Source organism: Xenopus laevis, chromosome 2L, assembly GCF_017654675.1.
Source record: "Xenopus laevis strain J_2021 chromosome 2L, Xenopus_laevis_v10.1, whole genome shotgun sequence".
Taxonomy (NCBI): domain Eukaryota; kingdom Metazoa; phylum Chordata; class Amphibia; order Anura; family Pipidae; genus Xenopus; species Xenopus laevis.
The window spans coordinates 14,541,442-14,662,756 of NC_054373.1; the positions used below are offsets into that span (position 1 = coordinate 14,541,442).

The 121,315-nt window shown below is 39.6% G+C and overlaps 2 protein-coding genes across 10 annotated transcripts; both read left to right on the plus strand.

Annotated features, from left to right (window-relative positions):
• The first annotated feature begins 3,545 nt into the window (after positions 1-3,545).
• Positions 3,546-79,434, plus strand: synj1.L (synaptojanin 1 L homeolog). Of its 9 annotated transcripts, none has more exons than XM_041581574.1 (32): positions 3,546-3,701; positions 17,052-17,205; positions 32,394-32,480; positions 33,743-34,010; positions 34,259-34,484; positions 38,098-38,181; positions 39,667-39,728; positions 39,865-39,961; positions 41,050-41,222; positions 41,677-41,758; positions 43,161-43,313; positions 49,337-49,502; positions 52,151-52,174; positions 52,387-52,578; positions 54,016-54,100; positions 54,795-54,935; positions 55,017-55,209; positions 58,513-58,671; positions 60,184-60,340; positions 61,358-61,475; positions 61,909-62,124; positions 62,803-62,881; positions 63,134-63,296; positions 64,555-64,770; positions 66,273-66,407; positions 68,334-68,372; positions 70,414-70,455; positions 72,424-72,488; positions 73,058-73,169; positions 74,902-75,131; positions 75,630-75,650; positions 78,323-78,423. In XM_041581574.1, the coding sequence occupies exons 2-31, from the start codon at positions 17,082-17,084 to the stop codon at positions 75,645-75,647; spliced, it is 3,906 nt and encodes a 1,301-aa protein (XP_041437508.1). In that variant the 5' UTR covers positions 3,546-3,701; positions 17,052-17,081; the 3' UTR covers positions 75,648-75,650; positions 78,323-78,423. The 9 variants fall into 9 exon arrangements, with proteins under 9 accessions (XP_041437508.1, XP_041437505.1, XP_041437501.1 ...); XM_041581571.1 differs by having other exon boundaries at positions 75,627-75,650; positions 78,323-78,408; XM_041581567.1 differs by lacking the exon at positions 75,630-75,650 and having other exon boundaries at positions 78,323-79,434.
• A 7,023-nt stretch (positions 79,435-86,457) lies between these two features.
• Positions 86,458-95,837, plus strand: cfap298.L (cilia and flagella associated protein 298 L homeolog). The gene is given in 8 exon segments (NM_001093382.1): positions 86,458-86,551; positions 89,556-89,724; positions 90,061-90,228; positions 91,977-92,044; positions 92,225-92,383; positions 93,728-93,859; positions 94,826-94,921; positions 95,624-95,837. Coding segments are annotated over 7 exon segments (873 nt in total). The 5' UTR covers positions 86,458-86,551; positions 89,556-89,585; the 3' UTR covers positions 95,735-95,837.
• The last annotated feature ends 25,478 nt before the right edge of the window (positions 95,838-121,315 follow it).

Below are 121,315 nucleotides of genomic sequence, written 5' to 3' on the forward strand. Positions count from 1 at the left end.
AAAAAGGTTGGGGACCCCTGCTCTATATGCATGTGAGCATTTCTGTGTTTGAAGATGTGCCCAAAGTAGGGAGTCTACTGTGAATAGTTAATAGTGCTACTCCAGCAGAATTCTGCACTGAAATCCATTTCTCAAAAGAGCAAACAGATTTTTATAGTCAATTTTGAAATCTGACATGGGGCTAGACATTCTCTCAATTTCCCAGCTGCCCCCAGTCATGTGATTTGTGCCTGCACTTTAGGAGAGAAATGCTTTCTGGCAGGCTGCTGTTTTTCCTTCTCAATGTAACTGAATATGTCTCAGTGGGACATGGGTTTTTACTATTGAGTGTTGTTCTTAGATCTACCAGCCAGCTGTTATCTTGTTACCTTCCCATTGTTCTTTTGTTTGGCTGCTGGGGGGAAAAAGGGAGGTGATATCACTCCAACTTGCAGTAAAGAGTGATTGAAGTTTATCAGAGCACAAGTCACATGACTTGGGGCAGCTGGGAAATCGACAATATGTCTAGCCCCATGTCAGATTTCAAAATTGAATATAAAAAAGTCTTTTTGCTCTTTTGAGAAATGGATTTCAATGCAGAATTCTGCAGAAGCAGCACTATTACCTGATTCATTTTGATAAAAAAAAAATTTCCCATGACAGTATCCCTTTAAGGATTGATAGATGATACTTTTTCACGGATGTCTGTATCAAGTGGAGGCAAATCACTTTAAAATGTGTATATATGCATGCAAAGAAACTATAGAAAAAACCTACACATTTACCTCTTGCTGTTTTTTGGTTCTATTTCTCAGCAGCCCCTGTCTATTTCATATACTGTATACATGTCCTGGACAGGGAACACGATTGAATAGGCACAAACCTTCGGCCATTGGAAGACAGAGACCCAACTAAAGATTGGAGACCGCAATGAGGACTGCATAATAATGAAAGGGAATTGGGGAAGCATTGCCTTCTGGGGTAATATAGAGTTCCCTGGATCATTTGTGACTTTAGGGCATTCCCATGTATGGTTAATAATCTGCGCTACCAAGAATAGCATAATAGAACTAGCATATGCAGTTGGTATAAACACTGTAGTATTTAGTATATATTGTGTGTGAATGTTCCGAGTAGGGATTATTTAGTGTGGCCCAAGCCTGTGGAAAGGACTTTGAGCTTTGGTATGATGATCTACAGGTATCCTGTATAGCCACTGTGTTCTGACAACAAGTGTAACCAGAGCCAGTTCCAGAAAAGGGTTACACATGTAAATGGAGAAGGATAACGCTACTTCAGTTATTGTATGGTTACCATAGGGAGGAAAAAGCATTCCCTTCTCATTCAAATAATGAAAAGCACATGGGTTACTACTTACTGTAAAGCCAATAAATCAACCAAAAATTTTTTTTATTTACAGATAGTATCAGCAATTGTATAGTGATTGTTTATTGTAAAGAAAAAATTCATGTGAAGTATAGCCTTGCACCACAAAGTGCTCCTCTGTGCAATACAGTGCACAGTTTCATAAAACATATTTAATGTAGTATGCACGGTAACATAAATATGAGCAGTTTTCCATTAGTCCTACTCCTTGTCTATCTTGTTGTCCTGTGGGACCTGGTCTGTGTCTACCACTAAAGCTGGCCATACATGTTCATTTGTTGTACGGCAAACGTTCGAATACCCATCGTGCATTTAAATACAATGATCTATCTGAACTAACATTCAGATTTAAATTCTAGAATAAAAATAAAGTAGGAAAGATAACAAATCAGACGATGTTCTAGCCATTCAGTGACAGACAACAACCGTACGAAGGTTATGTTCCCGAAATAATAGTGACGGTCACAATGGTTGCCACCTGGTCGGTATTTTACCGGCTAAAATGAAGCTTGATGCCAATTTTATTAATAGGGTAAAAAGGCAGAAGTATAGGAAGGCCTGTTATTTTTTTTCCAGATAACAGCCATCCTATATTTTTATGGTTTTACCCAATTAATAATATTGTCACCAAGCAACTTTTTTACCAGCCAGGCCGGTAAAATACTGGCCAGGTGGCAACCCTGGTGACCATTCCGAAGATTACAGAAGCAGCTGAAGATGGCGCGTGTGAGCTCCGCTGGACAGGGGTAAGTAAAGAGTTAGGAGCATTTGCACGGGGGGGGGGGTCTATGTAGGGTAGGGTTTTTTTTTTATTAAGGGTTTGTTTCTTCTTTAAAACAGACCCTGGCATTCCAAGTACAAAGAGACCCAAACACCCCCCCACAGGCCCACTTATAGAGTTGCCACCTGGCCTGTATTTTAGCAGCCTGGCCGGTAAAAATGATGGCTGATCCCAATGTTATTAATAGGGAAATAAAGATATATAATTAGGAAGGCCGGTATTTTCTTTCCAGAAAAGGTGGCAACCCTACCCACTAAATATTGACTGTCTATGGCAGTGGTCCCCAACCAGTAGCTCGTGAGCAACATGATGCTCTCCAACCCCTTGGATGTTGCCCCCAATGGCCTCAAAGCAGGAGATTATTCTTGAATTCCTGGCTTGGAGGCAAGTTTTGGTTCTATAAAAACCTGGTGGACTGCCAAACAGAGCCTCAATGTAGGTTGATAATCCACATAGGGCCACTAAATGGCCAATCACTGCTCTTATTTGGCACCCCAAGAACATTTTTCATACTAGTGTTGCTCCCCAACTCCATTTTCCTCTGAATGTTGCTCACAGGTTCAAAAGGTTGGGGATACCTGGTCTATGGCATTGTACAGAGACCACAGATTACCAGTCTGGCGTTGCCACCTGGCCTGTATTTTACTGGCCTGCCGGTAAAAATGATGGTTGATCCCAATGTTATTAATAGGGAAAGAAGATAAATATATAGGAAGGCTGGTATTTTTTTCCAGAAAAGGTGGTAACCCTAGTCCTGGCCTATCTCTTCTAGATAGGAGATAATGGTGAGGTGGGACTGGTGTGGGGGACTAGGGTTGCCACCTGACCGGTATTTTACTGGCCTGGCAAGTAAAAATGATGGTTGATCCTAATGTTATTAATAGTGAAAAAAGATAAATATATAGGAAGGCCGTTATGTTTTCCGGAAAAGGTGGCAACTCTAATTGCTACCTTTATTTTGGGTGCCAGATCTCCTGGACCAGCTCCTCCCCATCCCTGAATATTACTTTACAAAACACCTGAAGGCAAATGAATTCAGTTCAAATTTAAATTATGAGTGTCTTTTATTTGACTATCTATATGACTACATGGGCTATGATGGTCAAATGTGAGGTAAATAATGTACAACCCCCACACTCTCATGTAGTGATAGTGAAAATCTTTTTATCCCAAGAATTCTGCCTAATTCTACTATAAATGTATAAAAAGACAGGTGCAAACTGATATAAACAATATACAGGATTTTATGGCGTGCCCTTTTTTTTTTTATTACTAATGGGAATTTAAAGCGAGTTAATTTCACAGCGCCAGAATCAATCATGGCCGACAAAGATGCCCCGCCTCCAAGCGAGAGATTGGTCAGGCAGAGAGCACCGTCCTAGAAAGAATGGAAAGGATCGCCAATCGGTACGCTGAGTGGTTGAAGTGGGTGGAGTTATGTTTAGCAGCTGACGGGAGCGTGCGCTTAATACCTTCCGAGCGCGTTCACGTAGGGACGAGCCCAGTCTGCCGTCGGTAACCGGCTGGTGTCGAGTGCAGCCCAGCGAGTGAACCGGTATGTAAATCCTTTGCTGTACGTCTATATTGCATGTAGTTGCGCCATATTCTATTGCTGTTATTCCTATAGCAGCTGTCAGGTGAGTATCCCTTGTATTGAGCTGCAGGCCCCGGGTATATACCGTGTGAGTGATCTGTGGCCTCAGCTTCGGTGGATCTGCTTTGCTTCTGTGTGTTTGTGTGTGTCACATCCCAATGGCTGACCTTCATTAGTCTCACTGCTAACAATCACAATAATCACTATTAAAGGGCATACTAACCCCAACAAGGCTTTGTTTTGCTCAGTGACAGAAAATGTCATTCTTAAAGGTCATGTAAAGGCAAAAATAAATAATAAAATCCCATTTTTACTTTAATGAAAAAGAAACTTGTCTCCAATATATTTTAATTAAGAATTGTGTACTGTTTTTATAAGAAACCTGACTGTATGCAGTGAAATTCTCCCTTCATTTACTGCTGTGGATAGGAATTGTCAGAAGGTCCCTAACTGCTCTGCAGGGAAACAATCATACTTATAAACAGCAGGGGGAGCCCCCGCCTTACTTCCCAGCCATGCAGAACTCAAGCAGCTTTGTTTGTTTTTCCTGTAGAGCAGTCGGCGACTGTGTAGAGATTTGTATTGGATTTTATTTTCACCTTTACATCTCCTTTACTGTTTACAACTCCAGCTGCAGGGACAAAGATCATGGAGCCAGATTTAAACAGATAAACTGGGATTCTATTTGGAGGATTATTTTGCTGCAGCCACTGGTTCTGCAGAGTTGGAGAAAGTTTGTAATAAACAATACAAAAACTATAAAATCCACATTAGATTACATGACAACACAGGACCCAGTGCAGTGTGTATATTCTGATTATTAATCAGTCTTGCTGTGTCGGCTTCTGGCAGATATTATTTGACTTGTACTATTTTGATAATTTATGATGATCCCTAAGCAACAGCCCAGACCACACTGAGCATGTGCACAGTCTTGGTCTTGCAAAGATGTTTAACAAAGTTACAAGATGGTGACCCCCTATGGCCAACTTTGAAAGCATAAATCATTTGTTTGATTAGGCTTGTGGTGCAGTAAGTTCATGTTTAGTATACAAAATACACCATTTCTAGCCTTATTCTATTTTAGACTTTACTTCCCCTTTAGCATAATGTAATGGTGATTTACGTGTCCATGTATTTGCTGTGGAGAGTTATACTTGGGTATCCCTTTTTGTGCTCTGGTTATGACTCTTGAAACTCAGTAATGTTTCATGTTTGTGTTCGGCCGGTAGGGACCGGGGGTGCTGGAGATGTAGACAAATGCACAGGACATGTTTATAGTAAAATAGACCTATTCAGACTATATGTCACACATGTAATTGTAGCAAGTAGTTCAGGCCATCCATCCCTAATTTGTGTAAATCCCCTTCCGGGGAGTTGGAGTTTTCTGCCCTGCCGGAGGGCCCCTTTGCCTCTGCTATCCCCTTAGTTAACAAGCCTAGTTTTTAAGAACTGACAGTAAGAAATTGGGTAGTCATTCAGCCCTAAGTAATTGGCTATTTTTTTTGTGGGCTGGGGAACCCAGTTGTGATATACAGCAATGTTGGTGTGGGCTGCAAAGTATAAATATTTTGCAGGCGCTTGCACCCCATTTTACATGCAGTCAGATTAATCTTAATAACATGGATTACAGATAGGGTTGCCTCTTGGCCGGTAAAAATGTTGCTTGATGCCAATGTTATTTATAGGGATAAACCATAAAAGAAAGGAAGGCTGGAGTTTTTTCCAGAAAAGGTGGCAACCTTAATTACAGATACGTATGAGACTTTATGGATAATTCACCAAAATGTACTGCGCTCCTTCTCTTGAGCATCTTAAATGGGTGCAAGATCGAGATCCCCACTGAAATAGCACTTTGCTAGTCTACTGTATGTATTTCACAAAGGCCAGTTATCCTGAGACAGGGAGTAAAGACTTGTTTGCTGCCCAAGGTCGTGAACCAAAAACCACTGTTATTTACCTGTTTTTCCATTGTTCATATTTTCCTATTCGACTCCAGGAAGTGGGTAAATCTTGAGACGAGATCACTGCCATTTTTTACTCTTTATTTGCATTTATTTGGACATTATCAAATTTATCATCCCATTTGTTATTCCGACATTCGACTGGTTTGTAAGATAAATTACCCTAGCAACCAGATACTTCAGGGGAGCTGCAGAAAAATCATTAGTCACTTGGGTTCAGAGCAGCGTAACATTGTGCGTGTAGTGGGCTGATTATTTCTCCTATCTCATGTTTGAGGTTCTGATTATTCTATAATGATGATGTTATACAAAGGCTGTGGAGTCCTTGAGCTCAGTGGGGTCCATACAAATCTATTTGAGGGCCACATCCATCCCAAAGGCCTGCTGTTAAGGCCAGTATCAAATTCTTACCCATTTTCTTATACATTTTGTGTCACATTTACATTCATTTGTTTTGGAGTGTTTAGTTCACCTTTATTATTAAAAATATATTTTATTTGCTATCCAGGAGCATTGCCGATTTTACTTATAGTTATCCCAGTCTCATTTCTCTTGCAATCTGTAAGTTTTTGTGTTGGAATCACTTTACCAGGGAATATTAATATAGGTATGGACTATTTTTTATTTATGCTGTCTGCCTTATGAGCACATTTAAAAAGCAACGACAAGAAGTATAGTCAGGCATTTTGTCTAAAGGTGAATATGAATACCAAGATATTCATTGAGAGAAGGCAGAATAAATAACAGAACAGATCTTCACATCCCCCAATAGCCCCAGGGAGCTGCTGCCTGAACAGATCTATCACGTAACAGATTCAATCACATATGCAACTGTCTGACAGCACCACAAAGGAGCAGATACAAGATCTAAGGGTAAGGTCACACTTGGCGATTCAGGGAGATTTAGTCGCCTGGCGACTAATCGCCTCGTCTTTGCGGCGACCAATCTCCCCGAATGCCTTACCTCTGTCTTGCGCCGGCTAAAATGAAAAGTCCCCTGCGGCATGGCACACACGTCGCTTGGTATTCTGAAGTCGCACAAAGTTTCTTCGTGAAACTAAAAAATCTGGACTGCCAAAAAGACATTTTATATATGAAAGTTCCACCATGGAACTGAAACGTCAAGTTCGATAAAAGCCTATCTTTTTTGACACTTTACCCTGTTTAAAATCCTTGGAGTGCTGTCACATTGCAGTCTCTCTCTCTCTCTCTCTCTCTCTTGGAGTGCTGTCACATTGCAGTCTCTCTCTCTCTCTCTCTCTCTCTCTCTCTCTCTCTCTCTCTCTCTCTCTCTCTCTCTCTCTCTCTCTCTCTCTCTCTCTCTCTCTCTCTCTCCCTCTCCCTCTCCCTCTCCCTCTCCCTCTCCCTCTCCCTCCCCTTCCTTGGGTTCTGGCAAATGCCAAAGGGACTGCTGTAAGTTGCTGTAGTCACTATTTATTGAGCTGTTTGGGTCTCTGTGTTCCTGAAATGTCAGAGCTTATTTTGATTCTAAAAAGGAGACTTCACACCCCCTATGGGCGGCGTGTGTCTTCCTTAATCTCAGATGCCTGGGAGTTTGAGGGTTCTGTTCATCATTTTGGCTATTCCCAATACTGCTCTCTTCCCGAACAGAGTTCTCTGATGTTGTTACTGGAACCATTTTCTCAGCTTTGTAGTCAAAGCCACAAGTGCTCCTACCACAACTGGGTCCTCTTTGGCCTTTACATCCACATTCTACACTGATCACCAACACTGTCTTCTGGTCCTTGTCTACCAGCAGAATCAGTTGATTGGACAGTGCTTGTTTGTCAGTCTGGATCTGGAAGTCCAAAAGGATCTTAGCCGTACAATTTTCCATGACCTTCTAAGGCATCTCCCATTTGGACTTGGGAGGGTTTATCCCATACGCTGTTCAGACGTTTCTGTACACAGTGCTAGCTATGTATCAGTGTATTTATGTGACTGTCTGTGAATCCTGTTTAGTGTGGTAGATCCCTGCTGTAAGGATCCAGTGCTAAGTGCCTGTTCTTCTGCTGCTTTGATCGGTTCCTCAGTTTTGTCTTTGGGTCCAGCCCTTTCCAGCCACTGGTAGGATTTCCCTATGCATTGTCTTGTCTTGCCTTGCTATTAGGATTTTCCAGAAAAATATATTGGCCTTTCTATATATCTTTTTTCCCTATTAATAACATTATGATCAACCATAATTTTTACTGGCCAGGCCAGTAAAATACCGGCCAGATGGCAACCCTACTTGCCATGGTCCTTCCTCTGCATGATCTTCCTTCCATGTCTGCTGCTGGCTCAGACAGTCCATTAGCAGCTCATCTATGGGTGTCCGCTTTCTGATGTTCTTCTTCAGGACTGTGGCTCTCATCTTCTTTCTGGCTGACGTACAGAGTGTTGGACTTGTGTTGGAAACCTCCATACATTTTGAGGAGTTTGTAGTCTGCTCATATGACAGTTTCATATTGTGATTTGTTATAATCCTTCAAAGAAATAATTTGGCTTACTCTAAACTCAATGAAAACTGTATGGGTGGAAAGCCTCTGGCTAAAGTAAAATATGTCAAGAATGGTCTTGTAGAGTCCTGGTGAGAAGGTATTTAAGGGATGGGCTTATTGTGATATATGAGACTATATTGCAGTGGTTCTGAATAAGGCAAGCTGGCTTTCTATATAATTTCTTTTGCAGTGGTGGTGTGGCCCAGCATGAAGACCAGCTATAGTGACTTTTAAGCAGAATGCCCTTTGAAATAATTTATTTTTAATAATATTGTTATCCATTATTTGTATGAGCAGAAAATATACATCATTCCATTTGATACCTGCCCTAGTGGAGCTTACAGTCATAGGTCCCTATCACTTAGGGGGTTATTTACTAAAATCCAAATTTATCTCCTATTTTATTAAAAAAAAAACAAAAACACACAACCAAACTCCCATTCTCAATTTGACCTTATTTATTAATAAAAATAACCCAAATTAACCGGATTGTGGAAAAACTCAATTGTCAAAAATCAAGTGTAAACCTGATGCAATAATTTTTTATTCCCAGAATCTTCTGCCTGGCCGAAATGAATCCAAATCCTAATTTGCATATGCAAATTAAGGGCGGGGTGGGAAATTGTGTGGCTTTTTGTCAAAAAACAAGGAAGTAAAAAATGTTTTCACCTTCCCACCCCTAATTTGCATATGCAAATTATGATTCGGTTCGGTATTCGGCTGAATCTTTCGTGAAGGATTTGGGGGGTTCGGCCAAATCCAAAACAGTGGATTAGCTGCATCCCTAATTTATACAGGACCTCAACAGGTCTGAGATGGTAGATTTTCAGATTTGGGCTTTTTGCAAATCTTGGAGGGGGGGGGGAAATTTCCATGAAAAATGTGAGTTTTTGCCCCAAAAAGGGCTACCAGATAAAATCGATGTTTAGTAAATAACCCCTTTACACAGTATAGTCCATTTTATCAAAAGTGATTAAACTGGAGTGGCTGGAGGAGATCCAATCAGGCACAGGGGGAACATCCAAACTCCTTTAATATAGTGTCCTGGCTGGAATTGAACCTAGAACCCCATTGCTAAACACTATGCTGTATAACTACAATCAGTTAGTGTAAAATAAGGGGTGCACATATATTTGCTGCCCTAGATATTTGAAGCTATTGCTGATACATCCATTTCCATGACTGTGGAATCTTGTAACATTTGTCCATAACCAGGAGTTCCCAGGCTTCTGATTTCAGATAGGGGATGACCACCAAATAATTTTTTTGTGTCTATAATAAAAGAAAATGCAATTATAAGCAACTTTCTAATATGCATTTAGCATTTTCATTGTCTTAAAGGGGTGGTTCACCTTTACGTTAACTTTTAGTATGTTGTAGAATGATTAATTCTAAGCAGCTTTTCAAGTGGTCTTCATTTTTTCTTTATAGTTTTTTAATTATTTGCCTTCTTCTGCTTTCAAATGGGGTTCACTGACCCCATCTAAAAACAATTGCTCTGCAAGGCTACTGATTTATAGTTATTGCTACTTTTTATTGCTCCTCTATTCATATCGCAGTCTCTGAATGAATGGTTGCTAGGGTAATTTGCACCATAGCAACCAAATTGCAAACTGGAGAGCTGGCGAACAAAAATCTTAATAACTCAAGAACCACAAATAATAAAAGATGAAAAACAATTGCAAAAGGTCTCTGAATATCTCTCTCTAAATCATCTTAAAAGTTAATTTGGCGTTGAACAACCCCTTTGAAAGTCTGTATAAATCTAATTGCAATTGAAAGCAGTATCTCTCTCTGTTTTGTGTTCTCCCACCCGTGGTGATTCTGACTATTGAAGCAATGTGGCATGGAAACATCTATAATGTAAATGCAGCGTATGCTAGAACTCTTCCAGCTGTGCATGTCCTATTGGAGTTGTATGTTCTTCTGTAGTTAGTCTGTCTAATGCCTTCAGATTCCCTGGTGGATCCAAAGATCCAGAAATGGAGACCAGATCTCTTCGTTGTGACTTGGTCGTTTCACTTTAGTTATAACATATACAGAATATTAGGGGGCGTGGCTTGCGGGCGCATGTGACCGCACGTATCTTAGCTCAGCTCCAGTCCCGGTGCCGATAAACTGAAGCTTCTTGCGACCCTACGGAACCCAAACGAGCACTACTCACACACAACGATCCCTGCAGTCATGCCGAAAAAAAAAAGACAAGCAGCAACCCCTGCGACTCACCGCTTTTTACGGCTCTCAGCCTAAGACGCCGACCCAAGACGACAGCCAAGATTGCGCACAGTCCTCCTCCTGCAGATCCTCTCCGGGGCGTACCGCACCTGAAATGGAACGGCAACAAGCTAAGTACTCTGACACCACACAGAGTATTACTGAGGCGCATTTAAAAGTGATGCTTGCGCAGTTAAGAGAGGACATTTGTACAGATACAAAGCAGGCAGTGCAGGACATTAAAACTGAGCTCCAAACTATAGCTGCCCTAACTGACCTAATTGAGACTAAAATGGAGGAGTTGGTTGGGGCGCACAACACCATGGCTGACACAGTTGAAACCCAAGAGGCAGTAATCACTATGTTGCAAAATAAATTGGCCTGATATGGAGGACCGTTCAAGAAGGAACAACGTTAGGTTGAGGGGTGTATCTGAAGATATTCTGCAGCCACAACTCTGCCAGTATGCGCAGGATCTTATCCTTACACTACTTCCAGAAACCCCTGTAGACTACCTCCTAATTGATAGAATACACAGGATCCCCAAGCCCAGAAATGCGCCAAGCGGGGCACCCAGAGACACCATACTTCGGATTCATTTCTTCCACATTAAGGAAGATCTGATGCGCTACGCAAGACAGCATAAAATGCTTCCACAACCGTATGAGAAAATACAAGTTTTTGCTGACTTTTCTGCAGCTACTATGGCGAAGCGCAGAGAACTAGCCGGAATCACCCAAGCTTTGCGCCAACACGACATACCATATAAATGGGGATACCCAACTAAGCTCTTGGTTCATTGGCAAAACTCCACAAAAATTATCCTAAATGTGGCAGAGGGGAAGCAAGCTCTAGCGAAGTGGAACGTGCCACTTACAGTACCGCTGAAACCACAGCAACAACAACTTGGACGGATCCATGTGGATACTGAGACAGCAAAGGAGGCTGATGTGGCTATTACCTGACTACCCACAACCTACTCGAATCAAATTTGAACCCAAGTCCCTGGGTCGCCTAATTGTTCCCTTTGTTTCTATGATCCAGGCACCGGAACTGGAAACCAAAATTGAGTTTCCACAACTACCGTACTAAACACCCCCTACCACCCTACTCTACCACTGCAAGACTGTCTGCCCATCTTTGGGCATGCATGCATTGAGAGATTGGCCACTGGTGCTGGCTATACTGTATATAAGTTGTAAGTTTTCTGTTTACCTTTCCATGCTCTTTTTTTGCCTTTTCTTACCCTTCCCTACCCCTCCCTGGGAGACTGGCATGTACTGTACTGTGGTTTTTGTTCTGCTATCCTGGGATCAGCTAAATCGTACACAAACTAGCATTCGTATTAGCCATAATGGTACTTAAATGTATGAGTATTAATGCGAGGGGATTAAACACCCCACGCAAGCGCCTACTAGCCCTAGCGGAATGCAAACGGATGCAGGCAGATATCATCTGGGTCCAGGAAACACATTTTCGGCTGAAGGACCAAATGTCTATTGCAAATAAACATTACCAAATGATAGCGGCAGCGCCCTCCCTAACAAAAAAGAGAGGTGTGGCAATCATAGCTAGAAGGTCCCTGGACATTTCAAGTGTACAACATTTAGCTGATCCCAATGGCAGGTATTTGATAGTTGTATGCATTATCAACCAACAGCATTATACGTTGATGAACCTTTACTCCCCTAATACCAATCAAAACCTGTTTCTGAGGCAGGCTTTTGACCAACTGCAAAACTGTAAACAGGGCATTGTCATCATTGGTGGGGACTTCAATAATGTTCTAGACCCGGATAAGGATAGATTACCACGAGTAGATGCGCTCCCCACTCAATACCGCAAGGCGGTCCTCAGGAAATCGCAAACCTTTTCCAAATTATTAGCACAATACAACCTGTATGATGTATGGAGAGTGCATAACCCCAACATGTTAGATTTCTCATACTACTCCCCTCACAATAAAACGTATACTAGGATTGACCTTTTTTTGACCCACCCCCAAACGCTGAACGTAATCTCGAAATGTTTGATTAAGGACACAACGTGGACGGACCACTCACTAGTTGCATTCACTCTACAAGAACGATATCAATTTACTACTCGCCCCCCGTGGCGGCTTAATAATTCTTTGCTGAACAACAAAAATATCCACAATCATATAGAAAACAATTTAACTGAATATTTCTCCCAAAACGATTGCACGGACACAGCTGACCTAACACTTTGGTGCGCCCATAAGGCAGTGCTACGAGGACATCTAATCAGTTTAGCCACCCACAAATCAAAAGTTGTGAAAGCTAAGCAGGACCAGTTACTTAAACGAATAAATGACTTAGAGCAGGAAAAAAGAATGTCCCCCTTTCCTGAGACTATAGACCTCTTAAATAAACTCAAAGAGGAGGTGAACTTACTCATCCTTAGTAAATGCCAAAACCAATTAATAAAACTTAAAAGTATTCAATACGTTATGGGTAATAGGGCGACCGCCATTCTTAAAAGGCAACTTATCAACCAACAGACACAACACAGAATAGCAAAGATACAGACGTCCACTCAAGAAACCAAAATAAATCCTACTGATATAGCAGATGCGTTTGCTCAATTCTATAGTGATCTGTATAATCTGAAAGACGACTCCTCTATAGCAGAACCCCTAGAGGCTGATATTAAGTCTTTCCTACTATCATTACACCTACCTTGCCTTCAAGCCTCTGATATTTCAACTCTATCGGGACCCCTTAGATTGGATGAAGTCCTACAAGAGATAAAAAATTTACCACAAAATAAAGCTCCGGGCCCAGATGGCTTTACTAACAGGTACTATAAGTCCTTTGCTACAACACTCGCCCCATACCTTACTAGGGCCCTGAATGCTGCAGCCAATGCAGGACAGTTTCCCCAAGAAATGCTACAGTCGTATATTTCCACTATACCTAAACCAGGCAAAGACAGCACCAAATGTGCGAACTATCGCCCTATATCACTACTGAATAGTGACCTTAAGATTTACGCATCCATACTAGCAAAACGCCTGCAGACGGCTTTGCCTCATTTGATAAATACAGATCAGACGGGCTTCGTTAAGGGTCGTCAGTTGCATGATAACACTAGACGGCTTATTAATATGATCCACCGAATACATGAGCAAAAGATTCCCTCCATATTAATGGCATTAGACGCTGAAAAGGCGTTCGACCGCGTGAATTGGAACTACTTGAAGCTAGTATTAGAAGGTTTTGATGTTCCTAGTTTATTCTCCAAAGCTATCATGGCCCTTTACTCTGGCCCAACAGCTCAGGTGAATGTTAATGGTTTCTTATCTCAAGCCTTCCCCCTGACAAACGGTACTAGACAGGGATGCCCGCTGTCGCCTCTCATCTATATTTTAAGTATTGAACCACTGGCCCAAGCCATAAGGAACTCTCAAAACATCCAGGGGGTAAAGATAGGCCCTCAAGACCATAAGGTCCTATTATTTGCGGATGATATTGCATTATTGTTAACTAACCCCGATATTGCATTGCAGGAATTGTTTGACTTGATTGGTCATTTTGGCAAGTTGACTTATTATAAACTCAATGTTGTTAAGACCCAAGCATTGCCCATACTTATGCCTGGGCTGGACATCGACAAACTGAAGCATCGATACGACTTAGATTGGTGTTCCAATGCGATTCACTACTTGGGTGTGGAAATATCGGCTGACCCAGCGCAGCTTTACAAGCATAACTTCGCTTCCACGCTGAAAGACACTCTGATGACCCTCAATACATGGAAGACGACCTATGTCTCTTGGTTGGGACGGTTGAACGCAATTAAAATGCTAATAGTACCCAAGTTTCTGTACAAATTTAGGGTTTTGCCCATCCCAATGTACAATGCATTTTTTCAACAATTACAGAGACTGTTAATGTCCTTTGTTTGGAACCATCGGAAGCCGAGGATCCCACGTTCAGTGATGTATACCAGCAAAAGAAAAGCAGGATTAGCCTGCCCGAATCTGCAGGCCTATTATAGGGCCACTATTTTAGACCAATTGGCTGACTGGCACTTACCTCAAGGGTCAAAAAAGTGGGTGGACATGGAACACTGGCTCTATAAATCTCTCTTTGGCCATACTGGCCTGTCCCACATTTGGACCTTTGGAAAGCACCATTACTCAAATTTGGAACACTTGCCTCTACCACTTAAAGCCACGTTGACGACTTGGTATACGGTTAAGGCTAACCGGCACCTAAGCAACCCACTTTCGATGCTGGCGCCCATATCCATTTTCCGCGAGGTGATACTGGATCTGTACTTACAGTCGTGGCTACACCATGGCATCACAAAGATTGGGGACCTCTATGACCACAATGGATTAAAACTCTTTTCCAACCTGACAACGCAATATGGACTACCGGACGCCCAACTGTATACATTTCTTCGGTTACAGCACTACTTAAGAGCAAACAAATGGCTGAGTGCACATCAACCTACCAGTTTCGAACTTAAGTGTTGGAATACCATGAGGACCAAGAAAGGTACCTCTACCATTTATAACATACTGGTGCAATCCATCACAGGCCAACCACTGTCGGCCAAAGAAGCATGGGAAAGGGACTTGAACATATCAATAGATACGGAGAGGTGGGAATATCTGTTCAGACAAACATCCAAATTCTCTAGGGCGCTCAACCACCATGAACTAACCGCTAAAATAATGTACCGTTGGTACATGACCCCGGAGAAAATACATAAGGCCTTCCCCTGGGTACCAAATAACTGCTGGAGATGCCTAACTGGAGTTGGAACCCTGCTACACGTGTGGTGGGATTGTCCTATAGCTCAAACATACTGGACCACAGTCAACTGCCTTATTACAGAAACCACGGGAATATCCCATATACTATCACCAGAAATGGTCTTATTGGGTCACTTTACGCAGAGAATGGACAAAAACGAAAAAAGGGCAACCATTCAACTACTACTAGCCAGCAGAAGTTTATTAGCAAAACACTGGAAGAAGCCCACACTCCCAACAGCTAAAGAAATAAAACAAGAATTGGAACGCATACAGCTATATGAAAGAACTGTCATGTGGACCATTTGATTAGGCGAGCAACAGCTTGCTCTCACGACACAGTGAGCACTTGCTCATCCTATTCATGCAGATGCCTCGTAGGCCAGTACTCCATCCCTCCTCCCTCCTTCTCTTCCCTACTCATCTTCTTTTTCCTTTCTTCCTTTTCAATTTCTGTGACAGAAATGTGGTTATAAATACCAAAAACTGTTAATAAAAAAAAAAAACATATACAGAATATTAAAGGGGTGGTTCACATTTACGTTCAATTTATAACATACTAAAAGTTGTCATTTGTAAGCAACATTGCAATTGGTCTTCATTGTTTATTCTTTATAGTTTTTTAATTATTTGCCTTTTTCTTCTGACTCTTTCCAGCTTTCAAACGAGGATTACTGACCCCATATAAAAAAACAAATGCTCTGTAAGGTTACACATTTATTGTTATTGCTACTTTTTATTACTCATCTTTCTATTTAGGCCTCTCCTATTCATATTCCAGTCTCTTATTCAAATCAATGCATGGTTGCTAGTAGTGTTGTGCGGGGTGAGAATTTCTCGACCCTAAACCCGTCCCCTCCCAAACCGCACCCGGCCTGGGCCCGCTGCTGCCCTCTATTTATAGACCTGCGCCCGACCCACCCCTCAGTGACGCCACAAAAGGGGTGAGGCAGAGGCGGACTAAAGTCTATAAATTCCGGCGCCGGAAGCTGGAACTGCTAGGACCCGCCCGCGACCTGAAGATTTTGTGCAGGAGTCGGTCCGAACCTACACAACCCTCGGGTTCCATGGGTTTCGGGCCAGCCCGCACATCACTAGTTGCTAAGGTAATTTGGACTCTAGCAACCATATTGCTGAAATTGCAAACTGGAGAGCTGTTGAATTAAAAGCTAAATAACTCAAAAAACCCAAAAAATTAAAACCAATTGCAAATTGTCTCAGAATATCTCTACATCATCCTAAAAGGTGAACAACCCCTTTAATTCAATTCAGTTGGTTTCAGATTGTTCCCGAGAAATAAAGACTTTTTTCAATTACTTTCCATTATTTCTTTTTTACGGTTTTTCCAAAATCTAAGTTGAATGTTTGTGTCTCTGGTGTTTGAGTCTGACAGCTCAGTTATTCAGGGGCAGATTCTGAACCGTTACAATTTTACAACATTTAGTTGATCCATTTCTCAGCAGCATCTCTGGAGTATTCGTAACTATTGTATCAATTCTAACAGCTGCCTGTAATGAAACTCAGGGATTCTGCACAGACAAAGTTAAGAAATGTATCAATTAAGAACAGTTTACAGGGTCAGCGACCCCGCTCCCAGAGCTGCTTCAGAAGGAAAGAAATGACACTTTACTCTTCAATATTAGAATACGGGTGACGCATAGAAAGTCATTGGAAAAAGTCGTTATTTTTGGTGATCTATCTGAAAACAACTAGTTGTTTCAAGGTGAACAACCCCTTTAACATTTTCCAGGCACTTCGATCAGGTATTTTTTAATCATTCTAATTTAATCTTTTTTTTTTTTATACAGTAAGTAATATTGTGCAATACGTTGCCCTAGTGCTTTACTAAAAACCTTCTCTCTTGCAGGGCAGATCATCCAACCCGTGCACAATCATCATGGCTTTCAGTAAAGGATATCGGATCTTTCACAAACTGGATCCACCCCCGTTCAGTGTCATTGTGGAGGCAAGAAACCGAGAGGAGTGTCTCATGTTTGAGTCTGGAGCAGTTGCAGTTCTGTGTAAGTTTTTGCTTCTTGTCAGAGCCCAGTTGTATCACTGCCCACATGATCTTTGGCTTCACGATTACAGAATGAAATTAGATTTATCCACATCAAAATAATAACGTGCACAGTGTGCTTAATCTCAGGGTAAGGTATATTGTATGTACAAATATGGGATCCGTTATTTGGAAACCCGTTATCCAAAATGCTCCAAATTACGGAATTTCTCCCATAGACTCCATTTTATCCAAATATTCAACATTTTTGAAAAATTATTTCCTTTTTCTCTGTAATAATAAAACAGTAGCTTGTACTTGATCCCAACTAAGATATAATTTAATCCTTATTGGAAGCAACACCAGCCTTTTGGCTTTATTTAATGTTTACATGATTTTCTAGTAGATTTAAGATATGAAGATCCAAATTACGGAAAAATCTGTAATTCAGAAAAAACCCCAGGTCCCAAGCATTCTGGATATCTTATTTTGACTCAAGTACAGGCTTCTGTTTTATTATTACAGAGAAAAGGGAAATCATTTTTCAAAATTTGTGTTATATGGATAAAATTTAATCTATGGGAGTCAGCTTTTCCCTAATTTGGAGCTTTTAGGATAACGGGTTTCCAGATAACGGGTTTCCAGATAACTGATCCCATACCTGTACTGTTATAAGGTTATAGGACCCATAACACCAGCAAATTTAAATTATTTACTTGTATTTAAATATAATGCAAAATGATAAATTTTAACTTCCGCAACGTAATACAGGTATTGGACCTGTTATCCAGAATGCTTAGGACCTGTTGTTTTCTGGATAACAGATCTGTCCGTAATTTGGATCTTTATACATTTAGTCTACTAAAATATCATGTTAACATTAAATAAACCCAATAGGCTGGTTCTGCTTCCAATAAGGATTAATTATATCTTAGTTGGGATCAAGTACAAGCTGTTTGCTTGTGGAACCACAGGTTGGGCATAACTGGTAGAAAACCTAAAAAAATATGTAACAATAAAATAATTGTAATTTGCAGTTTTCTGGTCCAGCATTCTCATTGAGGCAAAGAGTAATTTTTCTTTTTGCCTGAAACTAACCTTCTGACAGTCTGGTACAGGCTCCAAAGCTTATACACAACATACAAACCACAATGTCTATTCATTGTTATTGCAGGGCTCAGCGAAATCTGGGTATTTGTGTTGAAAAATAGTATATATGGCTTTATTTAATTATTCCACTGCAATTGCTTGAAATTGCCATGTATTAATGGTACTCGTGTCAACATGCACTTCTTACCCCTCCGAGTAGTTGCACTCAGTGCCATTACCTGCCTCCTGTTCTTAATTAAATGCTGCTGTGTCTTTTTATAAAGCTTTTAATGATAACAATACAGAGGGGGAACAGTTCCCTTGAATAGAAGAAAAAGGAAGAGAGGAGAGAGGCTGACTGTGGTGGGGCAGATATCAAGATTAAAGTGGTGGTTCACCTTTAAGTTAACTTTTAATATGTTAAAGAATTGCAACTTTTCAGTTGGTCTTCATTATTTATTTTTAATACCTTTTAAATTATTTGCCTTTTTCTTCTTGATTTAAATTTTTTATTATAGGTGGTTTTTGAGTTACTTAGCTTTTTAGTAGGGATGCACCGAATCCACTTTTTTGGATTCGGCCGAACCCTTTGCGAAAGATTTGGCCGAATACCGAACCGAATCCGAACCCTAATTTGCATATGCAAACTAGGGGTGGGAATGGGAAACATTTTTTACTTCCTTGTTTTGTGACAAAAAGTCATGTGATTTCCCTCCCCACCCTTAATTTACATATGCAAATTAGGGTTCAGTTGGCCAGGCAGAAGGATTCGGCCGAATCCGAATCCTGCTGAAAAAGGCCGAATCCCGAACTGAATCCTGGATTCAGTGCATCCTTACTTTTTAGTCAGCCGCTCTCCAGTTTGAATTCAACAATCTGGTTGCCAGGGTCCAAATTAATCTAACAACCATGCACTGATTTGAATAAGAGACTTGAATATGAATAGGAGAGGCCTGAATAGAAAGATGAGTAATAAAAAAATAAAAAAGTAAAATTCACACATTAGAATTTTAATCCCCCTATGTAAATTCGAATGTAAGATTATCACACCTCAACCTCAGTCCTAATTGCAATATTCGCCGCCTAAAACCTGGCAAGTTCATGTACATTAGCCATTCTATAACAAACGAAAAGTTAACTTTAAGGTGAACCACCCATTTAAATCCAAGAGTAATTGCTTCCATTGACTCCTTGATAATGTTTCTCATTCCTTAAATCATTTCTTTATAAACAGTCATTCCTTAGGAAGCACTCTCTAACGATGGATGTATATAAAATTGTACATTAAATAAACTGAAATAATAAAAAAGCAGAAACCATTTCCTTTCAAGGACTATTGAGTGGCCTCACACAGGCAATGGGAATGCACATAGGTTACATATTTAGTCCAATTAATCTCTCCAGTTATAAACTGCTTTCTTAATATGCTGCTCGAACGGGAATCTGCCTTTATGTAACATTTAGCAGAATATCGGCTATATTTTAGACTTGTGCATTTATTATTTAAACTGAAAATGTGTATTTGCCTGTATCAGTAATATTTATTCGAACAGGTATAAACTACTGTAGCAACTTATACTGAAAAGGCAAGTCGAGAAAAACTCAACATCGCTACTCCTCCAGGTTTTATATTCTCTGCAGTCCAGGCTCTGAATCCGAAACAGTGGATTAAAGAGTGTAAAACCTGGAGGAGTAGCGATGTTGAGTTTCTCATTTACAAATGACTTTAAAACCATTCAAAATGTTAACTAATATAGCTGGAATTAGAATTAAGGATTTTCTTCAAAAAGATAAAGTATTTATTACATCAACGTTTCGGCCCTCGCATGGGGCCTTTATCAAGATCTTGATAAAGGCCCCATGCGAGGGCCGAAATGTTGATGTAATAAATACTTTATCTTTTTGAAGAAAATCCTGGTGTGCTTCAGCTTTTTCTGCCTTTGGATATTTGATTTCTGGATTGCACCCAGGTATGTAACTTTTGAAGTGTGTGCTAAAGCCTTTCACAGTGTATGTATATATGTGTGTGTGTATATACACACACACACATTATGCCGGGTGCTAACCAAATCAAATGTAGCCGTCCATGAAAGCACTCACAGCAATCGCCATCAAGCATGTATCAAGTGCTTCAGGATAACAACAGGAAGTGTGGTACATCATTAAATAGCCCCCTCAACCAATCAGGGTAAATCCCTGATTAAAATATCACACATGAATAATCCATATAGGAGTAATTCACTAAAAATTGAATATAATGATTTCACACCCATTGAGTGACCATTATTCATTTAAATATAGTAAGTGTCCATCTATGCGGCCTGTGGTGCCCGCAAAATATTAAAACTTTAAGTGAAAAAAAGCTAAAAAACTAGTGTAAGAGTTAAAAAGCAGTGTAAAGGTGGCCATACATGGAAAGATCCGCTCGTTTGGCGATGTCGCCAAACGAGCGGATCTCCCTCCGATATGCCCACCTTGAGGTGGGCAATATCGGGCAGATCCAATCGTGGGCCCTAGGGCCCAACGATCGGATCCTAGCATTCGGCAAACAGGCGGTCGGATCGCGGGACCGCATCAACGAACAGATGCGGCCGCGATCCGACGGGATTTTTAAACCCATCCGATCGAGATCTGGCCGACTTTTGGCCAGATCTCGATCGGGGAAGCCCGTCGGGGGCCCCCATACACGGGCCAATAAGCTGCCGACACAGTCTGTCGGCAGCTTTTATCGGCCCGTGTATGGCCACCTTTAGGGTTAAAAAGCACCTTTGTAGCAATAGTATGTCATTTAAATATATACAATATTACCATCAAGGATCCCTACAAAATGTTGCAATTAAATGCAAACAAAATCACCATCTCAACTACCTGGAACATATAGCAATTTGGTACATACAGGGGCAAATTTACCTAGGGTCGAATATCGAGGGTTAATTAACCCTCGATATTCGACTGCCGAATTGAAATCCTTCGACTTCGAATATCGAAGTCGAAGGATTTAGCGATATTCCTACGATCGATATTCGACTGCCGAATTGAAATCCTTCGACTTCGAATATCGAAGTCGAAGGATTTAGCGATATTCCTACGATTGAAGGAATAACCGTTCGATCAAACGATTAAATCCTGCGAATCAATTCGAAGGATTTTAATCCATGAATCGAAGGATATTCCTTTGATCAGAAAATTGTTAGGAAGCCTATGGGGACCTTCCCCATAGGCTAACATTGGCCTCAGTAGGTTTTAGGTGGCGAACTAGGGGTCGAAGAATTTTTTTAAAGAGACAGTACTTCGACTGTCGAATAGTCGAACGATTTTTACTTCGAATCGTTCGATTCGAAGTCGTAGTAGTAGCCGAAGGTCGAAGTAGCCATTTAGATGTTCGAAGTAGCCATATTCGACCATTCGAAATTCGAAGTATTTTTTCTTCTGTTCCTTCACTCGAGCTAATTAAATGCCTAAAAGCACTATGGAAGGAAATCTGAATGTGTGGGCAGTAGCAAGATCACATCTATATCACTCAAGCGAATAACACGAGATCCACCCCATATAATATCTAGTGCTCAATTCATCTAGCATCTATTAGAATCTAATGAATGGCCAATCAATTTTAAAGTTAACATCAATTAGGGTAGAAACTTCACTAGAGCACCAACTCATAAGTAACTAGCCAGGGAATACATCTCATTGAGCCCTGTAGGGGCCACTGTGTCAAGGGTCCGCATCTACTTCGCTTCACGCTAGAATAAAAGTTTAGAGCTGCCACCGCCTCTCTGCGCGCGCGGGGGGGGGAGAGAATATGATCGATTAGAATTGCTCGTAGAGTAGGCAGGGGATGCTTGCATCCTAAGAAGTGTCTAGCCAGCGGAGTGTCAGCTTTGCCAGTAGCCAAAGCCGCACGTATAAGGGCTCTTACAGACGAGCGTTTTTACCTGCGCTCCCCTGCGTTCCGTTTTTCTGCGTTCAGCCGCAGGGGAGCGCAGCAATAGACTCATTACATTTTTTCCAATGGGGCTGTACTCACACAGGCGCGTGTAGGCGCCGAACGCAGGAAAAATGCAGCATGTTGCGTCTCAACCTGCATTTCGGCGCCTACACGCGCCTGTGTGAGTACAGCCCCATTGGAAAAAATGTAATGCGTCTATTGCTGCGCTCCCCTGCAGCTGAACGCAGAAAAACGGAACGCAGGGGAGCGCAGGTAAAAAAACGCTCGTCTGTAAGAGCCCTAACAGAGCCATGATTGTTCATACGCATACGAATATATATCCATGATCATGTACATAAGTGTTTGAAATATAGAATTCTTTCCAATGGGTTCGAGAAACTAGACATAAGCGCAATTTTAAGGGATGTTGCTTTCTATGGATATTCTACAAGTGCTATTTGTTGTTTAAAGGAGTACTCCACCCATTCCATAGCGAAAAAATATCATTCTAAGCAGCTTTCCAGTACATTCATTAGAGGGGTGATTCACCTTTAAATGAACTTTTAGTATAACATAGAGGGTGATATTCTGAGACAATTTGCAATTGGTTTTAATTAGTTTTAAATATTTATGGTTTTTGAGTTATTTAGCTACTTATTCAGTAGTTCTCCATTTTGCAATTTCACCAATTTGGTTGCTAGGATAAAAATTAGCCTAGCATTTGAATAAAAGACTAGAATGTAAACAGGAGATGGTCTCATTTGGAAGATGAGTAATAAAAAGTAGCAATAACAATAAATGTGTAGCCTTACAAAGCAATTTTTTTTAGATGAGGTCAGTGACTCCCACTTGAAAGCTAGAGAGAGTCGAAAGAAGAAGGTAATTAATTAAAAAACAATAAAAAAAAAACCATGAAGACCAATTGCAAAGTTGCTTCGATTTGACCATTCTGTAACATGCCAAAAGTTAAAGGTGAACCACCCCTTTAAAGGAACAGTTCAGTGTACAAATAAAAACTGGTTAAATAGACTGTGCAAAATAAAAACATGTTTCTAATATAGTTAGTTAGCGAAAAATGTAATGTATAAAGGCTGGAGTGACTGGATGTGGAACAGAACACTACTTCCTGATTTTCGGCTCTCTAACTCTGTTAGTCAGCGACTTTAAGGGTGGCCACACCCCTTTTGTGACATCATCGACATGCTGGGTCAGCACTGGTCTATAAATGGAGGGCGGAATGTGGGTCCAGGTCGAGAAACTCAACATCGCTACTCCTCCAGGTTTTACACTCTTTAATCCACTGTTTCGGATTCAGAGCCTGGACTGCAGAGAATGTTTTCAATAGCAATTACATTTACAAATGACTTTAAAACCATTCAAAATGTTAACTAATATAAACTTGAATTAGAATTATTCAGTAGAACCCCCACTTTTAACTTCTCAAGGGACCATGCAAAACAAACATAAAATACGGGGTAAAAACAAAAGGATCTGACTACCGAGGGACTGTGAATAATTCGCAAATCTTTTGGGGAAAATATAAATTCTGGGGAATGAAAAATCTGGGTTCTACTGTACAGGTATAGGATCTGGTATCCGGGAACCCATTATCCAGAAAGCGCCGAATTACAGAATGGACATTTCCCATCGACTCCATTTTATCCAAATAATACAAATTTTTGAAAGTGATATAATGAATCTTTACTGGAAGCAAAACCTGCCTATTGGGTTTATTTCATGTTTACATGATTTTCTAGTGGATTTAAGGAATGAAGATCCAAATTACAGAAGGATCCATTATCTGTAAAACCGCAGGTCCTGAGCATTCTGGATAACAGGTGCCATACCTGTATTCTCTTTCACTGAGTGGGTAGGGGGCATTATGCTATTCTGCCTGGTGAGTATTTGAATACAGGCACCTGAAGCAGACAAACTCATTTTCTCTCGAGTTTAACCTATAATTTATCTAATGTGCAAACTTTTCAGTAGACCAGTGCATCCAGTTGAACTACAGAGGATGCTGTAAGTATGTGGCATGTTATGGTCCTGTATGAGGTCAAGTGTTTTTATAAATGATTAGGCATGCGCCGAATCCACTATTTGGGATTCGGCTGAATGCTGAACCAAATCCGAACCCATATGCAAATCAATGAGGTGGAGGGAAAAAGAGAGCCCAGTGCACAGCTAAACATTTTTTTTTACTTCCTTGTTTTGTGACAAAAAAAAGCACATGATTTTTCGGATTCAGTTATGCCAGGCACAAGGATGTGGCCGAATCCGAATCCTGCTTAAAGGAGAAGGAAAGCTACAAAGAGACAAATCCTGGTTGAATACCAAACCGAATCCTGGATTCTAAAGCCTAAAAATGAATGTGGCTAAAAATGCCATATTTTATATACTGAACTTATTGCACCAGCCTAAACTTCCAGCTTGTCAATAGCAGCAATGATCCAGGACTTCAAACTTGTCACAGGGGGTCACCATCTTGGAAAGTGTCTGTGACACTCACATGCTCAGTGGGCTCTGAGCAGCTGTTGAGAAGCTAAGCTTAGGGCTCGTCACTAATTATCCAGCAGAAAATGAGCTTCCCCTGTAATATAAGCTGATGCTACAGGGCTGATTATTAAATTCTGATGCTAATTGCACTGGTTTCTGTGCTGCCATGTAGTAATTATCTGTATTAATTACTAATCAGCCTTATATTGTGACATTTCTATTCTATGTGTACTGTATATTGTGAGTGGGTCCCTAAGCTCAGTAAGTGACTGCAGCACAGAGCATGTGCAGTGAATCAGCAGAAAAGAAGATGGGGAGCTACTGGGGCATCTTTGGAGACACAGATCTTTACTGCTAAAGGGCTGTGGATGCCTTGGACTGGTACAGAAACCCAAAACATAATGAACAACATTTCTAGCTACTTCTTTAGTTAAGCTTTACTTCTCCTTTAAATGATGCCCTGCATCCACTGAGTGTCAGTTTTTAAGCTCTTAAGAGTCTGGCCAATTTAAACCCTCAACCTGATGTAACATGTGCATAATATTGCATAATATGAACATATATACAAATGTGTAAAAGCAACAATGGATAAATAATAGTGGGGGAGGCCAGCCGAGGGAATTAAGCTCTTTGGTTCACTCTCAAACAAGTCCTTAGATTTAAGATGTACAAGTCAAGAGAAAGCCACGTTATAACTCACCACTATAGCCATCATTGTTCTGTATAAGAAGAGTAGTAGAAACCATTCCAAGCAGTTGCTAGTTCCCTCACAATATTACGGTGTCACACTACAAATAAACCCTAATAAATATTACAGATCCAAAAATATCTAAAATATGTACACTATCTACCTGTTTGATTCATATAGCTCATTAAATCAATATAAAGAAATGCAAATGATATATAGAGTGAGGGGTATCAAAAATGGTTCATAATTAAATCTGAAGTGGAACATATGATGATAAATAGAACAAAACCACTTTTAGATAGATATGGAATATGATGATTAAAAGTTGTTTTAGAAATAGCCTATAAAAAGGGTTGTTCGTCTTCTAAGAATTTTTTTTCCAGTTCAATTGTTTTCAGATAGTTCACCAGAAATAAATACTTTTTTTTTTTTTAATCACTTTCTATTTGTGACCATATTGAAGGTTAAAGTTTGATTTTTCACCTTATGTCTTTCTAAAGCAGCACCGGTATGGGGGAGGGGGTCACCAACTCTGTAACGGTTCTGAATTGATACATTAGTTGATACATTTCTTATCTTTGGCCCTTCTGAGTAGAGGTTGCGCAGGTCCATTTTTTTTTTTTTAACCTGTACCTGCAACCTGCAATCCGCAACCCGGACCCGCAAACCACAATCTTACCGCTTACCCGACCCGCAAGTACCTTATCCGCAACCCGGACCCGTGACCCACTGTCCATCAAGAAGCAGTAAGTGCTGTCATTGTAAACCAGAAGTGACATCATTGGAAGTAGGCGTGATCAGAAAAAAGGAGTAAAAATCGCTATTGAGAAGACCCGAGGCCCAACCCGCAGAACCGCCGACCCATGTCTACACCCGGAACTTCTACCTGCAACCCGCAGGGTACCGCAGGTTTTTGCTGCAGGACTAGACTTCTGAGTAGAATCCCTGAGTTTTGTTAGGCAGCCTTAAGGGCAGAGACACATGGTCAGATTCCTGGAGATAAGTCGCCCGGCGACAAATCTCCTCTTCTTCGAGGCGACTAATCTCCCCGCTGGCTAGACAATTGCAGCGTGTGTCTCTGCCCTTAGAATTGATACAATAGTTGCTACTATTCCACAATTGCAATATTTCTTGGTACTGAGAAATATCGATGTGTGGGCCGGCCTGATACCCACTGGTTGGTTGGGTTTGGGCCAACCTCAGCACACCCTTTGTGGGTTTGGGATGAGCTCTTCTTCCTTCTCCCTGCCCGTGACCTTACACTGCCGACTTCCTGCATTCTTTTTATATATATATATATATATATATATATATATATATATATGTGTGTATATATATATGTATATGTGGGTCGAGTTTTTCTACTGTATCAAATTGTAACGTAACTGAACCTGGATCACTGAGTTGCCAGACTGAAACACCAGCGACAAGAACTTTAAACATAGACTTTGGAAAAACTGTAAAAAATAAATGATGGAAAGCAACTGGAAAAAGTATGTATTTCTGGAGAACAATCTGAACTGGAAAAAAAAGTGTTTGGAAGGTGAACAACCCCTTTAAAATGTTAAGTAAAAATTGCATGATTAGGTCGGTGTCCATTGTAGCATGCCTGGATGATATATGCGCTAGAGCAGGGATCCCCAACCTTTTAAACCTGTGAGCAACATTTAGAAGTAAAAGGAGTTGGGGAGCAACACTAGCATGAAAAATGTTCTTGGGGTGCCAAATAAGGGCCGTGATTGGCCATTTGGTAGCCTCTATGTGGATTTTCAACCTACATTGAGGCTCTGTTTGGCAGTACGCCTGGTTTTTATACAACCAAAACTTGCCTGGAATTCAAAAATAAGCTCCTGCTTTGAGGCCACTGGGAGCAACATCCAAGGGGTTGAAGAGCAACATGTTACTCACGAGCTACTGGTTGGGGATCACTACGCTAGAGGAATGTATAATCCTGCTCACAGTGGCAAGTAGAATGCAGTTGATATGTATCGTGGGTGTCACTACACGTTGCCTCAGCAATAAATACAGATGTTACTTTGTTTGGGGGAGAGGGTGCCTTTCCATATCTTGTAAGCACATAGCCTTGGCAGCTGCCCAGCTGATTTTCTTACAGCCTTCATTGTTCTAAATGAGCTCAGCTACTGCTGCTAGTTACATATGGAGCCTGAACATTACCTAGCAGTCAAAATACTGTTGCTCTGCGAGGCTATAATTCCGGATTTAGATTCAAAATAGGCTCTGGCATTCCAAGTACACAGAAGTCCAAACAGCCCAATAAACAGGGTCTGCCTAAAAACAAAATTATGATCCACTAGTGCCATCAGAGGCAGTAGATCTCACACCATCCCCACATCCAGCATGGACAGGGCCAAGGAGGGTTGAATTTGCTATTGCAGATAGTACATTTGCACCCTTTGTACTAAAAGAGCCAGGTTTCTACCCTGGTAAAGTGCCACCATAGTTTCTGAACTCTGAGCAATGTTGCATTGCTTGTGAAGTGATCAGAATTGCAGATAGGGAGGACAAGCCAAGTGCATTTCTGCGTCACTGCATTGTATGCTCTGTGATAAAACTTCCCTTCAGCTTTATAGCGACCTGTGTGTCCCTAGTGTCAGGACCACAAAACATGATGTAAAATGAGGGAAAACAGCTCTAGAAGCTCTCTCTATTTGTTTAGGATAGCAGCTGCCATATTAGCTTGGTGTGACATCACTTCCTGCCTGAGTCTCTCCCTGCTCACTCATAGCACTGGGCTCAGCTTACAGGAGGGAGGAGGGTGGAAAACAGAGGGTGAGGCGCAAACTGAGCATGCCCTAGCCCTGGAGGATTAATCTGAAAACAGGAAGTCTGATACAGAAGCCCATGAGTACACAATAGAAGGAAAGAAATGTGGTGTTTCTTTTGACAGAGGACTCAGAGCAGCATTGCTTTGAGGGTTTACTGTTATATTTATATAGACCTTTCTGATAAAGCTTACTTAATTTTAGCCTTTCCTTCTCCTTTCAACATGACCAATAGGTAACTTTTAATATACTTTCATATTTTAAAAAGTAGTTTTTTAGTGTCAGTATCACTTTAAAGGAGAAGGAAACCCCCTGGGTGCAAAACCCCTCCTCCCCCCTGGCCTACCTGTCCCCCTGGGCAAATGCCCCTAACTTGTTACTCACCCCACTGCGCAGGTCCTGTCCACGGAGTTCACAGTCGCCATCTTCTCCCACGCGCGTCGTCTTCCTGCTTTGACCGACGTCTTCTGGCGCATGCGCAGTAGGAACAGTTACCGGTACGGATCTACTGCGCATGCGCCGAATGTCACAAAGTTTTCCGATTTCACTTTGTGACATTCGGCGCATGCGCAGTAGATTCGTACCGGTAACTGTTCCTACTGCACATGCTCAGTTAACAGGAACAAGGTGAAGCAGAGCACACTCTAATAACTTCCCAGAGACGCCTGGTGCACAGGGTAGAGGTACGGCAACCCCCAATATACAGTAGAATGAGAAAAACTCTGGCACTCGAGGCAAGTGAAATGCAGGGTTTCCCCTTGCTTTTATTTCTTGTGCAGACGTGCAACGTGCAAAGGGGGTCACCCCGAAACGTTGCACGTCTGCACAAGAAATAAAAGCAAGGGGAAACCCTGCATTTCACTTGCCTCGAGTGCCAGAGTTTTTCTCATCCTACTGCGCATGCGCCAGAAGACGCCGGTCAAAGCAGGAAAAAGACGCGCAATTTTTTTTAAGGGTGTTACAAAAAGTAAATTTGTAATACCGGCCCCGGCCTTGGTAGGTGTTTTACCGGCTAGGCCAGTAAAATACCGGCCGGGTGGTAACCCTATATGCAGAGAGAACTTTGCAACTGGGGGCCCGGGGGATGATGTGGGTGGCCCCTGAGGCTGCAGGCCCGACGCTGCCCCAGTATATGCCTATATCAGGGTGTGGGTGTGATATGAGATGGTTTGTATGGTGTGGGGAAGGAAGGGAAAACACTCATTTCGTCAAATTGTGTATGCAGAAGAGATGACAATAAATTGGACTTGACTGAGAAACTTGTCACTTACCTCAATGTCTCCAGGGAAAACAATTGCTTCTCTCCGAGTCACATTTGGCTCCTTTCATTAATTATACGTGAGTCTTATGGCTGCTGGGTGCACAGTGAGTCCCGTATCTGTTTAAAGTGTCAGTCTGCTTGTATCAGCTGTAAGTGAAATGCTGATAGCTTCTGCTTCACTTACACAGACACAGAGACCACACTCAGTCTCCGACACCAAATCAAACTACTCTGGTTTTCTTACACTTGTTCTGACTATTGTGGCTAGATCGTGTATCTTTCTGTGCAACTGGCTTTTTAGGGCATGATTTTATTTTTCATATTCTTTTTGTAATTCACAAGCGCAGTCCTATTATCATTTATGAGCCTGTTGCCTTTTGAGAGACTAGGCAGAACCTCTTGGCTGCTATAGCCTGTAGCAACATGGCCGATTCCTGTGTGCGTTGTTTGTAATGGAATAAAGAGGAGTACATTCCTATAATAAATAAGATTTTTGCTGAGGCTGCTGCATTACATAACGTTACAGACAGTGCCGTTTTATGATCTGTTTTTATTTCTCACTGGATTCTCTCCTCCTCCCACACAGACTGTGTTCTTGGCTGTTACCATTGTTTGCTGCTAATATGTTATAACTGTCTGACTTCAAGCACTCAGTCATTCTTCTGCCACAATACTTAAAGGAATAGTAAAACCTAAAAATTTTAAAGTAAAGAAATAAAAATAAAACTATAATGTACTGTTGCCCTGCACAAGCTGCTGTGTAGCCATGGGGAGATATATATATATATATATATATATATATATATATATATATATATATATATATATATATATATATATATATATATATATATATATATATATATATATATATATATATATAATGTATGTATGTATGTATGTATATATATATATATATATATATATATATATATATATATATATATATATATATATATATATATATATATATATAGTTATAGTATTATCCATAAGTACGCAGAAGCTCTGCTGGATTTGTCCACCTTTAAATTCTTTTAGTATGCTATAGAGATTGAAATTCTGAGACATTTTGCAATCGGTTTTTAAGATTTGGTATTTAGCTTTTTTACTCTCCAGTTTCAAATTACAGCAATCTGGTTGCTAGGGTCCAAATCAACCTAGCATCCATGCATTAATTTGAATGAGAGACTGGAATAAGAGTAGGAGAGGCCTGAATAGAAAGATGAGTAATACAAAGTAGCAATAACCATAATTTTGTACGATTATAGAACATTTGTATTTTAGATGGGTTCAGTTACCCCCATTGGAAAGCTGGAGCAAGTCAGAAGAAGAAGGCAAATAATTAAAAAAACGGTATCAAAGAAATAATGAAGACCAATTGAAAAGTTGCTAAGAATTGGCCATTCAATAACATACTAAAAGGTGAACCACCCCTTTAGCACAGAGTTGTCCTGCTCACCCTCCGCACTATTCACAGGTACTGAATGAAAATCCTGCCCACCACTCTGGAAGAATCGGCTGTAATTGCTTAAAGGTAGATAGACTGGATTTATATTACCAGAAATAAACAAAGCTAACTGCAGCTGTGGATGCTGTGCCTGTACAAGAAGATATTCTAAGCTCTTATAATGCATTGTCATTCACAGTAAGAAAAATTTTATTTGCAGTGGCCCTTTTTCTATTATGAGGATCAATTCCTCTGGTTTGTTAAATTATAACAATGACTTTCCATAATTCAGGCCTCATCCAGACCAGATATACACATTGTCCTGCAAAATTTAAAATGTCAATAAAACCACTGTTGCAAGAAGACATCTAAGCTCAATTTAAAGGAGAATTTAATAATCAGCAAACCTGTAGCATCAGCTTATATTACAGACCAACCTCATTTTCTGCTGGATAATTAGTGACGAGCCCTAAGCTTAGCTTCTCAACAGCCAATCAGAGCCCACTGAGCATGTGAGTGTCACAGACACTTTCCAAGATGGTGACCCCCTGTGACAAGTTTGAAGTCCTGGATCATTGCTGCTATTGACAAGCTGAAACTTTAGCCTCGTGCAATAAGTTCACTATATAAAATGTCATTTTTAGCCTTATTCATTTTTAGGTTTTAGTTCTCCTTTAAAGGGCATGTAAAGGCAAAAAAAATATTATGCCATTTCTACTTTCTTTAATGAAAACGAAACCAATCTCCAATATACTTTAATTAAAAAATGTGTACAGTTTTTATAAGAAACCTGACTGTATGCAGTGAAATTCTCCCTTCATTTACTGCTTTGGATAGGAATTGTCAGATGGTCCCTAACTGCTCTGCAGGGAAACAATCATACTTCTGAACAGCAGGGGGAGCCCCCACCTTACTTCCCAGCCATGCAGAACTCAATCAGCTTTGTTTGTTTACCTGTTTTGATAACCACTGAGCATGTGCACAGTCTTGGTCTTACAAAGATGTTTAACAAAGTTACAAGATGGCGACCCCCTGTGGCCAACTTTGAAAGCATAAATCATTTGTTTGATTAGGCTTGTGGTGCAGTAAGTTCATGTTTATGTTTAGTATACAAAATACAGCATTTTTAGCCTTATACTCTTTTAGACTTTATTTGCACTTTAAGCATTTACCTGCCAGGCATGATACATTTTACAGCATTGCCCGTCAGAGACCTGAATGCCAGTGCCATAGAATTAATTTTTCTGGCTTCTTCTTTTTGGCCTTCTAGACACAACCATTTGGCCTCACCACCCTCGCTGTGAAGAACCATTTGCGGTGCTTTTGCTGAAATTTTATTTCTTCTGGTCTTGTACAGCAGATAAAACATGTATATCTCCTACATACAGATATGTACCGATAAATGCTAATAAGGTATTGCATTTTGTAATTTTGAAGCTCGAAAAAAATGTGCACCGAGTAAGTAAATCTACAATTATTCAGAAGCAAATGATAAATATTCATGTTTTTTCCCCACAGCATCTGCTGAAAAAGAAGCAATAAAGAACAGTTACACTAAAGTTATGGATGCGTATGGAATACTGGGAGTTCTGAGATTAAATCTTGGTAAGGACTTTTATTAAGGAGCTACCACCATTGACAGGGGGGGCAGGCCAGAATTTTATCACGTGCCTATTTGAAGCAAGGGGTCCTGACTGCCATGGAAGAGGCAAGGCTTCCCATTAAAGGGGTTGTTCAACTTTGAGTTAACTTTTAGTATGATGTAGAGCAGTGATCCCCAACCAGTGGCTCGTGAGCAACGTGTTACTCTCCAACCCCTTTGATGTTGCTCTCGGGGTCCTCAAAGCAGGTGCTTATTTTTCAATTCCAAGCTTTAAAGCAAGTTTTAATTACATAAAACCTAAGTATAGTGCCAAGTAGAGCCTCCTGGAGTCTGCCAGTCCACATAGGGGCTACCAAGTAGCCAATCACAGCTCTTATTTGACACCCAATGGACTTTTTCATGCTTGTGTTGCTCCCCAACTCTTTTTACATTTGAATGTGACTCACAGGTAAAAAAAGGTTGGGGACCCCTGATGTAGAGAGTGCCATTCTGAGACAATTTATCGGTCTTCATTTTTTACTATTTGTCGTTTTTGAGTTATTTCGTCCACATGACCCTAGCAACCATGCATTGATTTGAATAAGGGACTGCGATATGAATAGGAGAGGGCTTAATGGAAAGATGAGTAATAAAGAGTTGCAATAACAATACATTTGTAACCTTACAGAGCATTTGTTTTCAGATGGGGTCAGTGACCCCTATTTGAAAGCAGGAAATAATAATAATGAAGACCAATTGAAAAGTTGCTTAAAATGGGCCATTCTATAACAAATAACAATAAAAAGTTTACTTAAAAGTGACCCACCCCTTTAAAAGGGTAGAATTTGGGCTGGATTTGGCAGATCACATAATAATTTGGAGCATTGGGACTTGGCTAGGTGGGTTTGTTGCAGCACATTTATTGGCATGATTTAGCATTCCTAAGCCTTGGTATATCTGGCTATCATGTTGATAACTGAATCGTTTTACTTTTATGATCATTGCTAATTAAGGTCTTCTATGGGTGGTGGGTGGGTAGTTTTTTTGTTTTTTTTTTGGTAGAAACATGCTGTTATCTTTGTAAAAGATCAGATTGTGGAAGATTCAGTCACTGAGTTAGTCTACAACTGTGTTACTGTGCATTTTATAATAATCATTTTATAATATTTGTTTGTTGGGTCCATTTTAGCAAGAATCAGTACTGTATTTCTTACTACTCACTAAAATATTCTTGTCTTTTAAAAGATTCTCTTTGTTCTGCTTTTTTTTTTTATTATTATTATAGGAGACTCGATGTCATATTATCTAGTGCTGGTAACTGGGTGTATGTCAGTAGGCAAAATCCAAGATTCTGAGGTCTTCCGGGTGACTTCCACGGAGTTCATTTCACTGCGAATGGATCCTATGGATGAAGATCGCATGTCAGAAGTGCGCAAAGTATTAAATTCTGGCAGTTTCTATTTTGCTTGGTCTTCTACCGGAGTTAGCTTAGACCTCAGCCTCAATGCTCACCGAAGCACCCAGGAGCACACAACAGACAACCGGTTTTTCTGGTGAGTTGATATGTTTTTCCTGATAAGGAAAGGTAATCGCAATAGGCCTTCTATTTCTTTTTACGTTGTGCTGGGGTTTATACTAAGTCTTCTAATGGACATGGGAGATATAGATGAAAAGCCAAACCATACATTATTTAAGGAAACGGGTTGTTACAGATAATTATAGGCTTGCCTAATTACTTTTATTATTGTTCTATCTTAATCCATCTTGTTATTCTATGACTTGTCTTATTTCCTTCAAATAGGAACCAGTCTCTTCATTTGCACCTGAAGCATTATGGTGTGAACTGTGATGAATGGCTGCTACGTCTAATGTGCGGGGGAGTGGAGATTAGGACTATTTATGCTGCGCACCAGCAGGCCAAAGCCTGTATTATTTCCCGTCTCAGCTGTGAAAGAGCAGGTACTAGGTTCAATGTACGAGGAACAAATGATGATGGCCAAGCTGCTAACTTTGTGGAAACTGAACAGGTAAGAACACATGCAAACACTTGGTACAGGATGTATCTGGCATTTTTCATGCCACATTTTCAGGCTTTCCACAGGGGATGAAGCACTTGAGGAAGGTGCCCAATGTGGGGACTAAGCCCAGTGGATCTACAACCATCCACTCTTAAAATAAGAATATTTGAGGATTTAAGCAGGACCATGACCATGTAAGTGCTAGTGCTTTGTGGTGTTAAAAAGGTTACACATTTCTGAAATGACTTCTAATATTGCTTATATTTTAAAGCTCACCATTTAATACAAAAATTAACTAAGCACCATTTCCAAGGATACATTTTTAAAAGTTATTGATGGCTTTTCGTGTATTATAGAGCAGTATAGTATAAAATTAAATTTAAAAAGGCAAACCAGTATGCTGTCCCCAGGTTACGTAAGAGATAGGGTCTGTAGGTTTGTTCTTAAAAGGAAAGTAAAGTCTAAAATAGAATAAGGCTAGAAATGCTGTATTTTGTATATTAACATAAACATGAACTTACTGCACCACAAGCCTAATCAAACAAATGATTTATGCTTTCAAAGTTGGCCACAGGGGGTCACCATCTTGTAACTTTGTTATATATCTTTGCAATGCCAAGGCTATGCACATGCTCAGTGTGATCTGGGCTGCTTAGGGGCATCATAAATTATCAAAACAGCACAAGTCAAATAATATCAGCCAGAAACCGATACAGCAAGACTGATTAATAATCAGAATATACAGACTGCACTGGGTCCTGTGTTGTCATGTAATCTAATGTGGATTTTATACTTTTTGTATTGTTAAATACAAACTTTCTCCAACTCTGCAGAACCAGTGGCTGCAGCAAAATAATCTTCCAAATAGAATCTCAGTTTATCTTTTCAAATCTGGCTTCATGATCTTTGTTCCTGCAGCTGGAGTTGGAAACAGTAAAGGGGATGTAAAAGCAAAAATAAAATCCAATACAAATCTCTACACAGTCCTGACTGCTCTACAGGGAAACAAACAAAGCTGCTTGAGTTCTGCATGGCTGGGAAGTAAGGCGGGGGCTCCCCCTGCTGTTCATAAGTATGATTGTTTCCCTGCAGAGCAGTTAGGGACTGTCTGGCAATTCCTATCCATTAAAAACATTAAAAAATGTATACCGGTTTTTATAAGAAACCTGACTATATGCAGTGAAGGGAGAATTTCACTGCATATAGTCAGGTTTCTTATAAAAACCGGTACAAATTTTTTTAATTAAAGTATATTGGAGATAGGTTTCTTTTTCATTAAAGAAAGTAAAAATGGGATTTTATTTTTTTGCCTTTACATGCCCTTTAAGTCTAATTTGTAAGTAAGTTGAAACATATACATTTACTTATTAAATGCTACTTAGACAGATGTTTGTCTTAACATAGTATTTATTTTTACCTTTCTGTGCTTTGCAGTAGACAACACACACCAGAGGGTATTGGGGCGGGTGGTTTATTAAAGCTAAATGCTAATAAAGGCCAAGCAAACCACAGTACAATATTGTAATAGCCTCTGCATGTAAGTGTGAGTTGTGTGTAAGTCGGGTTTATGTAACTTGAGGACTCCTTGTATAAAGAAATGTGATCCATTGCCTGTTCAGCCTTTACTTTGTGTAAACCACGTTATAGGATGAAATTGTAAATATTGAGTGCAGAGAATTTAAGGACATGTAACGAAAGCTTTGGAGGAGCCTTTATTAAAGGGAGATTATGTCCCTGGCTGTTTGCAAAAAAGGCAATTTAGCTTTATGATCTTTCAGCATAGCAAGCAATATCAGAGCTGCAGAAATGTATCCCATAATAAAAAATAAAAAAAATCGGTGTGTAAAAGAAAATGCATCCTAATTTAATGATGATGGTCTCATTGTGTTTGATGTATTCTGCCTGAATTGACTGTCAGCTGAATGGTATTTTAGTTGATATGTCAAGGAACAAATAGAACATGGTTACATGTGAAAAAGGAACAAATAGAACATGGTTACATGTGAAAAAGGAACAAATAGAACATGGTTACATGTGAAAAGGAAGCTGTCAGTTGGAATTGGGGAAATTCACCTTTAAAGGAACAGTTTAGTCTATAACATAAACTTGGTAAATAGATTGGTTGTGCAATATAAAAAATGTTTCTAAAATAGTTGGTTAACCAAAATGTGTAAAGGCTGAAGTCAACAGAAGTCTAACAATAGCCAAAAACCAACCTCCTCCTTTGCAGCTCTCTAACCTTTTAGTGATTGACTTAAACGGAGGCCACATGGGACATAATTTTTCAGTTAGTTTGCCTTTGATCCTTAGCATTCAGCTCCGATACAGTTATGTCCCATGTGCCCCCCCCCCCATAAGTCACTTGATTGGTTTCTGACTAGGCTTGGGCGAATTTGACCCATTTAGTTTCGACAAAAATTCGGCGCTGGTGAAATGTCGCCGACGCCCATTTCATTTTTTTTTTTTTTACCCGTAACCCCATACAAGTCTGTGTGTTGTTTCTGCGGCGAAACAAGGCGAAAAAATTACCCATCCCTAATCCTGACCTGCAAAGCAGGAAGTAGTGTTCTGGCTATTATCATACAAATCCAGTGACTCCAGCTTTTATACATTATATTTTTGTCTAATACACTCCCTATACCATAACAAAATGCCCTCAGTCTTTTATTATTTGTACATGGTACACAGCTGTGTTTTTATTCTTGTCACCCTATTGCACATTTCCTTTATTTTGTATTTGTAGGGATTGATGTGATTTGTTATGTCCATAATAAAATGATTTCAGTCCTGATTATTTACAATATCTGTTAAGCAAATACTTGCATAAATGGGTTGCAAAGAATAAAAAGAAGGTGCATTCGGTAAGCTACTTGTGGTGATATCTAGATTTCTGTAATACAGACAGCCTTCATATAGAGATGAATTACTGTCAGGAGGTCACTCGTAATGTGACAAGTAGAGCCATAAGTATAAGGTTTATAGTCGACTGATACATGTTTGGGAACTAGTAAGTAGTTTGGTGTTTGTAGAAAGTGTTACGAGATTTTCCTTTACAAAGAATAGAGTGCGAGATCAACCTAGTCACTGGCCACATACTGTACCTTTTAAAGAGAATTAACCATTCAGATCAGTCCCTACCCCAGTGGAGCTTACAATCCGATTTCATTACTATCTGTACACAACACACACATACGCGGACATTAGCAGCCGGAGGGCAGTACAGTTGGTCCAACATCCAGAATATTTTATTTTAAAGTAATTCTTTACTTTCAGCATTATACCTGTGAGTAGTACTGCAAATATGTTTTTACACAATATCTAAAACTGACCATGCACTGTTATATTTTATAGCTGTGGAAAATTCAGCAGTCAAAAACAGAAGGCATTACAAAGAATTATAAGTAGCTGCTGCACAATTTTAGTTTTTAACTGTGATCATGAACTATGCTCATTCCTTGGTTGAATATGATGGACGCTGTTTGAATTATTCAAATCTTAGTAAATAGAATATTGGGGGGGATTCTTTTTAATGTGTTTTTAATTATTCCTATCAAATATGTTTGCATGAAAAATATTTTTTCTACCTTTTAATAGTAATAATCTTTCTCCTTCGCTTTCTTAGGTCATATACCTTGATGATTGCGTCTCTTCCTTTATACAGATTCGGGGTTCTGTGCCTTTGTTTTGGGAACAACCAGGCTTGCAAGTAAGCTTGAAATCTCATTTTCCACATGGTGGAAAGCGTGTTTGTTCATACACACGTGTAACCACACTAATTAAAATGTTTGTGTCCTGAATTTATTGTTATTAAAAATAGTACCGGTATAGGATCCGTTATCTGGAAACCCGATATCCAGAAAGCTCCGAATTACGGAATGGCCTTCTCCCATAGGGGCAAATTCACTAATATTCGTAGTTTCGCCAGGCGCAACTTCACCGCACTACGCCAGGCATAGTTTCGCCAGCGCTACGCAAATTCACTAAAATCCGAAGTTGCGCTCAGGGGTAGCGTAAGGTTGCGAAGTTGCGCTAGCGTTGATTCGCTAAGTAAAGCGAAGTTAACGCTAGCGAAGGCTAATTTGCATACGGCGCCAAATTCAAATTTCAATGGAGGAATACGTATCAGCACTACAAATGCCTAGAAAACCTTCAAATCAGCAAATAAAAATTTTATTTTGCCCTACACATGTGCCCACTGTCTAGGTAAGTTGCCATGAGTCAGGAAATGTAGGGGGGAAGGAGGGGAGCCCCAAAAATTTTTTCAATCTTTTTCAGCCTATCACCCAAAATGTAGAAAACACGCCAGCGTTTTTTGGGACTTAGAAAAAATTTTGACTTTTTTTGAAACAATCCCTATCTACTCTATTGCGCTTCGCCAGGTCTGAGGTGGCGAAGGAAGTCTAGCGTAAAAGGTAGCGTTCAGTACACTGCGCAGTTAGTGAATTTGCGTAGTTATGTCGCTAGCGAAATTTCGACTGGCGTAAGGGTGCGAAGTAACACTAGCGAAACTACGCCGGCGTTCGTTAGTGAATTTGCACAGTAACCAAAATGCCAAACGCTAGCGAATTAACGCTAGCGTTCGGCGCTTAGTGAATTTGCCCCATAGACTCCATTATAATCAAATGATTCACATTTTTAAAATTGATTTCCTTTTTTCTGTAATAATAAAACTGTACCTTGTACTTGATCCCAACTAAGATATAATGAATCCTTATTGGAAGCAAAACCATCCTATTGGGTTTATTTAATGTTTAAATTATGTTTTAGTAGACTTAAGGTTTGGAGAATTATAGAAAGACCCCAGAAAGATCCCACGCATTCTGGATAACCGGTCCTATACCTGTATAGAAGATTCATAGGTATTAAATTAATAACAATGTTAAAATAGGGTTTTTATGTGCTAGTAACCAGATTGACTTTGGACCTATTGCCCACCACAATGTAAATGTTAGGGGGCTAGTGCATGTTAGGACTACAATCCTAAAATCATGGTGGACAAATATGCCCCAGGTCAATCCGTATAACTTTGCCTTAAGCAGATAGTTAAATTTGAACTGAAACCCATGCATCAAAGACAACATTGTTGTAACCTGCAAATTAGTCCTAGTAATGCACAGATGCAAGCCGTGTCTATTGTATTATCCAACAAAAAGAGCCAGGCGCTAATCATACTCTTCATTTTTGGTGAAAGGTGGGATCGCACCGCGTTAGAATGTCAAGGGGATTTGAAGCCAATGCACCAGCTTTTGATAGGTACACTTCTATATTTGTAACTGCACTTTGCTTTTTCTCTTTTTGTTTCAGTTGGTTGGGGTATTTTTTGTTGCTGAGGTTTAAATATTAACTATCTGAGCATCTCTAAGGTTCTTTTTTTTGTGTTGCCTGACAGACATTTCCAGACTTTGAAGCGGCTTTATGGAAAACAATATATAATAAATTTACTAGGATCAAAGGAAGGCGAGACCATGCTGAGTAGAGCCTTTCAGGTAAGCTTGCATTTATTTTTCAATAAAGGTTTGAATACATCCTAATTGTAACACTGCTCAATTTATGGACCGGAGGTAATCTACTGCCGAAATCTATTGTTGTATAAATATATTAGAAACAGGTCTGCCCTGTTCTGCACAGAACAAGTAATACAATCATTTGGGTCCTCACCTTCATGCTACTCTGGGTACTGATGTCCCCGGCTCCAAATGCATGGTAGTGATAGTCGCTAGTGGTACATGAACATAGAATGAAGATTGGGTAAATATGAAGTTCCTTTAACCAATTTAACTTTTATCGATTTCTCTAAAATACACTGGAAAAAAAAATTACATATTCTATTTTTCCTCCATTCAGTCCCTCTGGTAACCTGATTGAAACAGATGTGGCTTAACCACTTTGGTAGGCCAGTGTAGCTTCATACACGAATAACTGGCCAGGAAAGCTGAAAAAGCACAGGCCTCCCTGTCGCACCCACACACAGGCTCAACAAGTGATTTATTAGTTTTTATAAGATACACTTGTTGGGACAGCAACATTCTTTGCTTGTTCTTTTTAATTGTATCTGACTAGCCATTGGGTCCCTAGAGGCAATGCTGGCCATAGACGCAAAGATCCGATCGTACGAATCATCGTACGATCGGACTTCCCCATCTCCCGACCTGCCACTAACCATTCTGATCAAATAAAGTAAAAAAGAACAGATGAGCAGATGTTCTGCCCCTGACAGCAATCATACGATATCTATGTCCGACCAAAGCTAGTGACAGTCTTCCTCTGAAAATCGTACGATCGGCAATACACGCAGAGATATTACCCGCAGCCGACCAATCTTTTAACCTGTCCGATCGACCAAACGACCGATCTCAGCCGGACGAAAAATGCCGGAACTTTCACACACGGTCCGAAAATCATACGAATCCTCGAATCATACGATCAGATCTTTGCATCTATGGCCAGATTAAGAGTATGATTTATCTATATAGCAGCAAACAAAATGGGTTATTATCTCTAGAAACTCATTGTATTTGTTATTGGTGTGTTCCTTTTTTTTTTTCTTCACTGTGATCTTCTCTTTTGCCCCTAGAATCATTTAAAAGCCTCCGAGCATGCAGGAGCTGTCCAAATGATGAACTTCGACTATCATCAGATGGTTAGAGGGGGCAAAGCAGAGAAGCTGCACAGCGTTTTGAAGCCTAAAGTTAACGCTTTCTTGGAGGAGTGTGGATTTTTCTTTCTTGACAAGAATGGAGTTCACAGGTTTGTGCAGTTTAAGTGTGAGAAACTATTCAAAGGCATTTCTAACCTTGAAGTGGTAAAATGTAACTGCTCCTTTATCCTGTCTGAAATGAGGCACAAATCCAATTTTTTAGTGAGTGAAACTATAATATGCAGAAGTCCTTTTCAGTTATGGTTGCTCAGATCCTCAAATGAGCCAATGACTAAGCGCCCTGAATGGGTGCGAAACGCGTAGAGTGGATGGAGAAATGGTTTTCTGTATATTCATTACGAAATGTGTTTTCTCTGAATGTAGTGTAATTAAGTGGTAATGTGCCAGCATTCTGGGACTGAAGTTGTAATAATAGACTCCATACTCTTCTGATGTAATATATGCTATTTATTTGGTTTAACATATGCTTATATCGAAAGCATGGTGTTGTTTTAAAGCCACTGAATATTTTAATCTAATTTTTTTTGTGTTTGATTGACTTAGGACTCAAAGTGGTACTGTTAGATCCAACTGCCTTGATTGTCTGGATAGAACCAACAGTGTGCAATCATTCTTAGGTCTAGAGGTGAGCCATGATCATGAACTCTTAGTAATTGTGTGTAAGTTCTTCTTATCTGACTTAGTATTTGCACCCCAAAGATCTCTCACCTACCCTGTATCCTAAAACCACTTTGCTAAACCCTTGCAGTTGGCTTCATTCAGAGGCAAGCAACATGTATTGCTTTCTATCTCTGCCTCTAGACAGATGTGGGTGGGCCTGTGTTATGTCATATAATTTTTTTCAAGGTTTATAATTATTGAAACAGACATAGTCCAGGAACTGCAAATACTGGACAATCTCCAGTTTGCAGGAACATTAAAGGGATACTGTCAAGGGAAAAAAATTTTTTTTCAAAATGAATCAGTTAATAGTGCTGCTCCAGCAGAATTCTGCACTGAATCCATTTCTCAAAAGAGCAAACAGATTTTTTTTATATTCAATTTTGAAATCTGACATGGGGCTAGACATATTGTCAATTTCCCAGCTGCCCCAAGTCATGTGACTTGTGCTCTGACAAACTTCAATCACTCTTTACTGCTGTACTGCAAGTTGGAGTGATATCACCCCCTCCTTCCCCCAGCAGCCAAACAACAGAACAATGGGAAGGTAACCAGATAGCAGCTCCCTAACACAAGATAACAGCTGCCTGGTAGATCTAAGAACAGCACTCAATAGTAAAAACCCATGTCCCACTGAGACACATTCAGTTACATTGAGAAGGAAAGACAGCAGCCTGCCAGAAAGCATTTCTCTCCTGAAGTGCAGGCACAAGTCACATGACCAGGGGCAGCTGGGAAATTGACAATATGTCTAGCACCATGTCAGATTTTTTTATATTCAATTTTGAAATCTGTTTTCTCTTTTGAGAAATGGATTTCAGTGCAGAATTCTGCTGGAGCAGCACTATTAACTGATTCATTTTGAAAAAAATGTTTTTTCCCATGACAGTATCTTTTTAAGACACTTGATTCAGTATCTCTAGTGACCTAAACCATTTGAACAAATTAACAATAAAATGACAATAACAACTGAGCATTATGGATACTGTCATTTTACACATCAAATTATCTCATATAATTTTAATATGACATACCATTAAACCCCTGAGATCATAGATTAGGATCATAGAGATTGGCTGCACGTACAGTGTGGCCTGTTCAAGCATGGTCTGTCCACTGACTAGCAATGTAGATTGGAATTCCTGTATTTATATTTCTTTCCGTGTCTACCAGATTATGTCTCAGCTGATACATTCCCTCCTGGGTTTTCGCATTGCTGCAAAATATTTCCAAAATAACAATACAAATAGGTTCAAGATAATCTGGATATTACAAGAAGTCTTTATTTTCATGGCTGAGATTGCAAGTTCCACAGCGCTGTAGAAGGATCTTATTTTCCATATGCGTTTCTCTTTTTCTTCACTCAGATGCTGTTAAAGCAGTTAGAAGTTCTAGGCTTGGCTGAAAAACCACAACTAGTCACACGTTTCCAAGAAGTCTTTCGTTCCATGTGGTCAACAAATGGAGACTCAATAAGCAAGATTTACGCAGGCACCGGTGCCTTAGAAGGAAAGGCTAAGGTGAGTGTCATGTTGTACCAAAAAAATGGAATGGCTTCTGCTGTTATGTGGTCCTGAGCTTTATTTTTATTTTCTTTTTCTGGATGCATTCCATGGCTGCTTAGTAAGGTTTTAAAGATTGCATAACTTAATATGTTCCTGCTTCAAATAAAAGAATACCATCTCCTTTGAATCTGCATTCTACATATGCACATAACATCTTTTTGTCTTTAAGGCTGAGTTGTGCTGCACTTTGTTACCCAGTGCTTGAGCCTCAGGAAAGTGGTTTGGTGTGACCAATCTCCCCTTACACTGACATCTCATTCAGTAGCATAACATGCTTGGGTTATAATTTAGCAATTTAATAAAATGGTACTTTTGTGTAGTCATGTGTGAAATGGTTTTCCTGCTTATGCATGTTGTTTATTTTAATGCTTTGAGAAAGGCATAAGTGACTGTGCTGAAATGTTAGCAGATATGCAGTGAATAAATCCAGAGTGCACCTGAGCCTCACAGGCAAGCAAATATAACCAGCGCTTATATTTTATTTATTCATTTTATTTGTTTATTTTGCTGTAAATTACATAAGTAAGGCTACCCTCTTGTATTGATATAGGTACTGATAGAGAGGTACAGATAGAGAGGTACAGATAGAGAGGTACAGATAGAGAGGTACAGATAGAGAGGTACAGATAGAGAGGTACAGATAGAGAGGTACAGATAGAGAGGGACAGATAGAGAGGGACAGATAGAGAGGGACAGATAGAGAGGGACAGATAGAGAGGGACAGATAGAGAGGGACAGATAGAGAGGGACAGATAGAGAGGGACAGATAGAGAGGGACAGATAGAGAGGGACAGATAGAGAGGGACAGATAGAGAGGGACAGATAGAGAGGGACAGATAGAGAGGGACAGATAGAGAGGGACAGATAGAGAGGGACAGAGAGAGACACACCCCGATAGAGAGAGACACACCCCGATAGAGAGAGACACACCCCGATAGAGACAACAATAGAGAGAGACACACAACGATAGAGACAACAATAGAGAGAGACACACAACGATAGAGAGACACTGATAGAGACTTCAAGCATTTTGCAAGGGGCTGCACTGTACAACAATCCAAGACTTTCCAACTGCATCTCTGGTGCCAGAAAGTGACTGCCATCTTCTGACATGCTTTTAGGGATCTAGTCAGCCCAAGATTTGAAGTCTAATAAAAGCTGCCTATAGACCAAGTGGACAGCTTATTGGGCAGTGCATGTGGCCACTGGCTTCCCCAACCAATATCTGGCCGAAAATCAGACCGATGACGATCAGGCAGGTTCTTTGATGCTCGCTCCGATCGGCATTGTGATCCGATTCTTGGGCCCTAGGGCCCACGATCAGATTAGCCCTATATCGCCCACTCAAGGTGGGCATGTTGGGCCAAGATCTGCTCATTTGGCGACCTCTCCAAACGAGTGGATCTTCCCATGTATGGCCACCTTTAGTTAGGGACTTTGTTCGGTTTCAGCCAAGACATACCAAGTCTTTCAGTTGCTGTTTTGCTTTGTAGCCCGTTTTAGCAGCACCAGTGATACGTTCCTAATACTTACAGTGTATGTTTGTAACCAATGAACCCTGGGGCATTGCTACTCCTATCTACTCCTCCTGGTCAATGACTTGCTATTTAACAGTTTCTACTAGGGATGCACCGAATCCAGGATTTGGTTTGGGATTCGGTCTTTTTCAGCAGGATTCGGATTCGGCCGAATCCTTCTGCACGGCCGAACCAAATCCGAATCCTAATTTGCATATGCAAAGTAGGGGCGGGAGGGAAATTGTGTGACTTTTTGTCACATAACAAGGAAGTAAAACATGTATTCCCCTTTCCACCCTTAATTTGCATATACAAATTAGGGTTCGGATTCGGTTCAGTAGTCGGCTGAATCTTTCACAAAGGATTCGGGGGTTCGGCCGAATCCAAAAAAAGTAGATTCGGTGCATCCCTAGTTACTCCATGATCATATTGCTTTAAATGTTTATTTCATTGGTATCAATGTCCCCAAATGCTCTGACAAATACAGTGCATGCTTCCCACTAGCCCACCCACATTGATTATCTAATGAATCTGGTTCTGAAGCCGCGTGTAATGTAATGCCTTAAATTCAATTACAGTTTCGATGTGATGACGCAGAACTTTTATTTTTTTGCCAAGTACAATGTGATGGTGACATAGATTGCTCACTGATAACTCTTTGTGTCAGATGTGTGATTTTGAGCCAGTCATGCGTATCTGAACAATCAGAACTTACTGTACTTAATCAAGTACATTGGCCTCTATAGCAATGGAGTGAACTTTGCAATTTTTTTTTTTTTACTAGATTCTGGTATAATACGTGTTAGTGAGCTAAAAAGACTTAGTGGAATATTCCTGTGCTTCCCTTTATGTTGTGCCCAAACTAATAAACATGAATTATGCTGATACAAATCTCAGGAATGGTCTTTGACCACAAACAACTAATTGCACGTTATCATGACCTTGCTCTTTCTCTTGAAGCATGACGTTAGAAAAAACAATGTGGATTGAAACACCTAATATGGCCGCGAGCTGTTAAATGCATCCAACCGATCATTTGTGCAATGTAATTAGTTTATAATCTGTTTTTCCTCTCTTTTCTTTGTATAAATTTAGACTTTGTTCTAACATCTTATTTCTTGACTGCTTTCCTTCTGCTTTCTCTTGGTTCCTTTCACATAAACACATGAACGGTGAGTATTTCTGTAACTGAAAGTCACATACAAGGAGATGTCTTGGCATGTATCACTAACTAAATAAGCAGTTATATTCGGGATGGTGAGAGGAAGAGTGCAGCGCTGGTGGTTGCAAGGCATCCCTGTCCTTACTTTAAAGGGATCCTGTCATCAGAAAACATGTTTTTTTCAAAACACATCAGTTAATAGTGCTACTCCAGCAGACTTCTGCACTGAAAACCATTTCTCAAATTTTGAAATCTGACATGGGGCTAGACATATTGTCAATTTCCCAGCTGCCCCTGGTCATGTGACTTGTGCCTGCACTTTAGGAGAATAATGCTTTCTGGCAGGCTGCTGTTTTTCCTTCTCAATGTAACTGAATGTGTCTCAGTGGGACATGAGTTTTTACTATTGAGTGTTGTTCTTAGACAGTGATCCCCAACCAGTAGCTCGCGAGCAACATGTTGCTCTCCAACCCCTTGGATGTTGCTCCCAGTGGCCTCAAAGCAGGTGCTTATTTTTGAATTCCAGGCTTGGAGGCAAGTTTTGGTTGTATAAAAACCAGGTGTACTGTCAAACAGAGTCTCAATGCAGGTTGACAATCCACATAGGGGCTACCAAATGGCCAATCACAGCACTTATTTGGCACCCTAAGAAGATTTTTTTATGCTAGTGTTGCTCCCCAACTTCTTTTACTTCTGAATGTTGCTCACGGGTTCAAAAGGTTGGGGATCCCTGTTCTTAGATCTACCAGGCAGCTGTTATCTTGTGTTAGGGAGCTGTTATCTGGTTACCTTCCCATTGTTCTTTTGTTTGGCTGCTGGGGGGAAAAGGGAAGGATCTGATATCAGTCCAACTTGCAGTACCGCAGTTAAGTTTATCAGAGCTTAAGTCACATGACTGGGGGCAGCTGGGAAACTGAAAAAATGTCTAGCCCCATGTCAGATTTCAAAATTGAATATAAAAAAAATCTGTTTGCTCTTTTGAGAAATGGATTTCAGTGCAGAATTCTGCTGGAGTAGCACTATTAATTGATGCGTTTTGAAAAAAAAAATAATTTTCCTATGACAGTATCCCTTTAAGCTTTAGGGCATATAAGAACAAGGCCCCTTTGCAGCCTGTGCCCAGATGGTGCTCCCTTACTTGCTTGTCTACATGACGTGCAAGTTAGGGGGTAGATGGGTGAGCCTTTTTACCTTCTCCTCCCACCTGCACCTCATGAAAAAGTGCTGATGTCATTGTGGAGTGCAAAGTAGGTATGCACCGAATCCAGGATTCGGTTCGAGATACAGCCAGGAATCGGCCTTTTTTCAGCAGGATTCGGATTCAGCTGAATCCTAGTGCCTAGCCAAACCGACTGAATCCTAATTTGCATATGTAAATTAGGGGCGGAACGTAAATCACGTGACGTTTGTCACAAAACAAGGAAGTAAAAAAATTTCCCACTTTTTCCTTTCTCTGACCTAATTTACATTTGCAAATAAGGGTTCGGATTTTGTTCTTTATTTGCCAGAATCTTTCATGAAGTGATTCAGCCGAATCCCAAATAGTGGATTCAGTGCATCCCTAGTGCAAACACCTGCAACCAACTGTGCTGGCGGTAGGGCACAAAGTGAAAAAAAAAAGTGGATTTCATCTGCACTTTGCTTCCTGAAGTGATAATGCTGTGAAGTGCATGGTAAATAGGCAAACTTTCAGATCCCATAGAGATTAGTCGTATTTTCATATATCGTTAAAGGGGGTCCACCACCCAAATACTAGGGATGCACAAAATCCAGAACTCGGTTCGGGATTCAGCCTTTTTCAGCACGATTCAGATTCGGCCGAATCCTTCTGCCTGGCCAAACCGAATCCTAATTTGCATACGCAAATTAGGGGCGGGAGGGAAATCACATGACTTTTTGTTACAAAACAAGGAAGTAAAAAAATGTTTTCCCCTTCCCACCCCTAATTTGCATGTGTAAATTAGGGGCAGAAGGGAAAGCACATGACTATTTGTCACAAAACAAGGAAGTAAAAAAAAAAATCCCGCTTTTTCCTTTCCTGTCCTTAATTATTTCATGAAGGTTTTGGGGATTCAGTCGAATCCCAAAAAGTGGATTCAGTGCATCCCTAGTGCAAACACCTGCAACCAACTGGTGCTGGCGTTATTGCCCAAAGTGCAAAAAAAAAGTGGATTGCACTTTGCATCCTGAAGTAAAAGACTTGATAATGCTGTGAAGTGCATGGTAAACATTAAAGTTGTATTTGTATAAATCATTAAAGGGGTTATTCACCTTGGAGTTAACTTTTAGTATGATGTAGAGAGACAATTTGTAATTGGTTTTCATTTTTTATTACTTTTTGGTAATTGGTTTTTGAGTTATTTCGCTTTTTATTCAGCAGCTCTCCAGTTTGCATTTTCAGCAGTCTTGATGCCAGGGTCCAAATTCCCCTAGCAACCATGCATTGATTTGAATAAGAGACTGAAATATGAATAGGAGAGGCCTGATTAGAAAGATGCTCAATAAAAAGTAGCAATAACAATAAATGTGTAGCTTTACGGAGCATTTGTTTTTAGATGGGGTCAGTGACTCCCCATTTGAAGAAGGCAAGTAATCCAAAAACTATAACAAATAAATAATGAAGGTCAATGGAAAAGGTGCTTAGAATTAGTCATTCTATAACATGCTAAAAGTTAATTTAAAGGATAACCACCCCTTTAAAGGGGGTCCACCACCCAAATACTGAATTTTTTTTGGCAAATATTTTAAGGAATGTATAATGGAAAGTTGCTTAGAATGACATTTACTTATGTACACAGTGCACATACCAAGCATCATACAGAACGATGAAAACATAGTCTTTATAAGCTGTCCTTGTTTTGGGGAGATGGAAGCATAAGTGTGCAAACAGCATTGTGATAGAACAGGGATCCCCAACCTTTTAAACCCATAAGTAACATTCAAAAGTAAAAGGAGTTGGGGAGCAACACCAGCATGAAAAATGTTCTTGGGGTGCCAAATAAGGGCTGTGATTGGCCATTTGGCAGCCTCTATGTGGATTGTCACCCTACATTGAGACTGTGCTTGGCAGTGCACCTGTTTTTATACAACCAAAAATAGCCTCTTAAGATTGGAATTCAAATATAAGCTCCTGCTTTGAGGCCACTGGGAGCAATATCCATGGGGTTGGTGAGCAACATGTTGCTCACAAGCTACTGGTTGGGGATCACTGTGATAGAACCTTTAACCAATCATAAAGTAAATTGTTAATTTTGTTATTCTTGATATAAATGGTTTACAGAATTGTTCTTCTTTTACAGGGTGGAAAGCTGAAAGATGGAGCACGATCTGTCACCCGAACCATTCAGAATAATTTTTTTGATGGCTCCAAACAAGAAGCGATAGATGTTTTGCTTCTGGGAAATACCCTAAATAGTGATCTAGCTGACAAAGCAAGGGCCCTTCTGACCACTGGAAGTTTGCATGGTATGTGTGACCCTGCCCCTTGAAATAATGTGCAGACTCATCCATAAATTGGCTGCTCTTGCTTTTGTATGATGATTTTTGCAGCTCCAAGTGAAGAAAGATATGAACAGGGCTGTCCAAGCTGCTATGAAATGACAACCCCTTTTATATGCAACGCTGGACATTGAAGTGACTGCGAATATTGCACAAGTCACCTTAAATGTATAAAGTACATGACGGTTATGGGATGTTTTATCTTGAAACCCATTATAAATAAAGCCATTTGCCATAGTGGGATTTTTCTCATTACAGGTATGGGACCTTTTATCCAGAATGCTCGGGACCTGTGGTATTCAGGATAACAGTAATTTGGGTCTTCATACCTTAAGTCTACTAGAAATTCATTTAAACATTAAATAAACCCAATAGGCTGGTTTTGCTTCCAATAAGGATTAATTATATCTTAGCTGTGATCAAGTACAATCTACTGTTTTATTATAACAGAGAAAAGGGAAATCATTTTTAAAAATTTGGATTATTTGATTATAATGGAGTCTATGGGAGACGGCCTTTCCGTAATTCTGGATAGCGGGTTTCTGAATAACTGATCCCATACCTGTAATGATAGTAACATAGTAGGTTAGGTTGAAAAAACACACACCTCCATCAAGTTCAACCTTTGAAATCTATTGTAACGTGCCTATCTGCCAGTTGATTCAGAGGAAGGCAAAAAAAAAAAACATTTGAAGCCTCTTCAATTGGCCTTTAGCGGGGGAAAAAATTCCTTCCTGACTCCAAAATGGCAATCGAACTAGTGCCTGGATCAACTTGTTCTACGAGCTATCTTCCATAATCCCTTGCTAAAAAGCCATCCAACCCCTTCTTAAAGCTATAGTACAGTACAATTAGGGTTGCCACCTTTTCTGGAAAAAAATACCGGCCTGCCTATATATTTATCTTTTTCCCTATTAATAAGATTGGGATCAACCATAATTTTTATCAGCCAGGCCAGTAAAATACCAGCCAGGTGGCAACCCTAAGTACAATATTCAAAGAGGGTGTTAACTTTTAGTATGCTGACATTGTGAAACAATTTGCAATTTCAATTTTTTAAGGTTTTTTAAATTTAGTTTTTGCTAGGTTCCAATTTACCGTAGAAAACAGGTTGGTCTTTGAACAAGAGACGAGATCAATAGCAGAGGGCCCGTAACGAAAGATATCTATTAAATAGTAACAAAAACAATAAAATCTAAGCCACACATAGCAATTGTGTTTTTTTTTTTGCTGCCAGAGCCACTGGTCCCATTTGAAAGCTTTAGGCTAGGGGCACACGGCGCGATTTCGCCGCGATTCTGCGCTGGGCGAGTTGTCGCTGCGTTTTTTAAGCCGAAATAGCTTTGCTAACTTTGGCGCTGGCGTCAATGCAAATCGCGGCGAAATCGCTGCGCTAATTCACATGCGGCGATTTTTTTTCTACTGTCGCCCGGAAACGCCCAGCGAGGCAACTTCGGACGACAATAGAAAACGAATCGCCGCGTGTGAATTAGCGCAGCGATTTCGCCGCGATTTGCATTGACGCCAGCGCCAAAGTTAGCAAAGCTATTTCGGCTTAAAAAACGCAGCGACAACTCGCTTAGCGCAGAATCGCGGCGAAATCGCGCAGTGTGCCCCTACCCTTAAGTAGGCAAAAGAGGGTGGCAGATGGTTAAAAAAATAAAAGCAATTAGCCAGCACTCACCAAGTTTTTCAGTCGTCTGAGAATTACTCAGGTGCACGTCACACGGTGTCCACTTCAACCGACTTTAAATATCCAAGAAATGTAGCAGACGGCACCATCCAGAAATCCAATTAAAAAGCCTTTATTTGTAACTTTATGGCTTCATAGTCTGGACAGTTACAATATTTCAAGCCAAACAATGGCCCTTTATCAAGCTTGATCCGTCCAGACTATGGACATAAAGTTACAAATAAAGGCTTATTTAATTGTATTCCTGGATGGTGCTGTCTGCTAAATTTCTTTCTAGTTCAAAACCCCATAATAATTGAAGACCAATTATTATAGTACGGGTATGGGACTTATTATCCAGAATGCTCGGGAACTTGGGTTTTCCTCATAAAGGATCTTTCTGTAATTTGGATCTTCATGCCTAAAGTCTGCTAGAAAATCATATAAACATTAAATAAACCCAATAGGCTGGTTTGGCCTCCAATAAGGATTAATTATATCTTAGTTGGGATCAAGTACAAGCTACTGTTTTATTAACAGAGAAAAGGGAAATCATTTTTAAAAATTTGGATTATTTGGATAAAATGGAGTCTATGGGAGACAGCTATTCCGTAATTTGAAGCTTTTGGGTTCTGGATAACTGATCCCATACCTGTACATTTTATAACATACTAAAGGTTAATGTAACTACCCTTAATTATTTTTCGTATGGAACTCCACATAATGTTAAGACCTTATCTGGCAGACCCCAGGTCCCAACCATTCTTGACATTAGATCACATACCCTATATAATTGTGCTGCAATTATTGTAAGAACAACAGAAGTTGTAATATGCAGTATTAATTAATTGCAATTGTGTTACTCCACAAAATCATTGTTCTTACTCTTGCATTAATAACAAGTGATATATTTTCTCTCTTTTTTTATCTGCTGCGTGGGCAGTGTCAGAACTGATGCTGCAGTCAGGTACTGTCAGTGAGGATATTTATATGCAGTATACATTTTGATGATACTTTATATATATATATATATATATATATATATATATATATATATGTGTATATATATATATATATGTGTATATATATATATATATATATATATATATATATATATATATATATATACACATACACAAACATTTAAATTTTACATTTATTTTTTTTAACATTTTATAGCATCCTCAAGAGTCCTACGCTGCATGTGTGAGAATTATTATAGGTATGCAAAGCCGAGGAAAATCCGTATCTGTTCTGGCACTTGGAATGTCAATGGTGGGAAGCAATTCCGAAGCATTGCTTTCAAGAATTCAACACTGACAGATTGGCTGTTAGATGCACCAAAAATTGCCGGGATTCAAGAATTCCAAGGTAAAACGATCAATTGAATTAACGAGTGAGTACATTATTTTCGAAACCCACCATTCTTCATTGCATTTACATCTGTCAAGGTTGTGTTACTGGAACTTTAAAGTTATAAACTGAAATGTAAAAACTGCATATGATCGCATTGTCACATGATAGAGAGTCACATCTGATATTCAGAGGACCTATGCATTTGTATTTGTTGTATATTGATTGAAACACATTGCAGTTAACCCCACCTTAAAGGACCAGTAACATCAAAAAAAAAATTTAAAAAAATTTGTTCGTATACAGACAGGAAAAAAAACACCAAGACAAATTAAACTTTAAAATCGCAAAACCTTTATTAAGAAATAACTTGCCAAAACTCTGCTTCTGCTCCTCTTCAGAAAAGGCGACAAGGCGACGATCCAGAATGCGGCGCTCGATTTATCCTCCCTGGCTATGTCCTATAAGGAAGGCAGGGAGGAGAAATCGATCACCTTTTCTGAAGAGGAGCACAAGCGGAGATTCAATAAGTTATTTCTTAATAAAGACTTTGCGATTTTAAAAGTTTAATTTGTATTGGTGTTTTTTTTTTTCAATGTATACTAAAGAATTTCTTTTTTTTTTTTTTAAAAAATTGATGTTACTGGTCCTTTAATGCTGTTGCAACTGGTTCTATATAGCCAAGTATTTATTGCCATTTTCTCCTAGTCAGCTTGGGGGACACAGGGACAGTGGGGTATAGCTAGTACCATTAGGAGGCAGGACACAACAGAAGTAAAGAAACTGGCCCCTCCCCTACTGGCTATACCCCCAGCAGGTGCAGGTTTTCTATTTCTAGTACTTTAACAGATTTGGAGGGAAGTACATTTTAACAATGTAATTTTCCTAGCAGCAAAACCATTTTTAGTTTGTACAGTATACATGCATGGGACCTGTTATCTAGAATGATCAGGGCCTGGGGTTTTTCAGATAAGGGATATTTCTGTAATTTTGGCTTTGCCAAGACAGCTTTGTTTTTCTCAGTACAGTTATGGGACCTGTTATCCAGAATGCTCGGGACCTGGGGTATTCTGAATAACGGATCTTTTAGTAATTTGATTCTTTATACCTTAAGTCTACTAGAAATTCATGTAAACATTAAATAAACCCAATAGGCTGGATTTGCTTCCAATAAGGATTAATTATATCTTAGTTGGGATCAAGTACAAGCTACTGTTTTATTATTACAGAGAAAAAGGAAATCATTTTTTTTTAAACAATATGGATTATATGGATAAAATGGAGTCTATGGGAGATGCTACCTTTAAAGCTCCCTTTAATTTTGTGCTTTCTGGATAACGGGTTTCCAGATAATGGATCCCATACCTAAATTTAAGCATACTGATGTATGAAAAGTAGTTGCTGCAGCACAATGGTGTTGCCAAACGTAACAGGATATTTCTGCTTACATTTTAGATAGACGGAGCAAGCCGATTGACATATTTGCCATTGGATTTGAAGAAATGGTTGAATTAAATGCAGGAAACATTGTTAATGCAAGGTATGTATTTCATGGAGGGCAATGTAGATACGTCGATTGTGATTTTTTCCAGCCGTATTGTAAAGCTGGTGGTGACCAAGACCCATGAGAGAGCGTTAAAAAGTTTATTTTGCTGCAGTGGGAATGTCTACGATAGCAAAATCTCAATTTCCTATTCACCTTCTGTCAAGGGCACAAATGTGGGTCTCCTACAGATATACAGTTAATTCATGTACTCCACTTTTAATCAAATTTAAAGGTGCAGTAATATTATTGAGATTCTATTTAGTATGAGCTGCAAACATCTGATATTTTTCGTGTTGTAAGTAGGGTTGCCACCCGGCCAGTATTTAACCGGCCTAGCCCGTAAACTACCTGCCCGGGCCAGTATTACAAATTTACCGGCAATGTAGCTGCCGTTAAATTTGTAATACGCTTAAAAAGAGCCCTCGGCCTGCCCCCAATCCCCTGGAACTTATCTTTTCTTTTCCTTCTTTTAACGTCCGTGGCGCGGCCCCGCCCCTTTTGACGTCACGGCCCACCCCTTTATGTCCCCGCCCCCCACCAGCCGGTAAAGAATTTAAAAAAAGGTGGCAACCCTAGTTGTAAGGCTTGTTGACCCATTATAATTCCAAAAGTCCATATTTTATTTCTAAGTGAAGAGAAAAAAAACAGTTATGTGTGAACCTTGTGAAACAGAAATGTGTTTTTTCAGCACAGCAAACCAAAAGCTGTGGGCTACAGAATTACAGAAGACCATATCAAGGGACCATAAATACGTACTCCTGGCATCAGAACAGCTTGTAGGTGTGTGCCTCTACATCTTCATTAGACCCCAGCATGCACCGTTTATAAGGTGAGCTTCCACGTATCGCTGCCAACATTTACTCTTACTGTTGAAGTCATTCCCATAACACAGTCTGCTCTTGTATTAAAGGGATGTTGCAGTTGATACGGTTAAGACCGGCATGGGTGGAGCTACAGGAAACAAAGGAGCTGTTGCCATACGGATGTTATTGCACACAACCAGCCTGTGCTTTGTCTGTAGCCACTTTGCAGCAGGGCAATCTCAGGTCAAAGAGAGAAATGAAGACTATAATGAAATAGCCCGGAAACTCAGTTTTCCAATGGTGAGTAATAAGTAGCTGACGCTTTGTGTGGGCAGTGTATTTTGTAACTCCGAAGATATGTCTACTTTCTGTTTGACACAAATCAAGACAGATTAAAGGAACAGTAACACCAAATAATGTAAAGGACAATTCAAGCGTAAAGTAAAAAAAACCCTACCCTACATAGACCCCCCCTACCTAGCTGCTACCCCGGGCAAATGCCCCTAAGTCTTTACTTATCCCTTGGTGAAGCCAAGTAGATAACAGATAAGCTCTGAAGAATCCCATTGTATACTACAGAGTTTATCTGATATATGGCTGCTAGGGTTGCCACCTGGCCGGTATTTTACCAGCCTAACCGGTAAAAATGATGGTTGATCCCAATGTTAGTAATAGGGAAAAAAGATAAATATATAGGAAGGCCGGTATTTTTTTCCAGAAAAGGTGGCAACTCTAATGGCTGCCCCCATGGCTACACAGCATCTTATTTATATAAACTATAGTAGTACTTATCTGTTAACTACTGTGTATCCTGTGCTTGAATGGCTGCCCCCATGGCTACACAGCAGCTTGTTTATATAAACTACAGTAGTACTTATCTGTTATCTACTGTGTATCCTGTGCTTGAATGGCTGCCCCCATGGCTACACAGCAGCTTGTTTATATAAACTATAGTAGTACTTATCTGTTATCTACTGTGTATCCTGTGCTTGAATGGCTGCCTCCATGGCTACACAGCATCTTATTTATATAAACTATAGTAGTACTTATCTGTTATCTACTGTGTATCCTGTGCTTGAATGGCTGCCCCCATGGCTACACAGCAGCTTGTTTATATGAACTATAGTAGTACTTATCTGTTATCTACTGTGTATCCTGCGCTTGAATGGCTGCCCCCATGGCTACACAGCAGCTTGTTTAAATAAACTATAGTAGTACTTATCTGTTATCTACTGTGTATCCTGTGCTTGAATGGCTGCCCCCATGGCTACACAGCAGCTTGTTTATATAAACTATAGTAGTACTAATCTGCTATCTACTGTGTATCCTGTGCTTGAATGGCTGCCACCATGGCAGCTTGATTATATGACGTATAGTAGTGTTTCTGAAGCAAACACACCAGCTTTACCAGTGCAGCACAACAGTACATTATATTTTCATTACTTTAAAATACTTCCATTTTTTGGTATTACTGTTCCTTTAGCTGCTGTAGCTCTGAACATGAACTCCCAGGCCTTAGAAAAAAAAACAAAAACAATTTATCTTGTTTGTATATTAATTTATATTTATATGCTGAGCTATGTCAGGGATTATTGGCTCAGGATATTCCAGTATATATTAAGATGGCCAACTTTGTCAGTCACAACTTGTCTAGGCAGTCCTATACTTGTTTATAAGAAATTTGCTCAGCTTTATACATAGGGGCTTTAACTTGCTTATATAAGGCTAAAAATATCTAAACCAGCAGCACTTGGTGAGGGATCACACAAAAGAATATATACATGAGAATAGCTAAAAGAAGCCATAAGAAAGTTATGGATCACTGCAAATACATATGTTATCAAAAGAATAAAAGTTTCTTATAGGTTTGAATTGTTATTAATTCATACACTATTAATTTATTTAGTCCATGTTACCTGTACATATTGACCAGGCCCTTGCAACCTGTGTTTTTACATTTAGGATAAGTCATGTTCAAGGATAATGATTTACAGATGGACAAAGAAAGCATACAAACATTTTAATCTTTGCTCACAAATATGGTCTCGGTTTTATCAGTACTGTGCACATTGCCTCAGCTTTTCTCCCAAATTCTTGATATCAACCGTCACACTGAATTCTGGGTTCAATAAAGTTTTAGCTAATTTGTTTGTAGTTTGTTCATCATTCATAAATCTTTATTTTGAATTTAAGATGAGTGCTGCTGATTGGTTGCTATGGGTTTCTGCACCTGGGCAAATTTAGCGGCTTATTTATCAAAGTCCGAATTTATCTCAATATTTTCTGCTACAAACTCCGATGAAATTTTCCCAAAAATTTGCGGGAAAAAATCAGATTTTCACGATTTTTTTGAAATTTTCATCAGATTTTCACGATTTTTTTGGATTTTTCACCCGAAAACTTTGATTTTTGCAAGAAAGCTTTGGGGTATTGCACGAAACTATTGGGACTTCTTTCATTGACTTATATACAACCTCGACAAGTCTGAGATGCCGATTTTCTTATTCTGACTTTTCCATCTGCGGGGTTACTAAATTCCGGAAGATTTGTGATTTTTTTAAAAGTCCACTTTTATAATCAAAAAAAAAATCACAATTTTTTTGTGATTTTTGCATTTGGAGTTTACTAAATAACCCCCTTAGTGTCTTATTACATAAACCTCAATGCCTTTAAATAGGATCTAACACCTCCATAAAACTGTTCCACTGCACCCCTAGTTCTTTACACTAGTTAACTAGAAAATTAATAGTGCAAGAGAATTCACCAGTGCAAATGATGCTTAACACCACTACGTCAGTCACCTTGCTCTGTCTTACATAAAGATATTATTGTGTAATTTAGGGTATTTACTCTGTAATGAAACATCAGTTCGGGGGATGTACTACTGAATTAGTTATTCCATGATAGGAGAACTGTTTTTAACGTTTTCAGCTTCAGTTGCAGGATCAAAGAAAATTGGAAACCATGCAGATCAGGTGGGATTCAATTTGGAGAATTCTAAATGGCGTTGCTGACACTGGGGGAAAGTGTTAGCTGCCAGTATTTACTTTAAAGGAACAGTTCAGTGTAAAAATAAAAACTGGGTAAATAGGCTGTGCAAAATAAAAAATGTATCTAATATAGTTAGTTAGCCAAAAATGTAATGTATAAAAGCTGGAGTGACTGGATGTCTAACATAATAGTCAGAACACTACTTCCTGCAAATAACCGCTGCCTGGTAGATCTAAGAACAACACTCAATAGTAAAATCCAGGTCCCACTGCGACACATTCAGTTACATTGAGTAGGAGAAACAACAGCCTGCCACAAAGCAGTTCCATCCTAAAGTGCTGGCTCTTTCTGAAAGCACATGACCAGGCAAAATGACCTGAGATGCACCTACACACCAATATTACAACTAAAAAATGCACTTGCTGGTTCAGAAATGAATTTTTTTATGGTATTGTGAATTATTTGCAGTGTAAATGGTGTAATTTAGAAATTAAAATACATCATAAAAAATCATTACAGAATCCCTTTAAGTCAGTTCACAAAATGCATGAGTATTTCTTGGTCCTGTCCTTGGTCTTCATTTGTAACATTTGTGCGTTTTTTAACTTTAAGGGAAGAATGCTGTTTTCCCACGACTATGTATTCTGGTGCGGAGACTTTAATTATCGGATTGACTTGCCAAATGAAGATGTTAAGGAAATGATCCGAAATCAAAACTGGGATTCTCTTATTTTAGGAGATCAGCTGATCAATCAGAAGAACAGTGGGCAGGTAGGATGCCTGAAGATCTTTTGCAAAGTTCCTTCTTTTGAGTGCTAGTGCAACTATTTATGTTTTGTGAATTTAATAATTCAAGTTGTAAAAGCTTTTAAAATTATAAGGAGTTCACAGATACTCCTGTAGCAATAAACAGCCTTCTCGGAATTTTTAGTCACAGGCTTCAATTTCTCACAATAATTGCAGGAAACTGGTAAATCATTCCTTATGTGCCCTGTTGGTTTATGGTTCTATAGATGCATACATTACTTGTGAAATATCGTGTAAAATGATGTATTTTGGTTGAATTGTATTCAAAAAAGTTTATTAGAAGAGTTTAGAGCCAAGTAATATTTGGGTAGGTGCTTTTTCTGCTACAGTGTAGTGTGCTTTTGTAACAGACTACTTAACTTTCTTAGCTTAAACGAGGTTGACCAAACAAATACATACATTCTTGAAATCTACCGATTTAAGGCAGGGGTCCCCAAACTTTTATACCTGTGAGCCACATTCAAATATAAAAAGGAGTTGGGGAGCAACACAAGCACAACACATAGGGTGCCACATAAGGTCTGTGAATGCTTATTGGCAGGTCCAATATGGACTGGCAGCCTACAGGAGACTCTGTTTGGCAGTGCACATGGTTTTTATTCAACCAAAACTTTCCTCCAAGCCTGGAATTCAAAAATAAACACCTGCATTGAGGCCTCTGTGAGCAACATCCAAGGGGTTAGTGAGTAATATTTTGCCCCTGAGTCACTGGTTGGGGATCACTGATTTAAAGCAAGGACACTTGGGGCCCAAAAACATGGCACCAATGTGCACAAAACTCATCCCCATACTGACCACAGGTTGTAAAATCTTCAGTGCTTTCAGTTCCTGTCTTTCCAGCAGTTAAAGGGTTACAGAAGGGAGAAGGATTCTTATTTATCTATTATGATGCAGGGATGATGTCATTAATAGAAAAGAATAGAAAATAGAAATGTAATATATGCTTTATTATGCTAAAATAAGACATTTTCTAAATATAATCAATTAGAAATTCTTCACTCTTCCTCTCTCAACATCTGCCTCTCTTCATTCATATCTATTAGGGGGGCTCCTTTTGCCTAGAAGATGTATTAGAGCTCACTCTAATAAAATCACCAGACATCATGTCTCTCTACATGCAGAAGTTGTGCCAATTATATTGTTAGATTTTGTTTGTACTGGAATCAGTTATTTGAGTGAGCTCCAATACATTTTGCCAGGAAAGGGAGTCCCCCCTATAAGATATATTGGATCTAACTGTCAATGAATATCTGACACCCAACTGCTGCATGAAGACAGAATGAAGACAAACAGATGCTGAGAGAGGGATAGTGAAGATAAACTTGATTATTCCAGAAACGGTACAGAATTTTTAATTGACTTATATTTAGAAAGTCACTTATTTCAGTGTGATTACGCTTGTATTAAATTTAAATTTTCGCAATGGTTTCCCTTTTAATGATTAGTGGACAAAGCCTTTTTGTTTCTTTGTTGCAGGTTTTCCGGGGGTTTCAAGAGGGAAAAGTTAACTTTGCACCCACATACAAGTATGATCTGTTCTCAGATGACTATGATACGAGTGAGAAGTGTCGTACTCCAGCATGGACAGACCGTGTCCTCTGGAGACGAAGGAAATGGCCTTTTGACAGATCAGGTAACTTTCAATTCTTTGTTGCTACATAGGGATGAGGCAGGGTCAATTAGCCAGTGACACAGTTTATCTTTATCAGAACCTTTCTTAAAGGGGATCTATCGTGAAAATTAAAATTTAATATAAGCGTCCGCATACTGAAATAAGAAGCTTTCAAAATACAATCAAACATTCTGCATTGTTTGTGAAATAATCAAGTTTCTCTTCACTATTCCTCTCTCAGCATCTGATGCTCTTCATTCTCCCTTCATGCAACAGTTGGGTGCCAGATAATCATTGACCGTTGGATCCAATATTTTTTATTATGGGGGGGCTTCCTTTCCTAGCAGAATCAAATAACAGATTCCAGTACAAACAAAATCTGACAATAACTGCCTTTTGCATAAATTCTGCATGTAGAGAGACATGATGTCTGGTGATTTTAATAGTGTGAGCTCTAATACATCTTCTAGGCAAAACGACCCCCCTATAAGATATAGCGGATATAACGGTCAATGAATATCTGACACCCAACTGCTGCATGAAGACAGAATGAAGAGAAACAGATGCTGACAGAGGGATAGTGACGTTAAACTTTATTATTTCAGAAACAGAATATTTAACTGATTGTATTCAGAATGTTTCTACAGTATGATGAAGCTTATATTACATTTTCGCATGATAGTTCCCCTTTAATTTATGCATACAAAAACATTTCTGTATACAGTATAGTTTTTCAGGGGACCAGAAAAAAAATTGTAAAATCAGGAAAATTTATTATGCATTTTATATTGGTGGGACCACAGCTAACAATGGTGTAAAATGAGGAGAAACCCTAAAATCAGGGGATGTAAAAATTGAGGTTTCACTGTACCTGAATTTATACAAATATATATATATATGTCCCATCCTACTTCCAATAAGGCTTCCTGGGTAAATAGAAAACCATTCACAAAATAGAGTATATTGCCTTTAAAACAAAACTATTGTTGTGCAATTGAATTTTTATTATTCACCTTCCTTTTACTTCTGCTCTTGCAGCTGAAGATTTAGATCTTCTAAATTCGAGTTTACAAGAAGGCAGAAATTTTCCATATACCTGGAATCCAGGTACTTTATTGCACTATGGCAGAGTTGAGCTGAAAACTTCAGATCACAGGTAGGCAACCACAAACCACATGCATTTTTATTGTAATAAAGAACATTTAGTTTAAAATAAAAATATTTTTTTTATTTTTGTTTCCTTTTTAAAAAACAAATATTTTATGAATGAGATATTGACTATGTTTAATGTACAAGGGAAGACTGATTCTGTATATGGAAGTTATGGGGGCAGTACTGGATCTATTAGATATGGATTAGCAGACATATTTGGAGAGCTGCTTTAGAAGACTGAAACAGATCCCAAATAAGCATGTGAATGTTTCATTTAAATGTCTACCTTTTAAATTATATATTTGTTTTGGGGTTTTTTTATCAGCAGGTGTCATTTATTGATGCATTGTAGCTGGCAACAAATCTGGCAAAGTGTGCTTCATTTAATCTATAATAACTTTAATGTCCTTTATTTTCATTTTCTTTATCTCCTCCAGGCCAGTTGTGGCTCTAATGGAAATAGATATATTTGAAACTGATGCAGAAGAGCGGCAGAACATTTATAAGGAAGTGATTGCATCCCAGGGGCCACCGGATGGCACAGTTATGGTCTCCATAGCGAGCAGGTCGCCTGAAGGGAACTATTTTGATGATAACTTGATTGATGAGTTGCTCCAACAGTTTGCAGGCTATGGAGAAGTCATACTTATAAGGTGAGAGAAGGGTTGCATGTATTAAATCCTTAATATTTTAATATAAAACCAAGGCCTAATATGCATATTAAACCGCAAATAGAGCCATCATAACATAGCTGTGATTGTCGGTGTAAGAACTGTAAGCTATTACTTTAAACCTAAGAAACATAAGATTGTTTTCTGCTTAAAAGTATCACATTATTAAATCTTAATAAAAAGTTTAAGGGAATTTCAGGGGAATGTAATAAAAGTTGCAAAGAGCAAAACAATTCGCACCAATAAGACTAAAAATCCACATCTCGCAATGTAATATTGTTCCTTTGAACTTTTATTGCATTGCGAATTTCTAATTGCGCACTCATAAGAAGTGCTTGAAGGTGTCGTAATCTTTTGGAGCAAACATAACGACTTTTTCAGTAAGAAGTTTTATTACATTGACTGCGCATTGGCGCAAACTATAAAATTCGCAAACGGTCTTTCACTGTCGGTAGTGGTCGCTAAACAGTTTCCGGGCTCGCAAAAGCTATATTAAATTCGCACAAAGTTAAATTTGTTTGCGCAAAGGCATAACTTTTCGCATTGCGAATAGTTTTTCCGTTAGCGATTTTTATTACATTCCCCCGTTTGTCTTTTAGCTGCTAGGCTAATTATTAATGAGCGATATATATTTTATTACATTTTACACCTTTTTTACAGGTTTGTTGAGGATAAAATGTGGGTCACTTTCCTGGAAGGAGGCTCAGCGCTTGCTGTTCTAGGCTTAAATGGTGTTGAGGTAAATTACTTTGATGTGTAAGAGGTTCTGGTCTCTGAAAGTTTATTTTCACCTGCTGTAATAATGTGATATACAGTAGAACCCGTTTTTTAGGGGACCAGAAAAAAATGGTGTAAAATCCAGGAAAATGTAAAATCGGGGAAATATATTATGCATAATATATAGGTGGGACCACAAAACAACAATGTAAAATGAGGGAAAACTTAAAATCAGGGGATTGAGGTTCCAATGTATATCATTTCTCTCTTGCAGGTACAGGGAAAAACAATCCATATTCAGATGAAAAACCCTGACTGGATGGTAGAGTTGGAAGAGCAAATCAATTTGGAAAGGATAAGTCTAAATATGCCTTCTTCGACAAGCTCAACTCTGCTCGGAGAAGATTCCGAAATTTCTGCAGACTATGACATGGAAGGTTTGTGGGGGTTTTTTTTAACCATGGCAGAGAAGAAATTTTTAAAAAAAATTGGTTTCAGGCCCCAATGTTCAATTCCTTGTGGCTGCGGATTCAGGTGTCTGTGTTACACCTTAAGGTACAATATTCAGGAAAACAGTTGAATCAAACAGCTCCTGGCAGTATTTTTAAACTGCACTTGATAAAGGGCTTTGCCGGAAACATGTGGGGGCAGATTTATCAAGGGCCGAATTTCGAGGGTTAAGAAACCCTCAAATTCGAAGGATTGCAAGCGATTTTAAGCGATCGATCGAAGGATTCTTAATAGACCAAAAAAAAACTTAGAAAAGTGCTGGGGAAGGTCCCCATAGGCTATTATTTCACCTCGGTAGGTTTAAAGTGGCAAAGTATGAAGTCGAAGTATTTTTTAAAGAGACAGTACTTCGATTATCAAATAGTCGAACGATTTTTACATCAAATCATTCGGTTCGATCAAATTTGACCAATCCGATGGTTGAAGTACCCAAAAAATACTTTGAAATTCAAACTTTTTTCCATTCGAATTATTCACTCGATCTTAGTAAATCTGCCCCATAGTGTGCCTACGCTGCTAATAAACACATTGCAGTTTAAAAATACTGCCTGGAGCTGTTTGAATAAACTGTTTTCCTGAAGAGAAGAAATAGAGTATTATGGTAAACAGTTGAGGTCTGTACTTTCTATCAATGTTGATAATTTATATAGAGCACCAATTAAAGGGCACCTGTTGTCAAAAATATGTAATCTGTTAAAATTGATACAATGGTTGCTAATACTCCAGAGATGCTTCTGAGAAATCTATCAACTAAGGGGCAGATTTATCAAAGTTCGACGTGAAAATTCGAATTAAGAAATTTTTTTAATTTCGAGCTAATTTTTGTGTACTTCAATTAGGGAATAGTCCAAATTCGATTTGAAAAAAAAAATCGAAAATTCGAGTTTGAAATTTATCATGTACTGATTTGACTTGGGGGACCACCTAGAACCTTTGGAGTCAATTAGTGGACTTTGAAAAATCTAAGGTTTTTTTGGGGGAAAATTTTTGAATTGTACGATTCGAATGCACTATTACTTCGATTTGTACGATTCGATTCAATCTTTAAATCTGCCCCTAAATGTTGCAAAATTGCAAGAGATTAGAGTCTGCACCTGGATCACTAAACTGCCAGACTTAAAGGAGAAGGAAACCCCCCTGGCATGGAATGCATAATCACTTACCTTTTGTTATCTGCATCCCCAGGAGACATTGATGATTACAGTGCAGAGGTAGAAGAAATCCTTCCGCAGCATTTACAACCATCTTCATGTTCTACTCTGGGATCATCCCCTAGTTCTTCTCCTCGCTCAAGCCCCTGTCCGTCACCAACAATGCCAGAAGGCCCTCCTCCATCACTCCCTGTACGTCCAAGTCGTGCCCCTCAGAAAACTCCAGGACCCCCTGTTTCTTCATCTCAAGGTAGTTTTATAAATCAATTTCATAACGGTTTTACCTTCAAACTATTGGCACAATACTCTACATTTATATCTTTCTATTAGGATAATCCCAGACCAAAAGAAGGTTCTTTGGAATCAGACAAAGCTGCATGGACTTCATTATTTTTATTTATTTTCAAATTTGGCCATATTTTCTTAGGCAGGCTTGCCATAGACTTTATTATCGCTCATTATGGCTTTTTTTTTTTATTTTTTATTTATACATGAAAATAAGTAAACCTTTACATTTTACAATTGATCCAAGAGAAAAATAAAAAAAGAGAGACAAATAAAGATGGAGAGGGTAATACAGTAAGGAATTGGGGCGAGCCAAATGTTCAGTGTACCGCCTGTTTCATATTGATACTTCATTCACTCTCAGATTAAGGGGGTTATTTACTAAACTCCGAATGCAAAAATCACGAAAAAATTGTGATTTTTTTTTTTTTTTTAATATAAAATCGGACTTTTAAAAAATCACGAATTTTTCGGAATTTATTAAACCCTGAGGATGGAAAAGTCAGAATCAGAAAATCTGGCATCTCAGACGTGTCAAGGTTGCCTATAAGTAACCTTGACACGTAGGTTGGGAGTAGTCCCAATGATTTTTGATGTGCGCTGGGTTTCATGCAATACCCCGAAGTTTTCTGAGTTTTCGGGTGAAAGTTCTGAAAAAATCGTGAAATTTGTGAAAATCGGATGAAAAAATTGGAAAAAAACCGTGAAAATCTATTTTTTTTCCCCGTAAAGCAAATTTTTGGGAAAATAGTCTTAGTTACAAGCTTTGACTATTCAAGAAAAGCCTTTTCTTGTTTAACGACTTATAAACAGCTTAATATTTAACATATAGAGTCCCTGTTGGACTTCCCACAGTCACTTGGGTTAAATGATTGGTTACTTTAGAAGGGGGAAGTGGGTAGAACTTTATTATACATGTTAATACGACAAAACATTATGTAAATATGAACAGCTAGGTGAAAGAAGAGAAAAAGGAAACAAAAGAAAATACGAGAAAAGGCTCGGTCACATTCCTACCTATTGTTACTGTTCGATCAAATTCTTACATAACAGTTCTGACATTTATGAGTATTTATTCTTATTTATACAAATTCCTAGCCCATTTGTGGCTACTTATGTTGGTCCGATTCTAAAAACTTTACCCATGTAGACCAGATCTTTTTGAACACCTTTTGCTTCTCATAAACATAACAGAGTAATTCCTCCATTCTCATAATGTTCCCCATTTATTATATCCATTTTATTGTGGTTGGGGGGGGTAAATCTCCAGTGACGGGGGATTACCATTCAGGCTGCCCCTAGGCAAAAGCCTACATCGCTCATTATGTATAAACTAAAGAAAATAATGCCAGCCATAAGATGAAAATGGTTTTTGAGAAGCTTCTTTTATAAATATGTTGACCTTGAGAGAGTTGGATCCTCTTTAATGCCTCGTTTACTTTGTTCATATATCCTTTGTGTCTTCAGCTTCTCCAGTGGAATTTCAGCCAGTGGTACAACAGAATTCATCATTAACTCTAGAACCAAAACGTCCACCACCTCCCCGCCCTGGAGTGCCACCTGCACGACCAGCACCCCCACAGCGCCCACCTCCTCCATCTGGTAATTACAGTTGTTCTTTATTAGGGCACTACTCATCTGCTACAGAGGACAGAATGGAAGTATGTAGAGATATTAGTATCTGATTTATAGTGTCTTCCGCTTTCCATATTCGTGGGGAAATCATAGTGTACACAAGAACACACAATTTTACAGCTTTCATAATTTAGAAAGCTGTTAAAGGAGAAGGAAAGCTACTGAATCAGTATATTGCCAATAGTTTAGCCACAATATTGCAAGCTATAACACTATATTTATTCTGCAGAATGCTTTATCATACCTGAGTAATCAGCTCTAGAAGCTCTCTGTTTGATTAGGATAGCAGCTGCCATATTAGCTTGCTGTGACATCACTTCCTGTCTGAGTCTCTCCCTGCTCACTCATAACTCTGGGCTCAGATTACTGCAAGGAGGAGGGGGGGAGAGGAGCAAACTGAGCATGTGCAAGCCCTGGATGTTTATGATGAAAACAGGAAGTCTGATACAGAGGCCTATGTGATAGAAATGCTGTGTTTCTATAGACTCACAGCAGAATTACTTTGAGGGTTTACTGGTGTATTTTATATAGACCTTTCTGATAAAGCTTACTTAGTTTAAACCTTTCCTTCTCCTTTAAAGTGACTACCTACAGCAGAGATTTCTTTTGTAGCATTTGAATTTTTGCACAAAAACCTCCCCCACTGTACCCCTGTCTCCAATTTGTCGGTATCCTTTTAGCTGGCTTTTTCACAAACATATATTACTTCCTGCAGTTTGTTCATTTTAACACATTATCCTTTTGCTGGCTTAATCTCTGACTTTATATTCCTTGTATTATTACAGCTTTCCTAAATGTGGCTTCATTTACAATGCCAGACTGAGAAAGATGGGTGCAGTAGCTTTGAGATACTTATTAGACATAAGCTATAATCGGGAAAGGCTTGTGCTTGTTTGCTTTCCCTTGACTCTAAACTGCTACTGATAAATGTGTGTATTTTAAAAAGAAAAAGAAATACCGGTATGGGACCTGTTATCCAGAATGCTCGGGACCTCTGGCTTTCTGGATAATGGATCTTTCTGTAATTTGGATCTTCATACTTTACGTCTACCAGAAAATCGTGTAAACAATAAATAAACCCAATAGGCTGTTTTTGCTTCCAATAAGGATTAATTATATCTTAGTTGGGATCAAGTACAAGGTGCTGTTTAATTATTACACAGAAAAAGGAAACCATTTTTAAGAATTTGGATTATTTGCATAAAATGGAGTCTGTGGGAGACAGCCTTTCCATAATTCGGATCTTTCTAGATAACAGGTTTCCAGATAACGAATCCCATACCTATATATCGTGTGCTGCCTTATGGACAGAATTTACAGTTAAGCAGACTTGGGCGACGAGTTAAAATGTAGGGATGCACCGAATCAAGGATTCAGTTCGGGATTCGGCCAGGATTCTGCCTTTTTCAGCAGGATTCATATTCGGCCATATCCTTTTGCCCAGCTGAACCAAATCCTAATCTGCATATGCAAATTAGGGATGAGGAGGGAAATCGCGTGATTTTTTTTGTCACAAAACAAGGAAGTAAAAAATGTTTTCCCTTCCCACCCCTAATTTGCTTATGCAAATTAGGATTCGGATTTGGTTCGGTGTTCGGCCGAATCTTTCATGAAGGATTCGGGGGTTCGGCAGAATCCAAAATAGTGGATTCGGTGCATCCCTATAAAATCACAATTAAAAAAAGATTTCCTTACCTTTATAGTGAAGCACATTTATAAATATAGGTCAGGCAAACAGGTCGGTATATAGAAATCTTTAGAAATCTGATTGACCGATACATATCTCGGGTGCAGGATATAGAATCAGTTTAGGAAGTTTTTTGTTTCTTTTTTTTCCTGTTGTTTGACAATTGCCTATACTTTCATTTTGTTTCCTTGCTTTTGCATTATAAGGGGCTAGGAGTCCTGCGCCAGTTAGAAAGGAGGTTGGAGGTAATTAATGTTGTGTGTGTTGTACCCATGACCCATATACACAAGTCCTGTCCCACTAGCAGTCCAGTCTCTCTTGTCTTTGTGTGTATGTTGTTGGTAAGTGTGAAATAGGGTCTGTTTTCAGATCATTCGCCTTTGTTTGCTGTTTATGTGCAGTTCAGTAACTTTTGATGCAATAATTATCCCTCCCATTTGTTTTAGACTTTTTACCTATATTTGAAGGGGTTGTTCACCTTCCAAACATTTTTTTCAGTTCAATTATTTTCAGATTGTTCCCCAGAAATAGACTTTTTTTCAATTACTTTCCTTTTTTTTTTTTTTTTTTTTTTTTACTGTTTTTTTCTAAGGGCAAGGCCAGACGTGGCGTTTTTGTGGCATTTTTATGTTGTGTTTTTAAAAAAGAACAGCCAGGAGTAAATACGCATAAACTGCACTACCACTGAAACTAATGGAAAACGCACTATGGCAATTGACACGGGACGCTTGCAAGCTGAAATCCACCACAGGACGCCAGTATTAGTGTTTTTTAGCAGAAACGCCAATACGTCAAGAAACTACCAGATCAATAGACTCTATGGGATCTGCACGTTTGAAACCACACTTTACGTAAATACGCAGCGTATTTTAAATATGGAGTCCAAATTCAATGAGAACAACGAAAAGTGCATGTTGGGAAAAGAATCCTATGTGATGAAAAACGCATGTTGACGGTCGCATGTGGTTTCAGTAGCGTATTTACGACTGGCTGTTCTTTTTTAAAAACGCCACGTCTGGCCTTGCCCTAAGTGTAAAGTTGAATGTTTGTGTCTCTGGTGTTTGAGTCTGGCAGCTCAGTAATTCAGGTGCAGACTCTGAACTGTTACAATTTTACAGCATTTAGTTGATCCATTTCTCAGCAGAATCTCTGGAGTATTAGCAACTATTGTATCAAGTCTAACAGCTGCCTGTAATGAAACTCAGGGATTCTGTTCAGCAGGGACTAAGATAAGAAATGTATCAACTAAATGTATCAATTTAGAACAGTTTACAGGGTCGGCGACCCCCCCCATCCCAGAGCTGCTTTAGAAGGTGAAAAATAAAACTTTACACTTGTACACATAAAAAATAGAAAGTAATTGGAAACTATTTTTATTTCTGGTGAACTATCTGAAACCAACTGAACTGAAAAAAAGTATTGGAAGTCGAACAACCCCTTTAATCATAAACAAGATTTTTAAATGTCATACCATGCCAAAAGACTCTCTCTCATTTACAATGTACTGCACTGCAAGGATTAGTAACATAAAAAAAAATTTGTTTGTATACTACGAAAAAAAAACACCAACACATATTAAACTTAAAAATTGCAAAGTCTTTATTTAGAAATAACTTACCGAATCTCCGCTTGCGCTCCTCATCAGAAAAGGTGATCCATCGTTCGGCACTCGATTTCTCCTCCTGCCTTCCTTATAGGTTATAGCCAGGGAGGAGAAATTGAGCACCGCACGATGGATCGTCGCCTTTTCTGAAGAGGAGCGCAAGCGGAGATTCAGTGAGTTATTACTAAATAAAGACTTTGAGATCTTAAAGTTTGTTATATGTGGGGGCGTTTTCGTAGTATACAAACAAATTAAAAAAAAAAAAATTTGATGTTACTGGTCCTTTAAATGGCCACTTTGCATGCAGGTTTTCCTGCAGAAATATGCTTGATACCATGGTATTCCTATCCTGGAATAGATCCTGGAATGCTAAACCAGGCATCCTTCTGGCTTCTTCTGAAGAGATTATAACACAATAGAAAGTATGTGGAATGTGATAAGTACATTTGAAGACATCAAGGTGGAGAGGTAACGGTAGCCTAGGATTAAGGATTAAACTACAAGCAGAGAGTAAATGAAGGTATATTGCCCTTTAAAGGATATGGCTTCTTTTCTGCATTAATGAAGACGTGTCATGCACCTTTTGTGTTGGTGTTTCCCCACGGTTTTGTTTCCTTCGTTCTTGCTGCTTTTTCTTCTTGTTACGTTGCTTTTTTTGCAATCTTTTCTATCTCTTTTCTCAGGAGCTCCTCCAAGCCCAGGAGTAGCTCGGAGAGATGTCGAAGGTAAATTGACTGCAAGTTGTAGTGTCTCTGTGCATGAGTATTCCCATTACATTTTCTAATAAAACTAATTGCTTGTTAACCCGTTATTAACAGTTATGCTTGTTTAGCCTCATACAGTAGGCCTTGCCGATTTTCCTTAATTTGTTCTAACACACACTTTACGAATTAAACAAACCAGCTGGAACTGTTCGCAAGCAAAGTCTATGGAAAACATATTGTAATAGTGACCGATTCTCTCCCATCTCAAAATCCGTATGTACTTCTGTGCCATTGGCCAAAATGAATTCTGTAAAGATATATAGAAATAGGCGTGTGTTCAAACTCAGGCTGCGCAACTCCGTCTGTTGAAATTAGTGACAGTAATTAGGAAACCCACACATAAAGCAGCAAGTTTCACTGTTACTTGTCCAAATGAATGCATTTTATAGTGAATATGTTCACAGTGACTCTGCATGACTCGTTCAATCACCTTGGAATGGCCTGTGGTTTCCATTACATTCATTACAGTTTAATTGCACTTTCATGGTATTGGAACAGTGTCCTTTGGACAATTTATACTTGTAGCAGTGCCTCCCTTGAGTGTAACAACTTATCCACCAAGTTCCAATAATGAGAAATAGCCCTCGAAATCACCCAATTCCTGAATCGAATCCTGGATTCAGTGCATCTCTATGAATTGACCAAATGCAATGCAGCAGCAAACTAATAACTAACTATAGGAAAAGTGATCTAGTAGAATGTCCCTATATCATGCAAACCTCTTTTCTATAGATATTTTACTGGATGGTTTTTATGCCCAAAAATAAATATTTTCAAAGTGACCAACTGACAGCAGCAACGATGGTGGCACTGGAGAAACAACACTGACCATGTGATATTTCCTCTTACCTGATAAAAGAGGGCATGCCAGACATGTTGTGACATTTGTGATAGTGAAATTAAAGGGGAACTCCGGCTTCCAAAACCAAAATTTGATAAAGAGGCCCACATAACACAGTTACCTGTTTCTTCCAAAAGTATGAATAAATGCCATTTTCTATGCTAAATTTCAGCTGTTTAATGTTTCCTCTCTTTCTGCATCATATAAAATCCTGGCAGGGAAGGAGGGACTAAACACTGATGTTACAAATTCTCCACAGTTTACAGACAGCATGCAGGAACTACATAACCCACAATGCATTGCACTGCAATGTCCCTTTCCTTATTGAAATCACGTGTGCAGGGAATTGTGGGGTGTGGAGGATGCAGGCTGAGGACAGATGGCTGCTGATACAAAGTAGCAGTAGTCAGCCAACTTAGTAAAGTAGTCAGACAGATCAGCAGGAGAACAGGGGGCTAGGCTTAGGGAACTATCAGAAACCATTAAAAATCATGAAAAGTCAGCATATTTTTTAACTGATGTATATTGCAAAGTTGCTTAAAATTATGTTTACTTTTCAAAGAGTTATGTTTGTGTGGAGTTCCCCTTTAAAGTTAAGTGGTTCCCCTATTTTTGTAGCGTTTGATGGTTCAACAATAGCAAAACAAGACCCCGCTGAAAAAAAATCTGTAGGGGGCCGGTGCACAATACCTCTCCTGGTTCTGCTGGTCGTGCCTCCAATCCCCCACTGCATGCTTGCGAGGCTGCACAAGCGATTCAGTTTAATGGAGAAGAGCGGTGGGGATTTTAATACTACGAGGAAGCCGACCTCTGATTCCTCTATAGTTACTGGTTGTCAAACTTATGTACATTGCTAATTACCACAGCCACTAATCTGTGGCCTCTGATTGCATTTGTTTCTTATTCCTTTAAAATAAAGGCAGTATGAAAAGCTTATATTAATACCCCCAACCAGACTGGAAAAAGTTCTTGTATAGAGTTTTCGCACACAACTGTCAAAAGAGCAAGGAAGATTTTACTTTCAGTAATACATGGTGCACTACAGTATGTCTACCAGATTAGCAACTGTCATTGTCTCTTCCTTCCAGTAAGAGGCCAGACTCCTTCACAGATGGGACCCCCAGCAAATGCCCCATTGAACTCAGTTAGACCTGTGAGTATGACATTATGTAAAGGGACACTATCATTCAAAATAAAGTTCACATTTGTGCCAGACTTCGGACTGGAAACCCCAAGGTCCCACCGATTGGCACCTTCCTGTCCACTGCACACATATTTGCCACAGGGACCCAGAGTGTAGTGTCCTGGTGGGCCTGTCCAATGTTGAGTGTAATGTTTTATAATATAGAGCAGTTTTAAAAGAAAATTTAAAAAAAAAAACGATTTTTTTTTTATAAAATAAAACTTATGGGTGTAAATAAGGATTTGTTTATTGGCAGAAAATAAACTATTCATCCTGTTTCTATGGAAACGAGAAATAGTAAATTTAAAGGAAGTGTAAAGTCTTGAAAGAACTAAATTAATGTATAATTACTCAAAGTTCTGAGAATTTCTGCGATTTAATTTATTTGTTTTTTTTAGACTGTGTAATGAATTTGAAACAACACTGCCACCTGCTGTAATTTCGGCTGACTTGAGAGTAGAAAATTATATTTATGAGAAAAGCAAAGTCTTGTGGTGTTGCTCTAGTTAATGTTGAAACTTGATTTTGTATATTACCAGACTATTCCTCCACGTGCTGGTGTTATCAGTGCTCCACAAAGCCTTGTTCGGCCAGTTCCAGTTCGATCGACCCCTGAAGTAGCAAGTAACAAGCCCAATGAACCTGCAAGAGGTATTGTACAATTTTAACATCTTATTTTACACCTACACATTGCTCTTGACTGAAAATCCTTTGTAGCAGGCACTCAATGAAGGCAATCTTCCACCAGGCAATTAGTTCAAAGTGAAAAAGAGTTTATTGTGTCCACAGCCTTACACGTTTCGTTTTACAAACACTTAATCATAGGCTATCTTGACAGAGCCATGCCTCAACTATTTAAACAAATGTCCACCAATCAAAACAATACATCAATTAACAAATCAACCTATCAAAAAGATTTTCCCAGATGCAACAATCACTAATTCGGTTTCAGTAGGTGTGGAACAAGGTTACACCCTTGACTCTTTTTTTAGGTGACATATGCCTATCTCTTGACTACTTGCCTGGGCTGACTCCTGTGGGCAACTTTGGGCACATTTAGATCTTATTGATTTGCAGGCATGTAAGATTTGAGTGTAATTGTTGAGGGTTAGATAAAATAGAAATATGTGCCGTATTATCTAGTTGGGTGCTGAAACACAGATATAAATATATTCTGATAAGCTGTGTGGTTTTGGTGTGCACTTGGCCTCACTTTTAACAATGGGCAGATGCAGTGAGCATTATGGCATTATGAACAGGTTTTGGTGAGTTCATTTTCATTTTATATTGTTCACAGTTTTTTTGGGGTATCATGGGGGAAAAATCATGTTGTATGTTAGGCCTATGTCACATGTTTTTCTCCACTGGCATAAATACCAGTGCCTTAGTGAAAGAAAAATATAGATTTAAAGGGATTGCATTGCCTAAGATTGCTTTATTCAGTACAGGTATGGGATCTGTTATCCAGAAAGCTCCTAATTCTGGGAAGGTTGTCTCCCATAGAGTCCATTTTATCCAAATAATACAGATTTTTTAAAATGATTTCCTTTTTTTATCTGTAATAATAAAACAGTAGCTTGTACTTGATCCAAACTATGATATAATTAATCTTTATGGCAAGCAAAACCAGCCTATTGGGTTTATTTAATGTGTAGGCGATTTTCTAGTAGACTTAAGGTGGCCATACACGGAGAAATCCGCTAGTTTGGCGATGTCGCCAAATGAGCGGATCTCTCCCCGATATGCCCACCTTGAGGTGAGCGATATCGGGCTGATACGATCGTATCATAACGAAGGGTAACAGGCGGTCCGATCGAGGGACCTCATCAACGAGCAGATGCAGCCGTGTCCGATCAGCATCTGCCTGACTTTCGGCCAGATATGGATCGGGGAAGCCCGTCGGAGGGCCCAATACACGGGCCAATAAGCTGCCGACTCGGTCTGTCTGTAGCTTTTATAGGCCCGTGTATGGCCACCTTTACCGTATGAAGATTCAAATGAAAGAGAGTTCAGTTATCCGGGAAACCCCAGGTACCAAGCATTCTGGATAACCAGTCCCATACCTGTCCTGTACTAATTTTTAACCAAATACGGCACTCGCTAGCAGCTGAAACCCCTGGCTAAACTCGCAATTACCTGTGATCCCAGTCCCCAATGTGACGCAGCGCCACTCATATGACGTCATCCATCCCTAAACCCGCACCTGGTCCTTGGAAAAATTTTCTTGAACCCGGTCCCTGGGGCCAAAAATGTTGGGGGGCCGCTTAGTTAGAACACAGAGTATCTTAACTGAATTATGACCCAAATTGTATGCACTAATGCGATAATAAAGTACGCCTATAAGAAGTTACACATGAATTGAATTATATTTGTGCCCTTTTAGGTGGTTTGTTACTTCCTGAGCCCTTGAAGCCTCAACCTGCAGCTCCTCTTCAGTCCAGTCCAAATTCCCAACCACCCTGCCAAAAACTGCCTGAACCTATTCTACCTACAGCAGTACAGACCACATCTCAGACTTCACCCTTACAACAAAACCTTGATCCTCCTCCACTGCCTCCTCCAAGGAGCCGCTCCTCCCAGAACCTGCCCTCTGACCAAAATGCTTCTCAGCAGGTAAGTGTCTCTGCTTCAAGGTACATGGTAAATCAAGGGAATTCATACACACTGAATACTATTTCAAATTTGCAATCATCAGTACAGCTATTTCTATAGTAAAATATCCAAAGAAAGACCACATGATGTTTAATTTGACTTTAATTCTTCAGATATTCTACTTGAATTTTTTGTAAAATTTGTGCGGGCAGTTAAATCATTCTGTTGCCCGTGTATATAAAGTTCATATATACATAGGAAAAAAATATTAAAAAGTAATGTTCCAAAATTACAATGTTTAGCATGGATATGTGGCATTTTTTAACCACTAACTGCACCGGAAACACTGCATCACATATTGGCCATGGGAGGGATAGGCTGCCTTTGGCACTTTCTTCTTTTTATTCTTTTTAAGTAGTTTTTTCAAATAGTTGTGTAGAAAACGTATTCTGCATGTTAAATCTGGATCTTGTTCTCCTAATTGTATTCTTTTAATATCTGTCTTTTTATCACAAGCAGGAGCAACCATCAGGGTAACAGGTACCTGACTAATTTACCCATAATGTTGTGCCATTCACCCTAGATAGTTCCATTACTGATCGACTCCTATCAAATCTCGGTGTTTGTCATGCCTCTGAAAATGACCACGTTTATTATGTTGTACCCATTTTTTCCTTGCATCTGCAGCTTATATCATGATAAGTATGGTGGACAGTCACTGTCAGGAAAAAGGAAGATACTCCCTTTATATGAATCCGCAAATGTGATTGTGACTTTAAAAAAAATCCCTACCAATCCAGTTTCTTTTGTCTATTTGTTCCCCTACAAACAAGTTTTGGAATACATTATCTAAAAAGCAGATTACTTATAAAATATTATAGCATTTCCTGGAAATCCGTTATTTAAAGGCATTGTTCACCTTTATATTAACTTTTAGTATGATGTAGAGAGTGATATTCTGAGACAGTTTTCATTTTTTTATTGTGTGTTTTTTGAGTTATTTAGCTTTTTATTCAGCAGCTCTCCACTTTTTCTATTTCAGAAATCTGGTTGCTAGGGTCCAAATGACTCCAGAAACCATGCATTGGTATGAATAAGAGACTAGAATATTAATAGGAAAGGTCCTGAATTGAAAGATGAGTAGTAAAAAGTAGTAATAACATTAAATGTGTAGCATTGCAGAGCATTTGTTTTTTAGATGGGGTCAGTGACCTCCATTTCAAAGCTTGAAAGAGTCAGAAGAAGAAGGAAAATAATTCAAATACTACACAAAATAAATAATGAAGATCAACTGAAAAGTTGCTTAGAATTAGCCATTCTATAACATACTAAAAGTTAACTGAAAGATGAACCACCTTTTAATCAATTCATGTTACATATCGGTAACTTTTAGCTCTGAGCATGAGCAGTGAACATTCTGTCGTTTTGGTTTTGGAAATTACACGTCAAGGGCAGCTATAACATAAAAATTGTTTATCCCAGCGGAGGTGTGAGCTAACAGAGTATTTGTTTTAAGAAAAGGAGGTGCTCTGCCCCCACAACAGCAGGGAGCTCCATGAGCAGGCATCCATACTCCCCAATGCTCTGTCTCACTCATTCTATGACGTATGATCAGTCAACTTCTCCACCCTGATTAAACATCACACACGTACATAATGGGCAAGCTGTGTGCCTTAGCATGGCAGCCCACTTCAACTGTTGTAGGCCGCAGAGCATTGGCTAGGATTTGTATTAGTTTGAGGGTTTAGTTCTCCTTTAAAGGAGAATTCAACCCGTAACTAAAAAAAAACCCTACCCTACGCAGACCCTCTGCCCCCGGGAAAATGCCCTTAACTTTTTACTTACCTCTCTGTACAGATTCAGGGATCACAGCTCACCGCAGCCATCTTCCTGGTCTTCGTTTTCTTCTTCCGGCGCTTCGGCAATTTCCATCCATTTCGCCGCATGTGCAGTTGCTGCAAACCGGGAAATTGCTGCTTCACCGGTCTCCATCTCAGATTACCGAAGACCCGGAAGATGTCTGCGGTGAACTGCAATCCCTGAATCTGCACCGAGGGGTAAGTAAGAAGTTAGGGGCATTTGCCTGGGGGGCAGCTAGGCTGGGGGAGAGGAGGGAGGGGGGTCTACGTAGGGTAGGGGTTTTTTTTAGTTACATATTGAATTCTCCTTTAAGCAGAAATAAGGAAGTCTGATACAGAAAACCATGTGTACACAATAGAAGGAAAGAAATGTGGTGTTTCTTTTGACAGAGGACTCAGAGCAGCATTACTTTGAGGGTTTACTGGTGTATTTATATAGACCTTTCTGATAGCTTACTTAATTTTAGCCTTTACTTCTCCTTTAATAAATCCATGGGCAAAGCTACATCAGGCAGTGAATGTTGGTCTGTGTGGCTGCCTCAGTAGAGGTGCTTTAATATATTGTTAGGTTGTCTCTCAGCTGCAGCTGCATTCACACTAACATGGTCTTAATTTGAAAAAACAATTAGGCAGCCAGACATTACTAACTTCATATTTCATTCCGTTACTTGCATGATATTGCATGACATATTGCTCCAGTGATCTGAAAGCATTCAATTAACAACTAATACGTCATCATATAACCCGCGACTGGGAAAATTAAAGCAAAAATACGAACTGCTCCTATGCACAACAGGCCGTGCTACAAATCATACTCAACGTATCCATCGTGCTTTGTTCATTTTCCCACAGTTCCCCATAGGTTTTCCATAGTCCATTTAAATCACACAGACATGATTTTGTATTGGAGAGCAGTGGAAGCAGAGGAGCACTTTTGCCTGCAGCTTATTAATTGGACTACATAATAGGAGACTCCAGGTTTGGATATTGTCTGTGTGGTTTATCAGCTTCATTTCCCTTAGAGCTATGTTTTGTAGCACTGGCTTTTAAATTGGACTTTCTTTTGCCTCAGCCAAGGGAGCTATACTGCAGAATAGAAAGGCTTCTATACAAAATGTTTCTTCCAAATGTCATTTCCGTGTAGTTTTGTGAAATCAGAAAATACTGTCAATGAAGGAGCAACTTCTGTTTTAGCTTTAGTTTCCCTTGAAAACTGCAGCTTTGAAGGAGCACAGAATGGATTTTCATGGGAAAAGTCTTCATGTCTATTATTGTTGAAAGAGGATAGAAAAAAAAGTTAATTATAAAAAAAAAAAAAATTCTAATATTAATGCTTCCCCCCTTATATTGCAGCTTCCAGCAGACGGAGTGATTGGCTTTAAAAGCCAGTTCGACAATGATGCTTTTGTGGACTTTTCATTTGATCACCTTCCAAATTCAAAGCTTCAGGCTCCGGTTCTCGTATCCTCCTCAAGCCAAAAGGAGTCATTTAAGTTGCCTTCTGCTCTGCAAAATAATTTGAGTGGCGTAAATTGCATGGCTACATTGCCTCCCATCCCAGCTCGTACAGGACTCCAAGACAGCACTCGCATTTCACCAAACCCTTTTGTAAACAGGGTCAACACCATCAGCCCGACCAACCCATTCACAGAGAGATCTAATGCTGGTAATCCTTTTGCCATCCCAGAAATACCCGCAGATAATCCACAGTCCCTTCAAACAAGAACTTTAGATCAGTTTAGTTCTACCAGTGAACCGGAACTTCTGCACAGCAAACCAACCTTTACACTGGGTCCTATTGAAAAAAGCCTTTCACTACCAAACAAGTCGTACTCGGTTACGGGCGCCAGTCAGAAAGGTTGGATGACCTTTGATGACGATCACTTCGCAGCCAAAATGAACAAGCCGTCTGGCAATGGTTTGGTGATGGAGCATGTTAGTTCGGAAAACGATCTGCTCCAGTTGGGGTCTAGTAATGACTGGAGTTCCACCTCCACTGCTTCCTCCCATACGTTGCCGCTAAGGAAGCCCCCCGCTGTACCACGTGTTCCACCTCGAACAAAACTTGAACAGCCATCCACCAAATTCCCACCAAACAACTCGCCAATACTGGAGTTTACAGATCGGTAATGTGTTGCTGTTTGCAATAAAATTATTTCTTTGTTAAATCCATAGTTATTTTTATGTGAACTAAAAAACCACTATTGTATACTTGTGTATATCTTGCTTACATTTCAATATGTCATGCTCTCCATGTACATTGATGTTGGACTTTACAGTAAAGTGTGTTTTTTTCCCCCCCAATGTATTTATGCAGAAACGAACACTGCTACTCTACCAATTAATCCTTTGAAAGACAACTCATTGCAATGCCTGTGCTTCATAACCAGCGTTCTAAGCCATACGATGGTTCAAGTAACCGGTTAATCGCTCAGTATAACAGAATAATTGACATTCTCAAACCATTTTACAGTCTTTGGATATGAATATAGGGCCTAAGGCAAACTGGGTTATTCTCAGGCATCGTGGCTGTTATGTCCTCTCCAGTTCTATAGCATTTACACTATACCCATTTAAACAGAGTGGGGCTCATTTATAAACTTCGTGCTAGGATAGGTTCGCAAAGTGAATATATTTGCTTTGCACATGGTTATATTTATAAAGCTGAATAAGTGTGGTGCAAACAGAATTGCAATTTTTTTCACAATTCAAATGTCTATAAAAGCTTTTTAAATATGTCAAAAATCGAAAAAACTGAATTACGCCACAACTTTGGAAAATATTCGCAAAACAGTTATGGAAATAGCGAATTTAAGTTCCTGTCAACGCTATTTACATGCACAACAGGCTCGCACTGTGGGCGCACTCGCGCAAACACACATCTCATTTGCGAGCGATTTGCAAAAATGTATTCTCAATGCGAATTCGCAAAAACTGGAAAGACGGGCACAGCAGTGCAATTTTTTAGCGTTTAGGAAAAAAAATATGGGCAATACAACCATTTGAGAATAAATATGCGATGCGCAAACTTTATAAATGACCCCCAATGGGAGGTGATTTGAGGCTCTGCATTGTTAGGCCTCGAAGCAGTGAGCAAGTCACGTGACAATTGCTCTGTGTGTCCTATGCCTAAATTAATGTTTCATGTCGGCTCAATAACGCTATTTGACATTTAGAATTTATTATATAAATCCTACCAACTCATGGAAAGCCAAAACAAATAGCAGGGTAGGGCAAAGAGGGCAATATGCCCCTGAAACCTCAGCACCTTTAGGGGGAAAAGTATAGGTAGAAACACACAACAGAGCACGTTTGCACCATCTTTAGATATATTTCATAAATATATATATACAATCAGGGATGTCCAGTCTGCAAAGCTGCAGCCTCTCACTATCCTAGCCATTACTGGTATATAACTCCCACCATCTCCACAATGACTAGAATATTTAATGAAAATGTAAGCGAGTGTTAGGATATTAAATTCTACAGGTAAATATACAGTCTATTCAAACCACAAGGGATGGTTAGGGAAAGTGGGCAGGTGCTGTGTTTTCAACTATCTTACGGCACTTTTATTTGTCATCTCCTGTTACAGGTACACGTCTATTGCTCCGTTACTGATTGCAAAAGCTCTATTATATTGACCCCATTTAAGGTTAATTTCACACGGTAATAAATTACCTCCCTATGGAGAAAGGCACACAAGTGTCAGTGTAGACTAGTGGCTCCCTAACAGGGAAAGCCTTCAGTACTACTGGAGGAGCTCAGCTTAAAGGCCAGTTAAAGGAGAAGGAAAGCTACCAAAGCAGTTTATTGCCAATAGATTAGCCACAATAGTGCAAGCTATAAGACTATATTTATTCTACAAATGCTTTACCATCCCTGAGTAACCGCTCTAGAAACTCTCTCTGTTTGTTTAGGATAGCAGCTGCCATAGTGTGACATCACCTCCCTGAGTTTCTCTCTGCTCACTCATACCTCTGGGCTCAGATTACAGGAGGAAGAGAGGAGCAAACTGAGCATGCTCAAGCCCTAGCCCTGGAGGTTTAAGCTGAAAACAGGAAGTCTGATACAGAAGCCCATGAGTACACAATAAAAGGAAAGAAATGCTGTGCTGTGTTTCTGTTGACAGAGGACTCAGAGCAGCATTAGGGTTTACTGGTGTATTTATATAGAATTTTCTGAAAAAGCTTACTTAGTTTTAGCCTTTCCTTCTCCTTTATGGTGAGATTTGAGAAAAATGTCTCTGCTTTTCTAGATACTTTTTAAGATGAAGTTCAGATAGTGTGTGTGAACCCTTATTTGCTGTTCTATATATTGTTAGACCTATGGCTGAATGGTAGATAAAGCAATGTCACCCTCTATCCTTATTAGGAACCAAGGGGACCCTCGGCCTGTAAGGGGGGCTGCATAGTAAGGCTAATAATGTAGTTCAATGCAGTTCAATGTACATAGATTTATGTGCATGCAAATTATTTAAAATTATTCCACTTTATAGAAGCAAGGCCCTTCAGATTCATTATTTATGTAATTTGGAAAGGCAAAGACTGTTCCTGTAGAAGATAGGTCATTTCCTTTTTGCTCAGTTATACATGTAAGCATGCAGTATATACAGGACTTGTGTAGAGTACAGATGGGCAACCGGATTCATCTGCAATTCATCCTGATTTGGTTTCCAGGTTTCCCATCACTGCCCTAGAGAGTAATAGCTTATTGCAAGAAATTCTGCCCCCGAACATCAGCACTCACAATAATTAGCCTAGGATAATTCTATTATTAAGTGTATCCGTTAATGCTATTGCTAAAAATAGCATGTAAAAAATATTTACTAGATTTTTAAGTGGCTTCGAGTAGATAAAATAATTTATTCCAACACGATAAAGGGACGTGATGTATTTTATATTGTGCTTCTATTTTGTTGAACATTTTATAGAAAATTGTTTATTCTAGGCAAGCTGATTTTAATGTATAAAACTGTGTCCGTACCTGGAGTATATTATTTCTCTTAGTGTCTGATATAAGTACATGGCGGACTTATTGGTTATCCGTTGGCTTTTAATCAAGTATCACGATATTCCTTTGTGCTCAGCCATATGTTTGTGGAAAGGCTGCATATTGATCAGGGTTATTCAGGGGTTCCCGGTAAAAGTTGCCCCATTTATGTCGGTTTTATCATGCCTTTAATTTTGTCTTTTTACTCAACTGTGTGCACATAACTTTGTATTCCTACAGATAGGCATTCTACAGCAGGGATGTACAGAATCCACTATTTTAGATTTGGCCGAATCCTTCGCGAAAGATTCGGCCGAATACCGAACCAAAATCCTAATTTGCATATTCAAAATAGAGTTGGGAAGGGGAAAACATTTTTTACTTCCTTGTTTTGTGACAAAAAGTCACTTGATTACCCTCCCCCTAATTTGCATATGCAAATTAGGATTCTGATTCTGTTCGGCTGAATCCTGCTGAAAAAGGCAGAATCATGACCGAATCCTGGATTCGGTACATCCCTTAGAGAAGCAATATTCTGTGCCCCCATAGACCTATACCAACATAACTGTCTTTTAAAGGGCATCTTAAAATCTTAAATGCCCTTGTTTTATCAGTATTCTGATATAGGGAGGGTGTATGCTTCCCCCGAGCAGCCGCTGTTCATGCTCTGCTTACCTTTCAGGTTCCTTCTCCTCTGTACCAGAAGAACCTAGAAAATAAGTGGGGGTTTGAATACGGACTGTTATTTAAAAAGCATAAAGCTTGAGAAATGCACAGCAGCCCTATTCCATGATGCTCACCTTTCATTCGGCCCCTTTTAAAAGGATGGTTCACCTTTAAGTTAACCTCTAGTATGTTATTGAATGGCCACTTCTAAGCAACTGGTTGTCTTTATTTATTTTTTCATTGTTTTTAAATGATTTGTCTTCTTCTGACTCTTTTCAGCTTTCAAATGGGGGTCTAACAAAAAAAAAAACAAAGGCTCTGTAAGGCTACAAATGTATTGCTGCTTTTTATTACAACTCTTACTATTCAGGCGTCTCCTATTCATATTCCAGTCTCTTATTCAAATCAATGCATGGTTGCTAGGGGAATTTGGGCCCTAACAATCAGTTTACTAAAATTGCAAACTGGAGACCTGCTGGAGTAAAAGCTAAATAATAAAAAAACAATTAAATTGCACATTATTTCTTAATATCATAATAAGGGTTAACTTAAAGGTGAACAACCCCTTTAAGAAAAGCTAACCAATGCTTGTGCAATGAATTTAGTTCCTTTTTGACATTTACAACTGCCCTCTATTGTGTTTCACTTCTTCATCCAAGCACTGTAAGATCTGTGGTGGATCTGCCGGTGGTTTCGCATTAATATTGTCCACTTTATAGACTTGATATTTACCAATAAGAACTGCTGAATCTTTGTTACTACTGCAAAAAAAAGACCTTTCTGTTCAACCTGTAAACGTGGTTAGTTGCTCTGTTCCAATGTAACATTGCTTCTGTGGTATGTGTTTGAGATAAATACAAAACAAATCTGCAGTATTATTACATGTGTCCATGCACAGTAATCTGCACACTTTCTGTGAATTATGTGGTGTGATGATAAAATAAAGAGAACAATATATATCAGGATATTTTGCTTCTGGTTTTGGTTTATTTGGTATTTTATTTCAGAAAGGCTGCCTCCAGTGTTTCTGAAGTTGTACCTGGGATTAGATGCCTCCGTCCAGGTCCCCAACTTTCTCCAGCAGCCTAGTAAATTACATTTGTATTCTACCCCACTGGATTTATGTTTAGGGATTGAATGTTGTTAGTTCTGCCTCCTCCTCTAACCTGTTATACCTTTTATTATGAACTCCCCTTGTAAAGTGGAGTAAATAATCATTTTCTCCAGGCCTGAAGTAGGAAAGTAAAGCTTATTTAATCAATTTACAGCTCACTGAATGGGGGTGGGGTGTGTGAAAAGTATTTAGTATAGCAGCAGGCCCCTTCAGATCTCTATTAATGTTGGCCATATACAAGACCAAGACAATGGCCTGTGTATGGGGCCCTTGACCACGATCTGGCTGAAAATCAGGCAGATATTGATCAGACCGAGCTAGGACCACATTGGTACATGGATCCAGTCTTCGCTCCTACCACCTGTATTCCCTTGGGTGTGATCTGAACGCTGGATCAGCCCTATGTAGCCCACTTCAAGGTGGGCATATTGGGAAAAGATCCACTTGCTGTGAATGTTGCCTTGCCTGCAGTAAAGAAGGGGTTAATTCCTGGTCTCTTGTTTCCTCTCTGCATCAGGTGCAGCTGGTCTTGTTCTCTGCATATCAGGACTCCTGTGCAAACAACTGCCAATAGCAACAAATCAGAAATTAGTTTTAACTCGTCTCTTACCAGTTAGAAAATGAAAGCTGCAATCTAATTGGTTGCCAGGCCCGGACTGGAAATCTGTGAATTCTAGCAAATAAAAGAGGGGCTGCTATAATATACTACAGGTGGTCACTATTGGGCCCCCGCGTACTTGAAATGCCAGGGCCTAAGGGCAGAGACGCGCGCTCAGATTCCGGGAGATTTGTGACAAATCTCTTCTTCTTTGTGGCGACTAATCTCTCCAAACTGCCTTACCGCCGGCTAGAATGTAAATTGCCTGCAGGAATGGCATTCGGAAAACGAAGCGATTTACATTCTAGCCGGCAGGGGAAGGCAGTTCGGGGAGATTATAGCCCCAAAGAAGAGGAGATTTGTTGCCAATGCAGTCTCCCCGAATCTGAGCGTGTTTCTGCCTTTAGATAACCTTTGCTGGACTTGTGCACAGAGACAGGCCGAGTAGTATTGGAGCCTATTTGGACAGATAGAATTATGCCATGGATATTGGTTGTTCTGCAGTCAGACGATGTCCTAACGGCTAACCTATACAATCCTAAGGGCTCTTGCAGACGAGCGTTTGAAGCTGCTCTCACCTGCTTTCCGTTTTTATGCGTTCAGCCGCAGGGGAGCGCAGGAGTTGACACATTCAGTTTTTTTCATTGGGGCTGTACTCGCACAGGTGCGTGTAGGCGCCATACGCAGGAAAAATGCAGCATGTTGCGTCTCAACCTGCGTTCGGCGCCTACACGCGTCTGTGTGAGTACAGCCCAATTGAAAAAAATTGAATGCGTCTACTCCTGCGCTCCCCTGCGGCTGAACGCAGAAAAACGGAAAGCAGGTGAGAGCAGCTTCAAACGCTCGTCAGTAAGAGCCATAAAACTGAACTAAAACCAACTATCCAACACTGTCCTTGCAGGCATGCTCCATCTAACTGGTATATTTGCCAATCAATCGTATTTATAAGATATCTGTCTATGTTAAAGGATAAGTAAACCTTTAAAATCTCTATGTTAAAGGATAAGCAAACCTTTAAAATAAGTGTGTAAAATTGATGAGGGTGCCATTCCAAGCCCTTTTGTCATTTACATTTATTATTTATTTTCTTTTTATTCAAAGATATTAAGGGATACATGTACTGTTAATATAAATAAATATTGTTACAAAAGCACCAACTGCTGGTCAGTTTCCCACCAGTCTGACCACCACAAGTAGTCAAGGAAGTTGTCAGGAGAAAGAAAGAGGCTGCTCTGATGTTCTTCTGCTTAGGAAACCAGTTAGAAGCCTTTCTCAAGTCAAACCCTATTCCAGTCTCTTATTCAAATCAATGCATGATTGCTAGGGGAATTTAGACCCTAGCAACCACATTGCAAACCAGTGAGTTGCTGAATAAAAACCTAAAAAATAAAAACAAATAGCAGGTCACTCTCTACATTATACTAAAAGTTCATTTAAAGGTGAACAAACCCTTTCAATACAATACCATACCTCCCAACATTTTGGAAGTAAAAAGAGGGACAAATTTTTTTTCCCGCACGTAGCGCAGCAATTTTTGACCACACCCCTTTCTGTGGCCACTCCCCCTAATTACCATGTTTGTTTTACAAAATTTGGCAGGTTATGAAAGTTTGAAAATATTTCTCCTTATCTAAACTGTGTTTTTGTGTCTCAAAATTGTTACAAAGTATCTTATTTGCACCTGTTAGCTGTTCTGGGCTCTCTGATAAAAGCCAATTAAGTGAGAAACTTTGTTTTCTGGCTGTTCAGTGCAGAGAAAAGAGGGACTTTCCAGTACAAATGAGGGACTGTCCCTCCGAAAAAGGGACAGTTGGGAGGTATGAGTCACCCAGTAGTACAGACATGAGGAGATATTTGTAGCTCAATAATATCTGGGGGCTGAATCTCCTTTTACACCCTACAGATGTCATTTGACATATTATATACGGGCACAGAATACGCCTCAAAATCCTCTACTCCTTCACTCAGGCTGAAAACTTGACTGAGGTGAGACAAAGACTGCACATGCGCAGTGGAGGAACGCGCGGAGACGAAGTCTGCGCATGCGCAGTGGTGGAGCGAAGCTTGTGGACGGCGTTTCAACTCCGGAAGTTGTTCCTTATCTCCTTGGAAACGCGTGCCGGAATCTCGGCGCATAGCTTTATTAGCGTAGGACCTGGCTGATCAGTAAACAGTGTCGAGTTGGATACTGCTGTGGTGGGTACGCGTGGAGGTAAGTGACTACGTTCTCTGTAGGTTATTTGCCTGTGTGCAGGGCAGGACATTTGCCGTGAGGCCTCAGAAACACGGGGGCGTATTGTATTATGTAGATACTGAGATATTGTTGCATATATTCAGTATATACCGCAGGGTGGTTGCCAGGCTTGCAGCCCTCCAGCTGGGAGATATGGGAATGGAGCAGTTTGTGGGTATCTGACTGGTGCAGCATGTGATTATATATCAGTGTTTGGTGCCACAAACCTCTTGTAACACAACTGCACCTTATATAGGAAGTGGCCTACAGTAACCATGGAAACCAGGGGCCCTTCATCTTGCCTTCTTAATTGGCATTTTATGTATTGCATTACAGGAGACATATGGGATGAATGAAAAAAACCCTAGTTTTGTAGGCAATTATAAGTAATACAAGGTGTTGCTTTTACATGGTGCTAAAAATTTATATTATCTTTAAAGGGCATGAAAAGGCAAAAAAATAAAATCCTATTTTTACTTTCTTTAATAATAATAAACCCTATCTCCAATATACTTTAATAAAAAAAATGTGTAGGAATTGTCAGACGGCCCCTAACTGCTCTGCAGGGAAACAATCATACTTATGAACAGCAGGGGGAGCCCCCGCCTTACTTCCCAGCCGTGCAGAACTCAAGCAGCTTTGTTTGTTTAATTGTTTTGATAATTTATGATGATCCCTAAGCAGCCCAGACCACACTGAGCATGTGCACAGTCTTGGTCTTGCAAAGATGTTTAACAAAGTTACAAGATGGTGGCCCCCTGTGGCCAACTTTTAAAGTATAAATCATTTTTTTGGTTAGGCTTGTGGTGCAGTAAGTTCATGTTTAGTATACAAAATACACCATTTATAGCCTTATTCTCTTTTAGACTTTACTTGCCCTTTAAAAATAGCCCCTTTATTGTAGCTCCCTATATATGTTATCTGGTCCCTGTCCATGTTTCAAATGAGGGTGGGGGGTGTCCTAACGGTCCCTGCCAGAAGCACAGTAGGAGGGGGACAGCCAATCACAGCCCTGCAGTCACATAAGCACAGACATGCTTCAGTTCCCTATCAGGTCCTGCTAGCTGCTAATTGGTTCCTGTCCTACAGTGCAGTGAGCTGAGAGCCACCAGTGCCCCTGCAGAGCCTGTGAATTCTGGGATCAGGAAGTGGAAGGGAAGGGAGGGATTATTATGGTTTTTGCAGAAATATTCAATAAATCAGCCTGAAACACTACTTTTTTAAGCACAATTCTTCTATATCTAAATGAGTATAATGCAGTGGTATGTTCTTATTTTTTACACAAAATGTCTCCTTTAAAATACATGTACCTATCTTAGGGTTTGGGGGCATTTTTAATAGAGATTACCTTGGTGTTGTTTTGGGATGTATAAGTAAATAGCAGCTAAAGCAGAGACCACCATCAAACACCACCACCAAAGTCCACCATCAGTGTGGGTACCATACTCTATTGCTAAATGTCATTATCGTGTATTTTTACAATATCTTAGTTTCATTGAAAACAATTGTAAGAATCTCTTGAACCCTTCAATGTCCATTTACATTGTAGTAGTAGTAATAATAGCAGCTGCTGTGCAGAACATGGGTGCTGGGGGTGCAGCTCAGGATTGCAGGGCCTATGTTGGTGAATGTGTTCACAGAACAGGATAAAGTAACTATACTCCCCTGGAATTGCTTTAAAGGAGAAGGAAAGTGGTTTCAGACTTGGGAGTGCCAAATGTTAGGCACCCCCAAGTGAATGTATTTACTTACCTTAAACCCTGGGCCGGTGCTCCTATCAGCATAAAACTGCACCGGGCCCTGGGTTTCAGGTAAGTAGATCATTCACTTGGGGTGCCTAACATTTGGCACCCCAAGTCTAAAACAACTTTCCTTCTCCTTAAAAGGGGTTTTGCACCTTCCATCACTTTTTTCAGTTCAGTTAGTTTCAGAGAGTTCACCAGAAATAAAGATTTTTTTCTAATTACTTTCTATTTTCTATGTGTGACTGTTTTTCTAATATTGAAGTGTGATATTTCACCTTCTAAAGCAGCTCTGGGACGGGGGTCGCCAACCCTGTAAATACATTTAGTTGATACATTTCTTATCTTTGTGCCTGCTGAGCAGAATCTCTTAGTTTCATTACAGGCAGCTGTTAGAATTGATACAATAGTTGCTAATACTCCAGAGATGCTGCTGAGAAATGGATCAACTAAATGTTGTAAAATTGTAACAGTTCAGAATCTGCACCTGAATTACTGAGCTGCCAGACTCAAACACCAGAGATACGGACATTATGCTTTAAATTTAGATTTTGGAAAATAGTAAAAAATAAAATGGAAAGTAATTGAATCTTTTTGAATTACATATACATGTTTCTGTATAGCCATACACTTGTGATTAACAAAAAGCTATGTAAATTATTCATATTTTATTGCAAACCTCAATAAAAAGAATTTGAAAAGAAAGAAAAAATCTTTCTGGAGAACAATCTGAAAACAACTGAACTGAAAAACAGTTTGGAAAGTGAACAACCCCTTTAAGATGTTACTGGCTGCATCCCCTTATATAAGTGGTTTACTAAATTCAGTTCTATAACAGCCTTTGCCAAGAACTGTACATAGGGGCTGATTTATACGTAGATGCTAAATTGCACCCGTGCAGTTACTCATCACAACCCTTGCTTCATTCTCTAACTGGAAAACGAAAACCCAATTAAGCTAATCGCTGAAAGGTTGCTATTGGCAACTACTGTTATACCATTTAGCACCTATCCAGCAGCCAGTGGGGGGGAAAGTGTCACTTATTTTGTACAGGTGAGAACAACCAAACTGCACTCCACTTAGATGATATATTTGGGTGGAGCTTTAATAATCTATAATAATATTTGACCGTGTAATCTCAAGTAAAACTGCAATTGTTTTTATAAAATTGATTTTTCCTCTTATACAGACCATTAACATTTCAAGTTTAAATACTAAATGCAGCATTGTTATTTCTTTAGTGCATTCGTTTCACACAAGTGATTGGAGAAATGGTGCGCTTACACGTTAAGAAGGGAGACGAGAGCCAGTTCTTGTTTGACACATCCGTTACTGTTCCCGTAGAAGAACTGGTCAAACAGATAACTGCCATATACAATGGGAGACTTAAAATTGACCGGATTTGTTCAGGTAAAGAATGTACAAATATAATTTAGTCCTTGTTTTGCTCCTCCATGTCAGTGGTTGATACTGAGTGCAAGTTTCCTCTTCATCCTTCGATTTATACAGTAGAATAAGAGCTGCCATATTACCTTCCACTGGTTTATGTAGGGCAGTCATTTATATACAAAGATTATTGTGGAACAGCTGTACTTGAGTTACTGGTGTGATTTAGTTTATTAACTTAATAAATTAGTTCTAATTTTATTAAAAAATCAGATCCTCCTCCTTTCGCCATTAATATTACTGCCTTTGTTGTACTTATTGAATTAGCTGTAAGTGTAATACGTTGAATTTCCAAAATAGAAATGGGAGAGCTGGCAGAACACGGTATCACCATGCCCCCTAATATGCAAGGACTTGCTGATGAGCAGATTGAAGAACTTAAATTAAAAGACGAGTGGGAAGAAAGATGCGTACCAAGTGGCGGCAGTGTTTTCAAAAAGGATGAAATTGGAAGAAGAAATGGCCATGGTATGTTTCTGCTAAATCTTTATTGTGGGGTATGGGTATCACTGAGAATGTTTTTGTTCTGGTACACCTGTTTACCACAAAGCACACTGTTAGTATTTGTACTTTACTGGACCTGCATATAATGGGACTCCGCAGAGCATCATTTGTTTGTATGATGAATGTGGAATAGAGCAAGATGCTCTACTCCAGTCAGTAATAATTGATATCAGTATTATGCAAACTTCAACTGTCCATACGAAGAACTTGAGTCACGGAGCACCAGAGAGGACATTAATGAATTAAAACTCACACTTTATTTCCACATATTAAACAAATCTCTGCACACAGGACATTAGGACATCCACCTTAAAGGAGAACTAAACCCTAAAAAATATTGTTTAAAATATTTTAAATACTGAACTTATTTCACCAGCCTAAAGTTTCAGATTCAGCAGCCAGGGGGTCACCATCTTGGAAAGTGTCTGTGACACTCACATGCTCAGTGGGCTCTGAGCAGCTGTTGAGAAGCTAAGCTTAGGGGTTGTCACAAATTCTCAAGTAGAAAATGAGGTTGGTCTGTAATATTAACTGATGCTACAGGGCTGATTATTAAATTCTGATGCTAATTGTACTGGTTTCTGTGCTGCCGTGTGGTAATTAATTTGTATTAATTACTAATCGGCCTTATATTGTGACATTTCTATTCTATGTGTACTGTATATTGTGACTGGGTCCCTAAGCTCAGTAAGTGACAGCAGCACAGAGCATGTGCAGTGAATCAGCAGAAAAGAAGATGGGGAGCTACTGGGGCATCTTTGGAGACATAGATCTTTACTGCTAAAGGGCTGTGGTTGCCTTGGGCTGGTACAGCAGCACAAAACATAATGTACAACATTTCTAGCTACTTATTAAGTTAGGCTTTAGTTCTCCTTGAAGTGCTTTGTGGCGTTTCGCCACTTGCTCAGAGCTTCTGATTCAAGTTTTTCATATGGATTTTTGTAACTGCTTTGGATCACATTACATGTGCAGCACAGAGGGACTATGGTAGTGGGTAAGTGCTCCCATAATAATCTTGTTTAATCTTTAGCTGTTAACAGCCACAATATGCACATTCTGTATTTTAGCATTCACAGCTGAATCCAGTCATGGGAGTAGTGTTTTCTAGCAGCTTGAATAAACTGACATGCTGAGTTTGACTTTGAACAATAATCCATACAAACAACAAGACTTTTGCTTTTAAACAAATTAGGGATACACTGAATTTAGGATTCCGTTCGGGATTCGGCCCTTTTATGCAGAATTCGGCGAACCCGTCTGAACCAAATCCGAATACTAATTTGCATATGCAAACTAGGGGCGGGGAGGGAAATCGTATGACTTTTTTTCACAAAAGGGAAGTAAATAATGTTTTCCCCTTTCCACCACTAATTTGCATATATAAATTAGGGTTCGGTATTCGGCCGAATCTTTCACGAAGAATTCTGTGGTTTGGCAGAATCCAAAATGGTGGATTCGGTGCATCCCTAAAACAATGACCAATATACCTGCTCATTGGTTGCTGTAGTTTACTGCCCCTTTAGTCCCCTGAGCCTAAGAATTATAGCCGCCACTGGGTGGGATGCAGCTGTTTGTTTGTCTCAGCTATATTTTATTATTTAATTGCTTTGAAGGAATTTCTGCTTATGTTCTGTCAGCCAACTCGCTGTCCTCTACAGTCATTTGAATCATGTATGCCAATTTCATTCTCATGTGAGTGTGTTTATTTGCAGCACCAAGCGACAGCATGAAGAAAGTACTGCAGAAAACAATGGAGGAAGCAAAAGCATTGATATCTAAGGTAGTTAGTGATTTCCAAAATTCGGTCGATTCTGTATATTATAAAGTTCACTGCTACTTGAAGAAAGTGCCATTGAGTATTTTGATACAATGAAGTTTTTTAAAACATCTTTTGTTTACTGTAATTTGTGTCTACTTAGTATTTGTATATCTCACTTTGTATATGCTTTGTGCCTCATAGAAACAAGCTGAAGCCAATGTGTGTGTTACTTTGGAAATGGTGAAAGAGGCCACAGACCAGCTGAGGGGTGCCGTAATGATTGTGTATCCCATGGGACTACCTCCACATGACCCCATTCGAATGGAGTTTGAAAATAATGAAGACCTTTCAGGGACACATGTACGTACGCAAAGCCATTTGTTGCCAAGGATGCCTGCAAAATGGCAGCCTCATCTTGACGTGACCAGGCTGAAGAATAGAACACCCAGTTTGCTGTACCTAATTTATTCATTATCAGCCCCATTAATTACAAGGGTAGAGTATTTAGTTGTCCAGAGAACCATGGAAACAAAATAAACATGCAATAAATAATTGACAGTATAACCCTTTTTCTTTTATTCACAATTTCTGTGAACTGAATAGAATGCAGGATTAATCCTTTAGAACCATTGAAAGCCAAACAATGGATGTCCTTGCTGTACTGCTGTTTATGTTTTTATTTTTCAACATTCTTGCATTGTCGTGAAGCTGACCAGGTTCTGACTAATTGGCTTCTGTATCCCCCTCCTCGTGTTAAGGAGGGGCACCTGTATTTCTCTGTCTGTATTTTTTTTTTCTACGTTCAGCAGAAAAATCAGAGGTTTCAGCCAAAATGTTTAGAACCTCTGGAACCAAAATCATATGAAAAGAGATACAGCTTGATCTATGCACTAGCTTAATACATTGAGTAACTTTCCATTCCCTGCAAGGTCCCCGCTAGTGGAACCCGGTTTCCTTTAACTCCGTGTCTTAGGACAGGGCTTTATCTCACAGCTACACCAGGCTTACGTCTCACAAACTGGGGCCACGCTAATGTTATACTCCATACTCTTATTAGAGCAGTGTCTCATCCCTTCTCACTTACTAGGAGCCAAGGGGGGTGCACCCAGGGTTGCGCACAACTTTTTAAGTGCGCAACCCTAGGTGGATATCTATAGCACTTAAAGGGCAACTGTGACCTAATAAAAAATGTTTCATCCAGCTCGCTCATTATGCACATAAATGTGTCATATAATCAGACATATATGTCACATGAATACTGTTAATCAGCGCACTTTCTTATTATGCATCTGCCCCAACATGGCTGCGCACACCAGGAGCTCCCTCCCACGGCAGGAGACCATGATCTTGAAGAAATACTATTGTTTCCTCACTTGAAGTGTGGGCTCTGTTTACACACAAATACACACCTATAGGTACCCTTTAAAACACTCAAAAAAATCTATCATTTCATATAAGTTTCCCAGCTGTACTGTGTCAACACACCAGGAATTTATATTTTCGTTACGTTTTCTGGCAAAAGGGTCAGTCACTGATTCCATGTTCTCTGTCACACCAAACACAAACCGGTAAAATGCTGCTTACAAAGCATATCATTAATTAGGGTTAATTGAAATCATTTCATCTTTTTGTGTGGTCACCCCGCCCCCCCTTCACACTTGTCTTTTAGCTTTTGGCAATTATTTCCTGTGTTTTCTATTACAGGCTGGACAGTTGGTCATAGAAGAACCAGAGTCTCAATTGTGGTGGGCTGGAAAGGAGCTACAAAGGAAACAGAAGCTTTCAGATTATGTGGGGAAGAATGAAAAAACAAGAATTATAGTTAAAATTCAAAAAGTGAGTTTATCAACCCCCATGCTAATATAATAATGTTTCCACCTGTAGCAAGAGTAATGCAACCTATACATTTTAGACCATTCTATATCTAATCATCAAAATGTTCTCACTTTCATAGTAATAGTTCCAGGTGCTATAAGTGCAACAACGTTTTATGTCTGATATGTAGCTGTCTGAATTATGTGTATTCATTCTCTGCAGAATGAACGGTTAGTCGTATAACTAATTAATCATAATAGTAATAACTGCATGCCAAGCCCAATATTGTTGCCTTAAAGGAAAAGTAACAAGTGAAAGTTTTATAAAAACTAATTAAAATATAATGTATAGTTGCCCTGCACTGGTTTGCAGCCATGCAAGCACAGGATACACAGTAGATAACAGATAAGTACTACTATAGTTTATATAAACAAGCTGCTGTGTATCCATGTGGGCAGCCATTCAAGCACAGGATACACAGTAGATAACGGATAAGTACTACTATAGTTTATATAAACAAGCTGCTGTGTATCCATGTGGGCAGCCATTCAAGCACAGGTTACATAGCAGATAACAGATGCACTCTGCAGAATACAATTGTATTCCATTACAGTGATTATCTGTTATTTGCTAAGTAGTATGTGCCTTATCTCCTTTCAGCTTGAATGGCTGCCCTTATAAACTATAGTAGTACTTATCTGTTATCTACTGTGTATCCTGTGTTTGAATGGCTGCCCCCATGGCTACACAGCAGCTTGTTTATATAAACTATAGTAGTGTTTCTGAAGCAAACACATTATTTTTACCCATGCAGAGCAACAGTACATTATATTTGAGTTACTCTAAACCACTTTAAATTTTTTGCTTTTACTGTTCCTCTAATTTTAGTTGCCTGGTGTCATTGCCTGGTAGAGACTATCACTTACATTTCATACACATTTGATTGGCTACTTCAGATAATATTTTCTTCTTCTTCATAACCCTCAGAGAGGTCAAGGAGCTCCAGCACGGGAACCTGTTATAACTCAGGAAGAGCAAAAGAAGCTAATGATGCATTATTACAGACGACAAGAGGAATTCAAGGTATGATTTTTATAGAACACTGCTACAAATTGTATCTATTTAGATCTCCAGAATAAATGTAATACTGATTAGCTAGGGTGCAGCTTATTGCTGTATGTCCCATTGCTCAGTGATTAATCCAATATAGTGTGACACAAAAATCTTCTGTTACTCAAAGGAAATGTAAAGATTAAATTACATTAATATAAAATTGATCAGAGTGCTATTCTAAGTACCTTAGCAATTTACTTAATATTGTGGAAACTTCAAAAGAAAAAAATGTATACTGTTAATATAATATACAGCTGGTTCCTTTCCCAACTGTGATCCACTTGGCAGAACTTGTCAGAAGAAAGCGAGAACTAATGTTGCTCTGCTCAGGAAAGACATGAGAAAGGTCATGTGAGGTTTCTGATGTCATTTCTAAAGGTCTCTTTCTTGTGACACATATAGAGAGAGAGAGAGAGAGAGACTTTTAAAAAAAAAAAAAAATTTATTAGAACATTTATTTATTTTTTTTTTTTTTAAATGTTCTGATAAAAATTTTTTAAAAAAAAGTTCCTCTTTAAAGGCTCCTGGTGTGCACCCACGTATCCTGGATCTATATCTAACACATTTTGTGAGTAGCACCTGGGTCATTTGTTATTCAAAAGAAACCTACATACTGCCACTGGATTTTAACTATTCCTTGTTTTAAACCATTTTTACATTTCTTATCCACAGAAACTTGAAGAGGATGAGGATATCTCCTATCTGAATGCAGAGTGGGCAGACAGTAATTCATTAAAAAGACAGTTCCAAGGGGTAAAGGATATTAAGTGGAAGCCTCGATGAGAAACCTTGTTACCAGCTGCTGTGTCTGAATGTTAATGTATTGTATGAAGTGTAATTGTCATCTGCCTTCTAAACCTAGCAATAATTTATATATTCTTTCTTATGTTTGGCTTCTGGTATTTACTTGTTTTTTCTAATATTTATTAATGCATATCATTTTTCAGAGTGAATTTAAAATGAACATTTTCTATTGCAGTTAGTTCTCCGCACCTATTCTAAATGGCCCTATATTCATTTAAAAGTGTTTACTTCACAACATAATATATTAAAAACACACAAAAGGCTAAAAACCTCTTCCTATAGGTGGCTGTGTATCTATATGGCATCCAGTAATACATATCACATACAATAGGACTAAAAACAGATTGTATATATTGCTATAGTATAAACACATCTGTTCCTTAATATGGTACAATTTGAAGTCCACAAGAATTTAGCTTTATTGTAATGATATAGACCATTAAAAGGGTTGATAACTTTTAGTATTGTGTAGAGAGTGATACTCTGAGATTTGCAATTGGTTTTAATTTTTTATTATTTGTAGTTTTTGAGTTTTTTTTATTCAGCAGCTCTCCAGTTTGCAATTTCAGCTATCTGGTTGCTAAGGTCCAAACTACCCTAGCAACAATGCATTGATTTGAATAAGAGACTGGAATAGGAGAGGCCTGAATAGAAAGATGAATAATAAAAAGTAACTATACATTTGTAGCCTTACAGAGCATTGGTTTTTAGATGGGATTAGTGACCCCCAATTGAATCTGGAAAGAGTCAGAAGAAGAAGGCAAATAATTCTAAAACGATATAAAAAGAAAAAAATTATGCCAATTGAAAAGTTGCTTAGAATTAGCTATTCTATAACATACTAAACGTTAACTTAAAGGTGAACCTCCCCTTTAATGTAAAAGGCTTTTTATGTATAAAAAGAGTTGAGACTAACTCTGTGCCCTAAAATGCAACTCCATGATTACCACATTACATTTCACACATAATAGAATTTGCTTTATTGACCAAATTTTTTGCCAATATGTTATTCAGAAACCCGTTATCCATAAAGCTCCAAATTATGGAAAGTCAGTCTCCCATAGATTTTTCTATCCATTTAATCCACATTTTTAAAAATGTGTTAAAAATGTTTTCCTTTTTCTCTGTAATATTAAAACAGTTGATTGTACTTGATCCCAACTAAGATATAATTAATCCTTATTGGAGGCAAAACCAGCCTATTGGATTTATTTTATATTTAAATGATTTTGTAGTAGACATTAGGTATGAAGATTCAAATTACGTAAAGATCCATTATCTGGAAAACCTTAGCATTCTGGATAACAGGTCCCATACCTGTATTACAGTAATGTCAATAGTTCAAGATTGCCCTGTGATTCTATGACATTATTATTCTATAATACACAAAAGCCATGAATATCCTGTAAATTATATCCTTATAAACGGTGAGTTCTGATGTCATCAGTTATAAACACTGGGGCTCATTTATGAACACTGGGCAAATTTGCCCATGGGCAGTTACCTATAGCAACCAATCAGTGATTAGCTTTTTAAAGCCAGCTTCAAGTAGAACAATGAATGCAGCAATTTGATTGGTTGCTCTGGATTACTGCCCATGGGCAAATTTGCCCAGCGTTGATAAATTACCCCCAGTGAGTTCTGATGTCATTTCTGTCACATGACTCATTGAAATTTGTGTATTATAATTAATAAAGTACCCCCAGTTGCAAAATATGAGGATATTATAAGTTACCTCGGAGTTCCATGACTTGTATAAAAACACTCTGCCTTCAGCCTTGTGTTTTTATATGGTCTGGTAACTTATAATATCCTTATAATTTACAAGAGGGGGTACTTTATTCACTATATTATGGCACAGACTCTATAATGTTGATGGCTTCAGTGGCCATTAAGTGCAACAGCTTTAAATTAAAAATTTCAAGTTTGCATTTCTGGCCAGTGGCAGACACATACTGCATAGATCCCTATCCTAAGCTTTTCCAGGGCATCCAATCAGCTGCAAAACTGCTATAGTCTCCCCTTTCTGACCGACTGTCATTCTCTTTGAATTTACTGATGTCATGAATGTTCTACCAGTCGTCTTTCCCATCTCACCACCAGATGTCCCTCTGAACTCGAACATGAACTCTAACAGCTTCCTCTGTTTTGAAAGTTTATGTAACAGAATAGAACCGCCCAACTTATTCCTTTCAGACGCTCTCATGCTCATCCACTTGAAAATGATCAAGTCCCACAAAGCTGTTTAGCTCTTTGGGAGACATAAATTAGGGGTCTTAATGTTTATTGGGGCCATTTAATATTATTTAACCCCCTATTGATATGACTCGCCTTGGGTGAGCTGGGAGGCCTAAAGCAAAGTCTGAATATGCTTGTAGAGGTCTAGGAGTTAGCTGTGTTGTTTCTACAATCAGTGGGTGGGTTAGTGTGAACCCCTTATTACTATTCACTGTTCAGTATTGTCTGTCTAGGCTGGGAAAACCCTTAAAGAGGTTGTTCATCTTTGAGTTAACTTTTAGAATGTAGAGAATGATTTTCTGAGACAATTTGCAATTGGTTTTTTTAAGTTATTTAGTTTTTTATTCAGCTGCTCTCCAGTTTGCCATTTTAAAAATCTGGTTGCTAGGGTCCAAATTACCATAGCAACCATGCATTGATTTGAATAAGAGACTGGAATATGAATAGGAGAGGCCTGAATAGAAAAATGAGTAATAAAAAGTAGCAATAAAAATACATTTGTAGCCTTACAGAGCATTTGTATTTAGATGGGGTCAGTGACCCCTTTTTGAAAGTTGGGAAAGAGTCAGAAGAAAAAGGCAAATAATTCAAGAACTATAAATAATGAAGACCAATTGAAAAGTTGCTTAGGATTGGCCATTCTATAAGATACTAAAAGTTAATTTAAGGGTGAACCACCCCTTTAAGTTTTAGTATAATGTAGAGAGGGATATTCTGAGACAATCTGCAATTGGTTTTCACTTTTTATTATTTGTGTTTTTTTGAGTTATTTTGCTTTTTATTCAGCAGATCTCCAGCTTACAGTTTCAGCAATCTGCTTGCTAGAGTCCAAATTCCCCTAGCAACCATGCATTCATTTGAATAAGAGACTGGAATATGAATAAGAGAAAGTTGAGTAATAAAAGGTAATACATTTGTAGCCTTACAGAACTTTTGTATTTTAGACTTGGTCAGTTACCCCTATTTGCAAGCTGGAAAGAGTAGAAGACGGCAAATAAATTTAAAAACTATAAAAAAAATGTCCATTCAACATACTAAGGGCAGAGACACACGCTCTTCGGGGGAACTGCCTCCGGCCGGCTAGAATCTAAATCGGCTGCATTATGCCACTCGAAGTGCTTTGTTTTCTGAAGTCCCCCGAAGTTTCCTCGTGAGGCGAAGTGCACCAATTGCCATCCCGCTGAAGATTTACATTCTAGCTGGCAGCAAGCAGTTTGGGGAGATTAGTCTCCCCGAAGAAGAGGGGAATTGTCGATGGGTGACTAATCTCCCCGATTCTCAGCGTGTGTCTCTGCCCTTAAAGTTTACTTAAAGGTGAACCACCCCTTTACATATAGTATAAAGTTGTATTTCCTCCACTGTAGCCACTTCTCAGACTTTTTTTCCAGTTCTAGCAGGAATTTGATTATTTTTTGTTCCTTCCTTGACTGCCAGTGTTGCTAGGGATCCAAGGGCAAGTCTACGCCAGAGCAGGATGTTTGTAATTTTATAACCCAGAAGCTTAACAGAAATGACTGAGAGAACAGAATGTCTGGAAAGGTTTCGGTAACCGTAACCTGTTCAGCGCAAGCGTGACGAGCAACAAAGGGGTTAAGCCACAAAGCGGCCGGAAGATTTTGGAAAAGGTCTAAAAGATGTTTCCAAAGGGAACAATCAGATTATTATCTCATGCTTCTTGATACTATACAAAAAGATGAAAATGCACCGTGAATTTCAATTAGACAAAACACAAATGATGAAACTCGGTTACATAATGGAATTATCCCGTCCCAGAACAACCTTCAGGTCTGAGTTAATGTCGTTTGAAGGGAATTAAATCATAAACTGGCAGGAAAACCTCATATTGTGAGAGTCTGCTGCTTAGTACAGAATAAACAGGTGACACTGGAAGCGTAAACTCGGGATAACAATATTTAATGCAGATTATTGTCTATTCCACTGTGGGGGAATTTATGGGGTAGGGGAGTTATTGATAGTAAGGTTGCAGTCCCTGTGAATATCCAGGCTTCTGATTTATCCCTGAATCTCCCCATCTGTTTTAGTCTTTCCTTTTAAAGAGCAGTCATCCAACTACAGCCAAAAAACTAAGGGGGAGATTTACTAAAGGACGAAGTGACTAATGATTGCGAAGATTCACAAGTGTTACCATTTTCACGGACTTTGCCGATTTACTAACGGGTGCAGTCACCACTTCGCTAGCAAAGATTCACACTCTATCGGCAGGCGAATTTTCGCTCTGTTGAATGGACGTTACTCCGCGAATTCACTAAGAAGCGAATTTTACTGAACGTTACCTCTTTCGCCAGCTCAGACCAAGTGAAGTGCACTTGAGTGCATTGATCTTCCTCATTCTTCTGTTACTTACATCATATATTTTAATGGAAAAAGTTTCTAAGTCCCAAAAATTGCTGGCGTCTTTTCCTTTTTTCAAAGTGATAACCTGCAAAAGTCCTTAAAAATTTTTTTTGGGTAACGGGGTTCCCCCATACATTTTCTAACATATGAAACATAAACTATACAGTGGGCTCAAGTGTAGGGCATTATAACTCTATTTTCTTTATTAAGGTTCGCTGCCGTATGCAAATTAGCCTGAACGAAGAACTCTAACAAAGTTGCAGTAGGCAGAACTGAACGCTAGCGCATCTTCGCTTTGATTTGCTTGCATTGCCAAAGTAACGCTAGCTCTGTAAGGCTAAAAATGTATTGTTATTGCTACTTTTTATTACTCATCTTGTTATTCAGGCCTCTCTTATTCATATTCCAGTCTCTTGTTCAAATCAGTGCAGGGATGCTAGGGTTATTTTGATCCTAGCAACCAGACTGCTGAGTTTGCAAACTGGAGAGCTGCTGAATAAAAAGCTAAATAACCCAAAAAACACAACCCCTTTAATTCATTTTGCTTTTCTAGTTCTACTGGCCCTTTAATCTGTGTTGTTTCCTATTGTATTATAACAGATGTGCAATGTATGGTCGTTGCTGTTTGTTTAGAGATCTGGACCCTGAATATTTCCCTGAACTCAGTTAGTGGCAAATATACGTTTAATTCCCCTAATACTTCTACAATTTATTTTCAAGTGACTCCGTGCCCTGCGTCTGTTGGACCATGAATATTTCCCTCAGTTTTCCTTTCAACCAATGAGCCGTGTAATGGCACTTTCATTGGCTTTTCAATTATGTCACCCTATTACTGTGGTTTGATCCTATTAAATTACTCCCAGCTGTACATTATTATGTTCAGGTTCACTCTTAAGATTTTATAAATCCTGCTGTACTGGGAGATTACTGACATAGAGCTTCATAGAGTTTCTACAACTGTCTTGAACATTTGTTTAATTGGATATAACTGAAAAGCATGCTATAATTTGCTAATGTAGTGTAGCAATGATGGAGAGACTAAAATATTCCAATAAATAATCCATAATCCCTGCAACTCATTTATGGGAATGATATAAATGCTTTACCATCAATGCTTTTATGGATGGGGGTACACTTGTATGTATATAGAGAGAGAGCAATAGCTTTAACAGAAGACAAGAAGAGGCCATGTTCCCCTGTAACTAATACAGCACTGGGTTCTTTCTATAAAAAATCTATTTTTGTTCCATTCTCTCTGAGGTTGTATCACTAATGAACCCCTATACAAACGAGGGAGGCTCCTATCCTTGCTAGGGAGCTTGGAGTGGGCCCTGGAGAATAGACTTGCCCTCGTGCTAGAGAAAACTCTCTTCCCAAGTATCTGCTTCTCATTAATCCTCCTGCCCCGAAGCACAACCATACCTGGGCAATGGGATCCTGAGCTAATTAATGAGGCTGGGAATTGGGGGACAGACAATATATCCTACACGCTTCACAGTACACCGTCCGATGTGACCTATAGTCAAGCTGCTCACCCCCACAAAGGCCAGTTGAGGGGTCTCATTCAGAGGTACGTTGATCAGAACGGGAATAGGAACCTAAAAGAAAAGGCTTTGTTGCAGCCACAAGTCATGGGCCGCTCTCAAGTGGGCTCTCTGCAAACTCAGACACTCAAGGGTTGTGCCAGACAAAGGGGCTGCCGAGAAGAATGACCTCTAATTGCTGATTCTCAGGAACTGCCTTTCCCACATAGGAATGAGAGAGGTGATCTATCAGCAAAGAGGGCAAACCAGCCCCATGCACACCCCCAGGCGCATTCTGGGATTGAAATAAAACTCTACTCTCCATTCATCTCCATCAACTTTCCATCATAATCGCTGAAATATCTGTAATAATATTGTAACACTATATCTTGTTACCCCTTATGTATAGGCCACTTTTAGGTACTGGTGGGCCCAGAACAAAGTTCTGATTGGTGGACCCCAGATGCTGGTACTGCCCTCACCCTACTTACTAGCTCCCTGTTTAGTGGGGGAACACCATGATAAGGCACACACATATGCGAATGAGTGAGCCCCTGACCCAACCCCAATCAGAAATGCTGCCCGTAGTATTGAATTGGCTAAATCATGGACCACAATTCCTGATTTTTACTTTGATTTAGCACAGATTTATGAAAAATCACTAATGGGTATAACCACTGGCAAAAAATTGATTGGGGTGCCCGGCATGCATCTTTCAGCTCCCATCCCATGCTTCTTGCTTGCTCACCATCCGACCGCCCTTTCACTCCTGGTTGTGATCCTCAAGGTGGGCATATTGGGGAAAGATCCACTTGTTTGGTGACCTCGCTAAACGAGCAGATCTCCATATGTGTGGCCAGCATAACGGTTGAACATATTAACTCTTTTTCTGATAGACAAAGATAACCAGAGAAGCTTTCCCTTCTTCCAGCCACTAACAACTCCATTCCACCTCAGCTGGAAAGGACGAGGGCAAAAGCTGGTTTTATTTGGCCTGTAATCTTTCTAAAGACTGTAATCCACACGTTAGAAAAAGCTGTGACTAAAGCTCTCAATAAATATCATTATGGGGGACTGACGGAGAGAGGCGTGATGTGTTTGGCAAATGTTTTATCAAAGAGAAATTCCCACCTGCGCATCATTTCCTTGAGTAAACTGGTTATACGAGCCGCTGCATGGCAAAATCTGATTACAGCACTCCATTATGTCACATCAATTTGTCTTTATGCCCAGTGCATATTTAAGAAGCGGAACAACATTTGTGAATGAAGAAGGGCCCCCCAGAGAGAGGCGGCCAAAGCCTGTCACCATATCCCTCAGCAGGGAACGAGGCTGAGCATAAGACAATTGATTGGCTCGCTGGCCATGTACAATAAATGAAGATAATGAAGATTTCCGCACTGGGGCCAAGAATTACTTTGCTGCCGCACTTGTCTCTTCTGCTAATGACATTTTCCAGGAAAGTCAGTGTAAAAACTGTGTTGAGCTGCCTGCAGTAACGGCACAAACAATAAATCTCAATTGCTAATGTGGCCACTAAATTGTCTCCATGCAGATATCCATAGCAACCGCTTAGTGATGATCAATCTAAGCGCAAACAATCAAATAGGTTTGTTATGGGTTACAGCACAGATGCAATTTAACATGTAGATAAGTAGATTAGCTGCATTATTGTAACTTTTTTTTTAAATTGATCCATATGTTTGTTTTCATTTTTTTCACTTATTCTCATGTTTTCATTTGTACTTAAAGGTCAAGTAAAGTGTAAAATAGAATAAGGCTAGAAATGGTGTATTTTGTATACTAAACATAAACATGAACTTACTGCACCACAAGCCTAATCAAACAAATGATTTATGCTTTCAAAGTTGGCCACAGGGGGTCACCATCTTGTAACTTTGTTAATCATCTTTGCAAGACCAAGACTGTGCACATGCTCAGTGTGGTCTGGGCTGCTTAGGGATAGTCATAAATTATCAAAACAGGGAAACAAACAAAGCTGCTTGAGTTCTGCATGGCTGTGAAGTAAGGTGGGGGGCTCCCCCTGCTGTACATAAGTATTGCAAATATGGCAAATAATGGCCAACTTTAGAGTTGCAGTATTTCTGGTCAGGTGATCTCTGAGGCAGCACACAGACCATCACAAAATGGTGGTTCAAGGCAAAAGATGTAAAAGGGGAAGATTTACTTAAATATATATTCCAGTTTGGTAAGATTCTTTAATATGCCACTTGATTGATATAATTTGTTGCTCAAGTAATAATTTTGGGGGTATAGTTTTCCTTTAAGCAAAAGAGTGAGCAGGTGGCAGGCATTATTTGGGGGGTCTGGGGGTGTACGCCAGATTCCCCTGAAATTTATTTGCAGGGGGGTGCTGACACGTTGAAGGTACTCCCTGTGCACTGCATATTCTGTATGAAAGTTTATAGGCCAAAGAAAAAGGGTGCAAATGTCCCCCTGTTGGTTCCACACTCTGCAATAATAACATTGAGCATGATGTACTGTGCCATGCTCTTACTGACACCTGAAATTAAACTGCTTTTAAATATATCCTAACATTGTCTTTGCATGAGCTTTATCATTTTGCCATAAAAGTACAGCTCGATGCTTTTTTTTACATTCCCTATCAGATCCCCCATGTTCCTCTATGAGGGGGCTGCCATATTTGTGCAGCATTAGAAACTCTAACTGACGGGTTAAGAAGGGACGTCAGGTTGGCAAAACAGTCAGGTTTAGGAACTTCAAGTGACAATTACTTACAAAAGCAGAACTGCAGTGAAAATGATCAAAACGACCTATTGGCAACTTTTAATGTACATTAATATTTTGAATAGAAGTTCTACACAATTTCCCAAATGCAAAACTGCCGATACTTTATCATCCGCTGACAACAGAAATGGAACACATTGGGCTTTGTGTGGTTAATTTGTTACGTTACCATGGCGATCACAATAATAGGTCGCAGTTATGTCCATCACCTTGCAGCGCAGTTATGTGGGTGAGCAGTGGGAATGTTTGGAAGGTGCTGAGTAGACTGTCAGTGGCGCATGGGATCAAGGTAACACAACACGTGTGAACTGCACATAGAAACCCCCTCGTGCATCATCAGTGTTTCTAAACAAGACGTTTCCTATGGGAGCGATTGAATGGAGCTGTTCCACTCCTTGCATTGTGTTTGAGTCATGTCTGTCAAGCAGTCCTACACACGTCTGTCTGTACAATAGACTTCCCCATGCGCAGCTGCCACTTTCTGTCTTGGCTGCCAGCAAAATGGTTTACACTGAACACTTGAATGGATTTTCATAAAGGGTCACGGCTTCAAAATAATTTATATGATTGTGTTCCCTTTAAGGGCTGGTGTGAGTAAATGATATTTTCTGTCTCTGGGCAGCCGTAATATGCGAGTAAATATTTCCTTGGATGTGTTTGTGCAGTGTGGGTGCCAATGGGCTCTGTGAGTAACAAGTCCTCAGATCCAATGGGGAAAATTGTACTGGTCACAGCTATGGGATCTGGTATCCAGAATGCTCAGGATCTGGGTTTTTTCAGATAACGGATCTTGGATCTTCATCTTGGATCTTCATACTACTAGGAAATCATTTAAACATTAAATAAACCCAATGGGATTTGTTTTGCTTCCATTAAGGACTAAATATATCTTAGTTTAGATCAAGTACAAGCTACTGTTTTATTATTACAAAGATTATTTGGATAAAATGGAGTCTATGGGGCAGATTCACTAACCTGCGAAAATACCCCAGCGACAGCTTCGCTGCCATCGTAACACTTCGCCAGGCGAAAATTCACTCAGACAGCGCTAATTTAGTAAAATTCAAAGTTGAGTCCAGGGCGCTGAACGCTGGTGAATTTTCGCTAACGTTATTTCGGCAATCAAAGCAAAGATGCGCCAGCGTTGGCTAATTTGCATACGGCGGGAAATGATAAAGTTAAATGGACGTATATGTTGCAGCAAATACATTACATTACACAAGTCCAGGGAACCTTAATAAATAAAATAAAGTTGTTATAATGCCCTACACTTGAGCCCACTGTATAGTTTATGTGGCATATGTTAGGAAATGTATGGGGGAATCCGGTTACCCAAAAAAAATTTCAAGGACTTTTGCAGGTTATCAAAAGGAAAAGAGGCCAGCGTTTTTTTTTCCTCTAAAAATTGAGGAAGTCCTATGCATTCCATTGCAGTTTGCCTGGTCTGAGCTGGCGAAGGAAAGTCTGGGGAAAGAGGTAACGTTCAGTAAAATCCACATCTTTCTGAATTTGCAGAGTTATGTCCATTCGCAAGAGCGAAAATTTGCCTGGCAATAGAGTGTGAATGATCACTAGCGTCTGTCTCTTTCACCAGCGTTAGTCACATCGCCCTTTAGAAAATCTTTCGGAGATGGCCTTCCGGTAATTCTGAGTTTTCTGGATAGCAGGTTTCCTGTTTCTGTACCTGTAAAAATTGTAGAGATTTAATGAAATTAATATATAATACTATGTTAAAAAATGTAAATTATATATAAATATATTTATAGACACTGTTCTCTGTCTTTATTATTAGTTGTTTCTTATTAAGAGAGAGCATGAATTTATTCATGTATTTGAAAATACCTTTGTTATGTTATGTTAAGTGTCCGTATCCACCCCCTCCATAGAGTGCAAGAAGAAAGAACAAAACAAGCATTACTTGTAACTCAAGCATTAGTTTTAACTCCCCTGGGCCAGTAGCAACATATCCTTTGTTTTGTGATGATCGCTGTAGGTGGTGAGAGGTAGTGACAAGCAAGTTAGACGAGCAGTACAAGCTCCAACGAGGAGTAAGGAAGTGGATATTACCCCAGTGATACCTTTCCAGTCTGAGACCCAGTATATAAGGAGCTAGGACTTTATAGGTCATATGGAGGCATAGAGGGCACCCCGAATGTAAACTGTAGCAGATATCTGTGAGCCACAGAGACATGTGACCTGAAGAGAAGAGGCAGGAAAGTAGCCAGAGGGAGAAGAACAAGCAGCCTGGTAATTCTTGTACAGGTATAGGATTCATTATCCAGAAAGATCCGAATTATGGAAAGGCCATCTACCCATAGACTCCATTATAGTTAAATAATCCAAATTTTTTAAAATTATTTCCTTTTTCACTGTAATAATAAAACAGTAGCTTGTACTTGATCCAAACTAAGATATAATTAATCCTTATTGGAAGCAAAACCAGCCTATTGGGTTTATTTAATGTTTAAATGATTTTCTAGTAGAAGAAGATCCAAATTACAGAAATATCAGGTCCTGAGCATTCTGAATAACAGGTCCCCTACCTGTACTGTTTGATGATATTATAATTGGAACTTGTGTAAACAACATCTGGGAAGCTGTCCTAATGACAGTGAATAAAAGCAAGATCTGCTAGATTGTGTGGACTTCTAAGGTCAGTGACACACGTGAAGATTTGGGGAGATTAATCGTCCAGTGACAAATCGCTTCTTCTTCGGGCGACTAATCTCCCTTCCAGTCGGCTAGAATGGAAATCGTCGGCGGGATGGCACTTGGAGTGATTCGTTTTGTGAAGTTGCCTATCAAGGAAACTTCCGGCGACTTTGGAAAACAAAGTGCTCCGAGTGCCATCCTACCGGTGATTTTGATTCTACCCGGCAGGGAGGCAGTTCAGGGAGATTAGTCGCCCAAAGAAGAGGCAATTTGTTGCCGGGCAACTAAATCTCACTGAATCTTCGCATGTGTCATGTTTCAACTACAAGTTTCCGCACCCTGTAACATTGGTGTGTTCCCTAAAGAATTAATTTGGCCATTTACTTCAAAAGTGATCACAAACAGATTTTTCATTCATTCCGATCATTGGGGAAATCGCTATCCACACAATAAAATGTTAGATTGTTGCTGCCATGAGAGAGACTGGCCTCAAAGTAGCAGGTAGAGGAACTGCAGGAATCAGTAATAAGCTTTACTCCAACTAAGCCAGTGATACGTTTCCAGGTGTCTTTTTGGATAGAAGTGGCAGATTTATGCACCGGGCAGTTTTTATTAAATATGACTCTCTACCCCAAAACCCAGTGATAATGAGCTGCTGCTGAGTGAAAAATGCTCAGAATTGGGCAAAAGGTGTCACCACCTTTAATTGTTGGCAGGAGCTGAGCTTATTCCAGAGTAAAAGGCTTCTCAGTGACTGATTTTAATTTATTCATTATATTTAATATTACCTTTCATTGCTGAATGTCAATCAACTAGGCCTGTTCATATACCCACACTTGGGAGGAACGAGAAAAAAATTGCAAAGTTTCATCCAGTCACCTATAGCAACCAATCAGCAGGGGATTTCTACTGGTCACCTGTTTAAAAGCAAACATCTTATTGGTTAGTATTGGGTTAATGCGCCTGGGCAAGCTTAGGGTATTAAAGGGCATGTAAAGGCAAAAAAATAAAATCCTATTTTTACTTTCTTTAATGAAAAAGAAACCTATCTCCAATATACTTTAATTAAAAAATATGTACCGTTTTTATAAGAAACCTGACTGTATGCAGTGAAATTCTCCCTTCATTTACTGCTGTGGATAGGAATTGTCAGACAGTCCCTAACTGCTCTGCAGGGAAACAATCATACTTATGAACAGCAGGGGGAGCCCCCGCCTTACTTCCCAGCCATGCAGAACTCAAGCAGCTTTGTTTGTTTCCCTGTTTTGATAATTTATGACCATGCCTAAGCAGCCCAGACCACACTGAGCATGTGCACAGTCTTGGTCTTGCAAAGATATTAAACAAAATTACAAGATGGAGACCCCCTGTGGCCAACTTTGAAAGCATAAATCATTTGTTTGATTAGGCTTGTGGTTCAGTAAGTTTATGTTTATGTTTAGTATATAAAATACACCATTTCTAGCCTTATTCTCTTTTAGACTTTACTTGCCCTTTAAGGTGGAAAAGTCATCAGTGTTAAAACATACCTACTTTTCTTGGAAACAGAAAGAGGGAAAAAAAAAGATTGGGCGCGCGGATCGTGTGGCAATTTTTTGACCACTCCAATTTGTGTGGCCACACCCCTAATTACCATGTTCATTTTACAAAATTTGGCAAGTTATGAAAGTTTGAACACATTGCTGTGGTTTTTATATTATTATAGTTTTGCTAATGAAGGTGAATTGCCCTTTAAGCTGCAAGTTACAGTTTCCCCAAGAGACCTACTTATCTTAAATTATTACAAAAGTATCTAAGTGTACCTGCCATGTATTCTGGGCTCTCTACCAAAAGCCAACTGAGTTTTAGAAACGTTGTATCTTTTCTGGCTGTTCCTTCAAATCATCTGACTTTAGGTCATGTGATGAAGGAGATCAACATTTTTCCTGAATTTGCATATGCAAATTTGGGGTTCAGACTCAGTTCAGGATTTGCCTGAATGCATTCTGAAACATTCTGGGGTTCAGCCAAATCTCAAAAATAGGGATTCTGTGCATCCAGGGTCAGACGGGGGTCTGCGGCCCACTGGGGCTGCTGCCTTAGTGGCATACACCCCCCAGTACCCCTGCCCCAGCTGCAATGCCCCCTTCCACCTTTGGACCCCCAGCCACAACCCCCTCCCCCAGCATACATTATTTTATCTTTGTTGTGGCCATGATTGAAGCTGGGGTGGAGGTGAGGGTGCAGCGCCAATGGCAGGGAGCAGGTGTGGGTTGGCGGGACCTACCGGGTGTTTTCCCTGTGTCCCAACACTCCAGTCTAACCATGGGTACATCCCTCATTTAAATGAAGGAAATATATGAGAGAGCCTAGACAAAAAGCATATAAAATTAACTATTTGTTAATCAACAAAATATGACACAACTGTCACAAATGCCCAAATCTGGAGGGCAGTTTTGTGGTTAAGAGCAATGATTTGTCATTAAAGGAATTATTCAGTGTAAAAATAAAAACTGGGTAAATAGAGAGGCTGTGCAAAATAAAAGATGTTTCTAATATAGTTAGTTAGCCAAAAGTGGTTTACACTGACTGGTTACCCTGGTTACCAGGCAGTAACCAATCAGAGACTTAAGGGGGGGCACATGGGCCATACCTGTTGCTTTTGAATCTGAGCTGAATGCTGAGGATCAATTGCAAACTCATTGAACAGATATGTCCCATTGGGCCCCACTTAAAGGGATACTGTCATGGGAAAAATTTTTTTTTCAAAATGAATCAGTTAATAGTGCTGCTCCAGCAAAATTCTGCACTGAAATCCATTTCTCAAAAGATCAAACAGATTTTTTTATATTCAATTTTGAAATCTGACATGGGGCTAGACATATTGTCAATTTCCCAGCTGCCCCTGGTCATGTGACTTGTGCCTGCACTTTAGGAGAGAAATGCTTTCTGGCAGGCTGCTGTTTTTCCTTCTCAATGTAACTGAATGTGTCTCAGTGGGACATGGGCTTTTACTATTGAGTGATGTTCTTAGATCTACCAGGCAGCTGTTATCTTGTGTTAGGGAGCTGTTATCTGGTTATCTTCCCATTGTTCTTTTGTTTGGCTGCTGGGGGGGGGGAGAGGGTGATATCACTCCAACTTGCAGTACAGCAGTAAAGAGTGATTAAAGTTTATCAGAGCACAAGTCACATGACTTGGGACAGCTGGGAAATTGACAATATATCTAGCCCCATGTCAGATTTCAAAATTGAATATAAAAAAATCTGTTTGCTCTTTTGAGAAATGGATTTCAATGCAGAATTCTGCTGGAGCAGCACTATTAACTGATTCATTTTGAAAAAAATGTTTTTTTCCCATGACAGTATCCCTTTAAAGTCACTGACTAACTCAGAGTTAGAGAGCTGAAAAGCAGGAAGTAGTGTTCTGGCTATTATGTTAGACATCCAGTCACTCCAGCCTTTATACATTACATTTTTGCCTAACTAACTATATTAGAAACATCGTTTATTTTGCACAGCCTATTTATTTACCAGTTTTTATTTTCACGCTGAACTGTTCCTTTAATGCTGTTTTTAAATGCATTTCCTTCCCTAAAACTTGCCGTCTTATCATTTCTGTATCTGATTATCTAATACTCGTTAAACTTAGAACTTAGAAGGGAGTCATTGTTCTGTACAAGATGGCGTCCGATCTTCCACACAGTTACAATGTCCCCTCATGAGTGAGTCAGCTCAAGGAAACAACATCTTTCCTCCCTTTGTCTAAAGCATTTCAACTTGTGTTATTTCAGTCTCGTTCCCAACGCCAGGAAGGCTGCGCTTTCACCTTAGATAAGTCTCCGGTCAGATTTTCTCTTTGGCCTGAGCTAAAATCGCGCGTCACCGGAGCATAAACATTCTTGGGAGCTCAGATTATGGGAAGCTCTTTGCTGGAGAGTGACAGTCCACTCAACTCTCTCGCTGATAATCAATGTTTGGTTTGATGGGGGGGACGGGGAAATCGTGTGACAGAGGAGGATGGTAATTCCAGTAGGTGGCCGATCCCTACTCTGTTAGTACAATGGCCATTTAATTTGGTGTCCAAAACACTCAGCTGCTTGTTTGTGAGAAGTCCCTGCTGCTAAAGTACAAACACCCACATCTCCCAGCTCTGCTCACCCTGGTATAAAGTGCACTGGCACTCACACATTCTCATTAACCCTGACAGCTCTTCATACGTCTCCTCTCATCAGGAACCAGGGGGTTGAAATCCTGCTGACTGGGAAATGTAAATACTTAGGGGCAAATTTACCAAAGGGCGAAGTGGCTAACGTTAGCGACTTTTCAACAGAAATCACTTCCTCAGGGACATCGACAATTCTATTGCACTCTATTGCCAGACGACTTTTCGCTCAGACAAATGGCCGTTGCTCCGTAAATTCACTAAAGTGTGGATTTTACTCTTTCGCCAGCGTTGACTTTGCAAACCTCAGACCAGACGAACTGCTAAAATGAATCTAGATCTTCCTCAATCTTATGCCACTTACATCATATTCTGTCTGCCTAAAATGTTGAAAAAAATGCTGACAAAATTTCCATTTTAAGCGGGATTGCCTGCAAAAGTCCTAACGAACTTTTTTGGGTTAACATTTTTCCCCAGACATTTGAGGGGCATGGAACATTCATTTTACAGTGGGCTCATGTCTAGGGCATTACATGATCTCTTTATTAAGGTCCCTTGGACATTTGTAATAAAAAGCATTTGCACCAACATCTCTAATAAAGACGTCCTTACAACTTTAATGTACCCGCCCTATTTAAATTGACCTAAGCGTAAGATCACTTGCTACTTTTCGCTAGGCAGAAACTAACGCTAGCGAATCTTCGCTATGAAATGCATGCACTGAAGAAGTATCGCTAGCGAAAAGTCGCCAGCGTTCGGCTGGCCAGGACGCAATTTAGCATTTTAGTGAATTAGCGTAGTTGTAACGAATTTGCGCCTGGCGAAGTGGTGCGATGTGTGCAAAGCGACAATTCGCCCTTTAGTAAATCTGCCCTTGGTTGGGGTGAACAAAAAAGAGAAATTAGCTTAAGCAGCCATCAGACCTATGCAACGTAAAAAGACCCCCCCACCACCACTGCTTTAGCCACCAGGGAACTAGACCTGTAGCAATGTTGCACCTTCTATTAATTAGTGTCCTTTGAAAAAAAACGAAAGGACTCCATCCCTGGAACCTTTTAAGCCAAATCTGTTTTCTACAACTACCTCCTTGAGAAGCTTCTTCTCAATAAAATATTGTCCCATTTATAGGGATGCACCGAATCCAGAAATCAATTCTGGATTCGGCCAGGATTCGGATTCGCCTGAATCCTTCTGCCCGGCCGAACCAAATCCGAATCCTAGTTTGCATATTCAAATTAGGGGCAGGGAGGGAAATCATGTGACTTTTTGTCACAAAACAAAAAAAAAATTTTCCCCTTCCAACCCCTAATTTGCATATGCAAATTAGGATTCAGTTTGGTATTCGATTGAATCTTTCGCTAAGGATTCGGGGGTTCAGATGAATCCAAAATAGTGGATTAGGTGCATCCCTACTTATTTATATACAAGTAGCATGGTATTAACCCCCCTGATGTGGTTTCAGTTCAAGCTCCGCTTGAAGCTCCAACCTTTGGTTAAGAGCACTCCTTACATCATGGAATGGGTACAGATATATGAAGATATAGTTAAAGGAGTAATTTGGCCTTAGTTCCAAGATTATGTAACACAGCAAATACACATTCACCCCAAATCTCATCCTAAAGCTGGCCATAGACGCAAAGATCTGATCGTTCGAATTAAGGATTCTTACAATTTTCGGACCGTGTGTGTGGAGAGTCCCGGCATTTTTCGTCTCGCGGAGATCGGTCGTTTGGTCGATCGGGCAAGTTAATAGATTTCTGTCGGCTGCCGATAATATCTCTGCGTGTATTGCCGATCTTACGATTTTCAGAGGGAGACTGTCACAAGCTTTGGTCAGACTTAAGGTGGCCATACACGGGCAGATAAAGCTGCCGATATCCGTCGTTTGGACCGATTTGACAGCTTATCTGCCCGTGTATGGAGGCTTCTAACGGGTCATCCCGATCGATATCTGGCCACGATATCGATCGGGAAGGTTGGATTTTTACCCGACCGACCCGTCGGAGCCGCTTGGAGCATCGTAATTCGTTCGTTCGGCCATACGGCCGAACGCTCGAATTATCCCCCATATAGCCACGCAGTTTAGTGGCATATCGGGGAAAGATCCGCTCGTTTGGCGACCTTTAACTTTCATACGATTGCTATGGGGCAGAACATTGTCTGATCTGTAATTTTACTACTTTATTTGATTGGAATAGTTAGTGGCAGGTCGGGAGATGGGAAAGTCCAATTGTACAATGATTCGTACAATCGGATCTTTGCGTCTATGGCCAGCTTAACTGACCTTCAAGCTGGGTTTTCTGGTGTATCTAGGAGAGCAAATGGCCATTATCCCCAATTATTTGGCCTGTTTTGTGCTGGACAGTTTTGTAACATATTCAAACATAGAGAATATACTTTCAATGTTCACTTTAGGTGAGCCCTATACATAATCATCCTGCACACCAATTATAATGTGAGAGTAAGTCATTTTACACTTCTCATCCAGCTAATTATTTGTATAAATAATTCCCAGAACCAACAGAGCTTGACTATATAATAGTTGTGACGCTTTAATCAGTTACAATGTCTTTACAGATCTCACCCAGAGCAACTGCCGAGCTTCCTACTTGAATTCATGAAAAAGGAAGTTTATATTAGTGCAAGATCTGCAGCCATTCTGGTTTTGTCTTATCATATCATTTCAAAACACATCTTGAAATATCTTAAATCGGATTTTCAATCCATTTGCATCACACAAGACATAAGAAATGGAAAAGTTTAAAACAAAATGTCTCTAAGGACTGGTGGGTGTATTCCGTCTGGTCAAGAAGTTCTGCTCCCATAAATGTTACCAGCTTGTATATATGGAACCAAATTTTTAACAGATCAGCGCATTTTACCCTCATTTAATTTATTTATAAGGGGTCTAATTGAGGGTAAGTTTCTCAGACAGGGTTTGACTGGCCTGCCGGACACTAGGAAAGAGTCTGGTTGGACCCGTCGCTATTGGGCCCTGCCACCTGCCCTCAGACAGACACCCCCAGCCAAGTCATGCGTTTCACTGTGGAATGTTCAGCCATATTTATTTTTTAACAGCAAAGTAAGTAGCACAGCGTAGTGGGAGTGGCTTTGCCTAGAGGAGGAGCATGAGCTGGAAGCGGTGGTGACTCTGTGATGATCCCTTCTGTGCCTGGGTGGTACCTGGCTACCTGGTGAGCCCTGGGTACCCCAGTTTGACTCTATTTAGAATACTTCTCTGATCAATTTTGCAGATTTACATTCTAAGATATTTGTATTTTGAGACCAATGCCTAATACCAAGATCATGGTTTAACAGAGAGTCAGGGGTTAACTGAATACAGGATGGGCAGTTAGGGCCACTGACATTTAATTACTTTTAAAGCCTGTTATTATCAATCTAAATGAAAAATCTCTCAGAAACTACTAAAACAGAAAAGCGTGAAGTGTACAAAGTACTTAGAGGAAATGTTTTTATATTTAGATCCCCCTAAAAAAATTAAAGTAACATTTCACTCTGGTCTAACTGCCATTGCTTTCCCATTGTCTATCGGAGCAAAACTGGTTGCTATAATTTGCAATCTTTGTTCTTTTTAGATGACATTTTTTGTAACCTTGACTTATAAACCTTACACACCCTTTACTGTATGTGATGTATAACTCTATGCCAAGAGGGTTCTGGGTGTAACTCATTATGTGTTAGAACAGATAAATAATCATTGCAGACTCAAAGGCTTTTATTCTCTTATAGATTCCTGTGTCATCGGGTCAAAAGACTTGGCACCATACAGACAATGTACTGTGTAATTATTTTATTTCCTGTAATAGTAATGAGGGGAATGGGTGTATGTTTATACTTTATTTTAATGGAGACTATAATAAACGTGTGCAAATGTATTTAAAGGAACAGGACTCAAAAGGGAGGAGAATCTTATCTGGAATTGCTTTTATGTTATATCTGTATTTAAGGGGTAAGTAAAGTCTAAAACAGAATAAGGCTAGAAATGCTGTATTTTGTATACTAAACATAAACATGAACTTACTGCACGATAAGCCTAATCAAACAAATGATTTATGCTTTCAAAGTTGGCCACAGGGGGTCACAATCTTGTAACTTTGCAAGACAAAGACTGTGCACATGCTCAGTGTGGTCTGGGCTGCTTAGGGATCGTCATAAATTATCAAAACAGGGAAACACACAAAGCTGCTTGAGTTCTGCATGGCTGGGTAGTAAGGCGGGGGCTCCCCCTGCTGTACATAAGTATGATTGTTTCCCTGCAGAGCAGTTAGGGACTGTCTGACAATTCCTATCCACAGCAGTAAATGAAGGATGAATTTCACTGCATACAGTCAGGTTTCTTATAAAAACGGTACACATTTTTTAATTAAAGTATATTGGAGATAGGTTTCTTTTTCATTAAAGAAAGTAAAAATGGGATTTTATTTTTTTGCCTTTACATGCCCTTTAAGGCATTTGCTCTAGAGTGTATTGCTACTGGGTGGGTTGCGACTGGGGCGGGGGCCTCAGGGGGATGTGGGGGCCCTTAAAAAAGCAGCCCCAGTTGGCCCTGGACCCTCCAGTCCGATGCTGATCCATACAAATGGAAAAAAAAGTTGGAGAGCAACACAAGCGGTCAAACATTTCCTGGGGGCAACCAACTATGGGCTGTGATTGGCTATTGGTAGACCCTATAAGGAATTACAACCTACAGAATGCCTTGAAGCCAGGAATTGAAAAATAAACACGTGCCTTGAAGCCAATGGGAGCAACAGCCAAAGGGGTTGATGAGTAACATCTTGCTCTGAAGCCAATGGTTGGGGATCACTGGTGTGATCTAGAATTTCAAGAACAACAATAGTTATTACAGAGGTTAATTTCAAGCCAAACTCATAGAACAGTGTCTTGATGGCCTTCCCATTAATATAAAAACAATAAATAAATAAAAATCCCCCCTCTGGAAGAAAAGGGATGTTATTTCACTTAAATTTAGGAGCTCCCATGCGTCTCCCCTTGATCACAGTAGAGTATGGACCCGAGGTAACAGGATTATGGCAAAAAAGTTGGATACACATGTGGTTGAGAACTGGCTTCTAAAGTGGTCATGGGGGACAATACTTTTTCAGCACCTCTGATTTCTGCTCCGACACATTGGCGAGTTTTCCTTAGGTCCCAGGGCAGCAGCTGCTCCATCGCTACAACAGCAACTTTGCTCTTCTGTAATTTTATGCAATAACACAGAATAACATTGCCCAACCCTATAACATCTTAGCAACCGTTCAAATATTTGATTTATGTGTTATAACTGCAGATTGGTTGCTAACGGTTACAGGGCTAGGGGCAGTCTTCGGTTGCATTTGTGCATAACCCTAAGGGTAATGGGAAACCCGAGCCTATGATGCGTGTTGTCATATCTACCACTGAGTGTGACCTCTGAAACTTGTGTAAATGAATCAATTTCATCAGCCTCATTCTACAAACATTGGGATGTGAGCATTATAATAATATGTCTGCATGCCAGCCTTATCTGATATATTTCTGCCCCAATCCCATTAAACAGGCCAAGACGTCTGTCCTACACACACACACCTGTTTCAGTTACACTTTGTGTGTATTTAGGTGCGTTTGGAGTGGAACAGAACATACTCAGGTGCCCTGCTCTAAACTCTCCACTCTTTTGTAGCTCGCCGGGGAGACATCTTGCTAAATATTAGCTCTGTACATGTGAAATGTCCTCATTAGTTAAGCTTGAGTATGTCTAAGCTCTGTGATGCATATAATCCTTTTTCCTTGTGAAATCTGAAGCAAATACAGTAAATGACATAATAACCAGAGAGCTGTTAGTTGAAGTTGACCTGAATAGGCTCTCTCAGTGGCAGAACTACAGTTAGGTCCATAAATCTTTGGTTCTGTACATAACCACAATGAATTTTAAATGAAACAACTCAGATGCAGTTGAACTGCAGACTTTCAGCTTTAATTCAGTGGGTTGAACAAAAAGATTGTATAAAAATGTGAGGAAATGAAGACTTTTTTTTAACACAATCGCTTCATTTCAGGGGCTCAAAAGTAATTGGACAATTGATTCAAAGGCTATTTCGTGGGCAGGTGTTGGCAATTCCTTGGTTATATCATTATCAATGAAGCAGATAAAAGCCCTGGAGTTGATTTGAGGGGGGGGGGGGTGCTTGTATGTGGAAGATTTTGCTGTGGACAGACAACATGGGGTTAAAGGAGCTCTCCATGCAGGTGAAATAAGTCATCCTTAAGCTGCAAAAACAGAAAAAACCCATCGGATAAATTGCTACAATATTAGGAGTAACAAAATCTACAGCTTGGTACATCCTGAGAAAGAAAGAAATCACTGGTGAACTCAGCAACGCAAAAATACCTGGACGTCCACGGAAGACAACAGTGGTGGATGATCAGCAGAATCATTTCCATGGTGAAGAGAAACCCCTTCATAACAGTCAAACAAGTGAACAAGACTCTCCAGGAGGTCGGTGTATCGATATCCAAGTCTACCATAAAGAGAAGACTGCATGAAAGTAAATACAGAGGGTGCACTGCAAGGTTCAAGCCACTCATAAGCATCAAGAATAGAAAGGCTAGATTGGACTTTGCTAAAAAACATCTAAAAAAGCCAGCACAGATCTGGAAAAACATTCTTTGGACAGGTGAAACCAAGATCAACGTCTACCAGAATGATGGCAAGAAAAAAGTCTGGAGAAGTTGTGGAACAGCTGATGATCCAAAGCATAGCACATGATGTATAAAACATTTGGGAGGCAGTGTGATGGCTTGGGCTGCATGGCTGCCAGTGGCACTGGGACACTAGTGTTTATCCATCATGTGACACAGGACAGAAGCAGAATGAATTCTGAGGTGTTCAGAGACACTGTCTGCTCAAATCCAGCTAAATGTAGTCACATTGATTGGGAGGTGTTTCATAATGACCCAAAACATACAGCCAAAGCAACCCAGGAGTTTATTAAAGCAAAGAAGTGGAATATTCTTGAATGGCCAAGTCAGTCACCTGATCTGAACCCAATTGAGCTGCATTTCACTTGTTGAAGACTAAACTTGGGACAGAAAGGCCACAAACAAACAGTAACTGAAAGCCGCTGCAGTAAAGTCCTGGCAGAGCATTAAAAAGGAGGAAACCCAGAATCTGGTGATGTCCATGAGTTCAAGACTTCAGGCTGTCATTGCCAGCAAAGGGGTTTCAACCAAGTATTAGAAATGAACATTTTATTTTCAGTTTTTAAATTTGTCCAATTACTTTTGAGCCCCTGAAATGAAGTGATTGTGTTAAAAAAAGGCTTTAGTTCCTCACATTTTTATGCAATCTTTTTGTTCAACCCACTGAATTAAATCTGAAAGTCTGCAGTTCAACTGCATCTGAGTTGTTTCATTTAAAATTCATTGTGGTAAAGTACAGAACCAAAACTAAAAAAAAAAGTTGTCTCTGTCCAAAGATTTATGGGCCTAACTGTATATGTTACTGGGCCCCACAGCAAATTAACTTTAGGACCCCAAACATATCCAGAGGTTGCCCTGTTTTACCAATATATTTTGAATTTGCATTTAACTAGGGCCTCCTTTACCTCCTGGCCCCCCCTGAAGCCACAGGGTCTGTTTCCTCTGTAGTTACTAGGGTTGCCACCTTTTAATAAAAGTCATGATGTCAAAAGAGGCGGATCCATGCCATGTGATTGGCTGGGGCAGAACATGCCATCAAAGTGGGGGCGGCGCCTCAGCGCTGTGATTGACAAGAAGCCGGCAAAAAAGGTGAGTTTGGGGGCAGGCCAAAGGCTTTTGTTAGGTGTATTACAAATTTACCGGCATGCTACATTGCCGGTAAATTTGTTAGACCGCCCCCGGCCCTGGCAGGAGTTTTACCGGCTAGGCCGGTAAAATACCGGCCAGGTGGCAACCCTAGTAGTTACACCCCTGGGCTCTCTCAGTTCCAAGTGCTTATATTCTGGATTTTATAGGGAATGAACAGTGAAGGAACCCAAGGGGCAAACTCAAATCTGCTGTAGAAATGACTATTAGTGCAGATATAGGATGCGTTATCCATAAACCCGTTATCCAAAGCCGTCTCCCATAGACTCCATTATAATCAAATAATCCAAATTTTAAAGAAATATTTCCTTGTTCTATGTAATAATAAAACAGTGGCTTGTACTTGATCCAAAAGAAGACACAATTAATCCTTACAGGAAGCAAACCCAGTTTATTGTTTTTTTTTTTAATGTTTACAAGATTTTCTAGTAGACTTTAGGTATGAAGATCCAAATTACAGAACGATCTGTTCTCTGGAAAACCCCAGGCCCTGAGCATTCTGGATAACAGGTCCCATAGCTGTGCTATTATACTGTAAGCTACTTTGAGCAATGCTACAATTGCTTTTTCAGGTCTGTGTCCAGCAGAACAAAACACAGACACAGCTGCATTACACCCATGGGTAGGGAGTATAAGTAAACACACAGATACATCCACATTGTACAGTGTTTATAAATAGGGTTTAATACACACAAAACAACAATGTGCTCATGGATAGGTTGGAAATAAACCCTGGGGCAGGATTTTTAAGGTACAATAACAAATTTAAGACCACTTTTCTAGTTATACTTGGATGAAAGCTAACAGGTACCAAGGGGAAGGGGGGCAAGTTAATTGCTCAAATATGTTTTTACTATTTTACTAGAAGGGTTTAGAGGGGCACAAACATCCTGGCAGTCCTTGTTTGTTCATTGTGTATTGTCTTTTGACAGTGGATGATGAGAAGTTTTAAATTGCCCTCACCCTCTATTTGATTCTGTATCTCTTTGGATGGCCACCATTCATGCTTCCATTTACTTTCTCATCCAACTCTGCTTTCCTCCTTACACTTGCTAGCAATGAGGATGTAAAGGCTTTAGGGCAGGAGCACACAAAACTACTGGGGGAGATTAGTCGCCCAGTGACAAATCGCTTCTTCTTTAGGCGACTAATCTCCCCCGAACTGCCTCTCCGCCGGATAGAATCTAAATCGCAGGCATGATGCGATAGTGCTTCGTTTTCCGAAGCGTCTGAAGGTTCCTTGAGGCAACTTCGGGCGACTTCAGAAAACGAAGTGCTCTGAGTGCCATCCCGTCTGCGATTTGGATTCTATCCGGCGGAGAGGCAGTTTGAGGAGATTAGTTGCCGGAAGAAGAAGAAGCGATTTGTCACTGGGCAACTAATCTCCCCCAGTAGCTTTTTGTGCCCCTGCCCTTAGAGAATAATTGCTAATCCCAGTGGCTGCTTCAATTCAATAATGTCATACCTTGGTCTGCCGGCCATTACATTATAGTGAATAATGTGAATAATGAATAATAGTGAATAATAGTCTCTTGATCTCCTGTTCTCTAAATTCTGCTCAAAGCTCTTTTCTACTCTTGTCACACCTTCTATAGACAGACACAAAGATATACAAAATCCGCACGTTACAATTTCCATTATGCTATTGATCCACTTGCTCATATCATGCCCTGATCTGGCCAAAGAGATACTCTTAGTGGGTTATTTACTAAACCTCAATTTTTTCTGGTCAGGATTTTTGGGGCAAAAACTCAAACTTTTCCAGATTTATTATACCCTGATGCAGCTCAATCTTCTACAGTTGTACTAACGTTTTTATGGGTTGCACTTTGAAAAAATGTACTCTTTACTCTTATAACTTACTGAAAGTATTTTTTATATTCATATTAGTGTTTATTCAAACAAATGGCGCTGCCATATTGAATTCTCTGCCACACTATTAATACCATGCACACGTTCCAATAGAGGCCAACGCACGCAATACAATGGCACACAATTCTTTTTCTTTAGACGCATCGGATGCAACTACAGTGAA

Bases quoted from the DNA above. Each gene is read 5' to 3' on its own strand.
- synj1.L (XM_041581567.1), top strand. From the start codon at position 17,082: ATGGCTTTCAGTAAAGGATATCGGATCTTTCACAAACTGGATCCACCC. The intron at 32,481-33,742 runs GTAAGGACTTTT...TTATTATTATAG, and splicing joins AGTTCTGAGATTAAATCTTG to GAGACTCGATGTCATATTAT. The intron at 49,503-52,150 runs GTATGTGTGACC...CTGCGTGGGCAG, and splicing joins GACCACTGGAAGTTTGCATG to TGTCAGAACTGATGCTGCAG.